The 144,179-nt window shown below is 38.3% G+C and overlaps 2 long non-coding RNA genes and 1 pseudogene across 2 annotated transcripts in view; 2 read left to right on the forward strand and 1 right to left on the reverse strand.

Annotated features, from left to right (window-relative positions):
• LOC144379821 (uncharacterized) overlaps window positions 1-16,137 on the forward strand; it is a 148,108-nt gene extending 131,971 nt beyond the window's left edge. Inside the window, exons 2-5 of the long non-coding RNA XR_013443226.1 lie at window positions 10,422-10,701; window positions 13,635-13,703; window positions 14,219-14,252; window positions 15,602-16,137. This is a non-coding gene — a long non-coding RNA (uncharacterized LOC144379821). The remainder of the gene's footprint in view (window positions 1-10,421; window positions 10,702-13,634; window positions 13,704-14,218; window positions 14,253-15,601) is intronic.
• Window positions 16,138-32,780: 16,643 nt separating this feature from the next.
• On the forward strand, window positions 32,781-86,294 carry LOC144379826 (uncharacterized). The gene is made up of 3 exons (XR_013443244.1): window positions 32,781-33,196; window positions 82,451-82,538; window positions 86,141-86,294. It is a non-coding gene; the product is annotated as an uncharacterized LOC144379826 (long non-coding RNA).
• LOC118553510 (large ribosomal subunit protein uL4 pseudogene) lies at window positions 33,662-34,944 on the reverse strand (annotated as a pseudogene).
• Window positions 86,295-144,179: the final 57,885 nt, after the last annotated feature.

Consider the following 144,179-nt stretch of genomic DNA (forward strand, 5'->3'; position numbering starts at 1 on the left):
TGCGCCAAGCTTGTTAGTATTCCCAGCCCAATCTCTACATAAACAATGTTACCTCTTGTCTTGTGATTCTGGAATTATTTAATTGAAAATGTTTGGGCTATCTGTCTTGAATGGATTATAAAAAGTAAAGGAAACAATGACCTATAGAATGCATTATCGTTTTCCTGTTGATAGAATCAAGCATATAAAACAGCCCAAAGCAGAAAATATATAAAAATTCATCTTTTGGGGTCAGAAATAGGGAAACATATAATAAGCTCTACAGTGTGTTCAGGACATCACGGACAAGGCATCCAACATGCTTAGGTGTGGCACTATTACAGGACTTGTGCTAGCAGTTTATGTCAAGCAAAAAATTAACACTCGAAAATAAATTCCTCTTTCAAAGACACTATCTTTGTAACTGCACTCATTGTGTAACTTGTATTTCTTAAACTTTTATTCATTTGATAAGGTTAATTTAATCAGAGTGGAATCTGCCAGAAATAAATGTGTAATAACTGAAAAATGAGATTATTCATATTTGGGGGAAGGTAGGAAAATGGGTAAAATTACTGCTGAGAGGGTCAGTTAGCCTCAGTGAATGTCCTTTTTTACAGTGCTGTTTGCAGATGTGGGTAGTAATGAGTATGCTAACCATGTCAGTTTTCACTGGCCTGGCTTAAATATCACAATGTGAGAGCTTTACCTCGTTAAGATAGAGATGCTGCAGCACTTAGGAGAATCAGGGGTTTCATCTGACAGTAGAAAAGGCGCAGTCTGCTTGTCTTTCTCCCGTTTGTAAGAGGCTTTAGAAAAGGGTTTGGCAGGGCCAAAGAGAGGGAAAAAATCCTTTGACTGCAGACACCTTTTCTTTATCGGTTTTGTGATGAATGGTACACTGTTGCACATGGTTGCTTCTCAAATGTATTAGCATTAGGTGTTGATAATCAGTAGAAGTTCTGTATCCTAGCATCTTTTAAAAATTCATATTCAGGGCGCCTGGGTGGCTCAGTTGGTTAAGCAACTACCTTTGGCTCAGGTCATGATCCTGGAGTCCCGGGATCAAGTCCCGCATCGGGCTCCCTGCTCAGCAGGGAGTCTGCTTCTCCCTCTCCCGCTCCCCCCTCTTGTGCTGTCTCTCTCTCTCAAATAAATAAATAAAATCTTAAAAAAAAATCATATTCAATTTAATAGATAAAATTAGTCTTTTTCTTCAGTTTTTAGTTCGGCTTATTTTTTTTTTTAGTAGCAGTAGTTTAAGTCCCACAATATAAAACAAAAGTAAGAGTCTCTATTTTTCTGTTAATTGATTTTTATATTTCACTTTTTAGATAAACACATATAGTTCTTCCTCTCTAGGCCATACAGTCCTGCCTATGACTTTTTGTGAGGAGCTAGAAGCGGGAGTGGATGAAGATTACAACTGGGGTAGAGAAACCAATTGGGAGATGGTGTTGGGGGTTAAGGGTGGAGGAGGAGTTAAGTGCCCAGGGAAGGTGGCAAGGGGCAGGGAGAACCTGAAAATCAAAAAGGATGAACCCATGATTCAGTCTATCATGGGAATAGAGGTGATTCTAGAGTAGTAGTCATGAAATAAAAGTGAGTCAAATCCAGGTCGCCATCCAGAGCCACCACATTGCAAGGGTCTACAGGGAGATTGGTAAAGGATGTGTACTGTAAATGTACTTGGTAGTTCTTAGCTGTTCCATGAGCAGACCTGGAGAGCCTTAAAGATACCCCATGTCTTCCTGACATCAGCTAGTGAAGTAACTGGGACTCTAGCACCACCTTCCAAGTCCCCCATCCACGCTGCTCCCTGTGTGTGTGTGGGGGGGGTGGGTCAGGTCCCTTTTGTGTTTTTCTGGGTCATAGGTGTTATCCGTATGACCACTTGGAGGTTTTTTATTAGCAGAAGCTGCTTCACATTCATTCTCTCAATACCTGCTGCTTCTGTCCAGTTCCCTCAGCTACGTCTCCAGCTACCGTGCCTCCTCTCTGTCCTTCCTGAGGCAGAGGAAGTTTATACTCTGACTTGTCATAATAACTAGAAGTTCTTGCAAGGATTGCCTGGCTCTTGCGTTTCAGTGTCTTCTGACTCCTCTTGGACCTATATTCTAAAGTCTATATTTAAGAATCAGTTTGATACATTACTTAAAAATCCTATGTGGTTTCTGTAGAAATTTCTTGGCTAAAACTAGGATGAGTGAAGTGATGCTAATCAAGATAGATAACATTTCAGAAATAAAACATTGATACACAAAGCACCGAATAACAAAATATCAACATTGTTCATGAACACCCCATCAGGAATAGTGCCAATGCCAAGCCTTATTGGAAGCAGAAGCGAAATGGAAAATCAAGACTGATCCTATCTTTTATTCTTTATTGAAAATTTTTATACTTAGCTATAATAATGAGTGACTTTTTGCATTAATTTTGATTTTTAAAAAATGTTACATTAAAATATTATTTATTTTGATTACTGAGGGGTTTTTTGGTATCTTTTTAAAGTCTGTACCCTTATCAAGGTTCTCACATGCCTTATTGCCCTCACTCTGGTGTTGGCCCTGGGAGTTACAGTACATTTATAATTTTATTTAGGGAAAATTAATAACTTTTGTGCTTTTGAGTTCCTCAGTCATGAATGTGGTGTTTATTCAGGGCTTTTTGTATGCCCCATATTTATTGTGGGGCATATTTCTTCCATGAAGGTCCTGCATAATTTGAAAAATTATTCCTAGTACTTTATGACATTATTCTTTTAAATGGTTTTTATGTTTTTGTTATATTTAAAAATGGTTATGTTTACTGCTCATGCCTGTATCTATGCATCTTTTCCTTCTTTTTCCCAGTAATGCATATTGATGACTTCTATGTGTCAGACATTGTTCTAAGTTCTTTATATTAGCAGTAAACAAAACTAGTGAGGGAAGACAAGAAATAATCAGATAAGTCAATACAAAGAAAAGGTCAAGCAATAGAAAGGGTTATGAAAAAACTAAAATAGGCTGGATTGACAGAAAATGACTAAGGGCGGGGCTAAGACTGGGCTGTTGGAGTAAGTTACATACACTTTGAGACTGAATGTCAAGGACACACATATTTGAAGACCTAAGAAACATGAGATAAGCTCCAGAGAACAACTGAATAATATCACGATGGAAATTAGACATCCTGGCCCTTTACTTCTTTAGATCTACTGCGTTCTCTAGAACCTGAAAGTACTTTCTAATTCTGTTTTTTCCTCATTTTACTTATTCATTATTCAGTAAGCCAAAAATATTTATTGACACTTTACTATGCACCTTTCTCATTTTTAGCACTAAAGCATCTCTGAAAATTAAATTATTGATATACTAACAATGAAGAATTTAAAAAAATATTATTGTTATTGCACCTTAAGATGAACTATTTAGGTATAAGTCTTATGGCATATGTTCAAGATCTGTATGCTGAGAGCAAGAAAATACTGATGAAAGAAATCAAAGACAGATATGCCATATTCATGGACTGGAAGACCCAATTTGGTTCAGATCTTAATTCTTCCTAACTTGATATACAGAGTCGATACAATGACATTCAAAATCTCTGCAGTACTTTTTATATAAAATTAGCAAGCTGATTCTAGGATTGATATGGAAAGACAAAAACACTAGAATAGACAAACAATTTTGAAAAAAAAAAAAAAGACCAAAATTAGAAGACACAAAAAGATGCTCAACATTGTTATTAATTAGAGAAATACAGATTATAGCTACAATAAGATCTCATTATGCATTTATTAGAATAGCGAAGATTAAAAACAAAACAAATGACAATATTAAGTCTTGATGAGGATGTGGAATGGAACAACTTTCAAACATTGCTGGTGAGAATATAAAATGATATAACCATTTTTGAAAACAGTTGGGGAGTTTCTTATATAGTTTAACATACCCTTACTATACGATTCAGGAATTCCATTCCTGAGCACACGGACAAAAACATATTTGTGAATGTTTGTAACAGTTATTCTCATAATTGCTCCAAACTGGAAACAACCCAAATGTTCTTTAACTGGAGACTAGTTAAACAAACTGTGGTATATCCATACGATGGAATATTTCTTCAGCAATAAAAAGGAACAAACTACACAAAACAAAATAGATGAATCTCAACATCATTATACTAAGGGAAAGAAGCCAGACTCAGATGGCTACATACTGTATGATTCCACTTATATAACAACGTTCTGGAAAAAATAAAACTGTAGTAACAGAAAATGTTTTCAGTGGCTGCTTGGGGCTGAGGATGAGGGTGGGATTTCTTACAATGAAGAGGGGGAGCATATATTTTTGGAGTGAAGAAACTGTTCTTTATCTTGATTGTAGTGCTGGTTACAAGACTGTAGATGTTTGTCAATCTTTAAGGATCAATTTTCCAATATGTAAATTATGCCTTAATTTAACACAAGAAAGAAAAACAAATTATAGAGATACTAAAACATAGGGTTTTGTGTGTGTGTGTTTGTAATTTTTCTACCAACTCAGCATACTAAATTTGGTGATCTATCTGTCAAACTTCATTAAAGTTTTGTCATTCATTCATTCATTTATTGCTGTCTGAAATCTAAAGGAATGGAAGTCAGTGGTTTAGCACAGTGCATCCCAAAATGTAGTTTCTAGACTAGCATCAGCATCACCTGGGAACTGGATAGAAATGCAAATTCTCCAGTTGTACCCACAGAATCACAAACTTTGGTGGTGGGGCTCAGCAATCTGAGCAAGTCTTCCAGGTGACTCTGATGCACACTAATGTTTGAGATCCAACATCACTGTTTGCTTTATTTGGAATCACTGTAGTATGGCTTTAGGAGTAAAACAACCATATTTTTGAATTCTGGATCTGGATCTTTCAATGTGTGAGGTATTTCATCTTTCAATGTTTGATTTTTCTCATCTCTAAAATGGGGATTTTACTATCCCCCTCCTAACATTGTAATGCTTAAATAGAATAATGTCAGTAAAGTCCTTATCACAGAGTCTGACACGTAGCAAAAGCTCAATGAAGGGTAATTAGCTTTAAATATCACCTGACTCGGGGTGCCTGGGTGGCTCAGTTGTTAAGCATCTGCCTTTGGCTCAGGTCATGATCCCAGGGTCCTGGGATCGAGCCCCACATCGGGCTCCCTGCTCAGCGGGAAGCCTGCTTCTCCCCCTCCCATTCCCCCTGCTTGTGTTCCCTCTCTCACTGTGTATCTCTCTGTCAAATAAATAAATAAAATCGTTAAAAATAAATAAATAAATAAATAAATAAATAAATAAATATCACCTGACTCACAGTCTTGAATTTTTCCTTTTTTTCTTTGATGTATGCACAATGAAATTCATCTTAAGCACACATTTCAAACTGCTGTCTAGCTATTGCCATTGCATTTATTTAGGCAAGTGACTCCATGGTCCTAATTGGGTATTTTCCTTTTCCTTAGTGTTTTCCCATGTACTTTACATGTTTATTCTTGCTTTTTCTTAGACAAAACATTACTTGAAGAGAGAGACTGTCTGGTACTTTGGAGGCAGAATACATTTCCATTTTGCAGAGAGAGTGCCTTTGTTTGCATATTTATATTTTAGTCAGTCATTGCTTGGGTATTTGCAAAAATTGAATTAAAAATTAATTAAAATGAAAAATTAATTGGTTAACCTAAGGCAGAATATTCAGTAGCAGATATGAATATCAAGCCTTCTTCTCCTGATTCACAATCTATTTCCATAATCATGTTACAAGCTTAACATGTAGTATGTACATATGAACATATGTGTGTGTTGAGGGGAGGAAAGTTGATTGAAAAAGAAAAGCGAGAACACAGGGAAGAATGTATACCCATCAAAGATGAACAGGTAACCTTTTAAAAAGTGCTATGTCTCGATTTCTAAAATATAGGAAATTAATAATTTTGTACCAGTTTATCAGGTTGGAACCAATGATTTCCAGGAAAACTTATTGTCTTTTTTCAAGAGTTAGAGTTGAAAGGTACTTGGTATTATCCTTTATTTTCTGTTTCCCACAGGTGGCAAGTGCTTGCTTAATTATTCATGTGGCTCAGGAATGCAACTGCTTTTCGAATAGGAGGGACCTGCTAGGATATGTCACCATGTCCCTTTCACTCAGTATTCTGGAGATTTATTCCCTTTCCCTTAATTGGGAAAGTATTGAGAATGGCAAATTTATTTCCTTTTTGAGCATGTTCACTTGTATATCTGATTCAATTGAATTTGAAAATGAATGCATCTTTTGCATTGATGACTTTAGATTCCACTTTGACTTGCTCCACCTTGCATGGAAACTGCTATAATGCTGTTGTCGTCGTCGTAGTAGTAATAATAATAATAATAATAATATGGGGTCGTACTTGACAATAGTATTATCAAACAAAGTGTAAGTCTTGAAAAGAGAATTTAGTTAGGGGGTGGTTGAATCGTCCTCCGCAGTGGACAGATACAAAGAAGCAATTTCTCTTGCAGATGGCTTAATACCACTTGGGCATTTGTGTTTTTCCTTCTCTACTATGGGGAAGGAACATATTAAAAAAGAGGTTTCTCTAAACCTCTTGATGAATATTTAGGGTAATTTGTCTGATAAATAAATTTCTCATTTCTATTTCACTAAGATTTGCAATGCTTTATCATCATTGAAGATCTTCCAACTGTCTCCGGACCAGTTTTGGGAAACTTCTTGTACACTTGAGAGCTTTATAAGAAAATGTATTCTTCCATTTGATAGTGTGGCAACCAAGGAGGAGAGCTGCTCAGATCTCTTAAGAGAGACATTGTTCCAGTACAGAGCGCTGGGAGTTGACAACTTTCCTCCGCAGTGCCTTTGCGATCATCCTGGGCTTCTGTTCTGGTTGAGGGCATACCCCTTCAAAGTGGTCTATGCCACTGACTGAGCATGGCAGGACTACCAGAGCCTGGCTATTTCTATTCAACATGAGATGAGACTCTTCTAAAGCACAGTTTTGGCTTCAGAAGTTTTCCATTGGGTTGGCTAAGGCTCAGGCCGATCTGTTTGATAGTCTGAGGTTCTCTCTGCCTAATCCTGCTTTGTTTAATCTTTCCAAGGTGTTGCCTCCCCATAAACCACTTGTGCTTCTAATTTCTCATCTTAGCTTCTGCTTCTAGAAGCAGATCAACTGACACAGGAATGATTGCTGTAAAAATTCAAACAAGATGACAGTATTTACATTAAAGAATAAAATTCTCTTTCACCAACACCTTTTCCATATTTCACTGTTCTTCCCTAATCTGCCCTTACATGCATGGTTATTTTACACAAGTAGGATCTTGGGGTCAAGTGTAGAGGTTAAGAGCACCGACTGAGAACTGACTGCTGGATTATCAGCCCTCATTCACAGGTTATAAACTGTGTGATTGGGATATGCCTCAGCTTCCTCATTTGCAGATGTGTAAAGTAATAGTGCTGCTTCACGTGAATATTAGCAAGAAGAAGTGAATTATTATACGTAAAGCATTTAGATTGCCACAAATCAGTGCTTTATGAGTTTGCTCTTTGTAGTTATAGCAGTAGCACGGCATTGAACCTTGCTTTCCACACTTAGAAATGTACTGGGGCTATCTTCCTGTTTTCCCGTCTTCCTCATCTACTTCTTTCTTTTGTCAGAAACAGGTACTTTTCTTAAGGAGAGTAATGATTTTTGTTTGCTTTTGAAAAGCAACTTTATTGAGATACAACTGACATTTAATAAACTATACTTACTTAAAGTATACAATTTGGTGAGTTCTGATACATGTACATACTTGTGAAGCATCACCACCATCAAGATGGTGAATATCTCCTTTCTCCTCAATGCCTCCTCATGCCCCCTTGTAATCCTTTGCTCCCACTCTTCCATCATGCCCTTCCCAGGCAATGACTGATCTGCTTTCAGTCGTTATATTTTGCATTTTCTAGACTTTATAGACTCATAAAATGTGTACTATATTTTGCTTATATATGATACAGGGTATGGACCAAAGTTCATATTTTTGCCTGTGGATGTCTATTATCCCACCACTACTTGTTGAATAGACAACGTTTTCTCTACTAAGTTGCCTTTGTCCTTGTGTTAAAGTTTATGCCAATATCAGTTGTCTTGGTTACTTGATTACTGTAGCTGTGTACTAAGTCTTGAAATCAAAATGTGTTCACTCTCTAATTTTGTTCTCCTTTTACAAAGTTGTTTTATCTGGGATGACTTTAAGGATAGGTGGCAAGGGAAGAATTTTTTTACTGCATTGTTTCTTAAAGAGAGTTATTTTAATTAAATGTCACCTTTGTTTTAAGATTTTATTTATTTGATGGAGAGAGAGCACAAGCAGGGGGAGTGGCAGGCAGAGGGAGAGGGAGAAGCAGGCTCCCCGAGGAGCAGGGAGCCCGATGCGGGGCTCTATCCCAGGACCCTGGGATCATGACCTGAGCTGAAGGCAGTCACTTAACCAACTGAGCCACCCAGGTGCCTAAAATGTCACTTTTATAACAGACACCTAACCAGAGAGGCTATGTGGATGGCAAATAAGCATACTAAAAGATGCTCTATATCATATGTCATCAGGGAAACACAAATTAAAATGAGATACTACTACATACCAGTTAGAATGGCCAAATTCCTGAACACTGCAATGTGGAGCAACAGGGATGCACACTTGCTGCTGGTGGGAATGAAAAATAGTACAGCCACTTGGGAAGACAGTTTGGTGGTTTTTTGTTTTTATAAAACTAAACATATTCTTTTTTAAATTTATAAATATATATATAACACATATATATAATTAATTTATTTGGTATGATTTAGTATATATAACATCAACTATAATAAAATATTATGCAAACTAAACATATTCTTATTATAAGATCCGGCAATGGTGTTCCTTGTTTATTTATACAAAGGAGTTAGAAACTTACGTCCACACAGAAACCTGCACATGTTAATAGTGTTAATGTTAATAGTGGCTTTTATTGGCGGGGGGACGCCTGGGTGGCTCAGTCAGTTAAGTGACTGCCTTTGGCTCAGGTCATGATCCCAGAGTTGTGGTACTGAGTCCTGCATCGGGCTCCCTGCTCCCCGTGGTGGGGGGGGGGGAGGGGAGCCTGCTTCTCCCTCTCCCTCTCCCTCTCCCTCTGCCTGCCGCTCCCCCAGCTTGTGCTCCTGTGCTCTCTCTGACAAATAAATAAATAAAATCTTAAAAAAAAAATAGTGGCTTTTTTAAAAAAGAGAGGCGGGGGAGGGGCAGTGGGAAAAGGAGAAAGAGAATCTTAAGCCACCCAGGAGCCCCAGTAATGTCTTTATTTATAATCGTCAAGACTTGCAAGCAATCACGATGTCCTTCAGTAGGTGAATGGATAAATAAACTGTGGTACATCCATACAGTGGAATATTATTCAGTGCTAAAAAGAAAACAGCTAGCTGGGGTGCCTGGGTGTTTCAGTCGGTTAAGCCTCTGACTCTTGGGTTCGGCTCAGGTCATGAAGTCATGGGTCATGAGATTGAGCCCCAGGTCAGGCTCTGTGCTCAGTGGGGATTCTGCTTGTTCCTCTGCCTCTCCCCCCACTTGTGTGCTCTTTCTCTCTCTATCTATCTCTCAAATAAATCTTGTGGCTCAGTCAGTTAAGCATCTGACTTTAGCTCAGGTCATGATCTCAGGGTCCTGGGGTCAAGCCCCGCGGTGGGCTTCCTGCTCAGCAGGGAGTCTGCTTGTCCCTCTGCTCCGCCCCCTGATTGTATGCTCACTCGCTGTCTCTCTCTCTCTCTCCCTCTCTCAAATAAATAAAATCTTTAAAAAAACAAATTTTTAAAAAATAAAAAAAAAAAACCCCTCAGCTCTCAAGCCATGCAAAGACATGAAGGAAACTTAAGTGCATATTACTAAATGAAAGAAGCCAATCTGAAAAGGCTACATATTATATGATTTCAACTATATGACATTCTGGAAAAGGCAAAAAGTATGGAGACAGTAAAACAATTAGTGGTTCGCAGGGGTTAGGGAATGGGGAAGAGGGATGAACAGGCAGAGCACGGAGCATTTTTTTAGGGAAGTGAAAATACTCTGTGTAATACTATGATAATGGATGTATGCCATTATACATTTGTCCAGAACCACAGACTGTATAACACCTGGAGTGAACCAGGAGGTAAACTGTGGACTTTGGGTAATTAGGATATGTCAGTGTAGGTTTATCATTTACAACAAATGTACCATTCTGGTTGGGGATGTTGGGGATGGGAAAGGCTACGTATGTGTGGGAATAGAGGGTATGTGGGAAATCTCTGTACCTGCCCCTCACTTTTGCTCTGAACCTAAAACTTCTCGAAAAGATAAAGTAAAAAAAAAAAAGTCACTTTCGCAGGGAACTTCATCTGGGTGTTGGCCACGGCATCACTGAGCAGAATTGCTTCGTTGCAGTGGCATTTGTGATGTGGCACGTGCCTCTCTGGTCACCAGCCTGCAGAAAGCTCGTTGAGAGAATTTGTTGCCACATACAATGCATCCGGCTGTCATTGACTCAGATCCTCTTAGCCTTCACGGGCACTACTCGCTGCCATCTTCAGCACTTCTAACACAGCCTGTTCACCAAGTCTTCGACAGCTCGATTTGGCCATGCTGCTGCTCACACCTTCCCCTGTTGGGACGTTGTTCGCTCAGTTACTGACTGCGGCCGTTGCCCCAAAGCCAACTGCTTCAGGTAAAGATAACCCCAAGTGGGTTCCCAGGCAGAGTGTGGAGGACGTGAAGTTTTTCCAGAGCTTTCATAATAGATGGGTGGAAGTGGGCGGGTGAGTCTGAAAGAAGGCGCTCCCAAGAATGTTAGAGTTCCTCCTGATGATGCAGTCCCTAAAAAAGCTGGCTGGAGGTGGCAGGGGCTGGCGACAGGGGGGCGGACACAGCTCTCTGCTTACTGGGAGAATGTTCTTAGGTTCATTTTCCCATACCGTTTAGGAAGAGAGGATCAAGGGTATTCTTAGAGGCTGGCCACTGGAATGTTTCAGGATAAGCTTGGCACTAGTCAGAGTCTCTGGATCAGCAGGGAAGGCTCAGAGTGGACGATTGGTTACTTAAATGTGGGGATAAGGAGGTGAGAAATGAGCATAGATTATAGCAAAGGCACACGTATCCAGTGAAGGAGATTCATGGATTGACAAGGATTAAGACAGTCATTGGAACTCATATAGTTTGGTCAGGGAAAAGTATGCTTTATAAATAAGGCAACCAACGGATCTTTTTATTTAACACTCTCAAAAACACATAATCATACTCAAATTGATTCTACGAACACCTACTCCCAGATGGGATCTGGGGGTACGGCGATTGAGAATACGTCTTGGACCTAGCCTCAAGGAGCTGTGTAACAGCTGGGGTGACTTCGTGCCTCTCTTCCTTATGCAGCTGTGTGGAGCAACACACGTGGGTTCAGAATCTCGAGTTCACCAGGGGCCCATTACCAGAGCTGGCCTTTATTGGAGAGTTAGACAGGAAGCTCATTATGGAAAACCGCCAGGTGCTTTGAGGCCTCTTTTTGCCTTCTTTCTCCTCCCTCCTTCCTCTAATGGCTTGCCTGGAAGTTGACAGAGCATAAAAGCTATCAAAAAGATGCTGCTTCATGTAGCTCTCAGAGAAAGCTCCTTTTTGTTTACTGTGGGTAATTGTTCCTTTTTTGTTTTTATACCATTAAGTACCTCTGACTTCCCAGCTTCAACCAGCCACCAGTTTTCATTCTTCAGTAGGAAGAAAAGAATACAATAAATATGTAAATGAAGAGATAAATAGTAAACAGAAGTAAAACAGTAAAATGCTCAACACCTCAATTAGAGATGTGAGTCGATTGGATCGATGGATCAGACTTGGACCCGCATTCCGTGTCTCAAATTTTGAAATAAGAGTTGTTTTATTTATCTCGGAATGAAACCTTTCAAGGGACTGTTCAAAAGCATCGGGTATATTAACAGTTGGCCGCCACATCCTACTGACAGCATGTGATTCTGTAGCTGCAGTATGAACTGAAAGGCACTTCATCTGGTTGGGACAATTCACTCCTTCTGGTCCCCGAATTTCTCCAAATCCCATGAAACTCTCTTTGGCCTAACTGAACACTTGAGGGAAAAACTGTAATTTTCTTTGAAAATTGTGAGTAATAATAAAGATAAATATTGTCATATGCAGTAGAAATCTTCTGGTATTGTTTGATTATCCTAAAAAGGTTCTCACTTCAGGCTTACGAAGGAGGTAGCGCGTCAGAGGGAGAAACTGAGTAATGGCTTGACCGAAGACATACACTAAGCCTTTGTTATGTGAAGAAAGGAGCCGTGCTCCACAGATTCCCGTCCCGAAGGCTTAGTTGTGCAATGCATGCGATCAGCAGGTGTGTCAAGGTGACTTTTTCCCACCATAATTCTTCAAGTTTGGTGTTATTGTCTCATTTTGCCAGTAAGGAAATCGGGGCTTAGAGCAATGAAATAACCTGTTCAAGATTCCTGTTCATGAAGGTGTGGAGAGAACTTCAGACCCATGACTGACAACCCTGAACGCCCTGTCTTTCCCCCTGTATGCCTGGCTGTCTCTAAATTGCAGACACTGAATGGGACAGATGTGAGGTAAAGCCATTGTTGCTTTCCATGAAGGACTCTGCTGTGTGTTCCCTGGAACATTTTAAAATATCCATTGTTCAGATCAACACAGCCATGATAGTCACTGAATCTTTCAAGCAAGCAAGGCCATGGATTTCTAAGAGAGTGTCTATATCCTCTTCATTCTTGTTTCTGAGGGCTAATGTATTCATAATATTTAATTTATTAAGGTCAATCCAAACTCCACAAATAATGTAGAGGGAATATAAATAGATTCCATTGACACATATTCTTTCTACCTCAATTACTGGTAAATAAAATTTAAATATGGATAACCTAATATGATATTATGCTTAATATTTGATTTGTTTCTGTTTAGATTTCATATGAATATTTTAAAATCAAACTGCTGTAGAAATAAAATGTACATGATTTACTTTATATTTGAATTATCTATTCTTATGTATCATAATACATAATTGTCAGTTCACAGTTATGATAGTGTATTAAAAATAAAATAATTAGTAACTTTTCTTCTTTTTAGTTTTTTGGATATGCACCGTGGGTATTGAAGCAAGTTTTTCTGTTTTCTTATGATTATAGTATGTTTTCCTCATTTGGTTTAGGATCTTGGTCAATCACAAATTTTCCCTGTTGTAATTTCTCTCTCTCCAATATGAAAATAATAATAATAATTTGTCACCAATTAGAATGATTTCTGAGAATTGACTTTTTGGTTCTATATGTATAACAACAGCAACAAAAAGAAGGGAGAAAGTATGTCAAGTTTGTTTCCCCAAAAAATTAGGTGTAATTGTTCATTGTTGGCAATTTATATTCTAAAGTATTAAAGGTAGAAAAGACTACGGAGGCCAAATGTCAAGTGTTCCAGTCCACTTTTTCCCTTTCTCTTAATGTAGAGTCTCCTTTTATCAAGTGTTCCTTCTTTCTCTTTCTTTCTCATTATCTGTATATGTATGTATGTAACTTCTGTAGTTAAAAAATAATTCAAACATAAATCTAAGAATACATTGTTTACTATTGTGTTTTCTAGGATAATAATTATGAAGTTAAGTAATATATTTGATGTCTTACTCCGTCTCATTCAAAGGACCTCAAAATTGTATGTATGCAAATCCACAACAATGGAAGGTCAAGTAATGGCATTTTTAACCACTCGGTTATGCATGCAGAATGATGTATTTGTATTTTCTATATGCTTGCAATTTAGAAGAGTCAATGCTCAGTGTAAGGACATTCAAATTACAAAACACAAAATCAATTTTTCATAAATTATATTCAGTGCAGAATCATCAGATTCCTTTTGCCAGGTGAGGGGCAGTTCAGTATAGAGAAAAGTGCTTAGATACTATTTGTTGGCTATTTGACCTGATTTTCTCACGTGGAAAATGGAACTAATAAAATCTGCATTCAGTCTTTTTTGTGAAGATTAAAAATAAGATGTTAAATTAACTAATACCTGTTAAGAGCTTGCAGTATGCTAAACACAGTGCAAGGCAGTTGACACAGTGTCTGACATAGAGTAGGCATGTGCTGAATGGGAGTCTTTATCAACAATTTAATAACTGTTTCCCTTATGATTAAATTGTTTATGACTTTTGGTTTGTTTGTTTTCAGCAGTGCACTGGTCCTAAAAAGTGAAGTCAGCCGGGTAATCTTTGTTTCTTCGGGGGTTTGACCTTGTAGCCTTGTGAAATTTACAGGTTAGTTTCAATTCTTGGCTAACTCTACTCTCTTCTAGAGAGAGTCATGAAATCCTATCCTCAGTCAAATCCCCATAGCCTAAAATAAATCACAGTGACCCTAAATGAAAGCCAAGCAGCCAAAACCAGCCCATGCCCTTCGGGGCATCTTAAATTTTGATATTTCAATTTTGTTTGTAAGAGAAGCTGTAAGAGTGTTTCCAGTGTATGAATATCCCTTTTCTTTCTTTCTTTCTTTTTTTTTAAAGATTTATTTATTTATTTATTTGAGAGAGCTAGAATGAGAGAGAGAGTACATGAGGGGGTGAGGGTCAGAGGGAGAAGCAGGCTTCTCGCTGAGCAGGGAGCCCGATGCAGGACTCGATCCCGGGACTCTGGGATCATGACCTGAGCCGAAGGCAGTTGCTTAACCAACTGAGCCACCCAGGCGCCCCGAATATCCCTTTTCTTAAGAAATCAGACATTGCATTTATGATTTAAAGAGTGCAAAAAGGAAGCAAGTTGGTCACAGCAATTGTAATGTATAGAGCTGATAAAGATGAATTCAGAGGGTACATCAGTGTCCTGATGATTTTAAACTAAGTACAAGATTGATTTAAGCTTTGTTTACAATGGTCTTTCTTTATCTATGGAACTTTATTAATTTTTTAAAGATTTTATTTATTTGAGAGAGAGAGCACGAGCGGGGGGAGGGGGTGGAGGGGCAGAGGGAGAGGGACAAGCAAACTCCGTGCCGAGTAGGGAGCCCAGCGCGGGGCTCGATCCCATGACCCTGAGATCATAACCTCAGCTGAAGTCAGACACTTAACCGCTTAACCTACTGAGCCACCCAGGAGCCCCTATCTATGGCACTTTAAAGAAAACTGTGAAAGGAAGGAAAATTATATCCTAGGTTATGATACCACAGTTATTTATTCCTGGGAAGCAAAGATACGTACTCAGCTTACTGTGTTCCACAAACTTTGCTTGATGATGCTGGGCAGGGCTGTGTGCACTGACAGTGATATTAGGCTCTAGGGACTCAAATGAGTCAAATGCATTCAGGAAACTTGCTGCGTTGTTAGGTCTTTACACTGTGCAGTTTGGGACATTGTGTCAAATAATGTCTCTCTAGCTAGAATCTCTTTGAGGACAGTGTATGTTTTATATTGTTGTATTCTCCCCAGCTTTCAGTGATCCTCACCAAGAACAAGCTGTCCGTGAATACTTGTTAACCAACAGTCTTCCTGTCTGACTGAAGACATGAAAGAAAACCTAATTTTCAGACATCTTACGGCTTTCATTTTCTGTTTTCTAGCTTTCCTTTATTCATGGTTCAGGAAGAAAGCCATCTTGATGGAAAAGCTGCTTGTGAAGCTGCATTGGTATAAGTCCCGCCAGCATTACAGCTCTGCCCTCCGCACGCTGCCCGGGTCTCAGCCCGTCCTCACAGCCGGGTGTTCTGTAACTTGGAGCAGTTGAATTTGATGTCTTTCCGATACCCTGACTATCCTTCTGTCCTGTGTGCTTGCTCCTAATTAACCAAAGGTGAAGGACCGTGGCAGGGCTGCCTCTTGTGTCAAATCCATTTATCTGTTCTTTCCCACGCAACTTGCAAACTAGAGGATCCGGGACAACTCCCAGTGGGTGTCTGTAGTGTAAGGGAAAAATGCTTCTCGGAGGTTGTGGTTGCGGTGTGGGCCCCTTACATTAGCATGTGTTTGTATGTTGCTTAGAAGCATGGATCCGGAGTCAGCAGAGCTGGGTTTGAGTTCTTTGCCATTTGCTACTTGTGTGACCACAGGTTAATGACTTATCTGCCCCTCCTCCCTTTAATCTATTTTCTTGATTAAAAATCTTACACAAAATGCTTAAGCTCTTTGACTCTTCAGTTTTCTTACCAACAACAAATTGAAAAGAGCAGCATCTATCATACAGATTTGTTTTAAATGAAATAATCCAAATAGAGTATTTACACCCTATTTGGTGCACAATTTGCCTTTGATAAATAAGTGTTTCCTAGTATTGCTTTGTTCCTCTTTCCGTATCAACATTGAATTATAATCCATTGTACAGCTCTTGATATGTCATCAGTATATAGACCATTTTACAGCTCAGTATCAGCTTCTCTGCCTCATTCACTGCAATAAGATCTGAAATTTATCTCCCTTCCTTTCTCCCTCTCCCTCCCCACCCCCTTTCTTATTAGTCTAGCTTTTGTAGGTCCTACAAATTTTAGGTTTAAGATAACCAGGGTCTCCGTTTCCTTATTGTTTTGCCTTTATTTTTGTTCACTATTCATGGCGTCCTTAACTTTTGACTTTCTGAACTGGAAACTATACCCTTGAACTTGATGAAAAGTAAATCTGCTATAATTCAGAAGCTGCCGTCTGTGGAAAGCTCCAGCAATGAATATAGAAACTCTACAGCCTTATAAATCAATAGAATTCACTTTTCTGTTCTAATTTAAAGTTATTTTGGGTAGGTCTTGAATGGAACAAAGTTTCTGATGTTTTGAATTGTTGAAAGAGACAAGGCCTATTTCTGCATTAAAAAAATCTGCTGATGCGAACACTCTTCCATTCCTACAGCATCTTGCTCAGAGGCAAGTTGAGTCAGGGACAGTGGTATGCACCAAGACCGCTCTTTTTTTAGGGCCATCGTGAGAGTAGCCCTGTAAGGAAACCAGTCTGAGTTTGGCTGCCAAATCACTGGAGCTTGAGAGAGATTCATTGGAAAGATCGTGAGAATGCCTGCTGCCCAACTCCTAGGAACCTTGTGGCGGGAGGAGATAGAGGTTATGAGCCACCTTCTTCGTTGAGGGTAGGAGCCATTGGTCCCTCCTTGCTTATCATCAGGCGACTACTGAGAATCACCCACAGCCATTGACTGGACAATCCTGTGTGCCACCCACAATTACTTAATTATGTGAAAAATGAATGATTGGATCTAATAATTAGTAATTCATTAATTATCAGATCTAACAATGACTAATTAATAGATCTAATGACAATTGATGAGATCTTAATAAATCAAATTAAATTTGTTAGGAGATAGAGAGCATGTGAGTAAAGTGGGGAAGTAATACAAGATGCACTGAAAGCCAGATACAAAGTTTTAGCTTCCTGTGACAGGAGATCAGGATCCATGGAAGGTTCTTAAGTCAGAAAATTGCACCACAAAGGTAGCATTCGGGGATTATTGGTCCAACAGCAATAATTATTTAGCAAGAGATGGTGGGAGTGAGGGGAGCCTATTGTTCTAGAGCCTGGACTGAAAATAGCAATGGCAGAGATAGAATAAATACTAAAAGGAAATGATGGGCAGACACTGTGGTCCACTAGAATCCTGGAATAAAGGAGGGACTACAGCATGGTTCCTTTCTAGGCTCTAACAGGTTGGATTTAGCCAGCCCTGAGAATCCAACCAAAAAACCAGGTCAAATGAGCAGTGGGTCACTGCATTGAAAGGAAATCACTAAGGGAGTATTTAGAAAGAGAGAGAAGGAAACCCAAAGATAGACTTCAGCGTTGCTACGAGGTTGTTTTGTTTTGTTTTTAGGTTTCTGGAGTCAGGCAGACCTGGGCTTTAATCCCACTCCTATGTGTTATATTTTGTACTAGTTCCTACATTTCTTTGAGCTTTATTTTTCTTATCCATAAACTGGGGAGGGGATAATAACCGCAACGTAGGAGACGATTTGTAAGTAAATGTGTTATAGTAGATAAAGGTCTGGAGCACAGGGTTGGGCACGGTAAGCACCCAGTAAATGGAACCTGATAAAAATATTACATGTTCAGTCCCTTGTGGTTAGAAGTGAGTATTGGGGAATGTTGAAATTGGGAGTTGAAAGTCAGGAAATTTCCTCTCTTCCTCTATAAGGCCTGGACTTTAAAAATAATACTATCTGCTTTTTGAGTACAGCATTTGAATTATTGTTTAGGTGAAAAGATTCTAGTTTTTACCCTGGACACAGATACTTTTAAAATCCCTTGGAGGTTGCCAGTGGACCCTGCAAGGGAAAGTAGTCCCTAATGATGAGCTAGTCATAAAATGCATCATTAATTTGTCCACTTTGATAGAGGTTATTTATTGAGATCAGTGTGGATTTCACTGTCTCTGAGTCACCACAGCCCTGATAGTGCTCTTTCCTTTTAAAGGGAAGCTACAGCTTAATCATGCAATGAAGGATTTAAAATTACAACTCCTAAGACCTGACAAAATACTTTTCTGCCCCACCGACTGACATAAAATGCAAATAATAATTCTGCATTACTTCTCCAGGACATCGTATGGAATAATTAGTTAATGAATGTCAAGAATGTCAAGAGTGTAAAAAATAATGATTAAACAGAATAAATGCTAAAAATTATTGTTATTTATTTTTTGCCATCATGGCTTTATCTCATTTCAGTAGCCTGGACCTTTTTCTACAGCTGCAAAAATGCATTTGGTAATTATAAGAATTAATCAAGCCCCAAACTGGATTACGGTAAGAATTAATCAAGCCCCAAACTGGATTATGGTGGTGGCAGACATCCTTAATTACAGGCAATGGAAAGCGAAGGTCATTGCTGGTTTAAATCCAGCGTAGGTCAGTGCAGAGAAAAAACCATTAACAGCTGAATGTGATTTTATGCTCTGAACAGAATAAATTGCTGCTTCAGCCCAATTTCTTAGTAAACAGGTGTCCCACATCTGAGCTAACAATCACAAAAAGGACCAACTGGCCCCTTCACTGGCAACCTCGATAAACGGAGGTTCTCAGTACTGGCTTCACATTAAGCTTACCTGAGGAGCTCTGGAAAGGTAGATGCCCAGAATTAAGTCAGCATCTCCAGGAATAGAACCCCGGCACCCGGCTTTTTTCTTTTCTTTCTAGCTCTCTCTCTTTTTAAATAATGCTCCAGGTAATTCCATTGTGCAGCCACATTTATACATCACTGCTCCATAGGAAGGAAAAGACAAAAAGCAATGTTTCTTCCCAATAGCTTTGCAGTGACCCACAACCTATGGTGAAGCGTTTATTTCAGTGATGCGCATATAATGTAAGGCCTGTAGATAAAAAATAGGCTAATAGACCTTAGTTTATTTGTTTACCTAGTTGATGGCTTTGGGGACTATTATGTTGCTTTAAAAAATGATCTGTAATCCCAACATCAGCCACCACTTGGATATCTGATGCTATAACCTGCCTGCAGACATGGATATTTGAGGCCTATAAAAGGTTTCTGAGGTTTCAACGCTCATATCTATTTATCACCCTGTTGATACACAATTTAGATCTTTGCCTGGGGATGGAAAAGTTTTTACACTTATTAACTTCATATAAGAAACACAAATGCTTGATTTTTTACCTACCATCTTAAATCCAGGCCATGGAGCAAGATGTCTCTTAGTCCCTGCCCCCCTTCTGATTGGTGAGTGACAAAGAAGTGTGAGCTACAAGCAATCATACATGTGGAGTGTACTTGAAAAGGAAGCTAGCTAGCTAAACCCATGGAGATCACTTAGTATCTCAAGTGCTCTAGAGCTCCCAGAAAGTTTCATCAGGTCAATAGTATCTTCTCTCTCCATTTTCTCCACAATGCTGTTATCTTCTATTCAGGAGACAGGCCACTGGCAAGGATGAGCCAAACATAATGGCACTCTCTCATCACCTACCTCCTAGAAGAGCTCTGTGTATGATCACCATGATTGCACCCAGTGACCAAAGTTCAAGGGCCACTGAATTGCCACATCTAGAGAAGGAAATTCTGTACAACTAGCTTTATTCACTGGCCAGGAATCAGTTTTGGTATTATTATTTTTAAAGCAAACATCTTTTTTTCCCAAAGATGTTATTTATTTATTTGAGCGATTAAAAGATTGAGAGAGAGAGAGAGAACATGAGCAGTGGGGAGGGGCAGAGGGAGAGGGAGAAGCAGACTCCCCACTGAGCAGGGAGCCCGATGCAGGGCTCCATCCCAGGACCCTGAGATCATGACCTGAGCCGAAGGCAGACGCTCAACCAACTGAGCCACCTAGGAGCCCCGTAAAGCAAACATCTTATCTTCTCTCTAGACTGAAAACTTGTAGAGTTTTAGACTAAGAAGAAATTCAACTTCCCTATTTTTTGGATGAGAAAACTGAAGCCTATAATCACACAGCTAGTTGGTGGAAGAGGCAGAATTCAAACTGAGGTCTCCTAACCCCCACCAGATGCTCTTTCTACCTCTTAAGTAACAGTGGCTTAGGGATGATGACCCATGAGGCACCATGAGGACCTATGAGGACCCATGAGGAGCATTGCTCAGGGTTTGGGATGAGGCTGTGTCACTGTTCCTGTGCTTTTGGGGGTGTCCCTTGTTTACAGTAAAGTTTTGCAGTGAAAAAATTCTCTGTAAAATATCTGAACTCTTCAGAAAAATATGGGGGACGGTACAGTTGTGCAAGAAGCAAATCTAATGATCAGCATGTGGAATTGCAACACACTATCCTTACTTGGGAGATACATTGGACAGAAATTTCTCTTCACTGAAACTATTGGGTTATTTCTAATATCCTTTAATATGTAAAATAACCTAAAAACCTTTAACACAATATGCCAACAGTGGTGTTTTTTCCTTAGTATTTCAGCTTCATAGTACTTTGAATTATGTACATATATTAAAAATGACACCAGAATAATGGAGGGGAAAGGCAAGCGTCTATGTTGTCCCATTTTAAAAACATGAATTAAGTCTGTATACGTTCAGTATTTCAGCAGTGCATCATCATTAAATTTTCTGATTTTATGCTTATGTCAAATTGCTTCCATAATGCTTAATTTCCCATATTACATCTGATGTTGGTTTTTAAAGAAATTGCAAATTACAACAGCTAGTTCAGTGGCTGATACAAGTAGATGGTCATACAGTACATTAAACTGTAATTGCCTTTCCCACAAGCCCTAATTATAAAGTATTAAAGGCAGCAAAGAAGGGACTGATAGAAAACCGTTTCTCATAACAAGTCCATGCCCTTTTGGGTCTTATGTACCAGTGTGGGAATACGAAAATAAACCAAATCATTTGAAGTCAGAGATGAATGATAACAAGCAAAATCCAGTAGGGCTTAAAGGGGTAGAATGGATAGGGGTTGCTTTTCAGATAGGTTGGTCAGAAAATGACTCTCTGATAAAGTAACATTTGGCGGAGATATTAATAAAGGGACCAAGAGAGCTATGCTGCTGTCTGGTAAAAGAGTATGTTCAGTTTAATAGATAATAATACTATTTCACATTTTAAAACATTTTTTTAAAGATTTATTTTATTTTAGAGAGAGAGAGCGCGCACGTGTGAGTGTGGGAAGGGGCAGAGGGAGAGGGAAAGAACCCTCAAGCAGACTCCCCGCTGAGTGCGGAGCCCACCATGGGCTCCGTCCCAGGACCCTGAGATTATGACCTGACCCAAAAATCAAGAATCAGACCCTTAACCGACTGAGCTATCCAGGTGCCCCTCACATTTTTAAACTGTTTAAGAAGAAGCTTTCTAACTCGCACATTTATTGAGTTCTTTGTTGCGAGCGACAGAAAAGGGAGTTCGTAAAAGCATATTGGATAGTTCATTGGTGCCCAAAGAGGATTGGAAAACTTGGTGCAGACTCACACAGCCACGAAAAAGCAGTCAGATGAAAACCACACAGCTGCTTTACCAGGAGCGAGAACCCCAGCAGCTGGCTCCTGGTTTTGAGCAGGGGACTTTAGCTGTGCAGCAATTGTTTTAGCCCCCAGAAATCATTCTCTGGTTTCCACTTCTTTGTATCATTTCCTCTGGAGCCTAGGTCGTATCGTCAGGCCCTCACTTCAAGTCATGCAGGGTGGTGAGTGGTTGGCATTTTCAGCTTTCGTGGTTGGGGAATTCCACAAACACAGAAGGGGCTTTATTGCTGGTGGTCCTAAGGAATTACAAATTCTACTGTCGCAGGCGTCTCATACAATTCAAGCACTCTTTAACAGTAATCATATTTTCTTATATTGTCCCTAGTTTCAAAATGGTTACTATCACTTTGGTATTTATAAAGATGACCTGCTTATTTAAAATACTTAAGCATCTACCGTACACCATTATATTTGCGTAAAGTGCACCACTTGTATGATCTAAGCAGAGTCTTAATGAGACAGAAATAGAATTTCACTTTAGCTAAAAGGATTTAGATTACATATAACAATGGATATGTATAATTTACCCTGGAAATCTGGAAATGGATTACTGTGTTGTTGCTGGACAAATCTGAGAAGATGTATCGGAAGAGATGCAGTTTGCATATGTAAATAGGTTGGGTGTACACAACGGGTTTCACTACCCTGTGAGAACATGTACAATACCATTACCATTACCATTACCATCTAAACCTCAATTGCTGCCGTCCCCAAACCATTTTGTGGGGCCTCAGTCTACTCCCAAAAGCCTCAGGAATGTCACATGTCTCCAGCGTGGTGGCATCACATGTGTGCATGCACATTGCTGACATGTCTGGTTGTCCCACCACGGCCTCGGACATTGGAGTCTTCTACGTACAAATACTTTCTTCTGTTTCCCTCAAAGCAGCACTGAATAAGCTCAGATAATATCTTTTATGAACATAATTGTAAGTTTCTCCCCTTATATCTTTTATGAACATAACTGTAAGTTTCTCCCCTTAACCCTTCTTTTACAAAAGTATAAAGCTAGTTAATCAGTTCAAGTAAGAGAAAAATACAATGTCTGTGACTTTTTTTTTTTTTTTTTATCCGTTTTTACCAACACTTCCCCCATGGGTCTTTGTCTTATTAGCATCATCACCATAAACAACAATAAAATGTCCCCTTTCTCCTTCACTAAAAAAAAAATAAAACAAAACAAAACAACCCTTCCTCATATCCACAGAAACATAAATTCATCTGCAGGTGACACTGGACAAAAAGCAATCCAACTTAGATTCAGTTTAGAAACTCTGATAGTCCCATGCTGATAAATAATGGAAAATGAAATTTACAATGATTAGCTGTACAAATTGAGTGTGTTTGGTTCAAACAATTACTTAGTTGTCTTTTGTTCTAGCTAATGCGGAAGCTCAGGTGTCCAAACCACCGAAGCTCCCTGTTCCAGCAATTATTTTCAAATCCAAATTGGGAAGTAATGGGCTCTTGATTTAGTTAGTTATATAAAATCTATTAAAATGTGCCATTAACAACAGGAATGTAACAGCCTGGCTCAGTTCAAATCCAGAAACAGATCAATAAAGCAGAAAAGTCTGCTGTTTCCTAACTGAGCAGTTTTGCTTCACTATTTTTGAGCAGTTATATAGTAGGCTGGGGGAAAATGGGGTAGCATTTTCACAACCATGTATATAGTTGAACACCTTGTATTTGTATGTGCAGATTCTATAAGGAGACCAAATTACATTTAAAAACATGTTTTTAAAAAGATTTTATTTATTTGTGAGATAGAGAGCGAGAACATGAGCATTGGGGAGGGGCAGAGAGAGAGGGAGAGGCAGACTCCCCACTGAGCAGGGATCCGGACATGGGGCCAATCTCAGGACCCTAGGATCATGCCCTGAGCTGAAGGCAGATGCTTAACCGACTGAGCCACCCAGGTGCATCTAAAAACACTTTTTAATTTTTCTTCATAACAACCTGTTACGGGAAAGAAATACACCAGCATTTTATAATAGAGGAGGTTGAGTTGCTGAGAGAGGGTGACAAAGTAAAAGGTGTCTAGACTACTTCTAGACTGTAAGTCTCTGGTCTAGAACTCTGCGTATGGTCTCTAGGATACCGATGTAAATCGGGATCTCTGGTTACATACATTCCTATCCTTTGTGTGTTTGCATTTTGATGATACATGTATGCACTTTCCATCTTTTGTTTCTTATTTAATCCTTTGAAAACTGCTTTTCCTTGTCTAAACTCCTTATTCATATGAGTCTTGAATTTAGTATTTTGTTCAGCATGAAGGCATTTTGAGCTTTACAAGAACATGTATTCTTATAGTATGGAATTTAGTGTAACAGTTCTATCTTACATTTTGAGTAATCTCATTTTCAGCATATCTGTAAGAATGTTGTAAATCTATCTTTTAATATTGCTCCAAGAGAGTGTCCCATGCCAGCTTACTTGAAAATTTACTGTTTGCTTTGAACTAGAAGCACATTTTGTCCTTTATGCTCGGTGGAGGGTCATCAGTATATATTTCAAGCTCCATTTATAAAACTGAGCTGGTCTTGGTAGCTCTTAGTTTTTTCAGCTAATGAATATGATTTTGTCTTTCCCAAATAACTATACAAATGATACAGATTTAACAGGTTGTAAAGACACAAAAATTTGCCTTTGAGACATGGCAGGTTTGTATTACTATCCTTTTCCCAGAAATTAATACTGCAAAAAGAGTAAAAACAAAACAGAACTTTTTTTTCTCTCTAGTATAAATTGCATGTCTCAGAGGAGATTATAGTGCTTTAAAGATCTGATATTATCACATTCCTGTGATATAAGTGGGAAAGTAATTTAATATTCTTTTGATTATCATCAACAAATACTGACGGTGATTTTATTAGACTGGGGATGTAGGAAGCAGAGATGTTTAAGATTGTATAAGCCTCAAAGCCACTTATATGCTGGAAGGAGTAGAGAAGACTTACTCACGCAAAGATAAGGAATAATGCAAAATAGATGCCAAGTATACTGAGTGGAGCTCATGTTACAGAAGCACCTTCACTTATAAACATTCAAAGTAGGTAGATCATTGATATGAACTAAGCTATTGGCCAGGGCAAACCATGCCACCCCAGCATGCCAACAACAAATGGTGCTGATGGCCTCTGGCATAAGTCCGTTTGGCCTTACAAATAGCCTCTTAAATCCTAATGATTGTAAGTATCTGTAAATGCCAAAATAATTCAGCAAAGGACACCAAAGACTGAAGTAGTTGGAAAATATGGGACTTCACGTACACTTTAATGGAAGAGGTAGACATTTTAGTAGACAGCAGGAAAAGGAAATGAAGCAAGAAAGGAAACAGAAAGAAATGTGAATGGCCATTTGAGGAATACCAAGTAGACTTGGTAGGATTAAGTGCAGTGTTTCTTTAGATGTTTAATGTTAAATGCGGAAACAGATTGAAGGCAGACTGAGAGTTTGAAAGTACAGGGTGAGATATATATATGAAGTGTTAAATGTATAAAGTCTGTTCCTGAGAGCAGGTTAATATCAGGGAAACCAGTTGGGGTGAGAAAGGAAGACAGCTACATTTACTAAGTATCTGTGTTGTGGTTATTGTGGTATGTGCTTAGCATTTGGTTCTTTATTTAACTTCAGAAACTACTGTCAGAATATAAGGACGTTATAAGCTCACTGAAAACAGTAGTCTGAATGGGAAAAGAAAGAACTGAACAGTTTTTTTAAGGATTTATTTATTTATTTGAGTGAGAGAGAGTGTGAGCATGAATGGGGGAGAGGTAGAGGGAAAGAGAAAATCTCAAGTACACTCCACGTTGAGCGCGGAGCGAACGTGGGGCTCAATTTCACGATCCTGAGATCATGATCAGAGCCAATATCAAGAGTCAAACGCTTATCCCACTGAGCCACCCAGGTGCCCCAAGAAAGGAACAGTTTTAAATTGAAAGGACTTGAAACCTGATTCTAGGGGGCAAAAAGGGGAGGCGTCAAGAATACCGCAATCTTCCAACTGAGTTTGGAGGCACAAACATTTAGGGGTTGGGAGAAGGAAGGAAAATAGCAGAGATGACAGAGATAAAGAGCTTGAACTGAAGAAGGAGAATCAGGATATGCAGAGTTAGAGAAACCTATGGATAACACAGTTTTAATATTAAAGGGGAAACTTTCACCAAGGAGCCCTGTGTATAATTCAGGTACCCCAGCTTCCAGGACTGTCATTTAGGCTGTTACTAATCTGGCTGCTGAGGTTTGAAATAAAGCCATGTTTCCTTTACCTACAAACTTCGTTCCTTGGGTAGAAAAAAGAATGGTAGGTCATGATATTCTGTTTTGACAGATTCTCAGATTCTGATTTTTTCCTTTTAACTGTCAGAAAAAAAAATCATTAAATCATTACTATAGAAAAACAAAACATTAATAGTCTTTTTTTTTTTTAAAGATTTTATTTATTTATTTGAGAGAGAGAATGAGAGAGAGAGAGAGAGCACATGAGAGGGGGGAGGGTCAGAGGGAGAAGCAGACTCCCTGCTGAGCAGGAAGCCTGATGCGGGACTCGATCCTGGGACCCCAGGATCATGACCTGAGCTGAAGGCAGTCGCTTAACCAACTGAGCCACCCAGGCACCCAAAACATTAATAGTCTTAACAAAATCTTCATTCGCATCACCTGCTGACACTCTTGCCAACAATCATTTTAAATTCTACACCTGGGGGCACCTGGGTGGCTCAGTGGGTTAAGCAGCTGCCTTCAGCTCAGGTCATGATCTCAGGGTCCTAGGATCGAGCCCTCTATCAGGCTCCTTGCTCAGTGGAGAGCCTGCTTCTCCCTCTGCCTGCCATTCCCCCTGCTTGTGCTTGCTCTCTGTCTCGCTCTCGCTCTCTGTCTCTGTCTCTCGCTCTCTGTGTCAAATAAATGAATAAAAAATCTTTAAAAAAATAAATACATTCTACACCTGAAACTAATATTACACTGTACTTTCTTTCACTAACTAGAATTTAAATAAAAACTTGAAAGTAAAAAAGAAAAAAGAATCATTTTCTAATTCTTTTCTTCCATTTGCCTTATCTCTTGCTTCCTGGGAACCAAAGCCAGTAAAAAACCAAAGCGGCAGACTTGGGAGAAAAAAAAAACAAAAACAAAAACCACCAAAACCTTGTTATTTGGATAACATGAGATAATGGTATCCTAGTTACTTACTGCCTGTTACATCCCCAACTCTGTCATTTAGTTCTCTAAAATCACAAACTCCAGTTAATGCACACAGATGAGAGAGAAAAGAGTAAAGTCAACAAAATTTGGGAAGTCTGAGGGTCATGTCACCAGTAGCCTTCACTAAAAATTTCACTGTTCTAGTGAAACTAGTTCCTTGTTTCCATAGTAAAGAAGGTGCTTTTCATGCTGAGGCCTCACTTAAAGATGGAAGATGATTGGTTATATAATCTTACTACTTAAGTTGATGGAAAAGCCATCTTTATTTTTGTTCCTAGATCCAATATAAATCAAAATGGGTGTAGTTTTTGTCATTAATCAAATCGGTATGAGCTAAAAATTGTGCAAAATTTAATTAAATGATGAGATAACTGCATTCCTAGGTGGTTTTTAGCATCAGACTTACTGTCATATGGTAGGAAATTAATTAAATGGCTCCTTCAAACATATATGATATGATTTATTATAAAAAGGAGACCCTTCAAAAAGTGAGACAATGGGGAAATTAAAGCAATATTTATATCATTAATAGAACATTACATAACATATTGAAAAATACATATTTTACTTATTTATTAGTCATTGTCTTTAATTGTGCACATGGCAAGTAGATGCCCAGATTCAGGGTGTGCAGTTCGAAAATGCAGAGTTACTCCTGTAATTGCATGCATATTGGGGGTGGACTTTTCTGCACTGTCGTCTGTGATAGCAAAGCAAAGCAACAGACTTGCTATAAACACTGACTAGCAGACTAACTTCCACAAGAGCTGGAAGGAGGAATTTGCGGTAGATAAACCAACTGCGTAGATTGGATAATATATGATAATACATATTAAAATGATCATTTTGTGATTTTTTTCCTAAATCAAAGTATTTATGTTTAATTTCCAAATAATACTAAAGAAGCATTTTTCCCATATTTGTCTGAAGAACACATGGATAAATTGGATGAGAGACACTTCTGAGAACTGGTTTTGAAAACAATACCTGGCATATAAAGAGCACTCAATAAACATTTTTTATTTTTTATTTTTTTTAAGATTTTATTTATTTATTTGACAGAGAGAGAGACGGCGAGAGAGGGAACACAAGCAGGGGGAGTGGGAGAGGGAGAAGCAGGCTCCCCGCTGAGCAGGGAGCCCGATGTGGGGCTCAATCCCAGGACCCTGGGAACATGACCTGAGCCGAAGGCAGACGCCTAACGACTGAGCCACCCAGGTTCCCCTCTATAAATATTTTTTGAATAATTGGCTATAAAATGACTTAATCTTGCTGCATCCTGCTTTCCAGTGATTAGCTTTAGTATCCTACTACTGTATTTATTTTACTTATTGCAGAGCAGTCCATGAAACCTAGAATAAGATGATAGAGGAAAAGCAGTGGGACTTTTGGGGGAAGTAAAGCTGCAGTACATAATCCTATTTAAGCCTGTGCATGGAGGTTTGGGTAAGACCATTTATGAAAGAGTGGATGACAGAAAAACTTCAAGCTATGGAGCTCATGAAAGCAATAACATTTGTGGTTGAATTTATGTATCAGAACATTGGTTTCTAGGCTTATTTAGCTATTGTTCATCTGTAATGCAGATAAAAGCTTTGCTGCTCTGGTTGACTTAGGTCTAAGGTGGCTTGGAGATAGGCTTTCTCGGCCCCCCAACTTCCTCTGTGATGGTCACGGAGGGGCTCTGAAGAGCAATGCTTGAAAATGACTGCATTAGAAATAAGCTAAGTGAGCTACAAGGAACACAAATATTTGCTAACTGACAGACAGAATGAAAGTATGAGTCCATGAGTAGACTCATCTATCTGATGAGATGTTGAAGAAGGTAAAGTTGATGATGATGGTGATGATGATGATGATGATGGTTGTGATAAAACACTTATCGAATCCTTTCTATGTGCTAGGTATTGTACCAAGTGTTTTTATTTATTTAATCCTCACAGTGAACCAGTAAGGGAGAGACTATTATCATTTCAATTTTACAGATGAAGAAACTGAGTCACAGAGTGGTTAAGCGACTTGTGCAAGATCACAGAGCTAATAAGCAATCATAAGTGTGAGTAAATCTTATTGATTGATATTAATATAATGAATAGATAATTGACTAATGTGATGAATTAAGTAAGTACTTATCTCCTTTGTATCTAGATATCTGTGTCTACATCTGTATCTCTACTATGTGCCTAATAATGTGAAACGTAGGATAAATCAAATGAAAAATAAAACATGGTTCTCCCATTGCCGCACATACAGTTTTGTAAGAAAGATGCACTTACACATAATACAATCTGATTCTACATTTGTTTAAGTGCTTTTTTAATGTAGCAATTAAAGGCAATAAGAGATCAGAGATTACTTCGGGAGATCACTGTAGCCTGGAATGATTATAATTATTATTTTTTAAAAGATTTTATTTATTTATTTGACAGAGAGAGAGATAGTGAGAGAGGGAACACAAGCAGGGGGAGTGGGAGAGAGAGAAGCAGGCTTCCCGTGGAGCAGGGAGCCCGATGCGGGGCTCGATCCCAGGACCCTGGCTGGGATCACGACCTGAGCTGAAGGCAGACGCTTAACAACTGAGCCACTCAGGCGCCCCTGGAATGATTATTAATTCCTGATTTTATCCTATCTTCTTATTTTATCCCATCTTCTTTTTTAGAAGATGGGATAAAATCAAAAAGTGTAGGATAGGTAATAAGGATAAGAGAATTTTCTAGGTTGATAGAAAAGTGAGGAAAGATGTGGATTATAAATACTGTCTATGCAGGTATCAACATAGAGATAGCTGTGAAATTAGGGTTTGGTGTGGGCAACTGAAAAGTTGGATTGGAATGATACAGGTTTTGGAGGGTGTCTTAGCTCAGGCTGCTGTTAACAAAATGTCATAGCCAGGGTGGCATAAACAACATTTATTTCTCATAGTTGCCAACAATGGAAAGTCCAATGGTAGCTGGCGTGTTTGGTATCTGGTGAGAGACTGCTTCCTGGCTTGCGGATGGCTGCCTTCTCATTGTGTCCTCACATGGCAGACAGCAGAGAGAGAAGCAAGCTCTCTTGTATCTTATAAGGGCACTAATCCCATGATGAGGGCTCCACCCTCATGATCCAATTACTTCCCAAGAACCCATCTCCAAACGCTATTGCTCTGGAGACTTAGGTTTCAACCTAAATTCTGGGGGGATACAAACATGCAGTCCATAACAGAGTTCAAGAATTCAAGAATACAGAGAATAGAGTCTGTGTTCTACTTTGAAATTCAGCGTGCATGTTTTTGGGAAAACAAAGTAGTAGATGGAAGTAGTGTGATAACAGCAGTGCTATAGCAGGATTAATGTGCTGTTGGATGCAAGACAAATCAGCACAGGGATTGAGTAGACCTTGAACTAAGGAACTCTGTGAGGAAGGTACTGGAATAATTCAGGAATGGGCTAATGAACACCCAAATCAGAGTGATGGCAATGGGAATAAAAATTAGGGGAGAGAGGGAGAATCAGGATTACCTTTTATGGCTCGATTCAGTCACTTGCGTTTGGCCACAGGTGAGAACCCTCATGGTGAATTTCTCCTGAATATTTTCTGAAGCGCGAACACCACTTTGTAATGTGGGAGTAAAATACGGTGGCTGCTGGCCCCAGATTGTTCGGTTTGTTGCAGCTGTAAATCACTGTACAAATATCTTGCAACAGGAAACTTGGGTGTCAGAGACAAAATATGTAAAAGTGAGACAGAGAAGACTTGGTACTCTCAAAAAATAAATGTGAACAATTTAATAGTAATAGAATTTGGCACGAATATATTAATTGGAAGTCAAGCAATTCACCTGCGTGGACCATCTACTATGCACATGTCTAATTATGCTGCCACAGATTAACTCACTTTGAAAAACCGACCACAACATTTTGCACATCTCAGAGACATATTTCTCTTCAATTTTATGGATTTTATATGTGAAATTATTTTAAATGTTAGTGGCAAATTACTTTAATTAGAATACTATTCTCCCATAAGTTTCCACTGGCAAAAATATTGGGGGTGTTACAACCATTCCATTTTACCTGATATGAATATCATAGGACAGCAGAAGGTGGCAAACTTTTCCAGGGGAAATATCTCGCTAGCCTGGAAATTCAGCAAATGCTAAAATGCATTGGTGTCAAAGTGGGTGCTACATATTTTTTACTATAATATATAATTAATGCCTTAACTACCATTGGAAGCAGGCAAATATTTCACCCCTTTGACTAGATTAGAACCTAAAGCAATTTAATTTCTGAATTGTTTATGCTGAAAATTAAGGGATGACATTTGTCCTATGGGATACAGTAATAGGAAAGAGGGTAGTGATGTGCACTAAGTCTGTGGACCCATGGATGTCCTCAGCATTATATAATTTCTATGTCCATGCATGGTTTCCCTTCATGAATAGCTCTAGGGGCCTACCATAGCTGGCTCAGGGGGCTGGTGAGGAATAAAAAGAGAGGAGGACCTTCTTCATGATGTATCCTACAGAAGAGCTGAAAGGCGAAGAGGTAAAGGGCTAGTCCTTGTGTCTCAGCGTGAGTTCCCTCTCAGCTCCAGCATTCTTGAGAGTTACAGTATAGCTGGCTCACATCCTCTTCTCCTGCTCACCTCCTTGCTTCATCATCCCCACACTCTTCGGGGTTGGAGGATGAGGCCTAGGATTTTTTTTTTCACTTTCAGGCTCTCTCTGAGCTCTTAAGAAGACAGCTGAGAGGAGGGAATCAAGCCAACTTAAAGCTGGGTTGGGAAGGACACCAAACCTGGCTTTGGTGTCTTCTCATCTCTCATTCATTGCCTTTCTATCATTACCTGGTTTGTCTTCTTTCCAGTTTTTACAGACTGAATTGTGTACCCATCAAATTCATATGTCGAAGTCCTAACTCTCAGTACCTCAAAATGTTTGACTATATTTAGAGATAGGACCTTTTAAGAGGTGATTAAGCTAAAATGTGGCCATTAGAGTGGGCCTTAACAGAACTTAACTGGTGTCCATATAAGAAGAGAAAATTTGGACACATGAGAAGAAACACCAGGGGCTTATGTGCACAGGAGGACAACCATGTGAAGAGGCAGCAAAAGGTGATCATCTGCAAGCCAAGAAGAGGGGCCTCAAAGGAAACCAATCTGGTTGGCACCTTGATTTTAGACTTCCAGCCTCCAGAGCTGTGAGAAAATAAATTTCTATTGTTTAAGAGACCTAGTGTGTGCTATTTTGTTATGGCAGCCCAGGCAAAGTAATCTACCTTTGTTCTCCTAAACCTCAAGGTCCTCCTATGACTGCCTCATCTCAGCCACCATTATCCTCCCACCTACTCACAGGACTGAATATGAATTATGACTCTAAATCTAGTTCTTACCACAGTACCAAATCTTTCTCAGTGCATAGATCTGTTAACATTCGGTGAAGGATGTCTCATCTTCTCAAGATCAACATAACATTAATTTATATCCATTTGAAACCTATGGACAGATTGGTGGGGGTAGCAGAGATGAAATATGCAGTAATTATATGTAAGATCAGCATATTAAAGTTCTCTAAGTATAACACCCTGAGCTTACGTAGCTCAGTGTCACTAGTTGCCCTCATGGCAGGTGTATATACTGTCCCTCCACTTCCTAATGCTTGAAGGTTACAGGCTATGGAATACTCTTTGGAAAACTTGTACCAGATCCAATCCACAGTCAAAGTCTAGCAACTACTTGGAAAAGCAAAATCGCCTATTCCCGCAATTGAAAGATGGATCGTTGCAGACACCATCTGTGAGTCCTTATACAACTACTCCAAGAAATATGTGTGGGTGTGTTGAGTATATTTTTTAAAAAAGATTTAAGTTTTTATTGAGAGAGAGGGAGAACGGGGAGGAGCAGAGGGAGAGGGACAACCAGATTTGGAGCTGAGTATGGAGCCCGATGTGGGGCTTAATCCCAGGACCCTGAGATCCTGACCTGAGCCACAACCAAGAGTCGGACGCTTAACGGACTGAGCCGCCCAGGCGTCCCATGGTGAGTATACTAATAGGAAAGTTTGGTTTAGATGGATTGGGTAATTTTAAATTGAATCTTTTTTGTTTTGTTATATAATTCTATAATAAATATAAGTAACTTGGAAAAAGCTACCTCTCATTAGTTTCCACGTTATTATTTCAAAGCAGTGGAGTGTAATGGTGTTCACTTTAGGTCTTAGGCTGCTGGAAATTTGACAATGTCATCTTCACTTCTATCTAAATTTTTTGAGATATGTACTTACTAATTCCATGTATGATGTTAGTGAAAAATTCATCTTATGCTACCAGTATTCACATCACATTAGGAAGTTGGTGCTCTTTTTATGTTTTATTGCTGTATATTTATAATCTCCATAAGTAACCACTTGCTATGTTGCTCCTTTAAAACATTTTAATCAGGTCTTTATTCAAAATAAGCTATCCCAAATGATTTGACTTTTATAGAATAAACACATGTAAGTTTTTAGGCAGCAGGCTTCTTGTCTTCTGTGGTGGGTTTCTTTTCTGCAGGCTTCTTGTCAGCTGCTGGGTTTTTGGTAACTGCAGCCTATTTTTCCACCAAAGGTTTCTTCTGCTTCTTCACACCAAGAGCCTTCTTTCCTTTCTTCCCTACCACAGGCTTCTTGCCTGGAACCCCCTTCTCATCTGATTTGGCTTCTAAGACTGCTCTGCCTTATCCATCTGGAGTTTGTGATGCTTGGCCTGGCAAAGAATGGTGTTCTGGTGCATGGTCTTTTCATATGGGTTTAGCTTTAACATGATTCTCAGGTTCTTCAGTGAATTCTTCTTCAGGACCCTGCAATGAGTCTTCTTTCATGATGTTTGGAGGGCTCTTTGGATCTCTGGACTTTTCAAGATTCTGCTACAGTCTGTATTAAACATTTTGTGCATGGGAAAGTTGTAGTCACTCTTGAGGGAGGCAGCCTTACGCCAAGTGCCATACAGATCATCTAACTTGCGGAAAGCACTTTCAGTCCAAATGCAGAAACGTCCCACATGCCCACCAGGAGCAAGTTTCAAAATGTTCAGTTTGCTTACATTAAGTCAGGTAATTCCAGGGATGTTTCTGAAGGCCTTGATAATACTGTTGTCTTCATTGTAGATGATGCAGGGTCCCCTGCGCTGGATACGATGACGGTTTCTTATTTAGCCCTTGCCAGCTCTCATTTGCTGAGAGGTATAGACCTTTTTGATATCATTCCAGGCTTTAAGTTTCTTAAGAAGCAAAACAGCCTCCTTGGTCTTCTTGTAGCCTTCAACTTTATCTTCAGCCACCAAAGGAAGTTCAGGAACTTCCTCAATACGATGACCTTTTGACATGACCAGTGCTGGTAAGGCTGAGGCAGCCAGGGCAGAGCAGATGGCATATTGCTTTTGTGTTGTGTTCACTCTGCGATGCCAACGGCGCCGGGTTTTGGTTGGTGCAAACTCGCGGCCCCCACGACATGTATTTCCAAAAGCACCCTGGCCAGAATGGTGAGTCCCACTGTCTCGAACTCCAGGAATTCGAGCCACGGATCTGCCAGTACCCCAAGACTCAGCACGGGTTTGATGACCTGCTAATTCACTGACAGCATATGGCTGTCTGTTGTTTTTGCGCAAGTTGGTGTGAACAAAGTTCACAATATCAGGTTGAATGGGAGCCTTGAACACAGCAGGCAAAGTAATATTTTTGTCAGATGATTCCCCCTTTTCGGAGTACACAGATATCAATGGACGAGCACATGCCATCGAGGGGAGAAGAGAGCATCATGCTCCTCAAAACATTTTTAACAAAGTTATACATATACTGATTTCAAAGAGACAAATAGTTCTTATAAAATTTGTTGTAGAAACCATCAGTCTACTTGCCCATACTCTCACTTTTGGAGGATTATTTTGGGACGTATTTCTGTGTCTCTAAATAACATGCTTTATTGCCACTTCTTGGTTTGTTGATTTTAGGCATGGCCTATTGACTTTCAACTGCAGAATTTTCAGATTGAGCTGAATTTCACCACTCCCACTCTCCACTGCACAAGTGCCACTTCCGAGCCCACATCCTCTTGATAGAGCTCAAAACAGTTGACAGTGAGCTATGTAGTGAATCTTGATAATTTTGCTTTCCTTGCATGGTTTTATATTTTCCCTAAAGGTCATACAATTATCCTTTCAAGATGTTGAAATACATCAAGTATTCTGTCAGTTTTGTCTTGTGAAGAAATCTCTTCCTGAAGAACTTTCTACCCTACTCCAGTCTGGATTGTTTTCCTTCTTTGCTGAGGCACAGCTGTTATTATAGAAACTTCCTTCACCATCACCTGGGAATTCTTTTGGTCTCCAGTGAGTGTGCAATTTTTCATTAATATATCTTCCTCTTTCTTGGCTTACATCTTCATTTTAGTGAAGTTCATCCTCCTGTAGATTCCTGAGAAAGAGGAGGAGGGGAAGGTAAACTTCAAACATCCTGCATGTCCAAAATGGTCTTTACCTTCACTTTTAATTTTTAGTCTGACTGGATATACTGTACAGATCTTCCTCAACTTAATGATGGTTATGACTTGATAAATCCATTGGAAGTTGAAAATACTGTAATTGAAAAGCATTTAAGGCGTGCCTGGGTGGCTCAGTCGGTTAAGCATCTGCCTTCAGCTCAGGTCATGATCTCAGGATCCTGGGATTGAGCCCTGAGTCCAGCTCCCTGCTCAGAGGGGAGTCTGCTTCTCCCTCTCGTGCTCTCTCTCTCTCTCTCACTGTCTTTCAAATAAATAAATAATCTAAAAAAAAAAAAAAAGAAAGAGCATTTAATACACCCAACCTACTGAACATCATAGCTTACCCTAGCCTGCCTTAAACATGCTCATAACATGTTAGCCCACAGTTGTACAAAATCATCTAACACAAATCCTATTTTATGATAAAGTGTTGAATACCTCATGTAATTTATTGAACAGTGTACTGGAAATGAAAAGCAGAATGGTTGTGTGGGTACAGAATGGTTGTAAGCATATGGTTGTTTAGCTTCCTGATGGGGTGGCTGACTAGGAACTTTGGCTCACCGCTGCTATTCAGCATCATGAGAGAGCATCGGAGCACTTCCTGCTAGCCTGGGAAAAGATCAACATTCAAAATTTGAAGTACAGTTTCTATTTAATGTGTATTGCTTCCATACCACCTTGAGGTTGAGAAGTCATTCAGTCAGGGACCATAAATATACCTCCATCCTTCAGTATTTTAAAGTTATTGCTATATATCTCTAAGGTTACTATGATAATATTGTTTGAATGTGACCTGCTTTTTACTGTGCTCTTGGTCACCAGGTTCCTGAAATTTCATAATATGTTTTAGTATAGTATATTTTAATTCATTGTTCTGAGTTTTTTCTTAAAGATTTTATTTATTTATTGTATTTGAGAGAGAGAGAGCAGGGGGAGGGGCAGAGGGAGAGGGAAAGAATCTCAAGCAGACTTCATGCTGAGCACAGAACCCAGTGTGGGGCTCGATATCATGATCCTGAATTCATGACATGAGCCAAAACCAAGAGTTGGACACTTAACCAACCGAGCCACCCAGGCTCCCCTGTTCTGAGGTTTTTCAATCTGAAAGAGCATGTCCTTCAATTCTGGGGACATTTTCTTGAAAAATCTTTAATGATTTTCTCTCTTCATTTTCTATGTTCCTTTTTCTGTAATTTCTATTATTCAGATATTAAACTTACTGAACTAGTGATTTTTATCACTTCTTTCCAAATCTTTCTTCTCTTAATCTGTTTGTTCTTCTTTTTGAGAGATTTACTCAATTTTATCTTTCAAGCATCTGCCTTCAGCTCAGGTCATGATCTCAGAGTCCTGGGATTGAGCTCCACTTCGGGCTCCCTGCTTAGCGGGGAGTCTGCTTCTCCCTCTGCCTCTGCCTCTGCCTCTGCCTCTCTCCTCTGCTAGTGCTCTCTCTCGCTCTTGCTATCTCTCTCTCAAATAAATAAATAAAATCTTTAAAAAAAAAAAAAGAGTCAGTCACTTAACCGACTGAACCACCCTGGTGCCCGGGTTTTTTTGTTTTTTTGTTTTTAATTGAAATGTAATTAACATACACTGTTATATTAGTTTCTTATGTACAATATAATGATTCAACATTTTTATACATTATTCAGTGCTCATCGATATAAGTGTACTCTTAATCCTCTTTACCTATTTCACCCATCCCCTCACCCACCTCCTCTCTGACAACCAGCTCTTTATTCTCCATACTTAAGAGTCTGGTTTGTTTTTTTTGGCTTTTTTCCCCCTGTTCGTTCATTTGTTTTGCTTCTTAAATTCCACATATGAATGAAATCATATTGTATTTGTCTTTCTCTGACTGACTTATTTTACTTAGCATTGTACCCTCTAGGTCCATCCATGTTGTTGCAACCGGCAAGATCTCATTTTTTTTTTTTTTGTGGCTGAGTAATATTCCATTGTGTATAAATACCACACCTTCATTGTCCATTCATTCATGGACGAATACTTGGGTTGTTCCCATATCTTGGCTATTGTAAATAATGCTGCATTAAATATAACAGTGCATATCTCTTTTCAAATTAGTGTTTTCATTTTTGGGGGGAGTAAATACACAGTGGTAGAATTACTGAATCATATGGTAATTCTATTTTCAATTATTTTGAGGAACCTCCATACTGTTTTCCACAGTGACTGCTCCAATTTGCATTCCCACCAACAGTGCATGAGGATTCTTTTTTCTCCACATCCTTGCCAACACTTATTGTTTGTCTTTTTGATTCTAGCCACGCTGACAGGTATAAGGTGATACCTTATTGTGGTTTTGACATGCATTTCCCTGGTGATTAGTGATGTTAACACCTTTCTATGTGTTGGCTGTCTGTATGTCTTCTTTGGAAAAATGTCTGTTTTTGTCCTCTGCCCATTTTTAATTGGATTATTTGTGCTTTTTGGTCTGAGGATGGAGTTAGGGCTTGTGTACCATAACTTTTACTGTAGGGCGATATGGCTGGGTTTTTTTGGATCAACCTCTGATTTTCATATCTTCCGGGTTTTTCCTCTTAACTAGTCAGATTCTATGAAGAAGACTCTTCAGACCTTCTATATAGAGGTAGAAGGTCTAGCAACTGCTGTTCTGTTGAACAAATAAGATTTATTGTTGGCACTCTCCCCTACTGCTTTTGGATTCCACTTACCAGGTAGTTTGGTGTCATTATCACTAGCCCATCTCTTCCAAAATTTTGCTGCTATTACTTCCATCTTCTGTTCTTATGCCTTGAAATCTCTATTTTATTATTTAAGTGGAGTGTGGGGAGAAAGCAAAGGTAGATTTGTGTGTTAGTTCTCTAACCTAATACCTAGGAGTGTCAACATTTATTTATCTATTGTCCTCTTGTTATAGTGTGCATATTTCTGTATGATATCTGAATTTTTTTAAAAGCAAGAAAAAAGGATAAAACAAATGACTACCTTGATTAGAGTTCTACATGTGTCTAAACTCTTCATTATATAATATATTCTTTTTGCTTACTGCTATGTTATGAAAATGCGAAGTGTTATTAATTTAATTCTTGGAAACTCATTTCCAAGTTCTTGAAGTACACCCCAATATCTCCTTTTATGCATCCCCAATGGCAACTTACCCTACTTCATTATTCATCTTAGAGCTGACTTTCCTAAAATACGTGTCTATGTGCTCAGTGGCTTCTCATTATTTTTAGTCAGGCAAATTGCTTTCCTCCTGGAAGAAATCCAGGGAGTAGAGCCTCAAAGTGTACTCTAGATATGGCTGTGCCAAAAATGTTTCACTTTGAGATATTAGCTGTTCTGAAACAGTAGGAACTTGGTTATATTAGAAAATGACAAGAGTTTAATTGATTTTTAAAAAGCGCTTTTAAAGTGTGTTTTCACTAACAACCTGAGAGGTCTGATCATTCTCTTTGCATTCCATGTATGGAAGTGATATGTGAAGGTTTTAGATGAATGACACATGTCATCTGTGCAGTGAGGTGTATATTGTGCTGAGCCGTCTCAGGGTTGATCAGGTGTTAGGAAACTTCTTAGAAATGTCTATATTCAAGGGAAAAAATATTTCTGGGGAGTTAGTCTTAAGTCATGCTGATCCTCTGGTGGTTTGGTTTGATCTGAGATAATGTATAAAAAAGATATTTTTAAGCAGAAAGCACCACATAATCATTATTTTCTTATATTTCTTATTTTCCGTGCTGAACTTTGAAACATGTTCTCTCTTTTATCCACATCACTTCAAAAAGCTTTATTTGGAAAAGGGAACGAGAAACTATTTTATTTAGTTTTAGAGTTCAATCAATTCTCTAAAAGTCCATTTTTAAGATACTGTGGTGGTCCAGACTCCTGTTGGCATTTACATAAATGTGGACATGGATGAGTTAGAAAAGGCAGGAAACAAGTGTCTGGGCTTTCAGACCTCCCCTCATCTGAAATGTGAATTTTTGGATGAAATAAGTTTAGCAGGCAAATTTTTATACACAAGCATAAAATAATGAATCAAGAGGAATTGTAAGCATTTAGGATTTTGTTAACTTCATCTGGGCGGCAGCCACTTGGATAAACAATCACCACCAGTGGGTGTCCTGAAGGGATGAAATGATTTCAACATCCTGTAAATCAAAAAAGCACCCCTACCCCATATTCTGATTAAATGTTGGCAGTGCAAAAACAGTATTTCACCTTCACAGAATCTAGTATCTGTGATTCAATGAAACGTGTTTCAAAGCAAAAGTCCTTCATCATAAAATACTTGTTTATAATTCATGAGATGGTAAAATGGTACTGGAAACAATAAATGGGCAAGCAAATACCCTGGCAAAAAATTACAGATGAATGAAGAAGATGCAAAAATAATCTTTCTTAGGCTTATGACTCTGTATGAATGATTTGCTCTTCAACAAATTTGCTGTGTTATGATAGACTAAAGAGGCTTTCTGGGGTGTCAGTTTATTGAGGTGTAATTTGCATAAGTTAAAATTCATTAAAGTGTACACTTCAGTGATTTTTAACATATATGTACAGTTGGGTAGCCACAATCATTATATAGAGTATTTCCATAGTCTCAAAGACTTCTTTCATGACCCCTTTCAATCAATCTTCTCCTTTAACCTCTGGCCATCACCTGTCTGGTTTCTATATCTACAGTCTAGCCTTTTTAAGAATTTCTTAAGAATAGGACTATAAGTATGAAGTCTTTTGTTTCTGGCTTCTTTCATGTTACATAATGCTTTTGAGATCCGTCTGTGCTCTTGCATGTATCAGTAGTTTCTTTTTATTGCTGAGTAGTATTGTATGGATACACCACTTCATTTATCCACTCACAAGTTTTGATAGACAGTTGAGTTCTTGCCAGTTTTTGGTGCTTACAAATCAACCTGCTATGAAGTAGTCTTTGTGTGGACATGTTTTCATTTCTCCCGGGTAAATTTCTAGAAGTGGAATTGCTGGGTCATATGGTAAGTGTATACTTATTGCAACAATACTTACTGTAACAACAACGACAACAAAAAAAACTAAAACAAACTGTTTTCCAAAATGGTTAAAAGTGTCTATTTTGCTTTCCCACTGGCAGTATATGAAAATTCCAGTTGCTTCTTAGCCTCACCAAAACTTGATATTTGTTAGTCTTTTGATATAACCATTCTAATGAAGGTCTGGTGGTATTTAAGTTTTAATTTTAATCTTCCAGTTATTAATAACATAGGGTATCCTTCTTGTGCTTACACGTCATCTAAATCTTCTCTTTAAGTGAAGTGTCGGTTCAAATATTTTACCCGTTATTTCTTGACAATTTTTAAATCTTCTTATTGTTGGCTTTAAGAACTCTTTATATGTTCTAGTTATAAATATTTTATAAGATACATATTTATATTTTCTCCTGGTTTATAGCTTGTCTTTTCATTTTTTTACCAGTGTCTTCTGAATAACAAAATATTTTAATTTTGATAAAGTTTACTTTGTCAAGTGTTTTCTTATGGAGTTTTTGCTATTTTGCCCTAATTAAGAAATCTTTGTCTAACCCAATGTCACTACCATGCTTTTTTTCCTAGAATTTTTTTTTAAAGTTTCCTTATTTAAGTAATCGTTACACCCAATGTGGGGCTCAGACTCACAACCCCAAGATCAAGGGTCATGTGCTTTTCCGACTGAGCCAGCCAGGCACCCCTTTCCTAGAATTTTTATAGTTTTAGATTTTACATTTAGGTCATGACCATTTTGAGATAATTTTTTGCATATAGTATGAGGTTCATATTTTTTTGGTCATGTGAATATCCCAATTTAGTGGGGGAAAGGATAATCTTTTAAATGAATAAATAGTTCATAAGTGTTTGGAGGATCAGAATGATGAATTCCAGTGGCAGGCACATTCACCCATGAAAGAACAAATGAAGCGTGAAGCAATGTGTCAGAGCACCGAGCTAGAGTCATACCCATATATGTAAGTCTGGATGTATATCTCTTCTGATGATTTAAGTTATATTTTCTTTAATGTGTCCATCTGCTTGCTCCTTGATTAGAATATGGTTTGAAGATATAACTTAACTGCCTATACTTCAATTTCCCCATGAGTAATGGGGATCAAAATATTATCTGCCTCATAGAGTTCTTAAAGGGACTAAACGTGTAATGCACAGAATATTAGATATTATTAGACAAATGTTAGACATTATTATGAGCCCCTGTTCCTTCACAGCGACTGTCCTAAGCAGCTAACTATTTTAGACAGGAACAAGTCTGCATAGGATCATTCACTGTTGTGTTCTTGCCTCATCTGTTGTCCCTGAGCAAAAAGAATGATAGAACAAATATCTAGTTACTTTCCTGTGATTAACAATTCTGGAAACGGTTCCTTCAACTCAACAGTTTACAAAGACATCAGAAATGATTAATTGATTAACTCACATCATAAAATTAATTATATACAGATTACTAGCAGATCACTTAAGCATAAACACAATTAAAAATAATAACCAGGTAAATTTATGCACCCCCCCCAATATTTATTAACTATTTTTTTCAGGGGTTTTGAAAAAACATTCTGTCACCACTGCTCCAGATATCGTCCTTCTAATTTTCATCCATGTGTTTTCTCGCTGTCCTTGTTCACTGTTGTCCATTGTTCCACTTGCTGGGCCCAAACCTGCTGATCTAATCTGCTTCACATCAGCCTTGTCACTCCCTTCATTTAAGACTGATAAACTGATTACAAGGACTTCTAAGACCCTGTCTGTATTTCTAGGAGTCTAACAATTCTCTTTCACTCGTTCTTACAGATAGTTAGGCAATTTCCCCCCATTTTTGCAAACATGTTGCTGTAGCCAACTACGATGAGATGTCTCCTTTAATATTGCTGTAATGTGAGGGGCTTTACGGAACCTCCTAGGCAGGACCAGCTGCATAATTTGTGGGGCTCAGCATAAAGCAAAAATGTTCAAAAGCTATTAAAACTTTCAAGATCGTGACAGCGAGAATTGAACCAAGAGGAGCCTTCCAAACATGGGCCCTGTGTGGCTGTACTAGTTGCATAGCATGAAGTCAACCCTGCTACTGGGTTTTGGTGGGAGGGAAAGAATACCCACATGGGTGCTCCTTGAAGGCGTCTCACGTCTTGCTTAGAAAACACTTTACTCAACTCGGTCATTACTTTTTCTGCTTTATTATTTCATGTCCACCTTCTGCCACCTTCCCAACTTCAGTGGTAGCACAGTGGTTAAGATATCCACTAGCTGAAATGATTCTTGTAGTTTTGCCATTTTATACACATTTATGTTTCCTGATTACAAAAGCAGATAAGATAAGCCTTGTCCTGCTGCTGACAAATATTTACTGAACATCAATCTGGGCATAGTTTTGTGCTTAGCAGTATAGAAAGAAAGCTGCAGGGGCGACAGTCCTGATAGGGCCATGGTTACTTGTGTGCACCAAGTTCAATCTGCTGCCTGACCTGAACTGCTTATTCTCTCTGTACCATTCCTCAATTTTTTTGTCATAAAAATGGAGATAGTAAGATAGGGTTTTTATTGTTACAGTGAGAATGAAATATATTTAGGACCTTGGGAATAGTGCTTGATACATAATAAATGCTGAAAAATATGTTATTTCCCCTGGTTCTATATCTAGATCAGGAGAAACACATAGTATTCCTACTCTTTGATTTCATGCCCAGCATTTGGATCAGTATAGGATTGTTGTGCTAGTATAAGCTGAATTTTTGCTTATCAAACATAAAGCAATATGTATATCAACCCTGACTATATTTCAGGATTAGAATCTATAAAATTGTGTATCTATGATTTATAATCTCTTGGCAGGAGGCCAGGGTGTAAGTGTGTGTGCATGCATGTATTGGAGATGGTAGAAAGAAACTGAACATGTGATCGTCCTTCCTCCCTTCCATTATGTATGTATGTATGTATCTATCTATCTTGGTGGCACTGTGGTAGGCCTTAGGAATTAGTTAGCTTCACAATATACTGAAGGAGAGAAACAAGAAAATAGGAAATATTAAAACTGGTGGTATATGGTAACACAAAAGAAGATATGGGATCGAACCTGGGCTGGAGGGGTGTCTGGGAAGTCCTTTTAGAGGAGGTGATTTCTCAGCTAAGACTTAAAGGATGAATAGGAATTAACCAGGAGAAAAGGTGTTCCAGATAGGAGAAATGGCAAGCACAATGTGGATTAATGCTTTTTTTAAAGTTCCACAGGCAGTTTTAGTATAGAACCACAGTTGAAAAATTCTGATTAGAATTGCTTATTAATTCAGGAAATTTGGATAAGGAAGCAGAGAGACCAGAAGTATGTTTATCTCTTTAGCTCTATTGTCTGACTTATGCCTGCATCCCAGTTCCTCAGTCTATCCTGGTAACTTGCTTTTGTCTTTGGCCTTACATGGGGAATGACCCACCCATGTGGCTTTTATGTTTTGTGGTTATATCAACTGTCAGATGAACCCACCAGTATCCTAGGACTATATTGAGACCTTGAGTTAGTCTTCCTAAGCCTGATTAGTGATTTTTTTCTTTGAAACCTACATGTTGGCATTTATCCTTCTCAAGGTTGGTTCCTTGCCTGATTTTTCGCAGTCTGATCTTATAAGAGAATAATCTGAGATTTGTTCTAGGTCACATTAGTTTATAAATTATACCCCAGTGTTCTGATTCCAAGATCATATTTCTTTCTACTGTTTCAATAAAATTTAAAGGCACCATTCATAACTTATTTTGTCTTTCAAAATACTCTCTTAATTCTTATCCCACTTATTGTCCATTAACAGAAGAAATCTGTGAGGAAGAAGAGGGTTTTGGTTACTGTGGTTCCCAGTCTACTAAGATGTCCCTTGAAATTTCTCTACTCCCTGCACTGCATGACACTGCTCATGGGAAGAGATAGAATTATATCCTCTCTCTTTGAATCTGGTCTGCTCTTGTGACTGTTTTGACCAATAGAATGTTCTGGAACTTCTGAGTCCAGACCGTAAAAGGACTAAGAGCTTTTATTCCTTTCCTCTTGGAAACTCACTCTTGTGATATGCCTTCTGTAAACCTAATTGTCATGCTCTAAGCAGCATGAGACCTGAGGTGCTTTGGTCTACAGCCCAAGATAAACTCTCGAGTGGACAGCAGTACTAAGTGGCAGTCTGAGAGTGAGCCATCTTGGATGTTCCAGTGCATTTGAGTCCCTCAACAGCTGCAACTCAGCCAATATCCTATAGAATAGAAGAACCACGCATCTGATTCCAGTAAACCTACAGAAACAGAGAGATACTAGCATGGCTACTGTTAAAGCCACTAAATTTTGAGGTAGTTCATTACACAGCAATGGATAGCTGAAAATGTCCCCTCTATATAGCAAAGCTTATATCTTCTTTCAATATTTTGAATAATGAAAGCAACACGTGAAAAGTAATGAATCCCATGTGACTTATTGGGAAGACTAGCTTATTATATTAGAGTAACAATGATCTCTGTTACAATAGAGTATTTCTGAAAATTACTTTTAATGACCAGAAGTCTAGTTATCCTGAGCAGAGTCAAAATGAAAATGACAGCGGAGTTTTAAAAAGCCTCATTAATTTGGACGCATGCATGATCTAGAAGTAAAGGGACTTGGATTAACTTGCTGAATATCCTTTAGTGACTTTTTAGAAAACATACTTATTGTTTGACATTTGAGACTTGATTTTGAGCTAAATTGTATAAAGAAGTTAGCTCTTCATGGGCCAAGACAGAGAAAAGGAGCAAAGCACTGGGGATGAGGAGGGGTCAGGAGGTTTTTTTCTGCTGGGAGTCTCTGCAGTTAGCATTTAAGATCAGGGAATTTCAATAGAAGTACTCTTTCAAAAATAGCATTTTTAAAAAAAATTATGAATATATTTTCCAAACCAGAAATTAGCACATTGGTTTGACGAACATGAAACTATGGAGACAGCAGTGCAGAGCTGACAGGGAAAAAAATCATTATAAAGGCGCAGCCACAGAGATGATAGTGTAGGTGATAATAAAAAATAGTTAAATAAAATTCATATAGTGCTTATCATAGGCCAGCTACTATCCTAAGTATCAGGCATTAACTCATTTAATAGTTACAAAAACTCTATGACATAGATCCTATGTTAATTCTTGTAAGTGTGGAAATTGGGGCATAAGCCTTTTAGGTGGCAGAGCAAGCTCTGAAGTCAGTCTTATTCTAGAATCCATACTCTTTTTTTTTTTTTTTTAAGATTTTATTTGAGAGAGAGAGAGCGTGAGCACATGAGGGGGGGCGGGTGGGGTAGGGGCAGAAGGAGAGGGAGAAACAGACTTCCCAGTGAGCTGGGAGCCCAACACAAGGCTCGATCCCAGGACCCCTGGATCATGATGTGAGCCAAAGGCGGACGCTTAACCTACTGAGCCAACCAGGCGCCCCTAGAATCCATACTCTTTACTGGTGTTTTATACTGCCTGTAAGTATAGTGTACGAGATTAGGTATAAAATGGGGAAGGCTATAGTTTTTAAGGGATGAGACAGAGTGATCACTGCTGATATAAGCCAATCATACGTAAAGATGTTTGGAGCTTTATTATAGAGCAACGAAGATACCACCTGCTTATCTGACTCTCATCTCCTCTGGAGACACCTGTGACAAACTTGGAGCTGCTGTTCAGCAAATGGCCCTGATAACAGGCTCCCTGGTTACCTAGGGATGCTAAACAAGGAGAATGTTGAGATATCGCTGCCATTGCTCCTCAAGAACTGGCTGATAATAAGGCCACACTCATAACTCCATTGATTCAAGATCCCATGAGGAACATGGTTTGTTCTTTGTGAAAATCCAATGCTTTGTTCCCTCTTGTTGTATGCCCTTCATGTGTGTCAAAGATGAGGAAGAAGTGAGGCAGTAATTCAGGTGCTTGATAACAAGTCTTCGTGTACCCTGATTGTTAAGTACAAAGTTCTTGACTGTTTCTGTGCAAATGATAGCAGATTGCTAGCATGCATCAGGACCTAGAAGGGAGGACACACGGTACTGTAAATGCCACCTAGTTCAGCAAATGCTTTGATATTTTAGACAGAAATTAACTTTTTTTTTTTTTAAAGATTTTATTTATTCACCTGACAGAGAGAGAGAGAGGGAGCACAAGTAGGGGGAGTGGGAGAGGGAGAAGCAGACTCTCTGCTAAGCAGGGAGCCCGATGCGGGACTCGATCCCAGGACCCTGAGATCATGACCTGAGCCGAAGGCAGACGCTTACCCAACTGAGCCACCCAGGCGCCCCAGGCAGAAATTAACTTTTAACCAATTAATTTTCACGTATTTGGAAATGCACGTCACTTCATGACCTTGAGTACACTGTGTCACTAGCCAGTCTTAATATAGGCAGAATTAGAGGTCGCATTGAGGTAGTCTCCCAAGAATTTGAACACAAGGAAGATAACATTACAGGTTCAAAGTGAAAGAATAATATCAACACAGGAAGGATCTGAACAAGCAAATCCAAATTCACCTAAAGGAAACAGAACTGTTTCTAGACCAACCAACCCACATTAACAAGGAAAAAATGTTTTAAAATATCTAAAAGAAGGGGCACCTGGGTGGCTCAGACCGTTAAGTGACCGTCTCTTGGTATCGGCTCAGGTCATGCTCTCTGGGTTGTGAGATGTAGCGCTGCGTCAGGCTCCTGGCTCAGAGATTCTTTCTCCTGCTCTCCCACTGCCCCTCCCCCTGCTCACCTGTGCTCGCTCGCTCTCCCTCTCATAAATAAATAAATAAATAAATAAATAAATAAATAAATAAATAAATAAAATATTTTAAAAATAAAATAAAATATCTGTAGAAGAGGTTCTTTTTTTTAAATTAAAAGGGAATTAGTCATTTTGGAGGCACACACACACACACACACAAAAACAAAAAACGGAGAGTTGTTGAGGTAAAGTCGGACATAGTCATATGGACAGCACAAGAGAAAAGGATTTTCAGCTTTTGGAACAGAAATTCCAATCTGGGCCGATGACAGGCCCATCCTTGGTTTGGACATAGATGCAAATAATGGAGTGAGTAAACTTACAGTGTTTCTGATCTTCGTTGGCAACATTATCCTTAATGGAAACTCTACATGGGACTTTATTAGTCTGGGGACATTAAGTAATCGTAACTTCTCTTGTTTTGACTCTATTATAGGTAAGTGAGGACCTGGTTATGATTTGACTTTTAGTCTGCATAAGAAAGGTTGTGAATAAGGACCCAGAGGCCAAATTCAGACCAAACATTTTTTTTCTTATGTAATTAAAATAAATGTTCTTAAATATTTGCAAACATATAACAATTGGGAAAGTAGTTTGTAATTGATCTTGCTTCCTCTCCAAAAATAGAAAGTTTTTGTAAGACTGTATTCAAATTTGTAGGTGATAGCAACTAACAGAGATGAATAGCAGCTGCTCCCTTTAAAGAGGGCATTTATATTCTATTTTACCAGAATCTTCACCATTCCTGTGGTATTACACCCTGCTGTTTCACCAACTTAACTGCTGCCCTTCGGACTTTTGAGTTTTTATCTTCTGAGCTTAGAGGGAAATTCTCTGATTATATAAAATAAATTCTTGATATCTGTGATAATGCCTCATGGCTAATGAATAAAGTGATGTATATCTAGCTTTCTATGTAGCTTGGCTATGACGATAATACTGACCCGAATTTTTATGGTGCACAGAATTTTCTGTTTGCCATTGTTATATGATAAATTATCATCCTTGTGACTACTTCAATGTTAGATACCTTTGATTTAGTGAGATTCTGCCTTTAAGGATTTATTTATGCCTGGGCATAGAAAGAACAAACATCAAATCCCAGAACATGGAAAATAAGGCACTCTTGGATAAAGGCCACCCTGTCTTCTCCTGGATGATACAACTCCCACTTCTGATTTTTGGACAGGAAAAGAACACTGAACGAAGAATCACTAGAAATCTCATCTATGTAGTTCCGTTATTAAATTGGCTATGTGGCCGTGAACCAGTACCCTAATGTACCTTGGCTTCCACCTCTTCATAAGTAAAGGAAAAGAGTTGAACTAAAATATCTCTGAATTTCCATCCTGCTGTGGCATTATATAACTCAATCATACATACTCTAACCTTGAATTCATCTACACATTGTCTATATGATTTAGGTATGTTTCAAGACCTTCATGTGAAGGATTTCATGAAACACACATTGCTGTGTTACTGCCATATTAACATCTATATTTATATCCAAACACAGAAGGTTAGATTTTGGATGTATTTCAGCAACATTTGGATATCTAGTGATTTTTATAAACTGTTTTTAATCATTCAGTATCACAGAATTCAAACAAAAACAACAAAATAAGCACATCAAAACATGTTTGACTTGAACAAAAATACCAGGCAGCTGGGGACACAGGCACACTATGCAAATAAGCCTGCATATATCATGCTTTACATATTTATAACTGTGTAGCTCCAGCAATATTGGCAAGTTAATGGAGTGTCAATGGGTGAAAAGCTTGTTTCAAAGGCTTGTTTTTATTGGACAAAAGGAAAAAGAGCCAGGAAACCTACTTTTCTTTTTGCCAAATCAAGTTATCTGGGAGAGTAAGTCATCCATTTACTTTGGACATGCCACATATGTTCCTATTTATCCAAGAGCCAACCCAGTAACACTGGGATAGAGTTATCTTCATTTATGTCCAAGCTGAATCTAGCAAACAGCCGCAATGTTTTCTATATAATTACTTTAGGGCTTATGGATGAAGATGATACATTTGATCAGCAAATTGCTATAAACTAAAACAAATAAGAAAAAAAAAAACACCCTAAAATTTTACCATCTCTACAGAATATATGATAATTGGCAGGATGAGGATGACAGAAAAGCCCAGGGAAAAAGAAACATCTTCTAACACAAATGAGGTATATGGCCGTGGTGGAATAGTGGCAGCAGCAGAAGGGAGAATGAAGCAAGAACAAAAAGAGCATTTATTAAACATTAAATAAATGGCATGAAGTATTCACACTTAAAGGCACCCGCTTTCTACTATATATTCAACAGAATTGAAAAGAAGAGAATACAGACTATAGAAGCATGAGAGCATGGTTTCTCCCTTTGCAATACACTCAAAGAAGACTGAGCATACACTGTTGTGTTAGGTCTTACGTGATGTAATCATGTAAACGTCATAGAAAGATGAAGAGAAGGATGTGGAAGGGCTATCTGTATGTGATACGGGATTGATGGTAAAAATCTGTCATGATAGGGCTGGAGAAGTAGTGAGTGGGGCTTTGGTTAAGTTCATGGCTGGAGAGGCAAAATTGTGGGGCTCAGCTCGTGTTGCCAGCAGGAAATTCCCTAAGGTATACCAAGAGCAAGTTGTGGAGGAATTCAGAGGCATTGTTGTTGGGATGATGCAAAGATTAGTGACTAGGGGAAAAAAGTGAGATAATTGAAGACAGTTCCAGGGTGATCCAATACTGAATTTGCCTCACACGTCTGTAGCCTAACACTCTTTAAATGGGGTATGTCTCTGTGTGTGTCTTGGTAGAAGAGTTATCTCTTTGTATTTGTTATCTGTTGCTGCATAACAAATTACCTCTTAAAACTTAGCAGCTTAAAAGAACAAATATTTATCATCTCACAGTTTCTGTGGATCAGAAATCTGAAAGCAGCTTAGACGGGTAGTTTTGGTACAGGGTCTCTCATCAGGTTGAGTCAAGATGTCCACCACAGCTGCAGTGTTCTGAAGGCTTGACTGTAGCTGGAAGATCTGCTTCGGTCGCTTGCATGGCTGTTGGCAAGAGATCTCTGTTCCTTCTCACATGGGCCTCTACCAAGGGATGCTTGAGTGTCAACTGGGAACTGGCTTCCTTAGAGAAAGTAAGGAAGAGGGCAAGAGGAAGTCACATGCCTTACCTGACAACACTTCTGGCACTTTCTATAGCCCACAGGAAAGGGGAATTAGGTTCCTTCTGAAGAGAAGAATATCGAAGAATTTTAAAGCCACCACAATGTGATAAATATATATGCCACCATCTGAAAATGAATGGGAGTTATTGGCTAAGGCTTCTGAGAAGATATGTGTATCAGTCAAGATCGTAGCAGGAAGTAGATAATTTCAGAAAGGTTTAATAAAGGGACTATATGCAAAATGCATTCAGGGTGTGTTGCAACCCCAAGGGATAGTACATTACCGTGGGGTTATAACCGGGCTATCACTGTCCGAAGGGGCTAAGGAGTTGAGTAATTTCTGGAACCTGGAAGAAGGGAGTCCTGTGGAGAGAGCTGTCTTTGGTTGAGGGATGCAGCCAGATCGAGATTACCTTATACAAAGGTATTGGTGGAATAAATACCACAGTTATCACTCTCCTCTCCCTTCCCCTCCCATCTCTGCCTGTGCTCCCCTCTGGCCAAACTTAACTGACTAGAGGTCAAGGGAGCCTGTTAATGTAGTCCATCAGCCATCTGGGCAGAGGTCAGGGTGGAGAGTGGGAGAGTGGGTTTGGAGGGGCAGATAGAGGATGTCGTGCGTAGATGAGAATTTAATTTGAAGGATGAGTAATAAGCAGAGTTATGGCGATCTGGATGGTATATTAAGTGTTCAAACCATACATATTAAGCAAATGTATGTGGGAGTAGAGAAATGACTAAAAATCTGCCAAAACAGAAGTTATGTAGTGTGGTGAGGCTGAAATAGGCTGCTAGGAGTGTGGAGGGACCATGTTGTGGAGGGTCCTGAGAGAGGCAGGGCTTTAGACTTCCTCTAACAGGCAACACTTGGCAGTTCTTAAACAGGTGTGTCCAGACGGTAGGAGTGGGAGAGGAGGGGCAAATCTGAGAGACTATGTTTGCTTAGATATCAGAAATAAATGCAAAAATGTCAATAAAAATTTAGTTTTGAATATCCTTTCAGGTAAAATAAATACTAAGTACTAATGGTCAGATGAATAAAAATGTGAATTTGTTGGAATGAGGTATCCACATTGACAGACTCATACTTTCTACAATTTCCCAGAACTGCAGGCAAGCAAACCTACAATTATAAGCATTTTTATCTAGAACAGTTATAGTGACATATGAGCTTAGGAATGAAAACAATGTTATAGCAGAAACAATCATACCAAAAATCAACCTTCTTCTGGAGATCTGTTCTTTGAAGGATATCAGCTGAAGGTTTGCCTTGGGTACACTATTTATTCAAACATCCATTGATGGTTTGAATACTTAGTAAGAAAGCCTTATGAAATTGATGCAGTCCTTCATCCTGATTTGATTTGCAACACACAGAAATTGTAGTCTTTAGTATCTACATGGGAGATTTCAATGAAGATAAAAGTAGGTAATAAGAAACATTGGCATTTATGCCATAGTTTAGAAAAAAATAAAAATATGATAGAGCTTAAAGTGAATCCTGCTTGAATCACACCCATCCATTTAGCATGTCTGACCTGCTATGAATACAGTATTTCAGAGGGGGAAAAGTAGCAATAAATACGTAGTGATTGCTATTACAGAGTGGGGCGTGGAGAGATATATGATTGATTATGCTCACTGACACTTTAATATTACATTTTATAGTAAAGCCTGGTTTACATGGCAAGATGTAACCGTAAATTTCCTAACTGCACTTCCACACATTCAGAAGGTAGAGATAATTGATGTTCACAGAGATGACCCTGAAGTGTCTGCTGAGTTAAAAAAAAAAAAAAAAAGGATACTACATTCTGAATGTATGTATTCTGTGTTGTAGGTTCTTTCCTGATACTTTGAAAATTACCAGCACAGTTGAGAGTCCTGTAAGAGAGTAAGGAGTAAAGTATGATTCTTGCTCAAACCTTACCTAATAGATACAATTGGTTATTGCTGTTTTCAGGGCTTAACACTTAAGCAGGGCCTTTCAGAAACCAAATGCCTCAGAGGCATGAACACTTTAAAAAAAACTCTGAAAAATAGTATTCAATATAATGGTTACTAATATTCATTCAAATTTTCAAGTATATAGAAACGGCAAGTCACAGGAGAGTGTTGAAAAATACAAACGTGTTCTCAGTACCGATGGAAATACAAGCTAGCAGTTCTTACTTTAAAAAAGGAAGCATAAATGATTAAATTACCATTTGCAGTAAGTGCTACAATGATCTGTACAGATGCTAAGAAAAAACAGCAACGACCCCTGTGGCCTAATCTGGTGGGGTGGAGACTGCTAAACCCCGTTAGCATTAGCTTCACAACTAACATCTCCCTCTTCAATAGAAAATCAGCACTTAAAACAAGGATGATAGCACTCCCTATAGAACAAGTACACTAATCAGCATTTCTTTCTCCATTAACCTTCTTCTTCTTCTTCTTTTTTTTTTCAAATTAAAGTTCACCTCAAAGACCTTTGTGTGGTGATAGGAACTAATGAAAAAATAGAGAAGGTTTCTAGGGTCAGGGGAACCCCTAAGAAATAGTGACCCCTTAACCCCTGACATGGTATCTTTATCAAGAATCAGAGGTGGAAAGGAAAATGGATCAGAAGTGGTCCTATTTGATGGTTATTAAAGACAAACTCAATCCAATAGAATCTATGTCTTTACATTAATGATTGATTTCACCTCTGTCCTGTGCTGCCATTTTCTTGTTGGAAAAGGAAGAAAAATAGACAGATGGTGGGCTGGGTGTGTGAAAAGAACCCTATATCCAAGTTAGCTGGGTCAAGTCCAAGAAGGGAAGTGTAAGAGACTCCAGGGTTTAGAAAGATGCACAGTATTATTGCCAAAGGTAGAAGAAGCCAGAATAAAAGGCGTGGGACTCATTAGCAGAGTACTAGAACATCACTTTGCTCATGGCACTCAATTATCAAAATTGTAAGTGGATTATTTGAAGCCCGGAAAATCAGTAATGCTATGTTGTGTATATGTATATGTATGTGTGTGTGTAATGCACACACACATATTATGTGAAATAATCTATTCAGAAGTGGAAATTATAGTAATTGGAAGAAAAACCAAATCAGAGGAAACAGTCAAATAGCTGAAGGAAAGGAAAATGGTATTGTATAAGCAGCCACTCCACCCGCAGCTGGGTAATAAAACAGCACAGGTCAGGAAGAGGTCACACAAGACACTGCCTGACTGGCCTGAGCCTTGATCCTCCCATAGGCCTCATCTCATTCTGGACTGAGATTTTCCTGCAAATCATGGTAATTGGGAATCAGCACACATAGCTGTGAACCACAGCTCACAGATACAGAGTTAACAAATTTGAAGTTGACCATCTCTGCTGGAGAGGGAAGGGAAGTGACTTGTTTATGTACTATTTCATCACTCTCCCCAAGAGGCACTAGCCCTGGGTTTATGTTCCATTAAAGGTGTAGTGACATGGTTTTAAAGCAAGTAGAAGATTGGCCCTTTATTAGAATTAGGGAATTTGGATTCAATTCTAAGTTAAAACCATGAAATGTTAGTGCTGTAAAGAAACTAGATATAATCTAATCCAATTTTCTCCTTTATAGGTGAGGGTCCTTTGACCTAGAGATGCTACACAATTTGCCAAGTTAGTTGATGCTAGCATCTGGACTAGAATCACCAGTAACCTGTATTATTACCTCTATAATGTTACTTCTCTACTCTCGGGAAAACTATCCCTGGGACCTTGAGGCTCATGCCAGTCAACTGTAGTAATCTCCTTCCCTCCAGGTCCCCGTTATTTATTATGTTTAAGGTTTTCCTATATCCACTGAGGACTCTGTCATATGGTTTGTTGTTTTTGTTTTGCCATCCTCATGGCTTCTCATCCAAGTGATTTCAATAACCACATAGGTGGTTACCCCAATTTGCTAAATTCAGATTTTCTCTCCATTTTTTTACTGTACTTTTCTTCACTTTTCTTTAGCAATCGACTCTTCTGCTCCCATCCTGAACCATTTGTTCCCCTGAACTACATCCTGTCTGAAGTCACAAAATCTAATAACTGAATCTCTGGTTATAACTTCTATTCTTCCACATTACACATCATGATTCCACCTACATTAGTTACAAGGTAAGCTATTGAAATAGACAGACCCTAAATCCAAGGGCTCTTCATCATGTAACAGTTCAGAATGGGTGTTCCAGGGTGGTAGATGGCTTTATTCTACAGGTCATCGAGGGACCCAAGTTCCTTCTATCTTGTAGGTCTTCCATGTAGAATTCTAGGGGGTGTCTTTGTTCCCATACTTGAAGCTGGCTTACTTATCATATATACTTTCCAGCACTCAGAAAGAAGGAAGAAAATGAAGGACTAGCAGCTTTTTTATTCAAGCATGTGACCCCAAAATTGCACGTATTCCATACGCCCATATTCTATTGGCCTACAGCTTGGTTACGTGGTCATACTTCATGTCTTGGCCCATTTTGGCTGCTAAAACAAAATACCATCGATTGGGTGCCTTATAAACAGCAGAAATTTATTTCTTAGAGTTCTGGAGACTTGGAGGTCAAGATCAAGGTGCTGGTAGATTTGGTGTCTGGTGAGAGCCCACTTCCTGCTTCACAGACAACTGTTTTCTTGCTGTGTTCTCAGATGGTGGAAGGGGCCAGCGAGCTCTCTAGGGTCTCTTTTATAAGGGTACTATCACCATTCACAAAGACTCCACTCTCATGACCTAAGGCTGTCCCAAAGGCTCTAACTCCAAATGCCATCACACTGGGATTAGGTTTGAAGGGATATAAACATAGTCTATAACACCTAGCTGAAAGGAAAATGTCGTCTCTAGCTGAGCAATCTTGTGTGCAGCCCCAAATTGGGATGTTCTATTTCTGAAAGGAAGAAAGTGGAATGGTTTGGGGGGACACAGTTAGCTGTCTCTGCTACAACTCTCACCGCCCTTCTATTCATTGACTTCACTGGAATCTCCATTTCCTTGATCCAGTATCTATACCCAAGTTAATCAGTCTGTTTTTGGACTTACTTCCTTTTTCCCAAATAAGGATCTCATGGTATACAACTTAAGACAGGGTGAGATATCTAATGGGATATAGGTCTCACCAGTTCTTTCAAGAACTTATCTCAGTTACCTCTGCATCATCTACTGTAATTTATCATTGTTTGTTCCTACTTTAGGGTAAATTCGTGAAGCTCTCCAGGAAGAATGAAGTACACTTAACAAATGATAATGATTGAGCATCTAGAAACAACTGAGGCGATTCAAAAGATTAAGCAGATTAAAAGAGGCACAATTTTTAATACCAAGAAAACAAGCAAAAATTGTACAAAGAAAAAGTGTAAACCTAAATATATGTAGTGTTGATTCTGTATTAGACAATATTTATGTGGTAATGATGACTACTTTGTAGTGACAGTGAGCATGGACTTTAGCTAGATTACTTGGATTGACAGTGGTCTCCAACTCCTGCTGGCTATGCAGCCTTAAGCAAGCTACTTGATTTCCCTGTGCCTCCGTTTCTCTGTGCTCCAGCTTTATACAAATTTATATTATTTTAATTATTGAATACATAAGATGGTACAAATAAGTTTTAACCTCTCTTAAAATAATGTGTTTCAAAAGATTAGCTCAAGAAGGTATTTTCAACATACTCCTTTTATTTTTATTTTCTGAAGTTTTATCTGAAGTTTTATCTGAATCTTTTATCTTTTTCTACATTCCAGTTCATTTTTGTTCACATATCTATGGAATTTATGTATCAGGAATCATAGCATAGATGTGATTTTCTCATTTTTAAAAACTTGAGATTTTAGCAAGAACATTTTCCTATGGTTGCATGAAGGAAGAGGGATTGAAAAAACACAGCCTTGCTGTTACTAAAAACAAAGACATTTCTAGTTCTCAGTTCTGTTTAACCAGTTCTATCTTAATGGTATCTGTTGCCCGTGGCCATTTAGGCCAACTGGTTACAGTCGTATTCTGGGTGCAGGCTGAGTTGGGGAGTTCTAGTTGTGTCCGGGCCTGGTAGCCTCCCAGGGATCCACGGCTGCTTTCCTCTCTGGCCAGCCAGCAGGCATAAGTTCCTGCTGGGCCATGATACGCTGTGCTCTGGTTCCCAAGAGACTGATTCACAGAGGTTAGGGGGATTGTTCCCGGTGTAGCTACAAAATTCTGTGAACTCCGTCTTTGAGCATTGAATATGAAATCACAACTCCAAATCTACCTTTAAGAATAGAAGTAGCATTAGTTATGGGAAAATTATGGAGTAATCAAATTAGACTTGCTGTTTATCCAGGGCAGTGCAGGGAATTGCCTCTGAATGTTTACCACAGCTGAAACAGGATTACTTGGGTTAACGGCAAAAGTCCTAAGTCAAAGTACAATGCTCTTCTCTTTCTCATGAAGCTCCTCTTTCTTGTGAAGCTTTCTCATGTGCCCTTTTGTTTGTTCACACCAAAGGTCTAAGGAGAGAGGAACTTTCTCAAAGATATTTCGAGTCTGTCTTTTTCTTTTTATGAAAGTATAAATCCCAACTTTTATGTTTGTATGGACTTCACATTTCATGAAACAGCTTTAGAAAATTACACTAAGTCACAAACCAGGAAAAATTGGGAAGATGGCTATCAGTTCGTAAGTTTTATCTGTTAAACTTTGTTGTAAATGACTAAATATTAAACTCAGTGATGTCTTCTGTTTCCCTTTACCTCTCCCACTCCATCTGGTGAGTCTTTTGTATCAAAGTCTAGGAAAAGTCAGTGTAAATTCTGATGTTTGAAACCACATGCTCTTTTTGTCTCTCCTAAGCAGTGGCTTTAAAAATGTTTCTGATAGTTTGTAAACCTAAACCCAAACTAGAGCTTTGTTTATCCTTGACATTGTCTGTAGGCAAACAAAACAAAACAAAACAAAAAACCAACACAATCTGTCCTTCGAAGGATGGAATACATAATCTAATAGAGAATCAAAATGGAGGACCATTCTAGTCTCCAGGTGATTGGGTATTGATGGCTTGAGGAAGTGTGATATTTTTGTCTTGGTTATTATAAATAATCTGGGTCAGAGCCTTAAAAAAAAAACAACCCTGGACTTCTTTCTTTCAAGCCCTGTCCCTAGGAACCTATTGTACTTTGTGTAGTTGCTTTAAAATTAAAAACAAAAAAAGGGCACCTGGGTGGCTCAGGTCATGATGTTAGGGTGCTGGGATTGGAGCCCAGTGATAGGCTCCGTACTCAGTGGGGAGTCTGCTTCTCCCTCTCCCTCTGCCCTCCCCCCACCCCCGCTCATGCTCTCTTTCTCCCTCTCTCAAAATAAATAAATAAAATCTTAAAAAAAAATCTAAGTTCTGCATCTCTATAAATATACAAATAATGGCATATCATTTAAATAAGAGAAAATACTGTCATTTCATTAGAAATGAAAATAGCTCTGTTATTTGGATTTGGAACTTTACTTTCTAAAATGTCTCCTGTGGCTAGGAACAAGACAATCGAATGTCTGTATTTCCAAAGAGTTTCAAAAGATGAGGCTCCAAGCCATTCACATTGAAACTCAGTAGTGCACAGTATAACACTGCCTCAGAAAAAGAATGCAAAAATTGAGAAATATCTCCAAGTCGTCCTTGGTCTTTCAGGGGAAATGTGATAAGATTCCTTTGAATGAAAAAAATGGGAGAAAGCATTTGATATAGTCTCTCACAACGTTGTAAATAAATATAAACCAAATTGACCTGGAAAATAACAGAGCTGCATGAACTAAAAAATACCAGTAAAAATAGAGACATAATATAAATGGATTTGAGAGGCTCCCAATCAGGAAAGATAAGAGAGAGTACAGAGAAAAAGCATCTAGGATGATTAAGAGGAAGAAGGCAGAAACATGATGTTATAAAGGGTGTTAGTCTGAATAGTCTCACAAAGAAATCTCTGGAACAAGTACAGATACAAAGAAATAAAATCTAAGCCACGCAGGCTCAGAAAGGCCTCCAAAAGATGCTAACAGAAAATTATTCAGCACAACACTAGGTGAAAAATAGAATTAGGGGAGGGAAAAGGAAGGAATGGAATAAAAAAAGAAAGAAAAGGCAGCTTATTTTCGGACACAGCTTCGAAGTGACCTGAACGTACAAATGTCTGCTTCCTTTCCCTTCTCCCGCTGTCCTCCTTATCCCTCACCACACACTACACACCACACACAGGCACCCTCCTCCTCTGATCCTGACATGAACAAGCCCACTGCCCTCGCTCTCAAGAGTCCTTGAGGATTTTTCATACTTTTTTGTTAGCATCTTTGGAGGCCTTTTTGAGCCTGCCTGGCTTAGATTTTATTTACTTATATATCAACTTGTTCCAGAACTTTCTTAGGGAGATTGTTTGTACTGACACCCTCTATAACATGATGGGAGGGTAGATATGGGAGAGAAGGGAGCTGCCTATAGATGATAGTAGGTCCCTGAGACAAGTCTGCTTTCTGCTCACTGGCCAGACTCTCAGGAACTCCAAAAGAGAGGCTGCTCGGGGTCTAGCATTTTTAGACAGCCATACAGTAATTACAGAGCCCAGCCCAGCATAAAAGGAGCAGAGATTCAGGTAAGGCACAGAAGTTGCAAAGCCTCTTGCTTTAAAGAGGCCTGTCAATAGGGTCATGATCTCAGGGTCGTGAGATTGAGCCTGGCTTCAGGCTCCGTCCTAGGCATGGAGTCTGCTTAAGATTCTCTCTTTCCCTCTCCCTCTGCAAAGCCCCCCCCCCCCATAAATAAATAAATACAAGGCCAGCCAACAGAGATAAAGAATGTCTCATGGGCAACCCCTAGGAGGTGGTGCCAAGAACCCAATAGGATGTTTCAGCAGACATTTATGTAAACAGATGGCATCAAGCACTAGAAGACTCAGCCTGATGTCTTGGGACCGTGTGAAGCCTGTACAAATTGGATGTCATTCCTGGGAAACTCAAAATACGGAGATCAAGTTGCATCATCTTGGTTGAAGGGGAACTTTGCAAAAAATCAAATCAGAAAACTCAATACAGTTACAGTTTTCACACCTGATTTGTGAACTACGATTCATCCTTTTACACTGATTTTTCAGTGTGCACTAAGAACACAAAGCTTCGAATCCCGAATCCATAAATAAGAAAAGTGTCTTTATTTTTTTTATTTTTTATTTTTTAAAGATTTTTTGTTTAAGTAATCTCTACACTTAATGTGGGGCTCGAACTCACAAACCCGAGGTCAAAAGTCGCAAGCTCCACTGCCTGAGCCAGCCAGGCACCCCAAGAAAACTGTCTTTTTAAAAAAAACAGAAAATGTACTTTTTGAAATTAACTTGCAATATTTTTCCCAATTGAATTTAGCAGAATATATGTGTTTTCTTTTTTGTTTAACCTTCTTTAGTTAGAAAGTATCAAAACCATAATTAGTAAGCTTAAACTATAGAAAAATATTATCAGAATGGCATTCTTGTATTTTACGTACATTGCTTCACTTAATCTTCAAATAAACCTTAGGTGAAAGGTGCCGTTACTGTTCTCACTCTACGGGTGAGGAAATTGAGGCACAGCGGGGTTAAACACAGTGCTCAGTTTGCATATCTGGTAAATGGTAGATCCAGGATTTTGAACTTGATCGCTCTGTCCCTAGAGTCTGTGGTCTTAATCATGGATGAGTGTGGATGCCCCTGTGATAGGCATCCCTCAAGAGCACAGCAGGAGCTCTGAGGCCCCGTTCTCTCGCTCCTCCAGGGTTGAAGCAGTCCCCATCCTTCAGATGCTGCTTGGGGCTATGATTAATATAGGCAAACCCATATTCACAGCTTAGTTAATACCCTGATTGTGGTGTGGAACCAACAAACAAACCCCTCTGGTTTCAAATGAGTAGCAAAACCTAGCATAAAGGGGAGGCAGGAAGGAAGAAATGACCACCTACATAATCTCAGATAATCCTTGAGACAACTCTGGGAAGTAAATATTATGATCTGTTTTACAGAGGAAGAAACCGAAATTCATTGACTTTGAGTGACCTGCTCAGTTGGGAAGTAACAGAGCCAGGATTCCAATCTGTTTCTGGCTCCAAAGCATTCATTTTCTTTGTTATGTTAACCATCCCTCAAAATACTCTGATTTGGGTACACTGTGGATTAAGTAGGTTATTGTGGTGTAGGCTGAGAATACATGAAGCATTTATAATACTGTTTCTGTGGGGAGAGAAGTATATTCCTACTTCTATATAGCTGATTTAAAAACTAAATTCTGGGACACAGACCATTTGAAACTTGAGAATTGCCTGCTGTGACACTAGAGGGAAAAAAAATGCTTGAATCGTGATAATAGTCTTGCCTCTGAATTTTTAAGGTTGTGAAATATATTCTATACCACATGCAAAATGTTTATTTATCAAGTAAACCGTATTAGCAGCATCAGCAGGTTGGGGAAAGCGGAAATATGAGGTGAATATGCATTCTTGTGATTTGCTTTTTTGGACTATTTTATGCTGGTGAATTCAGTTTTTAAAAAATGGGTTGTGTTTCAAAGACTGGGAAATGAGAAAAGATGTTTGAAATGGGAAAATGGTAAGGACATTTATTTGAAGAACTTGAAAATTAAAGGAATTCAAATTCTTTACATCTTTCATTGAAGCAAAGAAGATCATTACTTACTATTAAGTGGAATTGAGGGCAGCTGTCTTGAGAGGTCTGATTTTTGTATGATCGCTCCAGTATCCAAGGCCTGGTTACAAACTCCAGGAGCTGACATTTCACTGAGAAACACATGCTGATATAGTTAACGTCTATCTCCAATACAGCTTTTTCTTTTCTTTTTTAAGATTTTATTTATTTAGGGTGTGCCTGGGTGGCTCAGTCATTAAGCGTCTGCCTTCGGCTCAGGTCATGATCCCAGCATCCTGGGATCAAGCCCCGCATCAGGCTCCCTGCTCGGCGGGAAGCCTGTTTCTCCCTCTCCCACTCCCCCTGTTTGTGTTCCCTCTCTAGCTCTGTCTCTCTCTGAAATAAATAAATAAAATCCTTAAAAAAATTTTAAAAAATGATTTTATCTACTTATTTGAGAGCGAGAGAGAGCGAGAGAGAGTGCACAAGCAGGAGGCAGAGGGAGAGGGAGAGGCAGGCTTCCCACCGAGCAGGGAGCCCGATGCAGGGCTCATCCCATGACCTGAGCTGAAGGCAGACGCTTAACTGACTGAGCCACCCAGGCACCCCTCCAATACAGCTTCTTTATTCTTTGACATGCATTTTGATCCTTCTAGTTGCTCTGGCTCATGATTTACAAGGGAACTTGGTCACCCTGTAAGGGACATTAGTCACTCTGTAGCCCACCTCCCTGTTTATGGCTAACAAGGAGAATGAATTGAAGGAAAGTGAATTGCCCAAATACGCACCATCTAGAATTTTTTGTACTTTCAAACCTAGAGCTGACCATGTACCTGAAATGTAAAATTTTTTTCCATTCTGCACTATTCAATAATAATCTCATTTACTAAGATCTAGTTCAAGGGTGGAAACTAAACTATACCTAGTACAAAGTTTATATTTTCAATTTAAAAAGTAGATATTATTTTTAAAAGATTTTATTTATTTATTTGAGAGAGAGAGAGAGAACACGTGAGCAGGGGGGAGGGGAAGGGGGAGGGATAGAGGGAGAGGGAGGAGCAGACTCCCCACTGAGCAGGGAGTCTGATGCAGGACCCTGGGATCATGACCTGAGCCGAAGGCAGATGCTTAACTGACTGAGCCACCCAGGCACACCTAAAAAAGTAAATTTTAATTATAAAATTATCATATTCTTATGGTAAATAATTCATACCATCCAGAAGAGTATAAAGCAAAAATTAAAGTCCTTTCTACAGTTAAGTTTACCTTCCAGATTTTATATGCATGTACAAATATATATGGATATAAATATGTGTGTACATATATATGTATATATATATATGTACACACATATCTGTATTTTTTGACAAATGGGATCCTGTTATAATAATACTTAACAACTTGCTTTTTAAACTTTTAAAACTTGAACATCATTCCTTTCCTTTATACAATGGTCAAATCACATTCCATTTTTTTTTTTTTAAGTGGGCTCCACCCTGGGCCCAACATGGGCTTGAACTCGTGAGCCTGAGATCAAGACCTGAGCTGAGATCAAGAGTCAGATGCTTAACTGACTGAGCCACCCAGGCACTCCACATCACATTCTATTCTGTGGTGGTTTTAAACATGTCCACAAATTCTTAGACATTACTCCCATCAAAAGGTGAAGTCTCATTACCCTTATCTTGAATATGAGTTTGATTTAGTGACTTGTTTCTAAGTATATAATGTGGGAGAAGTTTAAGTTGTTGTTGTTGTTGTTTTCCCTCTTAACCCAACAGCCTTGGATATAGTTTTTCATATCTGTGCTTAGACTCAGGTTATTTTCTAGAAGTAGAGTGTTGGTCAAAAAATATCTATATTTATTTATTTATTTTTTAAAGATTTTTATTTATTTATTGAGAGAGATAATGATAGAGAGAGAGCATGAGAGCGGGGAGAGTCAGAGGGAGAAGCAGACTCCCTGCTGAGCAGGGAGCCTGATGCGGGACTCGATCCCGACACTCCAGGATCATGACCTGAGCTGAAGGCAGTCGCTTAAACAACTGAGCCACCCAGGCACCCAAAAAATATCTATATTTAAAATTTGAAAAATATATATATATTTTAAAAGATTTTATTTATTTAATTGACAGAGAAAGAGAGACAACGAGAGAGGGAACCCAAGCAGGGGGAATGGGAGAGGGAGAAGCAGGCTCCCCGCCAAGCAGGGAGCCCTATGCGGGGCTTAATCCCAGGACCCCAGAACCATGACCCGAGCTGAAGGCAGTCACCCAACCAACTGAGCCACCCAGGCGCCCCTAAAATTTGAAAGATATTGCCATAATGTCCTCCAAGATGGTTATAGTGATTTATCCTTTTATTCACAGAATATGAGAGTTTTAGTTTTCCTATATGTCTGTATGTCTTTTTCCCCATCTTTATTGAGAAGTAATTGACAAATAAAAGTTGTATTTATTTAAGGTGTACAACTTGATGTTTTGATATACACAAATATTGTGAAATAAGTACCACACTTAAGCTAATTAACATATCCATCACCTCACATAATTAACTTTTTTTTTCTTTTCATGGTAAGAACACTTGTAATCTACCTTGTTAGAAAATTGCAAATATACAAACAGTATTATTCGCTATGTTCACGTTACTGTACATTTGATCTCCAGAACTTACTCATGTTGCATAACTGAAACTTCCTACCCCTTGACCAACATTTTCCCATTTCTCCTTCCACCTAGCCTCTGGCAATCACCATTTTACTCTGCTTTTATGAGTTTGACTATTTTAGATTCCATATATAATAAGATCATGCAGTATTTGTGTTTCTGTGTCTGGTTTATTTCACTTAGCATAATTTCCTCCAGCTTCATTCATATTATTGTATATGGAAGGATTTCCTTCTTTTTTAAGGCTGAATAACATTTCATTGTATATATAGATGCCCATTTTATTTATCCATTCTTCTGTTGATGGACACTTAAGGTTGTTTCCGCTAGTGTGAATAATACTGCAGTGAACCTGAGATGCAGCTATTTCTTTGACATGTTGATTTCATTTTCTTCGGATACATACCCACACGTGGGATTGCTGGATCATAAGGTAGTCTTATTTTTAATTTTTTGAGGAATCTCCATATTGTTTTTTGGGTGCACCAATTTACATTTCTACCAACATTGTATAGGAAGGTTTCCCTCTTCTCTGCATCCTTTCCAACACTTGTTATCTTTTGCCTTTTTTGATAATAACCGTTAAAACAGGTGTGAAATGATATCACATTGTGGTTTTAATTTGTATTTCACCAATGATCAATAATGTTGTGCACCTTTTATACGTCTTTAGGGAATGTCTACTCATGTCCTTTGCCCAGTTTTTAATTGAATTGTGGTTTTTGCTTTTGAGTTGTCTGAGTTTCTTATATATTTTAGATATTGACCTCTTTGGATATAGGGTTTGCAAAATATTTTCTCCCATTCTGTAGGTTGTTTCTTCACTCTGTCAATTATATCTTTTGTTGCACAGAGTATTTTTAGTTTAATGCACTCTCACTTGTCTATTTTTGCTTTTGTTGCCTGTGCTTTTGGTGTCATATCCAAGAAATCATTTCCCAGACCATGTAAAGAGGCTTTTCCCCTGTTTTCTTCTAGGAGTTTTACATTTTTTGGTTATGGTTAAGTTTTAATCCATTTTGGGTTGGTTTTTGTGTCTGTGCTAAGATAAAGGTCCAATTTCATGTGGATATCCAGTTATCCCAGCACCTTTTATTGAAGAGACTGTTGTTTCCCCATTGTGTGTTCTTGGCATCCCTTTCAAAGATCAGTAGACTGCAAATGTGTGAATTTATTTTTGGGATCTCTATTCTGTTCCATTAGTGTTTATGCCAGCACTATGCTTTTTTGATTACTGTAGCTTTGTAATGTATTTTGAAATTAGGAAATGTGATGCCTCCTCTTTGACTCATGAGGGATTTATATGTTTGCTGATTAATTTCCAAACATTTGGTGGCTTTCCTTTATAGTCAGCCTTTCTGTAAACTTGTATTTAATATTCGTCTTTTTTAGTATAGATTTTAAAAATTCAGTTTGACAAGCACTGGGTGGCTTAGTCGGTTTGGTGTCCGACTCTTGATTTCGGCTCAGGTCATGATCTCAGGGTCATTAGATTGAGCCCAGTGTTGGGCTCCACACTGAGCGTGGAGCCTGCTTCATTTTCTCTCTCTCCCTCTCTCTCTGCCCCTCCCCACCCTCCTGAATCTCTGCTTGCACACAGTCTCGCTCTCTCTCTAAAAAAAAAAAAAAAGAAAGAAAATTCATTTTGACATTCTTTTTCTTTAAATTGGATTTACTCCATTGATATTTAATGCAATTATAAGACATTTGGTTTTAAAATCTCTCATCTTGTTATTTCTTTTTTGTCCTATATGTTTTTCATCCTTTCTTTGTCCTTTCTTGACTGTATTTTTTTATTAACAGTATATTTTTTATTTCACCAGTTTTCTCCTGTATTTGTCATTTAATTACAAATTATTTTATTATTCTTCTAGTTGTTAACCTCGAAATTAAAATATATGTCTTTGACTTACTATAGTATGCCTTACGTTAATGCTTTTAATATTTTCTGAAGAAAGCATGAATCTTACAACAGTTTAAATCTATTTCTCACCTCCTTTGTCTTCTGTGCTAAGGTTTTCATATAATTTATTCTACCTTATTTTGACTTGTACAAAATATAATAATTATTATGATTTTAAAGCATCAATATTTTATATCAATCCACATATTTACACTTTTCTGTGTTTTTCATTCTTTCTTTCTATTTTGTATTTTCATCTGGGATCATGATCCTTCTGCCTGAAGAACTTCTTTTAATATTTCTTTTACTGCCAGTCTTTTTCTAATGAATTTTCTTAGATTTCCTTTGTCTGGAAAATATCTTTATTTTGTCTTAATTCTTGAAAGATACTTAGTTGGGTATAAAATTCGTAGATGGTGTGTCCTTTCAGTACTTTAAGGATGTCACTCAGTTTTTATTGAAAATTCATCAGTCATCTTATTTTTCTCCTTTGAAAGCAGTGGTTTTCTTTCTCTGAAGCTTTTCTCTTTCCATTTGGCTTTCAGTAGGCTGGCCGTAATGTGTTTGGGGTTTGTAGAGATTCTTGAAAAATGTAGTTAGATGCCCTTTGTCAGTGGTAAAGAATTCTTTTTAATATTTCTTCTTTCTCATTACTTCTCTCCTTTAATTCTGGGACTATAAATTATGAGTAATTACAGGTTTTCACCATGCCTCTTTTGCTCTTTTCTGTTCTTTTTTTTAACTTTTCCCCCTTTTGCACTTCTTCACTAATTCTGCTTTCTAGTTAGTACTCCTCTGTTCTTTTAGGTCCAGCCTGCTGCTACTAATCCTGTATTTTCAGTTCTCAATTTTAGTTGTAGTGCTTTCAGATTCTAGGATTTTCATTTGAATTTGGTTCTTTAGAATCCAGATCTGTATTAAAATTCTTTATCTTTTCCTCTATTTTCTTGACTCCATTAGTCATAGATTTTTTTAAAGTTGTTGTCTGATAACATCAATATCTAAATGACATGCATTTGTGCTTCCTTTTTATTTTTCTTGGCTTTTGACCATTTCATACTTTTTTTTTAAGTAGACCTTTTAAATCTATTTTGAATACTAGACATTATGTGTAAAAAAATGTAGAGGTTCTGGATAATGTTGTCTCCTTTCTTTCTTTTTTTTTTTAAGATTTTTTTTTTTTTTAAATTTATTTGACAGAGAGAAAGACAGCGAGAGAGGGAACACAAGCAGGGGGAGTGGGAGAGGGAGAAGCAGGCTTCCTGCCAAGCAGGGAGCCCGATGCGGGGCTCGAACCCAGGACCCCAGGATCATGACCTGAGCTGAAGGCAGACACTTAACGACTGAGCCACCCAGGTGCCCCCTTTTTTAAGATTTTATTTATTTGACAGAAAGAGACACAGCGAGAGAGGGAACACAAGCAGGGGGAGAGGGAGAGGGAGAAGCAGGCTTCCCGCAGAGCAGGGAGCCCAATGCAGGGCTCTATCCCAGGACCCTGGGATCATGACCTGAGCCGAAGGCAGACGCTCAACGACTGAGCCACCCAGGTGCCCCATGTTGTCTCCTTTCAATGAGGGTTACACTGTATTCTGGAAGATCACATTGGTCCTGGTGAAGATTGATTTCAGGCTTATTAGGGCTGATTTATTCTGATTTTGCTCTTCCTTCTAGTGCAGGGATCAACAAATTCTTGTAAAGGACCAGATAGTAAATGTTTTAGATTTTGTGGGTCTTAAAATCTTTGCTACAACTATTCCACATTACTATTGTAGTAGAAAAATATTCATAGATAATATTTAGGTGAATGAACTTGGCTATGTTTCAATAAAACTTACTGACATTAAAATTTGAATATTCATATAACTTTCAGTGTTATGTAATAGTACTTTTGCTTTGCTTATTTTTAACCATATAAACATGTGAAAACCATTCTTAGCTCTAAGGACATACAAAATAGGCAGCAGGCCATGTTCGGGCTGCAGGCTGTAGTTTGCTCTTCCGCTGTAGTAGCATATGTCCTTTACTCCTAAGTGTGACTCTTTTTTGGTTCTTAACTGAAAGCCTGGGGTTTCACTAAAGTCTCCATCTCGAAGACTTGAATTCCAACCCCTGTCTCCATGGCTGTGGTAATCTCTGCTCAGTTTTCAGCTTGCTACCTGCTTTTTCCTGATGGATTTTTTTGGATCTTATCCTGCACATATGGCACTTGAGAGTCAGCCAATGTTTGGAGAGAAATGTGTAGTTGGGTTTTAGGCTTATATCTCTGAGATTCCCTCTTCTTCTGGTTTTTATTCTTCATGTCTCATATGTTTAAGCTGCATGCTCTAACATGTACCTCTAGGTCAGGTTGACTGCTGCTTTCTGCTTAGGTACTATTCCCCACTCCCTCATGTGCAGAAAATCAGAAAATATCCTGAGGAGAAAATGTCAGTTGGAATATGAAGTTTATCAAGTAAGTTTGAATATGAACATTATTTTTTGTTACCCTGCTTTCAAAGATTGTAATTCCTCAAATATTGCCTGCAATTTTAAAATCTCCATTGTCAGGGTGCCCGGATGGCTCAGTCAGTTAAGCATCTGCCTTTGGCTCAGGTCATGATCTCAGGGTCCTGGGCTCGAGCCTCCTATTGGGCTCTGTGCTCACTGGGGAGTCTGCTTGTCCCTATCCCTCTCCCTCTGTGTTCTCTCTTTTTCTCTCTCAAATAAATAAAATCTTAAAAAAAAATAAAACCTCCATTGTCTTCAAACAGTTGCTGCATATACTGTGGTGAGCTTTTATTCTTGTTTTCAACAAGAGGTTTCATCTGCTTACTGAAAGCAGAAATCTGTATAGGTTTTTAAATTTCTATATAGCAAAAATTTTCAATATAGCTTTTAGGTTTCATGATAAGCCTGGGAAAATCATTCTCATTATTATATTATAAATATATTCTCTCTTGCTTTTTTCATTAATCTTTTGGCTTTAAGTTTTACATCTAAATCAATTTTTATATTTAAGTCATTGATTAATCTAAAATTCTTTTGAAATTCATTTTAACAAAAGATATGAAATCAGATTTCAGTCTTTTCTCAAATGACCAGCCAGTTTTCTCAACACTGATTGTTGATTTGAAAAGCTGTACTTTTAATATATTAAATTCCTAATTGTTCAGGGATTTGTTTTGAGACTCTCTACTATGCTTCCCTGATGTGCCTGTCTATTTATGGACCAAGATAATGGTATCTTAGAATATATTTTATTATGAGGGAAGATGATTCCCTATTAATATTCTTTTTCAGAAATGTCCTAGGTATTCTTTCATGTGTACTTTTCCAAATGAACTTTAGAATTGGTTAGTCAATTAGAAACAAAAAAAAGCGGGGCATCAAAAGCACAGGCAACAAAAGAAAAAATAGGTAAGTTGGTCTTTCTGAAAATTAAAGATTTTTTGCATCAAAGGACACTATCAACAGAGTAAAAAGGCAACTCATGGAGTGGGAGAAAATATTTGCAAATCATATACTTGATAATATTGATAGCCAGAATATAGAAAGAACTTCTACAACTCAACAACAACAACAAAAACAAACAACTCGATTTAAAGATGGGCAAAAGACTTGAACAGCTATTTCTTTAAAGGAAATATGCAAATAGTCAATAAGCATGTGAAAATATGCTCAACATTGCTAATCAAAGGGAAAGGCAAATCAAAATCACAGTAGGACATCACTTAACATCCATTAGGATGGCTATTATTAAAAACCAGAAAGTGACAAATGTTGGCAAGGATGTGGAGAAATTGGAAACCTTGAGCACTTCTTTGGGGAATATAAAGTGGTGCAGCCATTGGGAAATGGTCTGATGTTTCCTCAAAAAATTAAATTGATTAATCTGAAATTAATAGAAATAGCATATGATCTAGCAATTCCACTTCTGGGTATACACGCAAAAGAATTGAAAGCCGAGGCTCAAATTTTGTACACTGTTGTTTATTAGCAACATTATTAATAATAGCCACAAAGTGGAAACAACCCAAATGTACATTGATGGATAGATAAACAAAATTTTCTATTTACGTACAATGGAATATTATTCGGCCTTAGGAAGGAAGGAAATTCTGACACACGCTACCACATAGATGAACCTTGAAGATATTATGCTAAGTGAAATAAACCAGTGACAAAACACAAATATTAAAGGATTCCACTTAAATGAGGTACCTGGAGTAGTCAAATTCATAAAGAAAGAAAGTAGAATGGTGGTTGTCAGGGTTGGAGGGTGGGAGGAATGGAGAATTAGTGTTTAATGGATACAGAGTTTCAGTTTGAGAAAATAAAAAGTTCTGGAGATGGATGGGCTGATGGTTGCACAGGAATGCTAATATACTTAATGCTGTTGAACTGTACACATAAAAATGCTTAAAATGGTGAATTTTATGTTATGTATATTTGACCACGATGAAAATGTTTCTTAGAAAGATAATAAAGAAGGGGGGACATATTTGTAGTTTCTTTGGGATTGAAAAAATTGACAACTTTTTAGTACTATGTCTTACTAAGAATAAGATGTATCCTATTATTTATCTTTTTATGCTTCTCAGTAGAATGTCGAATTTTTCTTCATTTAGGTTCTGAATATTTATTGTCTCTCTTAGTTTTTTTTGGTCTGCTTTTCTTTCTTTTCTTTTTTTTTTTAAAGATTTATTTATTTATTTATTTGACAGAGAGAGGCACAGCGAGAGAGGGAACACAAGCAGGGGGAGTGGGAGAGGGAGAAGCAGGCTTCCCGCTGAGCAGGGAGCCCGATGCAGGGCTTGATCCCAGGACCCTGGGATCATGACCGGAGCCGAAGGCAGACACGTAATGACTGAGCCACCCAGGCGCCCCTGGTCTGCTTTTCTTATTATACTTTTGAATGGAGCTCTTTTTCCAGTGTTTAACTGGTTCTTGTTCAGGTGGGTGGGGAGATGGGCAAAATAGGAGAAGGGGATTAAGAGGTACCAACTTCTAGTTACAAAATAAATAAGTCGTGGAGGTGAAAAGTACAGTATAGGGAATATAATCAATAAGATTATGATACTGCATAGTGACAGATGGTGACTATACTTCTGTGGTGAGCTGTGAGTAATGTAGAGAATTGTTGAATCATTCTGTTGTACAGCTGAAATTAATGTAACACTGGAAGTTAATTATGCTTCAATAAAAAAGGGTATCACATAAAAGTAGTGTTCAGTTATTTTATATTATTTTTTAACTAGATATCTTCTTCCATATTTTTCTCTAATATTCTGTTAATTCTTTCAAATAGGTTTTTAGTGAGCACTGTACTTGAGTGTAGAGAAACATTAGCATATTCTTGACCTCAAGAAACTTACAGTCTATCTGGGGAATGAAAAAACACAGATTTTTTTTTTTTAAACCTAGAAAATAGCCTATATCCCAGACTTTTATTTTCTTTTTCTTTTTTTCTGAGAGAGAGAGAGAGAGTGTGCGTGCCCAGGTGGGCGTTGGGGGCAGAGCGAGAGGGAGAGAGAGAATCTCAAGCAGACTCCCCACTGAGTGCAGAGCCTGGCAGCACAGGACTCCATCTCATGACCCTTGGACCATGACCTGAGCCAAAACCAAGAGTTGAAAGCTTATCCTACTGAGTTACCCAGGTGCTCCCAGACCTTTATTTTCTGAGGAAAATAAACCTTATGAAATCAAGTCATGTTCTCACCTCACTAAATTAATACAACCTCTGAAATGGTGTGCTAATTTTTATGTGAGACTTTCAATTTCACATTACATTTTACTGTAATGGTAGTAGAAACAAAAAATAAATGCAGGAACTCACTTGTTTAATGTATGGTCCCACCAGAATCCTGGGAGGATCTTGGTGGTAACAGTGAATAATCTGGGTGGTGCCCTGTATGTGGAGGTTGCAGATCCCTTTCCAGCTCTTTCCTTTACCAGCTTGAGTGTGGGTCCGTGACACATAGACAACCTTATAGTCTTCCTCATCTCGGGTGCAGTGTATCTTAGTCTTGAGTGTGCACCTCAGTCATGCTGGAAACTTGTAAAAGCTTTTTCCTGTACATGGTAAGGAGTTTCTGCCTCACATCTGTTGTGGGGTTCATATATCTCTATTTTAAATATGTATCCAGATAATTCTTCTGATGCAAGGGATCCATGAACCATATTGCTCTTCTATAGTAATAAATTCAGTTACCCACCGTAAACTGCTTTTTATTTGGGACTGATAGGCATTGTAAGATTTTTCCTTTTAAATGTCCAATCTCATGTTCCAATCCTTGGTATAATTATGACTTCCACTGTACTGGACCCTGTCTGATGGCCGTGCACATACTGACTCCTATGCTTTTTCAGTACGGCTTTGTTTTTCTGCCTCCACTCTCTTTCTTGGAATTACTTCAGTCTTTCACTGTTGTGCCCAGTGCACCTGGTTTTCCCTGATTTTAAAAGCCTTTCCAGCAATTCCCAGCTGCCCTGGCATATAGCATTACCAACTCTGCCATTTCAGCTGGGTTAAAGCTTCAGAAACCCTATTAACCTTCTGAATCTGTCATTTAGCTCTCCAGATACCACTGTATTCAATTGCTCCTCACTTCAAACCCACATATTCTAAATCTCAAGAAAGCTACTGGGACAGTACTGCTCCCCAGCCATAGCTATGGTAATTTTTACAAATATATTATAGTGCATTTTGAATCCTGTCATTTATCTGCAGATGCTACCATGTCCAATAATTCTTCACTTTCAAATAACATGCCTCCTCTTGTCACTCTAGTGGTTGTGTGTTGATAAAATTGAGATATAACATGGTAATTTGGATGCTCAGTGTATTTATAAAAATTGCATGCCATCTGTATATCCCCCCTAAACATATTCCCAACCCTGAGTTTCTGAACTCATTGTAATGAAAAGTTCATATAGAATTGCCTAATCTTGTGTAACATTCCACGTGGCCACGTGGTGAAATCCGCATACGCTATTCTACTCAGTTCCCTTGCGCTTTGCAGAGTGGTGCCCAATCTGTACCAGACTGTAGCTTTCTCTGACCGCTTTTCCTCTTTCCGCGTATTCCTGACTCCCCCCAGCCCATCTCCTTTTCCCGCTCTCTCTTTACACTGAGTGTATAGCTGACATTCTTAAAGCAATTGTAATGTTGGGGCTGGGAGACTTGAAAATGGTGGACATCAGCATATGGAAAGACAAGAATGTTTGGGCAGGAAGGAATTCATTGTCATCATCATGTATTATCTCACTTTTTAATCTTCAAACCAGTTCTTTATGAACGAGGAGGTTAAGCTCCCACTGTCATAGCTTCAAAATGTGAGGACTGCCACTTTTCACAACCATCTATGCATCACTTGGAAACTGTGGTTTTTCTAAGTTTTCTAAGAGCCCTGGGAAATCTTAGCCTCTTCCCTGGTTTATAACAACCAAATACATACACAGAAAAAGTGGTACATTGACCAAGTATAATTAGAGAATAGCCCATTAGTACTCCAACTCTTTCCCTGTGACTGTGACTACGACCGCTGGAGTTTTCAGTGGTCAGCCTAAATGTCTTCATCTTCTCCAGAGAAGTAGCAACCTGTACAGTTTCCCTCTTCACTGTATGTGCAAAGAAGCATTAAGTATGCCGCAGGTAAGAAATGGTCTGGGACTTGGCATATTCTTTCTAGTTTTCCAATCCATGTTCTGTATCAAATCAAAGGCAATATTAAGAAAGAGCACAGGTTCTTAAAGCAAAGTATCTCAACCTTAGTATTATTGGTATTTTGGGCTTGAGAGTTCTTTGTTGTGATGGACTGACTATCCTGCTCATTGTAGGATGTTTAGCAGCACCCCTGACCTTTGCCCACTAGATTCCAGTAGCACCCTCCTCCTCAGCATGACAACAAAAAATGTCACAGACATTGCCAGGTGTCCCCTGGGGTATAAAATTGCCCCTGGTTGAGACCACTGCCTTAGAGAAAGTGAAATTTAAGTGATATAATTTCCATTATTACTTCTTTTAAAAAATGATTTATGTATTTTAATCTTTGATATTTTTTAAAAGATAATTTACATGACTTTAGGGAATTAGCAAGAGTTCACTCTTGGTCTAAAAGTTAACAGAACAAAGCAGTGATGAACTTCTCAAAGGAATAGAAATGCTAATACTAAAGAAGGTGCTCCATGCAAATGAGCTGCCATTTAAATTTATTACAGCTGAGGGCCTAGCCTAGGCCACAGGCATTCAATGTTAATCTTCCATTCAGTAACATAGTATAAAACAGGATGTTCAGACCATAAATTAGCCCAGGTGAAAGACAACATAAGCATTTCTCTAAAACAAAGCTCTTATCTTTTCAGATATCTAATTCTTAAAGCTTCTGTTTGGTACTCATCTGATAACATGCCTCACACAGTGTCTGGTGAAAAAATGGTGGTTCAGAGAAAAAAATGGGAGTGTGTGGGTAGGTGGCTGTAAGGCATATTTCAAGCTTTCTGTGTTCCTAAAGTATGTTCTTTATAGTATTAGGGCTCAAAGTGTGGTGAGCAGCAGACATGCAAGAAATGCAGAATCTCAGGCCTCACCCTTGACTTATTAGATCAGATGATGAATTTTAATACTATCCCCATAATTCTTTTACAAATTAAAGACTGCCCCCAAACATTAGTTCCTTAGATTACTAAAAGATAAGCTCTGGGAAAGGATTCTGTAAACAATAAGTTTGGGGAAGATTGGGTTTAGTATAGAGATTTAGATTCTTATACAACAGCAACTTTCGAATATCCATGTTTAAATTATGACTTTCCAGGCACCTGGGTGGCTCAGTCGGTTAAGTGTCTGCCCTCAGCTCAGGTCATGATCCTGGCGTCCTGGGATCGAGCCCTGCATCAGGCTCCCTGCTCAGTGGGGAATCTGCTTTTCCCTCTGCCCCTCCGCCTGGCTCGTGCTCTCTTTCTCTCTCTCAAAAATAAATAGATTAAATCTTTAAAAAAAAAAAATTAAAATATGACTTTGCAATTGGGAAGTGGTGAGAGATGTTAAGCAGTGTTTTCTAAACTTGTTGGATAGTGGGACTTTTTTCTCATAGACATCACTTTGGAAAATGTTGCTGTAGTAACACGGTACAGGCATTTACCTCATAATTAAATGGCAACTGCATCCTAAGTAAATAAATTAATCAGCTAGCTAATCATGCTTAATGATTACTGATAATACGCTGAGGGGAAGGAAAAAACAAACTTTGCAGAGAAGAAAAAACTAATCACACTATCATCGTAAAACAAAAAACAATCAAACATAATCCCTTAGATTCTAACTACTTACATTTAAACACTATTAACAAAATAAAACGGGGCGCCTGGGTGGCTCAGTCGTTAAGCGTCTGCCTTCGGCTCAGGTCATGATCCCAGGGTCCTGGGATCGAGCCCCGCATCGGGCTCCCTGCTCGGCCAGGAGCGTGCTTCTCCCTCTCCCACTCCCTCTGCTTGTGTTCCCTCTCTAGCTGTCTCTCTCTCTCTCTGTGTGAAATAAATAAATAAAATCTTTAAAAAAACAAAAACAAAAAAAACCCCCCCAAAAAACAAAATAAAACAATTATAAGAAATAGTAGTTGGGGCATCTGGGTGGCTCAGTTGGTTATGATCCCAGCGTTCTGGAATCGAGTCCCACGTTGGGCTCCCTGCTCAGCAGGGAGCCTGCTTCTCCCAGTGCCCCTCCCCCTGCTCCTGCTCTCTTTCTCGCCTGCGCTCTCTCTTTCTCAAATAAATAAAATCTATTAAAAAAAAAAAGAAATAGTAGTTGGGGCATTTGGGTGGTACAGTTGCTTACGCGTCTGAGTCTTGGTTTTGGCTCAGGTCGTGATCTCAGGGTTGTGAGATCAAGCCCCACCTCCAGGTCTGCGCTCAGCATGAAGTTGGCTTGAGACTCTCTCTCTCTCTCTCTCTTCCCTCTGCGCCTCCTGTTTGTGCTCTCTCTCTCAAATAAATAAATCTTAAAAAAAAAAAAAGAAAAGAAATAGTAGTTGGTTCATAGCATTTAGCATATAATTTTTTTAGAATGAAATTTTCTGAATTCAGTTTCAAGATATTTTTGCATATAGTTCTTACTGTTTATGAAATTATGTGATTTAGAAAGACTTAGACAAAATAAACAACTTAAAATAACATATTTTTAAATAAAAATCACTTTATCGAGGTATGAGTGACATATGAAAACTGTACATATTTGATATACACAAATTGATGAGTTTGGAGATAAGTATATACACCCTTGAAACCATTACCACAATCTATGCTATAAACATATCCAAAATCTCCAAAGTTTCCTCCTTCCTGCTCTCTTAAAAAATACATATCTTGGGGTGCCTGCCTCAGAAGAGCATGTGACTCTTTTTTTTTTTTTTTTTTTTTATTATTTATTTGAGAGAGAGAGTGAGAGAGAGAGAGAGCACAAGAGCGGGGAGTGGGAGAGGGAGAAGCAGACTCCCTGCTGAGCAGGGAGCCCGATGCGGGACTCGATCCCGGGACTCCAGGATCATGACCTGAGCCGAAGGCAGTCGCTTAACCAACTGAGCCACCCAGGCACCCGAGCATGTGACTCTTGATCTTGGGGTCGTGAGCTTGAGCATCACATTGAGTGTAGAGATTACTTAAACAAATATTTAAAAAACATATGTTTATGTTTGAATAAAAGTATTACATGTTTAGGGCGCCTGGCTGGCTCAGATGGTGGAGTGTGCAACTCTTGATCTTGGGATCATAGGTTTGAGCCACATGTTAGGTGTAGAGATTACTTAAATAAATAAATCTTTGTTAAAAAAGTATTACATGTTTATCACAGGAAATGGGTAAAATACACAATAGCACAAAAAGGAAATTATATCATCTTACTATTCATAGACAAGCACAGATGCCATTTTAATTTATTCCTTTCTAGTCTTCTTTTCTGAATCTATGCATACAAAGTGTTGAAAAGTTTATATACTATCTTGTATTTTACTTTTTTATTTAACATTATACCATGAACATTTTTCTAAGATATTAAAAGGTATTTGAAGACATATTTCAAAAATGAATAATATCCCATCAGATGCATTTGCCATAATTTACAAATCATCTTTTAGTGAGAAATATTTAGGCTACTGATACAATTTAATTATTATAAATAATGCTCAGAAAAAGTCCTAATTTGAATAGAATTCTAATTATTTTCTTCGAATAAATTCCTAGAAATGTGTTTCAAAGAGAATAAATGTTTTAAAGGACAATTAAAAAAATGAGAGATTTTAAAGATTTACTATAGTCTTTATTTTTATTTATACTTTCTCGGAAATATATCTTCAATTTTATTACTTAAGACAAAAATAATATTTGACTTACAAATATTTATGTTCACGAGAAGTATACTTTTATAATGAGATTTTTTTGTATTAAATTCTTACTGTTCTCAAAGAACTCTACTGGTTTTATAGCAGGAGCGCCTGACCTAGTGGTTGACTCTATCACAATGCTTGACTGATCAAAGGAAATTCTGTAACTCACTTTCAGTTGATAGATCCGTAATTATTCAAACAGAAGAGAAAATTAATGGTTCAGAATCTACCAAAAGCTCTTCTTCAATGACATCTTGAAAAGTTCCCCAGGAATCTCCTAATTTGTTATTATGCATATGGATCATCTCACAATGTGACTGACACAGGTTTTCTTACCATCATTCAACCACATCAACCATTTTTGTTTAACAAGAGTTTTAGATGGAAAAAAATTCTATAATGTTCTGAATGAATAATGTTAATGGTGCGAGCATGTGTGTATACATGAGAGTAGATGCATTTATAAACATGAGTATCAGATATAAATAGTGAGATCTTTCATAATCGTTCATACTTTGTGAACTTGATTCTCTATATAAATGTTTCTAAGGAAGTTACATGCTTGGTTGTAGGGCTTTTGATTGCAAGGAAGAAATTGAATTTGCCCCTAACAGGCTATTTACTCACAATTGCAAGATATGAGAGTAGATGATTAGGGTCATGGTGTTTCTGGTTTATTCTCTTTCCTTGGGTATTACTTCTGAGAGCAGCTCAAGCTAGAACAGCAGGTGAACAAGTTTGTCAAAAATCATCTTTTGAGGCTATTTTGTTATAAGGCTTTAAGATGTGAAAAGTCCATGGAGTATCTCACACGGAATTTGGCACATAGTAGGTACATTTGATTTTGATTTGTCCTGCTCTGGCTTAAGTATATAAATAAAGGCCTAGGGTGTGGGTGAATTTTTTATGATTGGGACAGTAAACCAGTAGTAATTTAGAAGTGTAGCTAGGTGTAATTCTCTGAATTTTAGAAAGTATGGATTTGCAATTCCTGCCCTTGACTTTTTATGGTTTAATTAAATTCTTAACCTACCTAGTGGGAGTTTTTCTTTCTCTCTCTCTTTTTTTTTTTTTGGTAGTTAGTTCTTAAAGGATGTCAGCGGTTCTTCAGAAATGACTCAGAATATACTTTTAATCACAATAAAGCTCAGACATACTGAACTTTGATCCAACCAAACTGACAAAAAAAAAAAAAATCTGAGGATGTTATAAATTATCTATGGTTTAATTTTTAAAACTGATGAAATAATTTTCATAGAGGATCTGGAATCAGTTTTTTCCGCTCTCCTCATTTTTCCTGCCCCCACACAAAAGCTTGCCTGAGAGATAGCTTCAGCACGGTCAGTCCCTATGTGTATCACCCCTTTTGACATGCCCAAACCTACATTTGTACATACATGTGGCAAAGATATTCCCCTTGATAAGGTAATAGGTTATTTATTTTTTATTTTTATTTATTTATTTTAAGATTTTATTTATTTATTTGGGGGGGGGCATGAGCTGGGGGAGGGGCCGAGGGAGAGGAAGAAGTAGGCTCTTCGCCCAGCAGAGAGCCCAGTTAGGATTCTCCATCCCAGGACTCTGTGATCCTGACCTGAGCAGAAGGCAGATGCTTAACCAACTGAGCCAGCCAGGCACCCCTGGTAATAGATTGTGACAACCTTCAAAACCTTCCATTTTCTTAGAAGGTGATAGATTACTTAGTTAACCCAGCAATAGAAGAATTTCTAATAAAATGATTTAGAATGCCCAGAGTGGTTTATTTTTAGCATAAAGCTGTATGATTTGGGTTGTTAAAAACAAAACTTGGGAAGAGATTATTTTAAGTGTTTTTATTTGCTTTAACAGTCCTACTAACTGCACATTGAAGATATCTGTCATTGACTATATATATATATATTAACATATATAAACACTTGGTGTGATTTTTAGCCAGTGGATCACTAGTGTTTATATGATACCATTTTAACGAACTCTGCCTCTATTAATTAATGAATTAATTTCTAATTGGAGGTAATTGTACCTTTTTACTCATTATATCTTTTCTAAAAATGTATATGTTCTCCTCCTCCCATACCCATACCTCTTCTCCACTCCTCTCACAGATGACATTTATATCTGGGAATACTTTTGCCTTTGATGGTCATGGCATTCCCTTAGTACTGGCCGATTGTGCCAATTCCAATTTCTTGTGCCCCTTAATAATATTCATTCCATATATTAACTTTATCAGAGATTTTCCAAGACAATTATTGCAACTACCTGGAGTTGAGTAGGATGGGTGTTTGTATCTTTTTCTATTTTAATTTTCTAGGAATGATATTTCCCCTTGAGGGCTAGGACTTGATTTTGCTTATTTTGGGCCTTTGGTTCTTGGCATGGAATCAGAGCTCAATAAATTTTGTACTCAATAAGCTTGTCATTTATGATATCCCTTAAACATGCAAGCACATTTCCAACTCAGGGTGTTTCAGCTTAAAATGGTTCTTCCTTATCTATTCCCATGACTCATTTCCTCATTTTACTCAGACTTCTGCTGAAATACTGCTACCATGGAGGAGCCTATCCTAAACCACCAAATCTTAAAGTCTTAAACAGAGCATGCATTTATACATGAACTCAAAATACTCTCATCACTCCTTTGCTTTTTATTTTTCTCCTAGGATTTGCCAATACCTTAAATATTATTTGTTTATTGTTTCTCTTTAGAATGTGAGCCACCCCAAAGTAAGGAGATGTGTTCATTGCCAGATGTGTTCACTGGCATATTGTAGTCATTTGATAAATATTAGTTCAATGAGTGAGTAAATTATTTGATTAATCCCCACCTCTGTCCCCAACCAAGACACACACACACTACACTATGGATTACATGAAAATTAGAGAAGAGTATCTTCCTTGTTTATCATGGTATCCAGGCAGTCAGTGTTAAAAATATTTGTTGAATGACTAAATGAATGACAGTTATATTGATCGGTCAGTTGCTTTGCAGACATGTTTCGTGCACTGTTTGGGACCAGACTATCAGGTAATTTCTTTTAATCATTACTATGCTAAAAGGAAACAGTTATCTTGCTTTGCACCCATTCTTGTTTTTATATGTTGACATGAAATTTTTGAAGGTGGAAACTTCACAGAATATTCACACTTGACTCTGGGGGGGGGGGAATTTAGTGATTTAACTCAACATTTTCTTTCTGTCCTTTGTTAGTCTCTGAAAATGATAATGGGACTTAACTTTGCAATTACAGTTTGTATAGAAGCTGTAACCTCCAACCCCCAACTTCCAAACCTTCCACCCCACCCTTCCTCCCTCTCCCAGTCCTGATTCAAATTTGGATTATTACAAAACCTGTTTGCTAGGGGAAAATGGCCCAGTTCTCTGCTCCTCAGATCCTTCTTCAGGGCATCTATTTCCAGGGTCAGCTGCTGGAGGTGAACATTTCTCTGTCATAATTTAAAGAACAAGAAGCCCTGAGGCACTCCAGGTGGCTATAGAGGCACATGAAAAGAGACAATATAGCAGAATAAAGAAGAGAAAGGCCCATGAAATTTTTACTTAGTGAGCTACCTTTCTAACTCCCAATTCTCGTTCTACAACTGTATTTGAAATCATTTTAGGGCTTTAGGTGACTACAAACTGAAATTGGGAGCTGTTCCAAACTGGATTTTTTTTTAAAACCGTATTCTTGAGTATTGTTGCTTGAATTTAACAGTTTTGGTTGGAAATACCATGTACATTGACATTTTAAAGATTTTATTTATTCATTTGAGACAGAGAGATACAGAGAGAGAGAGAGAGAGCATGAGCAGGGGAGAGGCGGAGGGAGAGGGAGAAGCAGGCTCCCAGCCGAGCCGGGAGCCAGACGTGGGGCCCCATCCCAGGATCCTGGGATCATGACCTGGGCCGAAGGCAGACGCTCAACCATCTGAGCCACCCAGGCGCCCAGTACATTGACATTTTAGAAGCTGGTGTTTTTTATGATGGATAATCCAGAAATTTGATATTGGGACTAGCTAGCACAAAAGTGTGTGTGTGTGTGTGTGTGTGTTTTAATGGTGATTATTGTTATTTTTAAGTATAATTCTTCTAGATCGCACTCGGAGGTAGGGTAAGGCAGGAGAGAAGGAGGCCTTCGGGCTGTGAAGTCCCGGGTTCAGCCCGCCAGCGCGAGCCCACGTCTGTCACGTGACGGAGTTGGACTGGACACACGGGATTGGAGGGGAGCGGGTATGCTGGTCGCAGTCATTGCTCAGCACAGCGAAGATTCAGAGCGCATGTGCGGATGTCACTGGCACAGGCCAGCCCAGGAGCAGGCGCAGGCGCACGCGCACCACGTTGTAGTGCGCGTCACGCCCCGTCTTGTACTTGAGGCTCCACGTTTCTGAGATTCTAAGTTTTTGGAGCGTCTCAGCAGCTCTTTCAGGTTCTCTCCATGGGCAAAATGTGGCGGCGCTGCAGCTTGTCGCTGTCCTGCGCGAGTGCGTGTCCTCGGGCAGTTGGGTGCTCACGTGTCCTACGTACATGCGAACTAGGGGTCCGGCTTCTCTGGAGACTTCAAGTGAATTTTGACAGAGGACCCTTGGCGGAGTTTATACGTATATAAATTTCCCCTCAGCATATCTCTGCTGAAGGAGGCTCTGTGGAGACCATTTACTAGATGGGAATGAGTGTATAACCAGCACATCCAACTGGCTTGAAATTGTAATTTCAGTGAATTGATTATAATTCTGGAAAAATGAACAATATATGCCTGTAATTATCAGTCAAATTAGACACAGTTAGCGACCTAACGGTATTTGCGAATTTAAAATTGATGTTCTAATCTATGAAATTTATGCAAGTTTAAGGACTAAAATAATATGAGCCTCATAAAAAGTTATATTTAATCCAGAATGGAGCTAATTTATTTAAAATTAATGTGAAGATTCTTATTATGTTTGTCATAAAAAAACTAGTTTGCTAATGACAATTTTAAGGCTAGACGTTTGTAATGAAGATGTAGCTTTTATAGTAATAGATTAATACTTAAACACCTTTTCCCACTTAGAGTATGAATATAAATACCATCAGACATAGATCCAGAATGCATTCATATTGATGTCTTTGCTTATGAAGGAAAACTTATCTATGTGATACTGAAAATTATATTAAATTCTTTTGAGAATATATATATATATTTTAAAGATTTTATTTATTTATTCGATAGATAGAGCACAAGTAGGCAGAGTGGCAGGCAGAGGGAGAGGGAGAAGCAGGCTCTCCGCTGAGCAGGGATTTATATATATTTTTAAGTTAATAAATTCGTCTTTGATTTTTCTTAGGGAAAGCCATTTTTTGAATGCCTATAATAGAATGGCTTGGCTTCTGATAACCAGGTGTGCAAGATATGCTCTTCAGGACACAGTTCAGGTATGTAAGCTGTGTGTGTGTGTATGTACATTTATAATTCTTTTTTTGTTTTTCTTATTTTAATTCTTAATTCTGTCTATAATTTTTATAATTCTAACTATAATTCTGATTTATTTTATATCTTGATATCTGTCTTCAGTCAGCCTGCCATTTGGCAGGGTGGAAGAAATGTAATCCCAGTCATTTTAAGAGTCGCCTCTATTTCTTTTCATCAGGATGGACTCTTTGTGTCATTTGTCCTCACAAAGATGTATCTCAGTGTCCATCTTCCTATCTAATCTTTAATCTTCACAGGTCTTCTCTTAACACATCTCTCTTTCCTATCTTGGTGACCCCTTCAGTCCTCTGTCTGGTACTATGGAATCCCATGCTATGTTGGGGCACTGAAGTCGCCATAGTGCTGAGACCCATCTGACTAGATTCTTTGTGCATCCTTTTCTCTCTGGGATCTTGGGATCTCTGGGATACAGAGATTTGTCTAGGAAGAGGACACAGCCTAGAAATCAGGCCTCTGTGACACCCTTCCTCACCCCATCAGCCTTCCTCTCTGATTCTTATACCCTCATCACGTCCCCTTCAGCTTTCTTTTCTTTCTTTAATGGAGGAATCTTTTCTAACAGCTAGAATTAGAATTCTCTGTCTGTTATTATTTCTCTGATTTCACCAGTTCCCCTGAGGACCTAAGCCTTTTGGAAAGGAAAGCAGGAGATAGACTTTTTAAAATTTTTCTTAGCCCTGCCATATCCTCACACAACATAGTAGTTCTACTTAGTTATTGTGGAGGGAGATGGGACCAGGGCTGTGGGTGGGGGCAAAACAAAACAGAAAACACGACTTAATATTTCAAATATATTACTCTATTCAAAGGTACTAATGATATAAAGGTCCTGGATTTGAGACTGACTTGACTAAGTGTCCCACAGTCTATAGAATCTAGCCTTACGGAAGTCAACTACACCATTAGTGAGTATATCACAGACAAAGATCAGTAAGACTAGCAGTAATCAGGGAAGAAACTAGGGACATGACAGCATAAGTCAACAAAAATTTCAGAGAAATAACTGTGTTAAGTTCCTTGCCAAACTGTCCTACTAACCTTGGCTTTCGTTATTCTGGGCCTCTCACTTGGCCCTATATATATATATTTTTTAAGTAGGCGCCACGCCCAATATGGGGCTTGAACTCACAACCCTGAGATCAAGACCTGAGCTGAGATCAAGAGTCAGATGCTTAATTGACTGAGCCACCCAGGTGCCCCATCCCTATATTTTTGTAAAAATTGTAAAAGTAAGTTTTTGTTAACCACAGTCATGTATGACGTTTTCCTTTATCACAGGTAGCATTAGAGTGGCAGCAGGCATTGTTGGGGTCCATCTAAGGGGAAGGTGAGTTGGGGATACAGTTGACATTTGTGGAATAGAGAAGCAAGGCCAAATGATGTATAACAATTTGAGTGTGTCCCACAGTGCCTGGCACAGGAATTATGAAGGTAGTGGGGAAGAAACAGTGGTTGAAGTATGAAGCACCAGAAGCTGATCTCTGGAAAGCTATTTTAATCACCAGATGTATAAATTTATAATTGGAGAATTTGATTCTGATTGATTCCTAATTGAAACAGAAATGCTGTCCAGCAGGAATATACTTGATTATACATCATATAACAATTATATAATGAAAATTTTGTCTTTTTTTAAAAAAGCTTTTATTTATTTGAGAGAGGGAGAGAGAGAGAAAGAGAGAGAGCATGAGTGGGGGGAGGGGCAGGCTGAGAGGGGAGCCCAATGTAGGGCTTGATCCTAGGACCCTGAGATCATGACCTGAGGTAAAGTCCCTGGCCCAATTGACTGAGCCACCCAGACACCCTGAAAATTTTGTTTTTTTGTGTGATGAGAGTTATGTAAAATAGAATTATATTTCTTGTGTCTTTAAAAACTTAAAATGTACTACAAAAATTTATATGACATTATCAATATATGAAATTGTAAAATTGTAAAACTGAAAGAAATGTTTCTAAATTACCAATAATAATGAAAAAAAAACCCCCACAAATTTTGATCAACTATTCCAGAGGAAAACCTGAATTAGCACCTTTTTATATAGAAAATATTACCAAACTGGGACGCCTGGGTGGCTCAGTCGGTTAAGCGTCTGCCTTCGGCTCAGGTCATGATCTCAGGGTCCTGGGATCGAGTCCCACATCGGGCTCCCTGCTCAGTGGGGGAGTCTGCTTCTCCCTCTCCCTCTGCTTGTGCTCTCTCTGTCAAATAAATAAAATCTTTAAAAAAAAAAAAAATTACCAAATAATACAAAATAATTTTTATAGTCATTAAAGTTGCAGTAAAAAAATGTAGTAAAAAATGAATTATAGAATGTGTCAGGAAGGTAATTACTAAAAAGATTATGGCATTTTCCTGAATTTTGTGGTGTTTTTCATTGTCAGTTTTGTAAGATTTATTTTCCTGTTCTAAAGTATTAGCATGTATATCTAATTTTGTATTTATTGCCTTTGTGTGTTTTACTTTTTTCTTTTAATGAAGGCCATGAAAAATTTCAGGCTCAAAGTTATTGAATCTGCCCAGATTTATATTTTTCTATACTAAACTGTTCACATGTTTATTTTCTGTCACCTCCCACATAACACATGCTCTATGTGTGCATAAATTTTGTTTTGTCCTTGACTGCATCTCCAGCCCATGGAACCATGATAGCACACAGAAGGTACTTGATAAATATTTATTGAATGATTGGATGAATTATCTTGTTAACCTCAAAGGATGGGTTATTGCTTTTTCTTCAGTTATTTTGATAATTCTTATTGATGGTTTATACTGTGAATTTGAAATAGCCTGCTTCCATTAAACATAATAAATTAAACATAAGAGCATTTTTGGGATGTTTTCAGAAATAACCATTTAATGTGTTTTTCTTAACAAAAAAAAGTGAGAAGAAAACAGTGCTGCCATTAACTCAGCTCTTGCTTCCCATCAGATCATTTTATTCAGACAAAACAGTGTACTTATCAAATCTGTTTAGTGTTCAGATCAATAATAACTAAATTGGGTGGAAATTAACCAAGGTCACCAATTATTTCTTCAGGTATTTATTGTGTGCCTGTTTTGTGTCTAGCACAGAGTGCTGCATTTGGGGAGATAGGAAATAATTTTGTTTACATAAGGCTTAATCTTTACTTTTAAGAGTAGCAATAGAGTCATCTATGTCCTCTGTACCACATGCTGTGTGTGATGGCTTTTTGATGTAAACTTGGCTTGACATCTGTAGTCCCCAGAATTCTCTATTGAGTATGTGTCTCCTTAGGGCAGGTTACAAAGGATATTCTCTCCTGAGAGTAGGAAAGCAGTAGTCATTGTGGAACATACACATAACTTCTTCCAGTCAATAAAACACTGATCTAGGTGCTGCTGTGAAGGGATTTTGCAGATGTGATTAAGGTCTCTAATCAGTAGATTATAAGAAGAAGGAAGAATACCCTGGGTGGGCCTAATTTAATCAGTGGCAGAGCCTTTAAAAGAGGATTTAGGATTTCCCTGGAATTAGGACTTCATACAGCTTCTGGCTCTGTAATTGCTCTTCTTTCTTTCCAGATCTTCCTTCCTGACCACGACCTGTGAACAGAAAGCTTCTCTTTGTACCTGTGAATTCTAGCCTGCTTGTCATCTTCCCTTCCTTACTGCCTTTCCTATGGACTTTGTGCTTGCTTAGCCAGCCCCCACAGTTGTACTAGCCAATCCCTCATAATAAATATATGTACCACTGGTTCTACTTCTCTGGCTGAATCCTGACAAATACACTCAGTAAATATTTCTTGACAAAACACAGTCTCATTCTCAGAGGCTCACAATCTTGTAGGAGAACTGGTCTGTGAAGATGAAAGTGTAGACATTAGGTCAGGATCATCTTTAGTTTTAAGGTAAAATGTGTGATGTAGAAAATAAGCACTATAAGATGGCAAGATAATGAGAGGTCAGTGTGGCCATGGATTAGAAAACTTTCACCAATAAAATGGAATTTAAATGTGTTCATAAAGGATGGATAAGATTTAAAAGGTCAGAAAAAAAGAGAAAGCCATTCTGTTTAGTGAAAAGCATTAGCAGAATTATTGAGATTAAATCAGTAGATTGAGTCCAGAGTATAGTAAACTGATTTCACTTTGGACCAACATCCCACTTAAACTTTCATGTTAGTTGTCATTCTACAAGCAGCTAAAAAGACTAATAATGTCTTTAAATTATTGTAAACTATTACCAAGAAAATGTCAAGTATTCAACCTTAACAAACTTTAAATAGCAATGTTAATTTTTATTGCAATTTTTTAGAGTAAGGTCAAAAATCCTGGGTAATGTGGCATCTTTTGATAAAGGAAAAAAAAAAAAGACTCAGGAGGAAAGCAACAAAAACAAAGATTTCCCTTCCTACTCCTGCAAAATGTCTTTAGCTTGTGGGCAGCCCTTCAAAACTCACTGGGGCATGAATTTTTTGAAGAATGAGCCAGCACACATTTATTGCAAGGGTAGAAGAGTCAAAGATGGCAGGTGTGTGTGTATGTGGGAGGGGTGGTGGTAGTGAAGGAGCAGCTCATAATATTTAGGGGAAGGTAACTGCAGAAGACAAAAGTCTTCTGGAAAAGACTGGAGCTTTTGGGTTTGCTTTGTTTACTGAGAATACATTTGGAGAATCACTTAGGGCATATGTTCTTGTTCTAAATATATTTTTCATTCTTGTTTGTGAGCAGTAAACAATTCTGATACATGTATTCTTTGGGGGGAAATGGAAAAAAGGGCCCCCAAATTTCCAATAATTTCATAATTCTAGATGCAAGCACCATGCTGGCAGTTAGAGTAGAAATAATAACTAGTATGTGTATAGCATTTTGTAGCTTACAAAGCGCTGGCATATGTGCCACAAAATTTTCTTCTAGGGTCAGTAGAACCTCTTGGCAGGTCACAGTAACCCTGTGATACCAGGTTTAGACTGTATTTTACACATACAGAGTTTAAAGCTTTTATCATCTAATTAGAACACCTTATTCCTGGAATGGTTTACCAGCTGTTAAAGCCATGAAATACTTCTGTGCCAATTCATAGTTTCATCCCCCAACCTACTAAATATCCCCAACCTCCCATAGCCCCAAATTATCTACCTGGAGCCCTCGACTCTACATCATCCATCAATGGAACTGTTAATATCTAGCCTAGCAGGGAGTTTCCAGAATCTAGCTCTAAACTCTCCTGGTTTCTCCTCTGATTGGCTGGTACCCAGGTCATGCTGATTGTTAAATATCTTAAATCACATTTCCTAGTTACTAATTTTACGTTTATTATCCATCTTTCAAAACTGTTGAAATCTGTCATCTCTGATGTCTTTCTAGTTCTGTTGTTTTGGGGTTTATGCCTTAAAAATCCCAATACTGTGATTTCAGGAGCATTCCAGGAAGAAGAAATAAATGCATTAGTCAGTATGCTTTATTTAACCATCAGTTTGATTAATAATATTAAAGGATGCTGAGAACATCTGCTGGAATAGGGTTTACATAAAAGCACACTGTGGAACCGTGTTAATAAGTGCTACATGAAAAGAAAAAGGATTCTTTGATCCAATAAGTGTAGAAATGTTGGATTAAAAAAAGTCAAACATGCTCCCCCCTCAACTTTTTAGTACTTTTTCTATGCTATTGTTCATTGTTAATTCCCAAGTTAAGTTTAAAATATGCTGTGTTTCTCATGCTTTTTTTCCCTTCAGAATCCTCCTCTCTTTTAAATGGAACACAGATGTCTTTTTAAGGTAATAACACCTTATCATGAGCATTATTTTAGAAAGTGATGAATAATTTGAGGGAACTTGCACAGTATCATCTGCAGCTCATTGGGTATCCGGTGACACTTTAGACACTTAGGTCTTAAGCTTCATCTGTGGAGCACCTGGGTGGTTCAGTTGCTTAAGCTTCTGCCTTCAGCTCAGTTCATGATCCCAGGGTCCTGGGATCGAGTCCCACATCAGATTCCCTGTTCAGCGGGGAGGCTGCTTCTCCCTCTCCCTTTGCCTGTTGCTCCCCCTTCTTATGCTCTCTCTCTCTCTCTCTGTCAAATAAATAAATAAAATCTTTAAAAAGAAAAATAAAGCCTCATCTGGATTTCAGCAGGGAGGCTGGGAACTATATTTCCTAGAATCCCCTTCCCTGTGTAGTCCCAAATTTGAGCTTGCCCATGAAAAGAACATGGAAGAGAAGAGGAAATCAGTATTCCCTGGGCATAGTGCAACCAAATGTGCAGTCAGAGGTGAGCCCTTGAGAACTACCAGCTAAGTGGATTCAGTCTGAGTCAGTTCATAGAACCTGCTCAGAGATACTGGGGAATTACAGCATCTTCCAGGGAAGACCTTTAATCAACAACTTTAGTACTTTAGAGGACTTCTCTAACCTTCAAAGGCAGCTCCCTTAACTTGTGGTAAAAGCTTCCCTGACCTCTCTTCTAAGAAAAGTATAAGCCCCTAATTCTTTTTTTTTTTTAAGTATAGTTGACACAGTGTTACATTACTTTCAGGTGTACAACATAGTGATTTGACAACTTTATACGTAGCTACCATCTGTCACCATACAACGCTATTACAATACCATTGCCTATATTCCCTGTGTTGTGCCTTTCATCCCTGTGGTTTATTCATTCCATAGCTGGAAGCCTATACCTCCCACTGCCCTTCACCCATTTCACCCATCTCCCTGACTGCCCTCCCCTCTGGCAGCCACCAGTTTGTTCTTTGTATTTATGGGTCTGTTTCTGTGTTTTGTTTGTTTGTTTGTTCATTTGTTGTTTTATATTCCATATTGTAACTGAAATTATATAGTATTTGTCTTTCTCTGACTTATTTCACTTAGCATAATACCCTCAAGGTCCATCTATGTTGTTACAAACAGCAAGATTTCATCTTTTTTTATGGCTCAGTAATATTCCATTGTATGTATACACACCACATTTTCTTTAGCCATTCATCTATTCATCTATTTGGTTGCTTCTATATCTTGGTTATTGTAAACAATGCTGCAGTGAACATAAAGGTGCATATATCTTTTTGAATTAGGGTTTTCATTTTCTTTGGGTAAATACCCAGTAGTGGAATTACTGGATTGTATGGTATTTTTGTTTTTAATTTTTTTGAAGAACCTCCATACTGTTTCTCATGGTGGTTGTACCATTTTACATTACCACCAACATTGCACGAGAGTTCCCCTTTGCCCACAATCTCGCCAAAACTTGTTATTTCTTGTCTTTTTGATTCTAGCCATTCTGACCTGTGTAAGGTGATATCTCATTGTGCTTTTGATTTGCATTTCCCTGATGATGAGTGATGTTGAGCATCTTTTCATGGGTCTGTATGTTTTCTTTGGAAAAATGTCTATTCAGGTCCTCTAAGCCCCTAATTCTTTTGAAACCCTTCAGATGCATGATTCATAGGTTGGCTTCTGTTTCCCTGATGCATCACAACTGATTCAATACTGATAAAGAGTAAGTGTCAATGAGTCAATCAGAAATATCTATGTAGCTGCTTATTCAAATGTTAGAATAATCACATAGGATTTCATGAAATTTACTCAATTTCAGTAAGCCAGTGTTTAGAGGATTTTTCTATACCTTTTCCAATTTGGGGCTGAGCAGTGTAACCAGAAATAACGATATTGTTCTTATAGGCAAGTCTTTACCCAAAGGCTATCAGTACTACTTATGTCACTAAGATCTTGGCCCCAGTATATGTTAATTGAACTATGAAAGAATTAACTATGAAAGAATAGTCAATTGGACTATTCTATGAAAAGAATAATTATCTAATAGAAGGTGCTACAGATGACATATCAAGTTCAGATAAATTAATAATATGGAATTGATGAGCTTTCTTTTTTTTTTTTTTTTTAATTTTATTTATTTATTTGACAGAGAGAGACATAGTGAGAGCAGGAACACAAGCAGGGGGAGTGGGAGAGGGAGAAGCAGGCTTCCCGCAGAGCAGGGAGCCCGATATGGGACTCGATCCCAGGACGCTGGGATCATGACCTGAGCCGAAGGCAGACGCTTAACGACTGAGCCACCCAGGCGCCCTTGATGAGCTTTCTTATTGGAAAAAGATCCCTTCTTAAAAATTAGTAGCGTCTGAGGACAAAACTGAGATTAAAGAGCATAAACAAAATAAATATAACTAAAAACATACAAAACAACATTAAAAACTCCAACAACTTCTTCACTACATCAGGGTATATAAACAAGCCTCCTGATGTTGCTGTCCTTATCCACTTTATTTATCTATTCAATCACCTTCAACCCAGTGCACATTTGCCTTTGAACATTGTGTATTACAATCACCTTATTTTTCAATAGTTTTGATTCCAGAAACCAGTGTATTGTGATTCAGTATATTGTGATTTCCTACAGGGCTGGGACCAGGTCCCTTTTGTTTTCTTTGTATAGAAACTTGAACAACACTCATTTTAGTGCTAGAAAGCTTTCTTTGTGTTGATTTTGAGGGTTAGATGTTGACTTGTCTTTTCTGTTGTAAACATATCTTGTTTCTACTCTATTTGTGTTATGGAAGGTCAAGTATGCACAATTGAGGATCATTAAATCTAAGTTACGTATCCTCTCACTCAGTCCAAAGAAGAATGGAAAGAATAATAGAGCTGGACATTTAAGCACTGATGACCCTATTCATCCATTTGAGAGAGAGTGAGACAGAGCACAAACAGCAGGAGGGGCAGAGGAACAGGGAGAGGGAGAAGCAGTCTCCCCACTAAGCAGAGAGCCAGATAACGTGGGGCTTGATCCCAGCACCCTGGGATCACAGCCCGAACCGAAGGCAAATGCTTAACCAACTGAGCCACCCAGGAGCCCCTAGGCACTGATCTTTTTAAAATTTTATTTATTTTTTAAAGATTTTATTTGTCAGAAAGAGAGAGAGAGAGCGCGAGCATGAGCACAAAAGCAAGGGGAGCAGCAGGCAGAGGGAGAAGCAGGCTCCCTGCTGAGCAAGGAGCTCAATGTGGGACTTGATCGCAGGACCCTGGGATCATGACCTTAGCTGAAAGAAGACACTTAACCATCTGAGCCACCCAGGCATCCCTAGACACTGATCTATTAGTTCTTTCTTGAATCTGTAAACTATCATAAGGAATCACACAGATCATTTACATGGTAGTCAATGAGAATGTATTGAGCATTTCTGATGTTCTAACATTGTCATGATTGCATATTATTTTCATTGTCAATAATAATGTTTTGGCCCTTACGCAAAATAAAATATATGAAAGATTCAATTCTTTCCCTAAAAGAGAGTCAAAATTTTATTGTTCTGAGTGAAATTTTAATGCACATCAGGTCATCATGAAATCTTGGACTGGTGTGTTTTAATCTAGCATAGGGCAGAACAGGCTCAATATAGCACATCACATCATCTTCACAAAAATATATCTATTCTTGTTGTCAAGGATGGTCTGGAAGATTCTACAGTCTCAAGAGGTGGGTGACATATAGTAGCTGAAATGCCACCAGCCTGAATGCAGAAGAGATCTTTGCAAGGCCAGAATTTAGTTGTTTGTTTAATTTTTCAAGCACAAAAACCATTTAGTTCTGAAAAGCAACCAGGGAGAAATTTGTTTAAAATGCAGTCTAGAAAGAGAATGCAATTTTCCCAAGTTTTCGGTTGCATAGGGAGGTTGTTAACAGGACCTGCAGACTCCTAAAGCTCTAATAATCAGTATTTTTTAGTAAAGCCCGGGTTTGGCAAACCTCGTAAGTGGTGTCTGACTCAGAGTTGGGGGCCTGACAATGAATGATTTCTTGGTCTTTTTGTTCTTCTAGTCATTACCAAACACCCTAATGAACAAAACACAACAAAACTTGTGTGTTTCTTTTGTTGACCTATGGAATAGTTTTGAGCAGATTGAAGAAAACGGAGACACTTATAAAACAGTTTTATAAAAAGGGATATTTTTAGAAGCATAATATTTCAGTGGTTTCAAATAATTAATTTTGGGGTTGGTTTGGATGGCGAAATGAGCAAAAATAAATTTTAAAAGTGGAGTTTAAATAGACTTCCATTTATAAAAATTGAATTTTTTTCTCTTTTTAAAATAACTCATTTGTTGTATAAGGTGACACAAACCTATGCCGTTACTAGTGCATAAATGTTATATATCTTATTTCTGGTTTGTTTGCAATACATGTTGCTAATTACATAGCAAAAGAGACTTAGAACATAGACAGGTCTGGGAAAATTACTGAAACTGAATCAACAATTCAAAATTCATGTACTATTAAGAATATATCATCCAGGGCGCCTGGGTGGCTCAGTTGGTTAAGCGACTGCCTTCGGCTCAGGTCATGATCCTGGAGTCCCTGGATCGAGTCCCACATCGGGCTCCCTGCTCAGCAAGGAACCTGCTTCTCCCTCTGACCCTCCCCCCTCTCATGTGCTCTCTCTCTCTCATTCTCTCTGTCTCAAATAAATAAATAAAATCTTTAAAAAAAAAAAAAAAAAAAGAATATATCATCCCAAAAATATAAAGGTCAGTGCATATTCAGGATGAATGGACTTAGTAGAGTGTCAGCAGGGTGGCATATTCAGATATATGGCCCTGGCAGTTCCCTATGCTACTGCATGGCAAGTCAGGTCAGTCATTGTGCTCATGGTCAAATGATTCAGAGCAGATTTAAAACCAAACTTTATTATTGATTTTTAGTATACATATAATAAAGTGGATAAAGCACAGTTATCTTAAGTAGCAGCTCAAGGAACTTTTTACACACTTATCCAAGTAATTACCCCTAAGGTCATGATATACTGTATGTACATCAATCCAAGGCTTCCCTCATGCCATTTCTCAGTCAAAACTCAGCCTCCTTATCATAACCACTACTCTGCTTTCTATTATTGTCAATTAGTTTTGCTTGTTCATTCCTTTGTCCTTTTTTTTAACTGCTATGTCATTTTCCCTTGTATTAATCATCATAGTTTATGTATCCATTCTTCTACTGATGGATATTTTGGTTGTTTCCAGTTAGAGGATGTTATGAAAAAAGCTGCTGTGGACATTCTTGAACACATCATTTGGTGGAATCAGAGCAGATTTTACATCTCAGTAATGCTTACTTAGGTAAGATGTTTATAATTATTCCTCTTTAATAAGTAAACCCAGGGTGCCCAGTCAATCGTGAGCCATGTGGCTTCCTCCAGAGCAAGGTGCTTCTGGCCCTGCAGCTGTGCTTTAGTTTATCAAGGATGTCAGTGCTACCGTTCCAGAAAGAACAATTCACACTGTAGTCTGGGCTCTAGGGGCATCCGGAGTAGTGCGATGAACCAGCCTGATAGATTACTGTCGGCCGCATGGATAGAAGAACTGACAGCTCTCTAGGTCTAGGTTCATTGTTACCCTGAGCTACTTGGTTAATCTATGCTATACACAGTGGTTACTTATGAATATAGGATAATAATAATCTACGAAGATTTAAAATGTGCCTTGTATATTTTGCTACACAGTGGTTAAATTTTGGCATTATGCTATTTTTTATCACCCTGTTTTTGAAAATTGGCATTTCAAATAGAAACTGTAAGTAACATTCATGACTATTTTCAAGAGTCTTTTCACCAGGTGTTTTCTTTATTCATATGGTTGCTTTATGTATTTAGATAATCAAGTGTCAAAAAAACATCCCTTAAAAAAAAAAAAAAAAAATCCCTTAAGGCTACAAAGCATGTTGAAAATTTGCATGAATTGCAAAGACATGTTAAGTCTTCTATATAATTTGTTGCTCTTGCTCACCTACAGGGCTTTATATACAGATGAGAAGCCATCTATTCATTATGTCCATAATGTTTTTTAAAACAATATTTTAACAGCTGGGACATGTTCCCTGGGAAATGGTTAAAAACCAAGTGCCTTATAGGGAGATAAGGTAAATTCTGTGTCAGCATGGTAAATGGTGATAATGACTCATATTTTCTCATAACTAGATCAGGAATAGAAGAGACCAGTAAGCCCAACATCAGAATGTCTTTGGGACAGGCCATGGTGGAATGAAATTCTATTTCTTCTATAGACATTCATACATAGTTAATCATTTTTTAAATAAATTCGGTGGTCTTTGCATTTAGTTCATCAAGACTATCTCGTTATAACTGATAAAAATATATTTAAAATAGCTTACACATAATAGTAGTATCAGTAATAATAAGTTATATTAAAAAAATTTTTTTAGACCTTGCCTCCATAGGTCTTCTATCCCACCATCTTTGGGGCTTGAAAGGGGCCCTGAAGCACTCACCCTTTTTTACCTTCCAACATTATAGCTTCAACACTTGAGTCCAGTAGGAGTAATCTCATTTGCTGTCTGTCCTTGTTTATTTTGCTTCTCCTGAGAAGCCCCAGCCTCCCAGGTCAGCCCCCATCTTCCACCCTATAATGCCTGTAGGTTCTGCATACCTACTATTTATTTATTTATTTATTTCAACTAAAACAACAAAACAAAAACAGCTCACTCCATTTCTCCCACCCCTTACCTCTGGTAACCACTAACCTGTTCTCTGTGCCTATGAGCTTAAATTATTGACCTATAATGCCATCCAGGAGTGCATTCAGGCATGACATGGAGCTCAAATGATGTCAGCAGTATCATTTTCACTCCATCACTTGGAAGTGCTGGAGAGATGATGTCCACAAGTCCAGTAATCTCACCCATTTGCTTAGCAGCTGTGCCAGGTTGCATTCTCCATAAGCAGATACTGAGATGGAGTTTGTGGTATAAGCTGTTTGTTAGGGATCAGCATCTGTGAAAGGAAAAGGCGGGGGAAGACTGGGTAGAGGGAGAAGTCAAACTGAAATTCAGTTCTGATGAATCTCAACCAACCTGATGAGGAAATTTGGAATGAGTATTGCCTTTCAGAGTTGTCTCACATCAGGCCCAAATGGCCAGGCCTTTGTACCCGCATCTTACCGGTCACTGGATACATGCTGCCCTAGGAAGTGTGTGACCTCTGGCAAGGTGGAGCTCTGCAGCTAGAGTGCTGCATGAGACCCTGAGGGAGTTCACCGCTGGAGGCTGTCTACTGAGTGCACTTTGTGCAGTTAGTTGGGCAGAATGTTTTGCCCTCGTAGGGGATCCTCTTGTCTCCCACAGTTTGCCTATTGTGCTGCTCAGCTCTACTTAAGACTGCATTTGGGAGAGCATTTAGTGGGAAGAACTACATGCCCTGCCACTGAAGTTGGTCTTGGGGTCATAATGATACTTCTCTCTCCCTCCTCTAGTATCCACCCTAGATTCTTCTTAATCTTAGCTACCATCTGTGCTTGCCTTAGTGGCCTTCTTACAGTCATGACTTGGACCTCAATCCAAGGGGTCTGGATCCTGGGTTGCCGTGCTGTTCTTAGTCAAACTGTGATTATGCCTGACAAAGTCTCAACCAAACCTGTTGAGAACTAGCAAACATAGCTTGTCAGTTTTCTGCTTCTAGCCAAAATGAATGAGTCTTTATATCCCACTTTGCTCAATCACTTGGGATGCAGGCTGCCTGGGAAGTGCATAACCTCACGTGGAGGTAGTTTAAAAACTTAGGTAAAACCTGAAAAAACTGATAACTGAAGGCCATTTGCTGACCATAATCTTAGCCCAGATGCATCCTTATAGCAGGGTCTGAGTAGTACATCTTCAGGGCTGCCATAGCAAATCCAATAGCAAGAGGCAGTCTTTTCCTAAAGGTGTGGCAATCAGGACAGTCTAGCATGGGGGAGGGAGTATTGGCTCTGCCTCGCCCACTTGTTAAACTTGCCAATCTCTTACCAATCACTGTGGTCAGGAGTAGTCTTCCGTCATTGACCAGGCCCAGGTACTATGACCACCACTGTCGTCAGAAGAGGAGTGGTTATCCCATCCAGCTGGATGGGATGGGAAACTTATCTTTAGTTATCAGACTAAAGGGGAGGGAATGGTGGGCAGCCAATGCAATGGATGTCCACTACTTATAGGAATCAGAATTTTAGGGGCAGCTGTGAAATGTCTATAAATGGAACTGGTATTAAAGTCAAAGGCCCTAAGAGGTCCTGAGATCAACATTTTTAGTTCTTACGGTATAGACCTGCAGATGAGAACAAAAGGAAGAAAAGCACATTAAAAGAACAAACAGGTGTAGAGGCAGTAGCCGCAGTAGTGAAAACTGCACACAAACCCCATCAACCTCATCTGGAGATGTACTCTGTGTGCTGATGAAAAATAGAACAGAAGGGCACAGCAATAAAATCTTTTGCTTAGTGGGAAATCTCCCAGAATTTCATTTTTATGTGCATTTTTCTTATGTAGAATCATTATCAGAGTTCCATGTAGGAAAATAGAAGCCTTTCCACTGCTCAAGGTTGAGTGGGAAGGAGAGGGAGAAATATTCTGGCTTGTTCTTCTGCTAGCTTCCCAGCTATTCCAGTGCTTTTGAATAGTGTTGCTGAGCCACAGGCCAGCTGATTGTAATCAGTCCTCTATCCATATGTAGCAGAGGCTGGAAAAAACAATGCATGGATGGGAAGGCAAGGTCCAGGAATAGCACTTGCAGCCAGAATGAAGATGCTATCAGCCTTAGACTAACTGCCTTAAATTACAGGTGAAGCAAATGGAAGGTAGTTCAGAGACTGACATAGATATTTCTCCTTTCTTAAGTAATCCTCATCCCTCAAAGTCCCCAAGACCAGTAAATTGGTCCTAATAGTTATTTCTCCAGGTCTCTTATCTGTGACACAGGAAGGCTGTTTTCACTTTTCACATGAGTTACAATCTGGGAAACCAGTTATGCATTAGTGATCTTGACTTCTGTATCTCATAGGGGTTGGGGAAAGCAAGCATTGAAGCAGTTTGGAAGTACAGTAAAGTACAAGAAAAATTTACAGCTTGAAGTATTGTTACCTTCTCTAATACTGTGGTTTATTGAAGAACAGCTGCTGTTTGTCTGGAAATGAATGCTGCAGCTTAAAATTAATTGTTTCTTAGAAACTGTATGTATTTTAGTCTGCAAAATTGTAGCACATCCAAGACCAGATAAAGATAAAGCTCATTATAGCTGAATTCTGTAAGAGGAACAGTGGGCCGTTCTTTCCCAATCTGAACACCGGACCCTATGGGCCATTTAGGATCAAATGGGTCTCTGTATATAACAATAGCCAGAGAGGTTCTTTGGCTCAGGACATTATGAAGAAATTAAAGGGATTTGCTGAGATAGCTTAAAGTCATGCTCTATAATGGAAATTACATGTTCTCTCTCTATATTTACGTATAATTGGTGTTGATCCCAGTTTCCAGTTTCTGCTTTCTAACTAGCTATTACTGCCTCCAAATCATGTGAGCTAGGTCTATTTGGACCTTCTTTAGAGTATTTAGCATTATTCTGCTTGATTATGGAGTTTCTATTTCTTACAACAAGGAACCTATTACTTAGATTGTTTTAATTACTATTATTTCACTGGGAATTCTTTACCTATAACATTGATTTTTGAATGTTGAACCAACCTTGCATTCCTAGGATAAGCCCCATTTGTTCATAAAATATCATTTTAAAAATATATTTCTGGATTTGATTTGTCAATATTTTGTTGAGGATTTTTGCATTTATGTTAAGGAAGGATATTGGTGTATAATTTTTTGTCCTATGAAGTCTTTGTCATGTTTCTATAAAAGGACTGCCATACTCAGCCTAGCTCCTCCTTTCTCTGCCATTTTTGGAAGGTGTTCCTGGGCAGAGAGCTCCGCACAAGTGCGATTCAGCTTGTGATTTTACCTTCTTTTGGGAATTGCAGTATTTTACTATCTTTTGTCCAGTGTTGATAACATTTACTTCATTTATTTGTTCTACTTTTATAGTTGTTTATGGTGGGAGGGCTAGTCTGGAATATGTTACTCAGTCCTGGAAGGCAGTGGATGTTGGAGTATTCTGATACATGATAGGTTGTCCTTCCTTTTTAAAAATATGTAGGGTCTTGTACATATTTACTATGTCAGATTTATTACTTGGGTTGTATCCATTTATTTATTCAATTAATATATAATCAGTCAAGGGTTGATTATGTGCTACCAACAATACCAAATATTGAATATAGGCTGAAGAGTGAAAGAGGCGTGATATGTGACTTCATGTGGTCTAGTTATATTTTAAGACTGGCTTATGGTCCAGCAAGTCCCTTTAATTTCTTTAAAGTTTATGAAAAATAAACCTTTTATCTTACCAGATTTAATTGTATTTATAGATTAATTTGGGGAGTGTATCTTTGCAGTATTTTTTCTTCTGTTCCACAAAAGTAATTGCAGTTTGCTTTTCTCTTCTTGAAGAAAAGCTTTATAAATTCTGTTTCTTCTTAAATGTAGTGCATGCATACCTCTTACTTATGGGTTATGTTGCTGTTGTCAACGTGCTATTTTTTCTCCCATTACACTTTGGTGGTTATTGCCAGTATAAAGGAAAGCTATTTTTTTTTTTTTAATGAATCATTTACTATTTCTCTATGAACTCCTAAGAGTTGTTTCTTTGGGATTTGCCAGGTAGAGATTATTGGATCTTTATTTTTATGAAATCTGCTCTGCAAAATACTAGTTATCATTGTGAATTGATATAATGTCTGTGTTTATATAATGGGAGCAGATTGTATATGTATATTCTCTACAGGGATTGGTGTAGTTTGGCTGTGGGGGATTTAAAACTCTCTTGGAAAGATCAGCCATTTCCTGCTTAAAGTCAGGATTGAAAATAGATTTCCTGCACGCCTGGGTGGCTCAGTTGGTTAAGCGACTGCCTTCGGCTCAGGTCATGATCCTGGAGTCCTGGGATCGAGTCCCACATCGGGCTCCCTGCTCAGCTGGGAGTCTGCTTCTCCCTCTGACCCTCTGCCGTCTCGTGCTTTCTCACTCTCTCTCTCTAAAATAAATAAATAAAATCTTTAAAAAAAAATAGATTTCCCATTTTGTAGCATCGTATCTTATTCTGTGAAATATCATTAAATATCTTCCTAGCAGTAGTCCCTTAGGACAGGCCTGTTGAACTGTGTAAAGATTCATGGTGGTCAGGTTAGATAATTTTCATTTGGTGTGAGACTATAAGTCACACATCAGCCATAAAAGGTATGTATTTTGCATGTCCACCTACAAACTGAAGCTAGCCTTTAATAACATGTATTTAAATTCTAAAATATTTGATGTAAATACTGTGTCCAGATATCATATTTTTTTCAAATAAACAATAAAGTATAGTTGAAATCATCAGTAATTGGTTGAAAATCATTACTGTATAGTATTCCATGATCTCAAGACAGTGTTTCCTTTTGTTTTTATTTTTTATTATTTTTAAAATTCTTATTTTCTTTAGAGAGCAAGAAAAAGAGAGAGAGAGAGAGAGCATGTGTGTAGGGGAGGGTGGGGGAGGACAAAGGAGAGAGAGAGAGAGGGAACCCTAAGCAGGCTCTGTGCTCAGCATGGGGGCTGACTTGGGACTTGACCCCACTACCCTGAGATTATGACCCAATCTGAAATCAAGAGTTGGATCCTTGGGATGCCTGGGTGGCTCAGTTGGTTAAGCATCCAACTCTTGGTTTTGGCTCAGGTCACGATCTCAGGGTTGTAAGATTGGGCCCTGTGTAGGGCTCTGTGCTCAGTGCGGAGTCTGCTTGAGATTCTTTCTCTCTCTCCCTCTGCTCCTCCCACTGCTCTCACTCTCCCTCTCTCTCTCTCTCTAAAATAAATAAAATCTTTCCACAGTTTGGCTATTGCGGACATTGCTGCTATGAACATTGGGGTGCATATGGCCCTTCTTTTCACTACATCTATGTCTTCGGGGTAAATACCCAGGAGTGCAATTTCTGGGTAAAAGGGTAGCTCTATTTGTAATTTTTTGAGGAACCTCCACACTGTTTTCCAAAGTGGCTGTACCAACTTGCATTCCCACCAACAGTGTAAGAGGGTTCCCCTTTCGCCACAACCTCTCCGACATTTGTTGTTTCTTTCCCTGTCCATTTTTGCCATTCTAACTGGTATAAGGTGGTATCTCAATGTGGTTTTGATTTGAATTTCCCTGATGGCTAATGATGATGAACATTTTTCATGTGTCTGTGAGCCATTTGTATGTCTTTTTCAGAGAAGTGTCTCTTCCTGTCTTCTGCCCATTTTTTGACTTGGTTATTTGTTTTTTGGGTGTTGAGTTTGAGAAGTTCTTTATAGATCTTGGATATCAGCCCTTTATCTGTAGTGTCATTTGCAAATATCTTCTCCCATTCTGTGCGTTGCCTCCTTGTTTTGTTGACTGTTTCCTTTGCTGTGCAGAAGCTTTTTATCTTGATGAAGTCCCAAAAGTTCATTTTTGCTTTTGTTTCACTAGTCTTTGGAGATGTATCTTGAAAGAAGTTGCTGTGGCTGATGTTAAAGATGTTACTGCCTATGTTCTCCTCTAGGATTTTGATGGATTCCTGTCTCACATTGAGGTCTTTCATCCATTTTGAGTTTATCTTTGTGTGTGGTGTTAGAGAATGGTTGAGTTTCATTCTTCTGCATGTGGCTGTCCAATTTTCCCAGCACCATTTATTGAAGAGACTGTCTTTTTTCCATTGCATATTTTTTCCTGCTTTGTTGAAGATTATTTGACCATAGAGTTGAGGGTCCATATCTGGGCTCTCTGTTGTGTTCCATTGGTCTATATGTCTGTTTTTGTGCCAGTACCATGCTGTCTTGGTGATCACTGCTTTGTAATATAGCTTGAAATCAGGCAACATGATGCCCCCAGCTTTGTTTTTCTTCTTCAACATTTCTTTGGTGATTCGGGGTCTTTTCTGATTCCATACAAATTTTAGGATTGTTTGTTTTTGAAAAATGTCATTGGAATTTTGGTCGGGATGGCGTTGAAGGTATAAATTGCTCTGGGTAGCATAGACATTTGTTCATAGCAGCAATGTCTGCAATAGCCAAACCGTGGAAAGAGCTGAGATGCCCTTCAACAGATGAATGGATAAAGAAGATGTGGTCCATATATACAATGGAATATTACTCAGCCATCAGAAAGGATGAATACCCAACTTTTACATCAACATGGATGGGACTGGAGGAGATTATGCTAAGTGAAATAAGTCAAGCAGAGAAAGTCAGTTATCATGAGAAAGTCAGTTATCATACGGTTTCCCTTATTTGTGGAACATAAGGAATAGCATGGAGGACATTAGGAGAAGGAAGGGAAAAATGAAGGGGGGGAAATCAGAGGGAGAGATGAACATGAGAGACTGTGGACTCTGAGAAACAACCTGAGGGTTTTGCCTGGGGGGGGATGGGTTAGCCCAGTGATGGGTATTAAGGAGGGCATGTACTGCATGGAGCACTGGGTGTTATAAGAAAAAAATGAATCGTGGATCACCACATCAAAAACTAATGATGTATTATATGGTGATTAACATAACATAATAAAATAAAATTTATAAAAAAAGAAAAAAAAGAAAATCTTAGAAAAAATGTCAGATTCTCAACTGACTGAACCACCTAGGCACCCCTCCTTTTATTTTTTATTTTCATATATTGCATTCTTTTTTTTTTCCTTTTTATAGTTTACATATAACATATTAGTTTCAGGTGTATGACATAATTTAATATTTATATATATTGTGAAATGATCACCATAGTAAGTCTAGTTATCATCTGTCAACATGTAGAGTTACAAAATTTTTTTTCTTATGAAAACTCTCAAGGTCTACTTTCTTAGCAACTTTCAAACACAAATACAATGATACTGACTATAGTGACCATACTATACATCACACCTCCATGACTTACTTATTTTAACTGGAAATTTATACTTCTTGATTCCTTTCACCCATTTCATGTATCCCCTTGACTCTCTCCCATCTGGCAACCACAATTCTGTTCTCTGAATCTATGAGTTTTGTTTCATTTTGTTTTGTTTGTTCACTTGTTTTGTTGTTTTATGATTCCACATATAAGTGAAATCATACATTATTTGTCTTTCTCTGACTTATTTTACTTAGCATAATATGCTCCAGGTCTATCATGTTGTCACAAATGGCAGGATTTCATTCTTTCTTATATATATTCCATTGTTGGACACTTAGGTTGTTTCCATACTTTGACCATTCATTCATCCATTCATCCATTGCTGGACACTTAGGTTGTTTCCATACTTTAACTGTTGTAAATAAATAATGCTCCAGTAACATAGGGTTGTATATATATTTTTGAATTAGTGTTTTTCCTTTCTTCAGTAAAATATCCAGAAGTGGAATTGCTGGATCATATGGTAGTTGTAGTTTTAATTTTCTGAAGAACTTCCATATTGTTTTCCACAGCAGCTGCACCAGTTTGCATTCCCACAGCAGCTGCACCAGTTTGCATTCCCAACAGTAGTTTTTTTTTTTTTTTGTCCACATCCTCACCAAAAAGTATTTCTTGTGTTTTTGATAATAGCCATTCTGACGGCTGTGAGGTTATATCTCATTGTGGTTTTGATGTGCATTTCCCTGATGATTAGTGAGGTTGAGCATTTTTTCATGTGCCTGTTGGCCGTCTGTATGTTTTCCTTGGAAAAATGTCTATTCAGATTCTCTCTCCATTTTTTAGTCAGAGTGGTTTTTGTTGTAATTGAGTTTTATGAGTTCTTCATATATTTTATATATTAACTCCTAATCAGACTTATGATTTGCAAGTATTTTCTCCCATTCAGTAGGTAGCCTTTAAATTTTGTTGATGGTTTTCTTCACCTTGCAGAGGCTTTTTAGTTTAATGTATTTTCATTTGTTTATTTTTGCTTTTTTTGCCTTTACCGTTGGGAGTCAGGTGCAAAAGAAACAATTGCAAAGATCAATGTCAGGAGCTTATTGCCTACATTTTCTTCTAGGAGTTTTATGGTTTTAGGTCTTACATTCAAATCTTTAATCCATTTTGAGTTAATTTTTCTATATGGTATAAGATAGTACTGCAGTTTCATTCTTTTGCATGTAGCTGTCTAGTTCTCCCAACACCATTTATTGAAGGAACTATTCTTTTGACATTGTATATTTTTGCCTGCTTTTTTGTAAATTAATTCACCATATGCATGGATTTATTTCTGGACTCTCTATTCTGTTCCATTTGTCTATGTATCTGTTATTATACTCTTTTGATCACTATAGCTTTGTAATTTAGCTTGAAATCTGTAATTGTGATACCTCCAGCTTTGTTCTTTCTTAAGATTGCTTTGGCTATTCTGGGGTGCCTGGGTGGCTCAGTTGGTTAAGTGTCTGCCTCTGGTTCAGGTCATGATTTCGGGGCCCTGGGATTGAGCCTTGAGTCTGGTTCCCTGCTCAATGGGGAGTCTGCTTCTCCCTTTTCTTCTGTCCTGCCCCAATTTGTGTTCTCTCTCATTTGCTTTACTCTCTCTCAAATAAAAAAAAAAAAAATTGCTTTGGCTAGTCAGAATCATTTGTGGTTCCACACAAATTTTGGTATTGTTTTATTTCTTTGAAAAATATTGGAATTTTGATAGGGATTGAACTAAATCTGTAGATTGCTTTGAATAGTATGGACATTTTAACAATATTAATTCTTCCAATACCACAGCAAAGAATATCTTTCCATTTATTTGTGTCTTTTTCAATTCTTTTCATCAGTGTATTATAGTTTCCAGCGTACAGGTATTTTTCTTCCTCAGTTAAATTTATTTCTAGGTATTTTATTCTTTTTGGTGCAGCTGTAAATGGGATTGTTTTATTAATTTATTTTTCTGGTAGTTTGTTGATAGTATATAAAAATAGAACAGATTTTTGTATATTGATTTTATACCCTGCAATGTTACTGAATTTGTTTATTATTACTACTAATTCTGACAGATTTTTGGTGGCGTGTTTAGGGTTTTCTATATAAATCATGTCATCTTCAAATAGTGACAGTTTTACTTCCAACTTTTATATCTTTTATTTATTTTTCCTGCCTAATTGCTCTGGCTAGGAATTCTAGTACTGTGTTGAATAAAAGAGAGTGGGCATCCTTGCCTTGTTCCTGATCTTAGAGGAACATCTTTCAGCTTTCACCATGGAGTATGATGTTAGCTGTGGGCTTGTCATATATGGCCTTTATTGCATTGAGCTATGTTCTGTCTATAACCACTTTGTTGAGTTTTATCATAAGTGGATGTTGAATTTTGTTTTTTTTTTGTTTTTTTTTTTAAGATTTTTTTATTTATTTGACAGAGAGAGCACAAGCAGAGGGAGAGAGAGGGAGAGGCAGGCTCCCTGCTGAGCAAGGAGCCCGATGTGGGACTCGATCCCAGAACCCTGGGATCATGACCTGGGCCGAAGGCAGCTGCTTAACCGACTGAGCCACCCAGGCGTCCCGGATGTTGAATTTTGTTAAATGCATTTTCTGTGTCTATTGATATCATATGATTTTTATCTTTCATTTTGTTCATGTGGTGTGTCACATTGATGGATTTGTAGATGTTGAATCATCCTTGCATCTCCAGAATAAATCCCACATGATCATGGTGAATGATACTTTTAATGTATTGTTGAATTTTGTTTGCTAATATTTTATTGAGGAATTTTGCCTCTATGTTCATCAGGGATATTGGCCTGTAATTTTTTTTTTTTTTTTAAATTTTGGTGATATCCTTGACTGCTTTTGGTTTTGGGCTAATTCTTGCCTCATAAAATGAGTGTGGAAGTATTTCCTTCTTCTCAACTTTTTGGAAAAGTTTGGAAAGGGTAGGTATTAAATCTTTGAATGTTTGGTAGAATTCACTAATGAAGCTATGTGGTACCAGGCCTTTGTTTTTGGAAAGATTTTGATTACTAATTCATTCTCATTACTACTAATTGCTCTATTCAGGTTTTCAATTTCTTCATGATTCAGTCTTGCAAGATTGTATAGTTTTAGGAATTTATCCATTTCTTCTAGGTTGTCTAATTTTTTGGCATTTATTTGTTCATGTAGTCTGTTATGATCCTTTGTATTTCTGTGGTAGAAATTGTAACTTTTCTTTTATTTCTGATTTTATATATTTGAGCCCTCTCGTTTCTTAGTGAATGTAGCTAAATGTTGTCAATTTTGTTTACCTTTCCAAAAAACTACTTTTTTTCATTGATGTTTTCTGTTGTCTTTTTAATTTTGATTTCATTTATTTCAGCTCTGGTCTTTATTATTTCCTTGCTCCTACTAACTTTGTGCTTCATTTGTTCATTTTCTAGTTCATTTAGTGGAAGGTTAGGTTGTTTATTTGAGATTTGTCTCATTTCTTGAGATAGGCTTGTATCACTATAAGCTTCCTTATTAGAACTGTTTTTGCTGCATCCTATAGATTTTGAAATGTTGTATTTCCATTTTCATTTGTCTTAGGCTATTTTTAATTTCCCTTTAGATTCTTTTTGTTGGCACATGGTTGTTTAGTATCATGTTGTTTAATCTTTACATGTTTGTGATTTTTCCAGTTTTAATCCCGTAATTGATTTCTAGTTTTATACCATTGTGTTCAGAAAAGATGCTTGATATAATTTCAGTGTTCTTAAATTTATTGAAACTTGCTTTGTGGCCACACATATGATTTATCTTAGAGAATATTCAATATACACTTGAGAAGAATATGTATCCTGCTGCTTTTGAGTGGAATGTTTTGTATATATCTATTAAATCCCTATGGTTTAATGTGTCATTTAAGGCCTATGTTTCCTTATTATCTTCTTTTTGGATCATTCTGTCCATTTAGTAAGTGGGGTATTAATGTTCCCTACTATTACTGTATTGCTGTCAGTTTCACCCTTTAGGTCTATTAATATTTGCTTTGTGTATTTAGGTGAGTATGTTGGGTACATAAAGTTTTACAAATATTATATATTCTTGTTGGATTGACTATTTATCATTATATAATGCCTACCTTTCTCTCCTCTTACAGTCTTTGTTTTAAATTTTGTTTTCTCTGACATAAGTAGTTCCAGCTTTTGGTTTTCATTTGAATGAAGAAAAATTTCTGTCCATTTACTTTCAGTCTGCGTGTTTCCTTGCATCTGAAGTGAGTATCTCTCTCTCTTTTTTTTAATTAACATATAATTTATTATTTGTTTCAGGGTTGAGGTCTGTGATTCATCAATCTTACATAATTCGCAGTACTCACCATAGCACATACCTTCCCCACTGTCCATCACCCAGCCACCCCATCCCTCCCACCCCCCACCACTCCAGCAACCCTCAGTTTGTTTCCTGAGATTAAGAGTCTCTTATGGTTTGTCTCCCTCTCTGGTTTCATCTTGTTTCATTTTCCCTCCCTTCCCCTATGGTCCTCTGTCTTGTTTGTCAAATTCCACATATGAGTGAGATCATATGATAATTGTCTTTCTCTGATTTACTTATTTCACTTAGCATAATACCCTCTAGTTCCATCCATGTCGTTGCAAATGGCAATATTTCATTTTTTGATGGCTGCATAATATTCCATTGTGTGTGTGTAGATATATATATATATACACATATCTACACACACATATATATACCACATCTTCTTTATCCATTCATCTGTTGATGGAAATCTGGGCTCTTCCCATAGTTTGGCTATTGTGGACATTGCTACTATAAACATTGGGGTGCACATGCCCCTTCAGATCACTACATTTGTATCTTTGGGATAAATACCTAGTAGTGCAATTGCTGGGTCGTAGCATAGCTGTATTTTCAACTTTTTGAGGAATCTCCATACTGTTTTCCAAAGTGGCTGCACCAGCTTGCATTCCCACCAACAGTGTGGGAGGGTTCCCCTTTCTCTGCATCCTCGACAACGTCTGTCATTTCCTGACTTGTTAATTTTAGCCATTCTGACTGGTGTGAGGTGGTATCTCATTGAGGTTTGGATTTGGATTTCCCTGATGCCGAGCAATGTTGAGCACTTTTTCATGTGTCTGTTGGCCATTTGGACGTCTTCTTTGGAAAAATGTCTCTTCATGTCTTCTACCCATTTCCTGATTGGATTATTTCTTCTTTGGGTGTTGAGTTTGATAAGTTCTTTATAGATTTTGGATACTAGCCCTTTATCTGATATGTCATTTGCAAATACCTTCTCCCATTCTGTCAGTTTTCTTTTGGTTTTGTTGACTGTTTCCTTTGCTGTGCAAAAGCTTTTTGTCTTGATGAAATCCCAATAGTTCATTTTTGTCCTAGCTTCCCTTGCCTTTGGTGATGTTTCTAGGAAGAAGTTGCCGTGGCTGAGATCGAAGAGGTTGCTGCCTGTGTTCTCCTCTAGGATTTTGATGGATTCCTGTCTCACATTTAGGTCTTTCATCCATTTTGAGTCTATTTTTGTGTGTGGTATAAGGAAATGGTCCAGTTTCATTCTGCATGTGGCTGTCCAATTTTCCCAACACCGTTTGTTGAAGAGACTGTCTTTTTTCCATTGCATATTCTTTCTTGCTTTGTTGAAAATGAGTTGACCATAGAGTTGAGGGTCCATTTCTGGGCTCTCTATTCTGTTCCATTGATCTGTATGTCTGTTTTTGTGCCAGTAACATACTGTCTTGATGATTACAGCTTTGTAATAGAGCTTGACGTCTGGAATTGTGATGCCATCAGCTTTGCTCTTCTTTTTCAACTTTCCTCTGGCAATTCGGGGTCTTCTCTGGTTCCATACAAATTTTAGGATTATTTGTTTCCTTTCTTTGAAAAAAAGGTGATGGTACTTTGATAGGGATTGCATTGAATGTGTAGATTGCTCTAGCTAGCATTGACATCTTCACAATATTTGTTCTTCCAATCCATGAGCATGGAACGTTTCTCCATTTCTTTGTGTCTTCCTCAATTTCTTTCATGAGTATTCTATAGTTTTCTGAATACAGATTCTTTGCCTCTTTGGTTAGATTTATTCCTAGGTGTCTTATGGTTTTGGGTGCAATTGTAAGTGGCATCGACTCCTTAATTTCTCTTTCTTCTGTCTTGTTGGTGTGTAGAAATGCCACTGATTTCTGTGCATTGATTTTATATCCTGCAACTTTACTGAATTCTGTATGAGCTCTAGCAGTTTTGGGGTGGAGTCTTTTGGGTTTTCCACATAAAGTATCATATCATCTGCAAAGAGTGAGAGTTTGACTTCCTCTTTGCTGATGCAAATGCCTTTTATTTCTTTTTGTTGTCTGATTGCTGAGGCTAGGACGTCTAGTACTATGTTGAGTAGCAGTGGTGATAGTGGGCATCCCTGCCCTGATCCTGACCTTAGGGGAAAAGATCTCAGTTTTTCCCCATTGAGAATGATATGCGCTGTGGGTTTTTCATAGATGGCTTTTATGATATTGAGGTATGTACCCTCTGTCACTACACTTTGAAGAGTTTTTTTTTTTCCCACTTTGAAGAGGTTTAATCAAGAGTTTTAATCAAGAATACTTTGTCTAATGCAGAGAAGATATTTGCAAATGACATATCAGATAAAGGGCTAGTATCCAAAATCTATAAAGAACTCATCAAACTCAACACCAAAAGAACAAAGAATCCAATCAAGAAATGGGCAGAAGACATGAACAGACATTTTTCCAAAGAAGACATCCAAATGGCCAACAGACACATGAAAAAGTGTTCAATATCGCTCGGCATCAGGGAAATCCAAATCAAAACCTCAATGAGATACCACCTCACACCAGTCAGAATGGCTAAAATTAACAAGTCAGGAAATGACAGATGTTGGCGGGGATGTGGAGAAAGGGGAACCCTCCTACACTGTTGGTGGGAATGCAAGCTGGTGCAGCCACTCTGGAAAACAGTATGGAGGTTCCTCAAAAAGTTGAAAATAGAGCTACCATATGATCCAGCAATTGCACTACTGGGTATTTACCCCAAAGATACAAAAGTAGGGACCCGAAAGGCTACGTGCACCCCAATGTTTATAGCAGCAATGTCCACAATAGCCAAACTGTGGAAAGAGCCAAGATGTCCATCAACAGATGAATGGATAAAGAAGATGTGGTATATATATACAATGGAATATTATGCAGCCATCAAAAGGAATAAGATCTTGCCATTTGCAACGACGTGGATGGAACTGGAGGGTATTATGCTGAGCAAAATAAGTCAAACAGAGAAAGACATGTATCATATGACCTCACTGATATGAGGAATTCTTAATCTCAGGAAACAAACTGAGGGTTGCTGGAGTGGGGGGTGGGGTGGGAGGGATGGGGTGACTGGGTGATGGACACTGGGGAGGGTATGTGTTCTGGTAAGCGCTGTGAATTGTGCAAGACTGTTGAATCTCAGATCTGTACCTCTGAAACAAATAATGCAATATATGTTAAGAAAGAAAAAAAGAAGAAGAAGAATGTAGCAGGAGGGGAAGAATGAAGGGGGGGAAATCGGAGGGGGAGAAGAACCATGAGAGACGATGGACTCTGAAAAACAAACTGAGGGTTCTAGAGGGGAGGGGGTTGGGAGGATGGGTTAGCCTGGTGATGGGTATTGAGGAGGGCACGTTCTGCATGGAGCACTGGGTGTTATGCACAAACAATGAATCATGGAACACTATATCTAAAACTAATGATGTAATGTATGGGGATTAACATAACAATAAAAAAATTAAAAAAAAAAAGAATACTTTGTCTAATGCTTTTTCTGCATCTATTGAGAGTATCATATGGTTCTTGTTCATTTTTTTATTAATGTATTATATCACTTTGATTGATTTGCTAATGTTGAACCAACCTTGCAGCCCAGGAATAAATCCCACTTGGTTGTTGTGAATAACCCTTTTAACGTACTGTTGGATCCTATTGGCTAGTATCTTGGGGAGAATTTTTGCATCCGTGTTCATCAGGGATATTAGTCTGTAATTCTCCTTTTTGATGGGGTCTTTGTCTGGTTTTGGGATCAATGTAATGCTGGCCTCATAAAATGACTTTAGAAGTTTTCCTCCCATTTGTATTTTTTGGAACAGTTTCAGAAGAATATTAGTTCTTCTTTAAATGTTTGGTAGAATTCCCCTGGGAAACCATCTGGCCCTGGGCTCTTGTTTGTTGGGAGATTTTTGATGACTGCTTCAATTTCCTTACTGGTTATGGGTCTGTTCAGGTTTTCTGTTTCTTCCTGGTTTAGTTTTGGTACTTTATACGTCTCTAGGAATGCATCCATTTCTTCTAGGTTGTCTAATTTGCTGGCATATAGTTGCTCATAATATGCTTTTATAATTGTATTTCTTTGGTATTGGTTATCATCGCTCCTCTTTCATTCGTGATTTTATTTATTTGCATCCTTTCTCTTTTCTTTTTTGTAAGGCTGGCCAGGGGTTTATCAGTCTTATTAATTTTTTCAAAGAATCAGCTTCTAGTTTCGTTGATCTGTTCTACTGTTGTTTTTGTTTACTATTTCATTGATTTCTGCTCTGATCTTTGTTATTTCTCTTCTCCTGCTGGGTTTAGGCTTTATGTGCTGTTCTTTCTCCAGTTCCTTTAGGTGTAGGGTTAGGTTGTGTATTTGAGACCTTTCTTGTTTCTTGAGAATGGCTTGTCTTGCTGTATACTTTCCTCTTAGGACTGCCTTTGGTGCATCTGAAATATTTTGAATAGTTGTGTTTTCATTTTCATTTGTTTCCATGAATTTTTTAAATTCTTCTTTAATTTCCTGGTTGACCCATTCATTCTTTAGTAGGATGCTCTTTAGCCTCCATGTATTTGAGTTCTTTACAACTTTCCTCTTGTGATTGAGTACCAGTGTCAAACTATTGCGATCTGAAAATATGCAGGGAATGATCCCAGTCTTTTAGTACCAGTTGAGACCTGATTTGTGACCTAGGATGTGATCTATTCTGGAGGATGTTCCATGTGCACTAAAGAAGAATGTGTATTCTGTTGCTTGGGATGGAATGTTCTGAATATATCTGTGATGTCTATCTCGTCCAGTGTATCATTTAAAGCCTTTATTTCCTTGTTGATCTTTTGCTTTGATGATTTGTCCATTTCAGTGAGTGGGTGTGGAAGTCCCCTACTATTGTTGTATTATTGTTGACGTGTTTCTTTGATTTTGTTATTAATTGGCTTATATAATTGACTGCTCCCAATTTAGGGGCATAGATATTTACAGTTGTTAGATATTCTTGTTGGATAGACCCTTTAAGTATGATCATCTCTTATTATAGTCTTTGGTTTAAAATCTAATTTGTCTGATATAAGGATTGCCACCCCAGCTTTCTTTTGATGTCCATTAGCATGGTAAATGGTTTTCTACCCCCTCACTTTCAATCTGGAGGTGTCTTTGGGTGTAAAATGACTCTCTTGCAGACAGCATATCTATGGGTCTTGTTTTTTTATCCAATCTGATACCCTGTGTCTTTTGATTGGGGCATTTAGCCCATTTACATTCAGGGTAACTATTGAAAGATAGGAATTTACTGCCATTGTATTGCCTGTAAGGTGACTGTTACTGTACATTGTCTGTGTTCCTTTCTGGTCTGTGTTACTTTTAGGCTCTCTCTGCTTGGAGGACCTCTTTCAATATTTCTTGTAGGGCTGGGTTGGTGTTCACAAATTCTTTTGGTTTTTGTTTGTCCTGGAATCTTTTTATCTCTCCTTCTATTTTCAATGACAGCCTTGCTGGATATAGTATTCTTCACTGCAGATTTTTCTCGTTTAGTGCCCTGTATATATCATGCCAGTCCTTTCTGGCCTGCCAGGTCTCTGTGGATAAGTCTGCTGCCAATCTAATGTTTCCACCATTGTAGGTTACAGAAACCTTGTTCTGAGCTGCTTTCAGGATTTTCTCTTTGTTTCTGAGACTTGTAAGTTTTAGTATTAGATGTCGGGGTGTTGACTTATTTTTATTGATTTTGAAGGGGGTTGCCTGTGGCTCCTGGATTTTGGTGCCTGTGTCCTTCCCCAAATTAGGGAAGTTCTCTGCTATAATTTGCTCCAGTATACCTTCTGCCCCTCTCTCTTCTTCTTCTGGGATCCCAATTATTCTAATATTGTGTCATCTTATGGTATCACTTTCTCTCGAATTCTCCCCTCATGATCCAGTAGTTGTTTATCTCTCCTTTTCTCAGCTTCTTTATTTTCCATCATTTGGTCTTCTATATCACTAATTCTGTCTTCTGTCTCATTTATCCTAGCAGTTAGAGCCTCCATGTTTTATTACACCTCACTAATAGCCTTTTTGATTTCAATTTGGTTAGATTTTAGTTCTTTTATTTCTCCAGACAGGATTCTCTAGTATCTTCTATGCTTTTTTCAAGCCCAGATAGTATCTTTATAATCGTCATTCTGAACTCTAGTTCCGACATCTTGCTAATGTCCATATTGATTAGGTCCCTGCCAGTCAGTACTGCCTCTTGTTCTTTTTTTTTTTTTTTGAGGTGAGTTTTTCCGTTTCATCATTTTGTCCAGAGAAGAATAGATTAACGAGAGAGCAGTATGCTAAAAGGGTATGACCCCACAAAAATATACACTAAACAAATCAGAAGAGACCCGAAACTGAGGAGGAAAGATAAAGGAAAAAAAAAAAAAAAAGTATATGATCAGGCTGGTGAATAGAACAGAGCCACACGGCCTCAGGTTTGGGTGTATTTTGGTCTGTTAGAAGAAACTGCCTTCCTAAATTTTAAAGAAAGAAAAACATATATATAGAAAAATAAGGGTAAATACGAGGAAGGGATGGAATATAAATGTAAAGATCAAAATTAAAAAAGATTTTAAAAAAGGAATTGATAAGATAAGTTAGTTGAAAAAGAAAGAAAAAAAAATTTAAACAAAGGAGAGAATGTGATCAGGTGGGAGACTGGAACAAAGCCGTACACTAAATTTAAGGTGTTTTTTTGTCTCTTAGAAGAAACTGTATCCCAAAATTTTAAAGAAAGAAGAACTTTTAGGTTAAATACAATGAAGGGGTAGAATATGAGTGTAAAAATGAAAATTAAAAAAAAGATTTTTAAAAAGGAATTGATAAGATATTGATTGAAAAAAGGAAGAAGAAAAATTTAAAAAAAATTGAAAAAGAAAAGAATTTAAAAAATTAACTTTGAAAGACTAAAGAATCATTGGAAAAAAGTCATGAATTCTTTGTGTTGTATTCTCCTGCCTCTGGAGTTTTGCAGGTCTCATTGATCAGTGAACTTGATCTTGGCTGGATGTTCTTGCTGATCTTCTGGGGGAGGGCCCTGTTGCAGTGATTCTCAAATGTCTTTGCCCGAGGCAGAATTGTACCACCCTTGCCAGGGGTCAGGCTAAGTAATCTGCTCAGGTTTGCTTTCGGTAGCTTCCCCACCCCCCGAACGCTTTCCATACAGCTTTGGAGGATGAGAATGAAAATGGCGGCCTCCCAATCTCTGCCCCGGAGGAGCCGAAAACTCAGGGCCCCATTCCTCAGTAAGCCCCCAGAGAAAAGCAGTCAATCACTCTCATCTCCCCAGTCTCCGGCTGCACTCCATGCTCACCCGGCCTGTTATAGAGCGTTTTTATCTCTGGCACACGACCCCATCTGGAGTCTCCAAACCCAGTAGATTGGTGCAGTGTGCTCCCACCCTGCTCCTCCCCGGGGAGAAATGGTAGTCTCCCCAGAACTGCCGCTTTTTGGGTCCCTGCTTGAAGAGCACTGGCCCGACTGTGCCACGGGTTACGGTTTATGGCAACCCCGAGCTGAGAGCCCAGTCCTCGCCTCCTTTGCAGCTGGCTTCCCTGCTCTGATACTTGGGAGCTCTGCTGCACTCAGGCACCCCTTGTCTTTTTGTGACCCCAAGGGTCCTGAGACCACGCTGTCCTTGTGAGGATTCAACCCCTCACTTAGCTACTGGAGCGACATCCCTCAGTAGAGCAGACTTCTAAAAGTTCTGATTTTGTGCTCCTCTGCTCTATCACTTGCCAGGATCCAACTTACAAAGGTTCCCTTCCCTGCGCTCTATCTTCCCAAATATCGCCTCGGATTCACTTCTCCACATGTCCTACCTTCCAATAATGTGGTCGCTTTTCTGTTCATAGAATTGCTGCTATTCTTTTCTTCAATCTCCTGTTGAGTTTGTAGGTGTTCAGAATGGTTTGATAACTATGTAGCTAAATTCCTGGGACCAGATAAAATTTAGTCTCGTACTCCTCCACCATCGTGCTTCTCCCCCTGAAGTGAGTCTCTTGTAGGGAGCATATAGATGTACCTTTTATTCTAAAAATTCATTCAGCCACTCATTGTCTTTTGATTGTAACATTCTGTCCATTTACATTTAAGGTAATTATTGATAGTTATGTTTTAATCACCAATTTGTTAATTGTTTCCTGGCTGTTTTGTAGATTTCCCTGTTCCTTTCTTCTCTTGGTTTTTTGTCTCCCATGTGTTTTGATAACTTTCTGTAGTGTTATGCTTAGATTTTTTTCTCATTATCTTTTTTGTATTTATTGTAAGTTTTGCTTTGGGGGGCCATGAAGCTCACATACAACAGCCTATATCTATATATCTTTCTGTTTTAAGTTGATACCAATTTAAGTTTCAAGACATTTTAAAACACTGCATTTTTAATACCTCCCATGTTTTATGTTTGTGGTGTCACATCTTACACATTTTAATTTTATGTATCCCTTAATTATTGTAGTTATGTTTATTTTTGCTACTTTTGTTTTTTGACCTTCATACTAGCTTTATAAGTGATTTGTCCTCTGCCCTTACTATATTTTTACCTTTAATAGTGAGATTTTTATTTTCATGTTTTTTTGTTATTAATTAGCTCCCTTTTTAGCTTAAAGAAATTATTATTTTTCTTTTTTTATTAAGTTTTTATTTTTAATTCTAGTATAGTTAACATATAGTGTTATATTAGTTTCAGGTATACAGTATAGTTATTCAACAGTTCTATACACTGCTTAGTGCTCATCATGATAAGTGTGCTTTTTAAATTTTTATTTATTTATTTATTTATTACTTTTTATTTTATTTTATTATGTTATGTTAGTCACCATACAATACATCATTAGTTTTTGATGTGGTGAATTACTTTAATATTTCTTATAAGGCAGGTTTAGTGGTAATAAACATTTTTCGCTTTTGCTTGTCTGGAAACCTTTTTATCTGTCCTTCAATTCTGAATAATAACCTTGCTGTGTAGAGTATTCTTGTTTTGAAGTTTTTACCTTTCAGCACTTTGAATATGTCATTCTTCTCCCCACTGCCTGTAAAGTTTCTGCTGAGAAATCTACTGGTAGTCTTATGAGTTTTCCTTGTATGTGACTTTTTCTTTTCTTGCTGCTTTTAATATTCCCTCTTTTTCTTTAACTTGACATTTTAATTATAATGTGTCTTCCTGTGGTTCTCTTTGGGCTCATCTAATTTCAGAACTCTCTGGGCTTCCTGTATCTGAATGTTTTTTTTCCCCCCCCCCTCAGGTTATGGAACTTTTCAGCCATAATTTCTTTAAGTATGTTTTTTGCTCCTTTTTCTTTCTCTTTTCCGTCTGGGGCTCCTATAATGCAAATGTTAGTTTGCTTGCTCTTGGTCTGTAGGCCCATACGCTATGTTAACTTTTCAAAATTCTTTTTTCTCCTTGCTGCTCTGTTTGGGTGAGTTCCACTTCCCTGTCTTTCAGATCACTGATTATTTCTTCTGCTTCATCTAGTCTGTTGTTTATTCCCTCTACTGTATTTTTCAATTCAGTTATTTTATTCTTCAGCTTTGTGACTTCTGTTTGGTACTTTCTTATATTTTCTATCTTTTTGTCAAAGTTCTCAGTGTGTTTATTCTTTTCATGAGTTCAGTAGACATCTTTATGGCCATTATTTTGAACTCTGTATCATGTCCATTCCTTACCTTTCTTTCATTAAGGTTTTTTTCCTGGGCTTTTATTTTGTTCTTTCTTTTGGAATATATTCTTCTGTTTCCTCATTTTTTTTTTACTCTGTGTTTGTTTCTATGTATTAGGTGAAGAATTTATCTCTCCCAGTCCTGACGGGGTGTCTTGGGTAGGAGATGAACCATAGCGTTGAACCTTGCCGTAGTTCTTGGTTGTCTTTTGAACGTTTGTGATTGTCTAAGCAGCCTGATTTATTATTGATAGATCCCAGTTGGTTAAGGGTGTGGCAAGACTTGTGAGTGTTCCAGAGGGAGGTTTCTCAGTCAGCACCTAGATTCAGACTGATTGGAAGCTAGTTCCTCAGGCAGCAGCTTTTGAAGTATGCAAATATATACAGTCCTGTGGGACTACAATTGTAAACCCTGCTAGTCTCCTGACCAGGTGATCTGCAGGTGTTTCCTTGGCAAAAGTTGTAAAAAGCAGGGTTTTAGACAAGTATATGAACTGCTTTCTTGGAGGTAGTGGTGAGCTATATAGTGAGGCGTTGTGAGAGAACAAAATTACATCCTTTGGTCTTTGTTCCCTGTGAGCGCCTCTGCAATCTCTGGATGCCTGGTAAACTTGATGCTTTCCCTTAGACAAGCTCACAGATAAAGTGAATAATTCTTTTTCACAGGAAGCCTGTCGGTGTGTTTCAGTCTTCCCTCTGTGCAGTGCCCTGAGGGTGGTAACCTGCCAGGAACTGTCTCTTTGATTGTTTCAGTCCTGTTGGGCTCAGAAATACAGTTGCTCCAGGCACTAGAGCAAGGTGCTCTTGGGGCATCTCCTGTGTGGGTGGTACAGTTGGAATGGCTTTGGTGTGGCAGTGGTAGTAGAGCAGGAGTGTAGCATGCCCACTGGTCCTAGGAGATTAGAGGGTGAGTGCAGCATGGCACCAGCTAGGTCGAGGGAGACCTCAAGAATGTGCTTGCCAGTTCTGCTCTCCCTGGAGCCAGTTCCAACAGGCTCTTGCCCCCCCAGCAAATACTTTAAGGTTTACAAATGATTCCCATTCACCTATGGTTTAGGTGCTTTTCAAACTGTTGCTTTTGTGCTGGTTCCCAGGGCAGGCAAGTCTGTGCATAGTCCCTTTAAGAGTGGAATCTTCATTACTTATAGCTCCGTGGTTCTCCTGGATGTAACCTCATGGATTTTGAAAACCAAACGTTTTGGGGGCTTCTCTCTGGTACTGGTCCCAAGGGTTTGGGTGCCTGATGTGGGGCACAAGTCCCTCAATCTTCAGGGGGAAGGTCTGTGTTTGTGAGATCCCTCCTGATTGTGGCACTTGTGGGTGGGGTTTTGGTGAGACCAGGTCTTTGTCTTCCATACACATCTCTGTGTGACTGTTTTATCCTTTGCTGTGGAAGAGCTATTCTGCTAGTTTTCAGGTCTTTTTCAGAGGGAATTGCTCCATATGTAGCTGTTGATTTGTTGTGCCCAGTGGAGGAGGTATGTTCAAGGATATTCCTAACACCACCATCATGAACTGCTTCCCTCCTATTACATTCATTGTTCAAGGTCATTAGTGGCACTCTTAACATCACCCAGCTTTTATTTATTTAGACATAGTTTCCAAAGGTTTCATAGTTGATACCCATTGAATTTTTTACTTGATAGCATTAAAGTAATTTAAAACCAGACTTAAAAAACATACACATAAACACACATACATATTGTAGGGAATTTTCATTCTCCAGAAATACATGAGCACTTTTTGAGGCTGTATTGGGGAAAATGATTCTTTTTATTGCCTGGTTGTTTTAGGAGATAAGAGAGCAGAATGTTGATTGGCTAGTCTAAGTAGCAAACCAGCTATGGTTTAAAAAACTGATATATGATGACTCTTCTCCCTAAGAATAATGCATGTAAACACGGAATTTTACATTCAACTTTGATTTAGTCCAGCTTCCTTATTTTACAGGTAGTAAACATGTACAGGGAGAAAAATAAGCTATTTGTTTAAGTAGAGTTAAGTTCCAGTTTATAATGTCTTCTGATCTCCTGGTCACATCCTTCCATGGTGCTATAGGATAGCTAAACAAGAAAGGGGCAAAAGGAAATAAATAGAAGTGAAGTGAACAGACATAAACACGATGCAAACAGAAGCAAAGAAATATTTAACAAAGTTATTTGACTGCCTAAGTGAATGACTAAAGAAGAAGCAATATACAAGTGACAACATGACCAATAAAATAATTGTTTTTTGTACTAGAGGTTAAGACCTCCTTAGTAATAATGTTTCAAACAAGAGGCAAGTTCTAATATTATTATAGTTAAAACAAGTAGACTTTTAACATATTTATACAGGTAATTTTTAGAAATGAAACATATAAGGGTACTTTGTAGAACTTGAAGGTTAATATATGTAGGTTTGATTATGCCCTGAGTGATACATGTATGTAGTGTTTCTTATAAAAGCACAGATCTATTTTATTTCCTTTAAAATTCAAAATAATAGTCATGCTAAAAGCTATAATAAAAAAATCATATAAAAATACTATCTCTGTTACACGCAGTGTTGGGTCTTCTTATGAACTATTGCAAAAATATAAAATCTCAGTTTATTTTCTTGACTTCAGAAAGTTCTGCTTTGTGGATACCTAAGGTAAATGGATTCCTCTGTCTTGAACCATGTGGTAAGATAATAAAGTGATTGATTTCCATGCCAGGGTCCCAGTTGTCTCTATAACTTACATTTGTTAGGAGCTTCTCAATTATATTTGGTGCATTAAAATTTCCTGGTATCATAATGAATAGTCAATATGCACCTCCCAACAGCTGGTTTGCTTCTCTCAACTGAAATATTGTGGACAGTGTCTTGATTTTTCCTAGAAAATGTTATTTTTCCTAGACCATCCCATTCTTGGACAATTATCAGTGCTGGTCTCTTCTTGTGTCCTATCCTTAAAATTCTGGATTTGTCTTGAGTGAAGCTTGAACTTATTTTTCCTGACTTTGATTAAATTTTCTTAAGCAGTAACAACTGGGTATTAATAAAGGGTCTCCATCATAGACCATATTCTGTTTTGCAACCAATTGGACAGACAAAATGTCTTTGAAAGGTAAGAGTGAAACATCTAAAAACAGGTTTATATAGCAGTGGTTTGAAGAAAGGAACGAGATCTGATAAGAGAGATTTATCTTGTCTTATCAAAGGAAGGCAATTCTGTTTTCCCCAGATCATCCAACAGTATTTGATGTTTGCATGCCAAAGTTATTACAGAAATCTGATGTTCAGCTACTGGCCTAGGATCAAGTTCATGGACAACTGTTTCTTTTTCTTTCTTTCCTTTTTTTTTTTTTTTAAGATCTTATGTATTTATTTGACAGAGAGAGACACAGCGAGAGAGGGAACACAGGCAGGGGGAATGGGAGAGGGAGAAGCAGGCTTCCCACAGAGCAGGGAGCCTGATGCAGGGCTCGATCCCAGGACCCATGGATCATGACCCGAGCTGAAGGCAGGCGCTTAACGACTGAGCCACCCAGGCCCCCCTCCTTTTTTCCTTTAATGGCATTATTGGTTTAATGTTCAACTTCTAGGAACACATCAGTTGGTCTTAAGGAAGTCTCATGAGTAATGTCTTTGACAAGAACAGTGTTTAAAAAATGTGCTATCTAATTTGACTGTAGATTATAAGAACACTTTAGCTCTGGAGACAGTTCTTTTTATTCTAGGCTCTGGTCATTTGCCCTCGACTTAATCCTCGTTGTTTCTGTGGGAACAAATTCATGGACTAGAACTTGGGGAGGTCCAGGACTGCCAAGTTTAGGTCAGGGCACAATGTTAGTAGGGTTGTCTGGGAGTGGGAGTGAAAGCAACACATATAATTTATAAGGGCTTCCCCTGTATATCTAGAAAATGCAATCTAAGAAATAATAGCTCTTGCCTGGAGTTGTCAGCTATCTGTCAGAGAGAGGAATGCAGAGCGTTCAGTTTCTCTTGATTAATTGCACGTTTTTCATTTGCTGTTCTAAAGGACAAAATGGTGTCACTGGCTTCTCAGAAGGAGTTGAAATGTGTTTACAAAGGCTATGAGGTCTAGACTATGTAGATTTTTATAAATTAATAAAATCTTTTAGAAATAATACAACCAGTGCATTTTTTATTCAAATCTGCTCTGTTTTCAGAACTGTAGGAAAGATAAGGAAGTATGTTTACTAATTTATATAGAAATAAAAGGAAAGATTAATCCCTGGAAACTAACATTAAAGAGCTTTTTAGGGAGAAATAATTCATTCACATTCATTCATTCATTTATTCATCCATTTTCTCGTTCAAGTAACAAAACTCTCTCAAGTACTTCTGATGTATTAGGAATCATATGTGTTGAAGATGCCCTGTAAATAATAAATAAGTGGCACAAATTGTTAAGTGCTCCAGGAGTTCACTTCAAGTTGAGCTGTCTGTGAAAGAAAGAGTACACAGAGAGTGGGAGAGTGAATTTATGAAACGTAGTGTTGTTGTAGTGAATAGTTATGGTGGCATTATATTTTCACTTGATTTTTTTTTTCCGTCTCATTTCCTTGCTCTAGATGAGCATACATAAAGGAGAAGCACAGAGAACTAAATTAAAAAATGTGTAAGAAGCTTTAAGCTAGTCTGTTTCTGCCATGGAAGAGATGTATCATGTATAATGGATTTATTATGCTGTACAGAATCTAGTTGACTTTGCAAGTGGATAGAAATAGCAGTTGTCACATCTCCACTCCCCTCTCAACTCTTTCCCTTTCTTGAATAAATGGAAGTGTTTGTTTATGCTCATCTGCTAAAATTTAACAACTAAGAATATGCTGGAACATCAGCAATTTTTGCCCTGGCAAAGTGCATTCTGTGAGTGACCCTGCTGACAAACCTGTATTGTCCTAACTGTAGCACAGCTTGCATTTGTCACAGGTGAATGGGCTCAATTAGCAAGAGAAAGACAGTGTTTCAATCATTAAAAAAAAAAGAAAAAGGAGACAAGGAAGAAAACATTTTCTTTATGAGATCTGAAAGAGAGGTGACATTGTAAGCATATAGGTTTTTTGGGGGGCTTTTTAAAGGAAGCAACTAAGCAAAAAAACACATTATTTGGCATTGGCAAAGTGATTTGAAACAAAACTTCAGGGAAGAATTCTCAAAGGACATTAATAGGGAGTCAGGTTTTTCATGGATATTAAATGTGTTCGTATACCTCCTAAACTTACCTGCTTCCTGTTCTGCTTATTAAAATCCTAGGAGAAATATTGGGCATTTGCTGTGATTTATATAATGAAGAAGATAACCCCAGTTTTGCCTGAACTTATGCAATTTGGGAAGAGAGATTACTTCTTTGAGTTTGTGGGATAATTCTCAGTGCAGTGCAAAAAGAAACTTTTTAGGTAGTATCATGATGGGTTGAAAGTCTCAGCCTACCACTAACTGGTTAGGTGAACTATGTGGGCTTTGACTGTAGTGAGGAATATACATTCCCAAATTGTTGTGAATGAAATTAAATAGAACTGTGGAAGCAGCATGATAGACACCTCAATATTAGAAAAGGGATAAATTGGCATTTAAAATGAAAATCTGATGATATAGTTTCTCAAGAGGAGTTGAGTATTAAACTTACTATTAAATTATGAAGAACAAGAAAAGGTCAGTGTTCTAGATAGTAGTATAGAGTTAGATGAAAAGAGAAAAAAAAACTGTGAGGAAACCAAAGTGGAGACTGTGGAACCACCTTTCAAGAAGTACCCAGCTCTTCTTGTTTCTCTGCCGCCTCTAATTCATTTGTCCATTTTTAACTCAGTTAAATAATGAGGCTTCACTTAATTCCCCCTTAATGTCAGGAAACAGAGTAGGTGTTGGTGATACAATAATAAATAAGATATAAACCTATCCAAAGAAATGTTGATCTACTATCAGATATAGGTATTTAAACAAAGAATTGCAGATAATGTTAAGATAGGTTGGATTCTACAGGTAAGTAAAAGTAGATTAGGAGCAGAAAGAACAGGGTGGATAACTTTGCATGCATCCAAACGGTAAATTGTGTTGATCAGGCAACACCTATTACCACCTTCAGAGGAGGAGTTCTGCATGGAGGGCAGCAAAGAGCTTTAACAGTGCTGCCACCAGGAGCAGCAGTCCCCAGTGTCAGCCCACTGCATGGTTTGCAGATGTTGGGTAAGGAAGACACGACTCACACAAACACTAGAATGAACAACACTTTACTCATAAAGAGAAGAGGCAGAGCAAGATCAGCTTCAACTATGAGTGTCCGTCTGCCATTACCAGTGGGTCTCACCCACAGCAGATGCAAGGAGATGGTCTGCATGCATCTCTCTGTACTGCAGGTGAATTCTATTCTCTCCCCACCTACTGGGAACAGATATGGAGTGGGTACCATATGGTATCATATGACACCCGTGCTTAAGCAGAACAAAGAAATACACAGCAAGTCTGGAATAGGGGAAGATATTTCCAAGCAAACAGACATGTCCAGCACAGGCTGTGAAGGCTCTTTATTTCTTTGCAAGGAAATGTTCCAGGCTCAGGACCACTTATATGCAACTGTGCAAGGGGCAACAAGCTGTATGCAACTGCCTTTCCCACCAAGTAGAAACGTGTGTGGTGGACAAAATGGAGAAGTGGTGTTAGGGAAAAGGAAGAGCATATGCAAAGTAGAAGAGTAAAATAGCAGAGCTTGTTTATTTGGGGGCCTGTGCATGGTATTGTTTGTTTGTTTATTTCCCACATATAAAGTGTACAGTTGCTCTAAAAATTACAAGAAAAAATGTCAGGGTAGGAGGGCAAGATAAGGACCAATGTGTATGGAATTGGTCTTAAGTAGTTACTAACAGTCAGCTGAATTTTTGGTTATCTGGTAATCAAAACATACAGGGCAATGTGGTAAGTTTTGTGCCATCCACTGTCCTCCCAAGAGACAATTGTAGTTTCCTCAGAAGAGAAAGCCCTTTGCTTAAGGAGGAGAAGGGGATGTCTCTGTTATGTTTATTTATTGATCTGATTATCGATTAATTATTGATTGATTATTGATTTACTGGTTCTCTCCATCTGATTGGTGGGAATGTGAATTATGTGGTCCCACCTCCTCTCACCAAGCTAATCATATAATTTCTTCTAGGAATTTGATTTTTAAAACAGGTGATATGAAATGGCTCATTAATACTGATTAATTCTGTGTCAGAATCAGAAAATGACACTTCAATGTGTCCATGCTATTCAGATCCCCAGACTCCTCTTTCATGAGATTTGACTGCTCAACTCTTTCTTCCATTCTGTGAACTCTTCACTGCGTGTGCTTCTGATAAGTACTCCACCATCCAACTTCCTTACCTGGAATTAGTTTCACTTACTTTTAATGAAGCAACATGAACCTTCTGATTCAGTGAAAAATGACTTTACTACTCATGACACAGAAACATCATGAATATCCTATTTGTGTCAATTTACCTTGCTCCTCAAGTCCCACAGAGGCAACGTGATGTACCTAGTTAGATGCTACAGACAGAATGGATGTACGTCACAGCTGAGTTACCCTGAGTACAGGGAACCTGAAGATTTTATGATAGGCAGCAAACAAACTTGCCTCTGCTCTGGAGAGAGACATTATCTTCCAAGGCTGTTCACTATAGGCATACCTCAGAAATATTGTAGATTAAGATCAGACTGCCACAATAAAGCAAATATGACAATAAAGCCAGTCAGATGAATTTCTTTGTTTCCTGGTGCATATAAAAGTTATGTTTATACTACAGTGTAGTCTATTAAGTGTGTAAAGGTGTTATATAAAAAAATGTACATACCTTAATTAAAAAATACTTTATTCCTAAAAAATGCTAACATCATTTGAGCTTTTAGCGAGTTGTCATCTTTTTGCTGGTGGAGGGTCTTGCCTTGACGTTGATGGCTGCTGACTGATCAGGGTGGTGGCTGCTGACTGATCAGGGTGGTAGTTCCTGAAGGTTGGGGTGGTTGTGGCAGTTTCTTAAGACAACAGTGAAGTTTGCCATGCTGACTGAGTCTTCCTTTCACAAATGATTTCTCTGTAGCATGTGGAGCTGTTTGATAGCATTTCATTCTCAGTAGAACTTGTTTCAGAATTGGAGTCAGTCCTCTCAAACCCTGTCACTGCTTTATCAGCTCACTTATACAATACTCTAAATCCTTTGTTGTTCTTCACAACATCTTCACCAGGAGTAGAGTCCGTCTCAGGAAACAACTTTTTTTGCTCATCCATAAGAAGCAACTCCTCGTCCATTAAAGTTGTAGCATGAGATTGCAGTAATTCAGTGACATCTTCAGGCTCCACTTCTAATTCTAGTTCTCTTGTTTCTACCACACCTGCCATGACTTCCTCCACTCAAGTATTGAACCCCTCCAGGTCATCTATGAGGGTTGAAATCAACTTATTAAGAACTGCTGTTAATGTTGATATTTTCACCTCTTCCGGTGAATTACGAATGTTCTTAATTGCATTTGGAATGGTGAATCCTTTCCAGCAGGTTTTCAATGTACTTTGCCCAGGTCCATCAGAGGAATCACTGTCCATGGTAGCTGTAGTCTTAAAAAATGTATTTCTTAAATAATAAGGCTTGAAAGCCAAAATTAGTCCTTGATCCATGGGCTACAGAATGGATGTTGTGTTAACAGGTATGAAAACAACATAATTCTTATTGTCCATTTCCATCAGAGCTCTTGGGTGACCAGGTGCATTGTCAGTAAACAGTCATATTTTGGAAAGGAATCATTTTTCTGAGCAGTAGGTCTTAATAGTTGGATTAAGATACTCAGTAAACCATGATGTAAACAAATGTGCTGTCATCCAGGCTTTGTTCCATTACCAAAGCACAGGCAGAGTAGATTTAACGTAATTCTTAAGAGCCCTAGGATTTTTGGAGGGATAAGGGAGCATGGGCTTCAACTTTAAGTCACCAGCTGCATTAGCCCCTAACCAGAGTCAGCCTGTTCTTTGAAGCTTTGAAGCAGGCATTGACTTCTCTTATCTAGCTATTGGAAGTCCTAGATGACATCTTCCAATACAAGGCTGTTTCATCTACATTGAAAATCTGTTACTTAGTATAGCCACCTTCATGAATTATCTTCTCTATATCTTCTGGATAACTTGCTGCAGCTTCTACATCAGCATTTGCTGCTTCACCTGGCACTTTTATGTTATGGAGACAGCTTCTTAAACCTCATGAACCAACTTTTTCTAGCTTCAGGCTTTTCTTCTGCAGCTTCCTCATCTCTCTCAGGCTACACAGACTTGAAGAGAGTTAGGGCTTTGCTCTGGATTGCTGTAGCTGGTTTGATCTCCTATCCAGGCCACTAAAACTTTCTCCATATCATTAATAAGGCTGTTTTATTTTCTTAACATTTGTGTTTTCCTGGAGTGGCACTTTTAATTTCCTTCAAGAAATTTTCCTTTGCATTCAAACTTGGGTAACTATTTGGCACAAGTGGCCTAGCTTTCAGCCTGTCTTGGCTTCCAACATGCCTTCCTCATTAAGTTTAATCATTCTAGCTTTTGACTTAAAGTGAGAGACATGTGACTATTCCTTTCACATGAACACTTAGAAGACATTGTAGGGTTATTAAATGACCTAATTTCAGTATTGTTGTGTCTCAGGGAATAGGGAGTCATGAGGAGAGGGAGAGAGATGGGGAATAGCTGGTCAGTGGAGCAGGCAGGACACACACAACATTTATAAAGTTTGCTGTCTTATATTGGGTGTGGTTCGTGACGCTCCAAAACTATTACAATAGTAACGTTAAACATCACTGATTATAGATCACCATAATAAATAATAATGAAAAAGTTTGAAATATTGTGAGAGTTACTAAAATAGGACACACAAACATGAAGTGAGCAAATGCTGTTGGAAAAATGGCACCAATAGACTTAATAGACTCAGGGTTGCCAAAAACTTTCAGCTTGTGGCAAGTGGACTATCTGCTAAGCACAATAAGGGGAAGTGCAGTGGTGTGCCTGTGTGCAAACATCTTCGAGAAAAATGCCCATATGAAAAGTCAGTTGGGTCCTCTGCTCGTATGATGTGCAGAACATGAAAGACCCATGAAGAATTACCTCTCAACATGGTTTTTGTTAGGACTTTGAGATGTTTAATGGCCACTTTTATATAAACTCACACCATTTTAAACACTACTTGCATTTTCCCAACATTATGCTATTCCTGATTCACTGATATTGTCCCTCAGATTCAGTGATGCACTCAGTGAAAATTGGGCTCCAAGTGTCAACCTTCCCTTCTCTGTTCTGTTCTACAGTTGTTATTATTATTGTTGCTATTATTTGCTCAGCCACACCAGGAACTACTACAAAATTATTGGATAAACAAACTGCGGGTTCTAGAGGGGAGGGGGGTGGGAGGATGGGTTAGCCTGGTGATGGGTATTAAGGAGGGCACGTTCTGCATGGAGCACTGGGTGTTATACACAAACAATGAATCATGGAACACTACATCAAAAACTTATGATGTAATGTATGGTGATTAACATAACAATAAAAAGACAGTAAATGAAAGGTGGGTCAGCAGACTATATTAAATAAGAATAGTTTAAATAGTCATAGCTTTGAAATAACTGAAAATATTTTTTTTCAATACTAATGTATTTAAGTTACAGTATCCAACAATTCATTATTAGGAAGTTACTTTGTTTAAGACTGTATTGCTGATATATATTGATCTTTAAGAAACAGAACCTACCCTCAAGAAATTCACATCTAGAGTGGAAGGCGATACACATATACAAAAATTAAAATACAATATGGTGCTGAGTTCATTTAAAAAGAATACAGATAGTGTGTATCCTTGAAGAGTTTATAGGAGACTTTTCTTTCTGATGAGGGGGATATTGGAAAAGAACATTTGAAAAATGTGTAGAATTTTTATGTCTAGAAATTGAGTGTGGGTGAAAGGAGAGGTAAGGAGGGTCCAGTTTATCGGGAAGATGTGAACACTGGCAAGGAGACAGGGAAACAGTATATGTGGTGAAGAGCAAGTGGTTATGGTTTGGCTCTAGAAGAACAGAGTGAAGGCTGTAAAGGTACTGGAGGACTTCGAATGTTATTTGTAGAACTTTGGGTAGAAATGGTGGGATCAGTGGGAGAGCCATGGCTGTTGAACATGAAGTGGAAAAAATATGAAAATGTAAAAACTCAGTGAGAACTTTGCAAAATTTAGGATAAAAAATGAAGCAGAATGGGTCTCTATAGCCAGTCTTAATCCATACTCTTCTCTCCCAGTGGGATCCCCAAACCTGAGAAAACAGAGTGGTATCTCTGCCTCAGACCTCTTCATTTATTTTATACTCTATGCACCCATCCTTCCTCCTTAGGTTGGTCCATGTGAAAGGGACTTCTGGCCATCACACGGCTTGCCTCTTTTGCAACAGTTCAGGCACAAGCCTCTTTTACCCTCTTTACTATTCCTGGGAGCAAAGGTAGTACCTGTTTGGATGGGGGGAGGTCAGCCCCAGCCTCAGCAAAAGCCTGGGGCCCTAGTAAATGTGTTATTTTTGTTTCAATCCTCCATAGTATTCTTTCCCCATCTGTATAATTTACTTACAATAGGAATAAATTAAGTTGCTCAGTGATCTCCTGGGATGTGGGAGAAGATGGGACAGGGATCAAGACCTGGGTAGGGAGGGCAGATTGTCAAGGCAGGGTCAACTGTCTGGATCCTCTTGAATGTAGATCCATGAACATCTGCTGCCTGGAGGAGGCCCTGTGTTTGCCCTTGGCCTGAACTTCACGTTTTTCAGCCTTGTTGAAGGCAGAGGCAAGAGAAGATGAGTTTGTTCATAGCATTTTTTTTTTTTTTTTTTTAATGAGGAGAATGAACTTGTTTTCTGGCTTTGCTGAGAAGGTCCCAGCTTATACCCAATACACTATTTTTATCTTGTGCTAGAGTAATACATTAGAAGAAAAATATCTAAAATACTTGAATAAGCTTGTAGTATAACAGTAATACTATTGTCAGTATCTGCTCTTCAGCCTGATGTGATTCATTCATATAATATTCTAATGTCATTTTAGTCCTTTGTAATTTTTGAAAATAAATTTTTTCCTTTTTATTTCAAAAAAGTATAGAAAAGAAAAATTTGAAAGGGTAAAGTAATTAAGTAGGATAAAATTGCATGCAAAAGAGACTTATTACAGAATAATGCAAGTGACTGTGTTTAAGATAAATGCATTTAACTATATTTAAGATAATGAAATTGATTAAATTGCATTATTCTACAATAATACATGTCAATAAATTTTCAATATATAATCATTTGCAATAATCCATATTTAATATGTAGATATATTCTGTTATAATTACTGTTCAACAAAATATACATTAAAATTAAACTTAAGAGTTTCATCATCAGAAGTTTCAATGAATGATCTTAAATATGATGCCTAGTAAAATCAGCAGGCTGGGAAAAACATATTTGAAGTGTGTGTGTATGTGTGTTTGTGTATAGGCGTGTGTGTGTGTGTGTGTATGTGTGTGTGTGTGTGTGGTTTCTAAATGGAATAATTATAAAATAGGAAGCACATACATGCAGAGTATTCAAGTCCTTGGTTGATAAACATATCAGCCCATGGATTATGATCTTTCAAAATGAATATTGAGGAATAAACTTAACATATATTGAATAGGAGATTCAATACAGTTTTATTAAAACTGAATCTGTGCTCATTTTTCCCTATATTCATCAATCAGTTAGTTCTTTTTCTTTCATTTATCTGCCAATGAGATCTATTCTGTATCTGAGATGCAGATATAAAGAGATACAAGATAAGTCTCTTTAAGTTGAAACTAATATTCTTGTGGGAGGTGCGATTAGTAAATAAGTTTACAAGTATTTAATGCCATTCAGAAAGTATAAGTTTGGTGAAGAAAAAAACACAGAGTAAAAAAGTAGAACATAAAAAAGAAGTTTAATTTTTTAGGTAGTATGTCAGGCAAAGTCTTTCTGAGGAAGTAATACTTGAACAGAGGCCTGAATGAAGTGAAGGAGCAAGCCAAGTGAAGTACTAAAAGAAAAGAGTTCAAGCCAGACCCTGGAGTGAAGCAAACAAGGAGAGAGTGATAAGTGAATTCATAGAGCTAAGCAGTAATCAAATCACAGAGGTCCTTGTAAATGAGGGATGGATTTTGGAATTCTGATTATGATGGAAAGCCATTACAGAATTTTGAACAGGAGAATGATAGATAGTTGATGCTTGAATAATGTGGTGGTTAGGGGCATCTACCCCCTGTACAGTCAAAAATCCATGTATAACATTTGACTCCCCCAGAACTTAACTACTAATAGCCTATTGTTGATCAGTAGTTTTACTGATAGCATAAGCAGTCAATTAACATATATTTTGTATGTTGTATGTATTATATGCATATGTATATAATTTTTACAATAAAGTAAGCTAGAGAAAGAAAATGTTATCAAGAAAATCATAAAGAAGAGAAAATACATTCACAGTACTGTATTGTAAAAAATTGTGTATAAGTGGACCCACACAGTTCAAACACATGTTGTTCAAGGACAAACTGTAATTCTGTTTACATTTTAAATTTGTCAATCTGATAGCACAATGGAGAATAGAATGCAGGAGGGTAAGCAAATATAAGGAAACAAGTGATGAAGCTAACAAAGTAATTTAGACAAGAGGTATGTAAGGTTTGGGCCAAGTTGGAACGGGAAATAGTGAAAAATGGTAATACCGATAGAATTTGTTAATGATCTGGATGTGTATGTGATGGAAAGAGAAGAAATAAAAGATGAGCCTTGGGTTTTTGCCTTGAGCAACTGTGTAAATGGCAAAACCATTTATCTAGATGAGAAAAATTGGGGAAATAGCAGTTAAAGGAGGGAATAAAAAAATCTGATGTGGATAGGTTAAATATCCTATGAGTATTAGATTTCAAGTGGTGATGTTAAGGAGACAACTAGATATATGAGTTGAGAATTGAGAGATTCAGGCCAAAGGTGCTAATTTGGGAGTCATAAACATATAGATGATTTTTAAAGCCAATGTGCTGGATGAGATCACCAGGAGAGGAAGTGTGATTAGGGAAAAGGGCCATGAACTGAGTCTGGAGTCACTGCGACATTAAATGGTGTAATATAGCAATGAAGACCAAAAAGGAGCAACAAAAATAACAAGGGAATGGAGGAAATGTATTGTCCTAGGCCTGGGGTTGGCAAACTAAAGCTCTCATAGCAAATCCTGTCTGCTCTCTGTTTATATGACTATCAAGCAAAGAATGGGTTTTACACTTTTAAATGGTTGAAAAACATTAAAAGAACAATAATGTTTTCTGAGACATGACATTTATACACAATTCAAATGTCAGTATCTGTGAATAAAGTTTTATTGGAACATAGCCATGCCTCTCCTTCTTCTTCTTCTTTTTTTTTTTTTGAAGATTTTATTTATTTATTTGACAGAGAGACACAGTCAGAGAGGGAACACAAGCAGGGGGAGTGGTAGAGGGAGAAGCAGGCCCCCCGCTAAGCAGGGAGCCCGATGCGGGGCTCGGTGTCAGGACCCTGGGATCATGACCTGAGCCAAAGGCAGACGTTTAACAACTGAGCCACCCAGGCATGCCAGCCATGCCTCTTCATTTACATTTTTGTCTATGATTGCTATTGTGCTACAGTAACATAGTTGAATAGTTGTAGCAAAAACCATGTGGTCCATGAAACCAAAAATATTTACTGTGTGACTTCATAGTAAAAGTTTGCTAATCCTTCTAATCACTCAGAGAAGAGATTAAGAATGATTCTCTTAATCACCATGCTTCAGGAAGGAGGAGGTAATCAAATGCATTAAATTTTGCTATAAGGTCAAGCTAGGGGAGGGGAGAGTTGATCCTTGGGTTTGGCAAGATAGAAATAATTGATGGTCATGTCAAGAATGGGTTCAGGAGGAGGAAGGAAGATGGCGGTGGAGTAGTAGGACCATAGGCTTGATGGTCATGTCAAGAATGGATTCAGGAGGAGGAAGGAAGATGGCGGTGGAGTAGTAGGACCATAGGCTTGCCTCGTCCTACAAATGCTACTAGAGAACTATCAAATCATCCTAAATACTCCAGAAATCAACCTGAAGACTGGCAGAGCTAAAGGTAGAGAAGAGGCCACACTGCAGAAGGTAGGAAGAGTAGAGATGTGGTTTGGGAGAGAAACAGATTGTGGCCACTGCAGTGGAGAGGAAGCCTTAGTAGTGGAGAAGGGTGAGAGACAGACTAGTACATAGGGGAGCATGTAGGGAAAATGAATCCCCATAGCAGTTGGCTTGGAAAGGAGAGGGCTTGCATTTCATAAGTTCTTACAATCAGCTGAGCTTAAAGTTTGGAGTTTTAAAGGTCAGTGTGCTTGGCTGTGGGAGAGCTTGGAGGGCATTGGGGCTTCTCTTGGAGAGAAGGCAGGGCAAAGAGCCCTCAGACATACAGTGTGGAGATAGCAATCTGAAGATTGCCTAGGGTACACAATGGGGAGATTAGTTTCTTATCTTGGAGCATGTATGAGAGAGGCAGCATTCATGAAGTGACTCCTCTGGGAACAAAGGAACTGGCAGGTGCCATTTCCTTCCCCTGCCTCCCAGCATAAACACAGCCACCTGCGGGAACCAGCACAGTGCAGACACTTGCTACTTAATTTGCATGCACCAAGCCCAGGTGGAATCGCCCTTCCCAGTCATGCTTGCCTCAGACCCAATGTGGCCAGTTCCCTCCCCCAGAGACAGGCCCAAATCCCTGCTATCACTTCATCTCCCAAACCAGGAGTTTCGCAAGGCCTCAGTTCTGGTGGCAGCAGTGACAGGTCTCATTTCACAAGTAGACCAGAGCACACCCAGTTAAAATGTGCCACATTCAGGACAGGGACCAAATACTGCCCACAACAGGCAAAGAGAGCCTCTGCAGGTGACTGGCCTGAAGGATATATTAGCCAGTACACAACAGCAAAGGACGCACACACGTTGGAGGCACTCCCGGAAGCACCAGGCCCGGGTGAACAGGGGATACTACATGGCAGGGCATGCAGGACTTCTTCATAAAGCCATTACCCTCAAGAACAGGAGATGTAGCTCACTTTCCTAACACAGAGAAGCAGGCACAAGAGACTTAGGCAAAATGAGAAGACAGAGGAATTTGTCCCAAATGAAAGAACAGGACAAGGCCATGGCTGGAGATCTAAGAGAAACAGATATAAATAACATGCCTGATGGAGAATTTAAAGCAGTGATCATAAGGATACTCACAGGACTTGAGAAAAGAGTGGAAGACATGACCAAGACCCTTAACACAGAGATAAAGGAATAACATAGCAGATAAAGGGCTCAATAAATGAAATGAGAAACAACTTGATGGAATGAACAGCAGGGTAGAAGAAGCAGAGAATGAATTAATGGCCTAGAAGAGTAATGGAAAGTAAGCTGAACAAAAGAAAAAAGAATTATGCAAAATGAGAATAGGTTTAGGGAACTCAGTGACACCATTAAACGTAATAACATTCATATTATAGGAGTCCCAGAAGAGAGTAAAGGGGGCAGAGACTTTATGTGAAGAAATAATAGCTGAAAACTTCCCTGAGCTGGGGAAGGAAACAGATATCCAAATCCAGGACCACAGAGAACTCCCAACAGAATCAACAAAAGCAGATCCATACCAAAGCAATCTTGAAAAAGAAAAATAAAGCTGGAGGCATCACAGTTTCGGATTTCAAGTTATATTATAAAGCTGTAGTTATCAACTCAGTATGTTACTGGCACAAAAATAGACACATAGATCAATGGTACAAATTAGAAAATCCAGAAATAAGCCCATAATTATATGGTTAATTAATGTTCAACAAAGCAGGAAAGAATATCCAGTGGTAAAAAGTCTCTTCAACAAGTGGTCTTAGGAAAACTGGCCAGCAAAAGAATGAAACTGAACCATACACACATATAAATTCTAAGGGGATGAAAGACCTAAATGTGAGACCTGAAACCATAAAACGCTACAAGAGAGCATAGGCAGTAATTTCTTTAACATTGACTGTACCAGCTTTTTTTCTAGATCAGTCCCCTGAGGCAAGGGAAATGAAAGCAAAAATAAACTATTGGGACATCAAAATTAAAAAGCTTCTGCCCAGCAAGGGAAACAATCAACAAAACTAAAAGGCAACCTACTGAATGGGAGAAGATATTTGCAAATCACATATCTGATAAAGGGTTAGTATCCAAAATATATAAAGAACTTATGCAACTTAACACCTAAAAAACAAGTGATCCAATTAAGAGTGGGCAGAAGACATGAATAGACATTTCTCCAGAGAAGACATACAGATGGTCCACAGACACATGAAAAGATGTTCATCATCACTAATCATCAGGGAAATGCAAATCAAAACTACGATGAGATGTCTCCTCACACCTGTCAGAATGGCTAAAATAAAAACACAAGAAACAACAGGTGTTGGCAAGGATGTGGAGAAAAAGGAATCCTCGTGTACTGTTGGTGAGAATGCAAACTAGGTGCAGCCACTGTGGAAAACGGTATGGAGGTTTCCAAAAAGTTAAAAATAGAACTACCCTCTGATCCAGCAATTGTACTACTGGGTATTTACCCAATGAATACAGAAACACTAATTCAAAGGGATACATGCACCCCTACGTATATAGCAGCATTATTTACAATAGCCAAACTATGGACACAGTTCAAGTGTCCATCGATAGACAATGGATAAAGAAGATGTGGTATATGTATACAAGAGAATATGACTCAGCCATAAAAGAGGGTGAAATCTTTATATTTGCAAAAACATGAATGGAGGAGCTAGAGAGTATAATGCTAAATGAAATAAGTCAGAGGAAGACAAATACCACATGATTTCATTCATATGTGAAATTTAAGAAACAAAACCAAATGAGCAAAAGAAAAATAAAAGAGGGAGAAACCAAGAAACAGACTCTTAACTGTAGAGAACAAACTGATGGTTACCAGAGGGGAAGGGGGTCAGGGATGAGTGCAATAGGTGATGGGGATTAAGGAGTGATGTTGTGATGATCACTGGGTGATTAAAATAAAACTTAAAAAAAACAAAAAGAATGTGTTCAGTAGACTAGAGAGGAAAAGCCTAATTGGAGTGGATTGATGAGAGGATAGAAATACAGAAATTAAAGGTAGAAAATTCAAAGGAATAAAAGGAACACCCAACACTCTTTCAAGGACATCCCTATAAACATTAACAGAAATGTAGCAACTAGAAGGGACTTGGATTCAGGGAAGATGTACTGCAGCATAATGTATAACTGTGAAGCATGTTCTCTTTTATTATAGCCTTTTACTTTAAATACTTTTTACAACAGTCTTGCCAGTCATGCCCATTATATAGTGGAAAAGGCATGTCTTGAAAAATATATAATTGTAATTTGTGGGAAGCTGAGTAATTGTCAAAACTTACTGGGATAAGTATTACAGACATCTAAAAAATTAGCTAAAGCATAAAACAAACAAAAAAAATTTAGAAAAACATTTGTAGGGGCGCCTGGGTGGCTTAGTTGGTTAAGTGTCCAACTCTTGATTTTGGCTCAGGTCATGATCTCAGGGTTGTGAGATGGAGCCCCACATAGGGCTCCACAATGGGTGTGGAGCCTGCTTAAGATTCTCTCTGCCCCTCCCCCCCCAAAAAAGAGAAACATTTGTAGATGCAGTTAGATTGCAAATCTTCCCTATACTGTAATGTACTAAATTTTGTGTAAAAATTATCTTGGGGGAGATTTTCATTGACCTAGTAAATACCTTTCAATTATTGTTCTATGGATATATTCAAATGTGATAAAGGTAGAGAACAAAATATCCGTGATAAATAGAAAGATGCATTTTCTCTGTTATCATCGTAAACTAAACCTGATTCAACTAAATGAATGGTAGTTGTCAAGCAAAGAAACAATAACCATCATTTTTGTTTAATATAGAGCTTACTCCCCATCAGTAAAATGGTTTCACTTAATTTATTTGTAAATCACAAGCTAAGTGGAGGTATATGGATTTATGCATATGATCTCTCACTCCTGAGGATCAATGGAAAGAAAAGGAATATAATGATTCAGTTACCAAGCACATTCTGTGACCTTACAGGTTTAAAAATTCTGTCCAGGTACTGCAAAGTCTTTAATAATAATGTCTATTGATGACCGCCACGTAATAAATGTATAGGATCCTTGGAATTTCAGTAAGAGTCTAATAAGAAGTGAAGTCATGAACTTGAACCTCTATGATGTATAGAGATATCTAGACTTTAAGTACAGCCTTTGGGGAAGAGCATTATAGGATTGAAGCTGTCAGAAGAGATCAAGCACTGCCTAATGAACAAAAAAAGCTCTGCTAAAGCTGACACAGATTAAGTGTCTAGGAACAGTACACTCTTCCACAATAACTTGAGCCAAAAAAGCAGAAGTAGATAATATAAAGAAGTTAAATGTAAAATGCTTATAGCAACTAGAACTTTTGCATTATCACCAAATATTTATTGAGTGACTACTTGAATAAGGTACATTGGTTGCAAATAATGAAATTGCACTGTCTCTTCTCTAGGTGATGTGACAATCCAGTTAGGCTGCTAACATCCTTAAATATATCAAGAAAAAGAACCAAGGCCCATATTAAAGGTCAAAAGAAAATTCTATGTCTCATTGTGAGGGTAAACCTTGAATACAGACTTTGGTATTTTATGTTTTTCTCAATGTCATATCCTCCTCTTGGTTCCTGAAAAAATATCACCACCTTCTTCTGAGGACCTCACCCTTCTCTTAAATGTGATATCAGGTGGGGCTGCGACTCCGTGAACTGTGCCCTTTCTTATCACCCTCCGAGTCACAGGAGATGAATTTGACCTATTATTTATTTGATCACAGTGACTGAGCTAGTTAGAATCCTTTTTGAGCCAGTTAAGATTCTTTCTGGGATTTTATATGCAAAAGTTGGTGACAAAAATTTCTTTCTCTGGCTTATAATCTAGGATGATACAAAGTTGGAGTTACTTCTGGTCATACACTACCCATCTGCTCTCTTGCCGGAAGCCATCTGAAGTAGGAGAAAATAGTCAAAACCCAGAGAGCAGCCAGGATGAGAGAGTGAAAGATCAGAGAGCATCATTTTGGCCCTTGGATTCATGCTGTCCTTCCCAGTTACATGAGCCAATATCTCTCCCACTCCTCTCTCTCTCTCTCTCTTTTTTTTTTTTCATAAGCTAGTTGCAGTTGAGTCCTGACTAACATAGGCAGTAATCCACTAGTAGCTTAGTTAAAATTATGATGAATAATGCAGAAGTAAAAAGAGGTAGCATACAATGATTTGATACTCTCAATGATCCTATTAAGCTAGATGCAAGTTTCTCAAAAAAGAGAATGTTTCAATCATCTTAAAACCTAAGGGGAATTTTTAAAATGCCATTTAAAAAAAACACTTCATTATATGAATGAGTAAAGTCAAGGAAGACCAGTGTATCGCCTAAGGTTAAACAGCAAGTGACTGGAAGACCTGAAACCCAGATCCTCTGCTTATAGTTCAATGACCTTTCCCCTATGTTGCTATGCCAGTGATGAATTTCATCGTCTGGGAAACTCTGTTGGTATTGCAATCTGCAGTTATGTCTGGACAAAATAAATCATTATAACAATAAATTCAATATCTAGATTACTGAAGGGCAAAAAACAGAGAAAGTCCTCTTTAGTGGACTTGTCTCATAAATATAGGACAACAGGAGAGTGGGGAAAAGTGGTTTGATGGAAAGAATATCTTGGATGTGGATATTTATCAGTTGCAAAAAAAAAAAGTGACATTCACTTTTTACTGACATTCAGCTCTTCATTTGGTCCTTTTGTTTCTGTTGAAAGCTATGGATGACAAATAGTCTTATCCATAAAATGTTCTGCCAGTTTCTGGGTCACTGAACCTCAGTATTGTTCAGTCAGTCACATTAAGGGAAAAGGAGTCCCTTTATAAGGCTGATCTGGCTTAATGTACTTATTAAGGTAATTTGAAAACTCACAGTTTGTTTCTCTTGAGATAGCTGGTTGAAACATGAGAGATGTAATACAAAACTTGATCACAGACAGTGGGAAAGTGACCACAATGATTAAAATACTTGCACAGTAAACTCTACAAATGTTATGTGACAGATTTTAAACCACCATGGAATTGTGCTTAGTTAGAAATGGGTTTTTATCAAATAGTCAGCTACCTCCTCATGCAACTGGGGATAATGAATGAGACTTCTATATTCCTTGCCAGATTCACAGTTGAAATAGTAGACTTGGGGATCCGTTGGGAAGGAGAACGACTTTCTCTTAACACCCTCGTGTACTTTTCTTCTAAATGCTTGGTTTCCAACCACTCCCACCCTGACACTAAGATGGGCAGAGGCTGAACTACTCAAGTGTGCCATGAGCAAGATGGCAGGGGCAGGCAGCTGGAGTAAGAACATTAGTACTGAATCCAGAATTTCCATCCCTTTCTCACCAGTGCCTCTTGGGCTATGTCTGCCTAGAGGAGAACAGAACATGGCCCAGGGGAGAAGCTTCTTTATTTTCTCTGCATTAGAGAAGAGACAAATAGGGACAGAAGACACTTTTACAGCTATATGGAGAATGAATTGTAGTCTGTGGGGTGCTAGTACATGTTTAACAATTAGCTCTCTGGAAAATATAGATTAAAAAGTCCTAATTTATATATTATTTATAATATACATTATAATATATTAATTAATAATATATATTATAATATTAAAATGTAAATATTAAATATAATAATAATATGAATATGAATATATACCAATATCTGTGCTGTGAATATTCCCACCATGGCCAAGCTAGATGCAAGTTTCTCAAAAAAGAGAATGTTTCAATCATCTTAAAACCTAAGGGGTTGGATGATGTTAAGAAAAAACTTAAAAAGAGTCTGGGTAGGATATAGGAAAGATGGAAGCAAGTTGGGAGAGAGTAATTAGCTTAAAGGAATTTTACCCTTTAGAAATAGGAGGTTCATTCTTGATGCCTGTCAGATTACCTCCTATATTGAATTCATCAAGTCCTGTCTGTTTTCTCTCCTAAACCCCTCTGTCCATTTCTTTTAACCACATTTGCAGTTGCCCAGTCCATGGTACCAGGCCACCCTCTCTCTTGCGTGGATGGCTGCTGAAGCCTCATGGCTGGCTTTCCTGTTTCTGTGCCTGCTGCCATACAGTTAGTGGAATGTGCTGGAGCTGCCTTGTTTGGGCTCTCAAGAGCCAGTTGTGCACATCACCTTCCAACTCCACCTCCACCTTGGTAGCTTGAAATTGGCCATGGTGGGAATATTCACAGCACAGATATTGGTATATATTCATATTCATATTATTATTATATTTAATATTTACATTTTAATATTATAATATATATTATTAATTAATATATTATAATGTATATTATAAATAATATATAAATTAGGACGTTTTAATCTATATTTTCCAGAGAGCTAATTGTTAAACATGTACTAGCACCCCACAGACTACAATTCATTCTCCATATAGCTGCAAAAGTGATATTTTAAAAATATAAATATCATGTCATCTTCTTGCTTTAAAGTGTATAGTTATGTCCAGAAAATCCAAATTGCATTCTAGATGTGGCTCCTGTAGACCCTAAGAGTTTGTGACCTCAGCCTACCCCATACTCTTCTTTCTTCCACTACCCATCTCTCTCACTACAGTCTCACCACCCATGTCTGCTTTCTATCTCCCAACATGCCAGGTCTGCTCTTCTCCTGGATCTCTGAATAACTAAGTCATTCTTCTCATTTAGGTCTCAGGATAAAAATTACTTCCTCAGATAGGAAGTCTTGGTCATGGTCTTCCAGGACCACTCTATCTTGTTTCTACAATATTATGTTTTTTCTTCGAAATACTTACTATATGAAATGTTATGTATTTCTTTTCTTTCTTTTCCCTTTGTTATGAAGTGTGCTTTGTGAAAACAAGGATCATGCTTTTTAGTTCTGTTTGCTGTGTTACCAGCACCTGGAAAAATGCATGGTTCAAAGTAGCAATTGAACACATTTGTTGAATTAATTAATAATTGGATGAACATATGTAATTCACAACTACACAGCATAGTGTGTGGTGTAACAATTTGAATAAATGAATGAAAGGGTGAATCGTTATATAAGTTAACTTAAGAACTGGTGATTGAGGTCTTATTTAAATTTCGTCCTGTTCTCTACTTATGTATCTATCATAACCCTGGAGAGGAGAAACCATACCTAGCCATAGTAGTGAGAGGCTTGTAGTCTGAAGTTAAGGATATACCTGTCAGTTTCCTGGAGGAAAATCTAAAGATAGCCCCAGAATTTTAATCTGATGTTTTTGATTCTGCAGACTTGTAGGTTGTAAAGGCTGAAATGACCCATGCCCTTAAGTTTAGACTGTTTTGTTCCCTAAAACATTATTTTTAAGACCTCTCTTTTAGTATTGATTTAAGAGATGAGATCTCAAAAAAACAAAACAAAACAAAACAAAACCCACAAAAACCAAAAAACTTGTCTTACAAGAGTATTTATTTATTATAAGCATTTAGAGTCTCTACAAGATTTCCTGACATTTATGCCATTTGGCTGCTTCTGATGAGTTTGACAAAAGTTAAAAATGAGAGCCATAGTAGGTTTTGGAATAAACACACATGATCCTGTAAGACTTGCACATATATAGTGGGTACACCAACTCTTGCCCCGCACCCTAGGGGGACTCCCTTATGTTGGCCACCTCGGAGCCTGGACTGCTCACATCTCCTGCACCTCTCGCTCACTGTTAGGGGGCACCCCTCTGATTTGCAGCTTTCACTGGACTCATTCTGCTGCCACCTGCCACCTTTACACTGAAGAAAACAAACCCCACACTGTCAGGGTACTCACTCTTTTTGCCTAGGGTTGATAAATGGTGCCACTTCACTTCTACCAGTTTTCATATGGGGAGCCTTTGGCATCGAGGTCCCGGGAGCCCACCACAGTTTGCCATTGTTTCCTTGTGTAGAAATCACAAGACAGGAGAGGAAGTATCTGCTTTGGGACAGATGGGCATTTTAATCCTTAAAGGCCTATAGAAAGTGCTAAAACTTGGCAGGCTTTTCAGAAGTTTTTCTGCTGATATAGACCCATTTTTCTAAGTGGGATACAGATCAGAGTTGGCAAGACATTGGTGTAAGGCATGTGTTTGTGTGTGTGTGTTTGTCTGTCTGGTCACTCATTTCTCCTTAGCTCCATGCCTTTGAAATGAAAGTCATGACAAGAGACTTATACTTCTTAATCTCTAAAGATTTATGCTTAGTACTCAGTACTCAGTGCTGAGTACTCAGTACTCATTCATACAAACATTGCCCGTTAGGGAAGCTGAAGTATGAGTTTCAAGATTATTGAAGTTTAGTTATACCTGATACTCTTTTCATGTATCTCTATGACTAAAGATAACAGTTAGTATATGCTTACTCTTTACTTCCAGTCCATTGTTCTGAATGCTTTGCATACATAGATTTATAATTATATCCTCTCAGTAACTCTGTGTGATTGTTCCCATTTGCAGGTTGGAAACCCAAGAACCAGAGTTTAGGTAACTTGCCCCAATCACACCACCGGGGTAGCTAGAATTTGAACCCAGACAGCTGGGATTCAGAGCCACTGCTCCCTTTGCTAATGTCTATGCAATTCTGCCTCTCAAAAGTTGGCCATTGTGCCTAGTGAAAAATGGAGGGAGAAATTGCAGACACCTACACTGCTGCCCTCGTGTAAACCCTGAATGTAATGGAGTTCACTTGTGCTCTCAGGAATCAAGAACATGTGGAAAAAGCATTCGACTAAGAATAAAAGTACCATGATTTACTCCTGATGTTTCTACTGAGTTATCTTCTGACATGTAAAATCAGAGAATAAGTTGTTAATGTGTGAAGTGAGAGGTTTGAACTGGAGCTGCGGTGTTCAAACTCCGCTCCTCTCCACCTTGGGACTCTGTAGTGGTGTAGCAGGGTTGGTTTGTGGGGTAAGGGATTGCCAGGGATGCACAGTTCCTTCTTGGTGCTGGCAAGTGTTCGTACCTTAGCCTTCTGCAATGTTTTACCTTACTGAGTTGGTTCAAAATAGGTCTTATAGAAGGCGGCCTTCGTTTTTTGGGTTTTTTTTTTAAAGATTTTATTTATTTATTTGACAGAGAGATAGAGAGAGCACAAGTAGGCAGAGCGGCAGGCAGAGGGAGAAGCAGGCTTCCTGCGGAGAGCAGGGAGCCCGACGCGGGGCTCGATCCCAGGACCCTGGGATCATGACCTGAGCCGAAGGCAGACACCTAACGACTGAGCCACTCAGGCGCTCCGCAGCCTTCAGTTTTGAAGCCACTTCCTCCCTTGCAATCCCTCCCAGCAGTCTGACCTTACTTTCCTTTGTCTGTTATTAATCTAATAATCTATCACCTTCCAGAGAGAGCTATGGATAGCTTCAAAATAACATGAATTTCCATGGACTTTTGGAAAGAGACAGCATTCGTGCTTTCTTATTCAAACTCTTTGATGCTAACGATGAAATTTTAAGCCAAATGGGCCGGGAAATTTTTTCATAGCAGCTAAGACATGCCTTCCAAATTACAACGCATAAATGGTCACTTACTCGAACTGTGCACGTTCCAAATGTGTATGCACACACACACGCGCGATGCCAGTAATAATCTTTAGCAGACTATTTTGCTACTTATTATTCATATTAAAGGGGATGTGCATATGCATGTACATACACACACTTTTTTTTTTCCTGCCAGTCTTGGTAATCCTGCTTCCCTCTTTCCTTGATATTTGGCAGGTGGACCCACCCTAACTAGGTGTAGGTATACATTACTTTGGTAACTATTAGGCTCTAACACAGAAGTCGAATCAATTATACAACATATATTTATTAGCACTCAATACTCTAGAGGCCATGGGGGTTTGCAAAGAAGCACGAGACACATATGTCCTGTAGGATCTTAGCACACATGAAACATTAGCAGACATATAATTGTGTTAAATTGTCTGACAGAGGCTATTAAGTGTAATGGGAATTTCAGAGAAAAGGAAGAGAAATGAGAGCTAGTGAAGTCAAATAAGGCTTTGGGGGAGGTGAAACTTGCACTAGACTGAAAGAAGATGAGGGGGACGTTCCTGTTCTGGATCTGTCTATCTTAGTAACTTTAATGACGTGATGTGCATCACAAGGGGTATAATTTGAGGGGCAATCAGAAAGCTCTTCTTTTGCACCACATATGAAAAATACCCTACTATTAGATGTAATATCACATTTACCTCAACATATAAATATTTTGGGGGATTCTAATACATTAAGACAGGTTACTTTTTATTTATACCTTAGCTAAATACAGTTAACATAATATCCTTCCACTGAAAATTGTGTGGAGTAGGAAGGACTTGATGTCACATATTTCAGTATGTCCTGATACATTATTCTTATGTCCCAAGCCTCAGCAGCAGGAAACACTTGGTTCCCTTAGATAAACTGTTTTCATCTCCTTATGAGAACGGGGAACCATAGATATGATGAGTTTATTTTATTTTTTTTAAGATTTTATTTTTATTTATTTGACAGAGAGAGACACAGTGAGAGAGGGAACACAAGCAGGGGGAGCAGGAGAAGGAGAAGCAGGCCTCCCGCAGAGCAGGGAGCCCGATGCGGGGCTCGATCCCAGGACCCTGGGATCATGACCTGAGCCGAAGGCAGACGCTTAACGACTGAGCCACCCAGGCACCCCGATATGATGAGTTTAGTAGCAGTGGAAACTTTGGCCTGCTTTTATCCCTTGTAACTTTCTCGTAAGCCTCAACCTTCTATGTCTATGTAACCCAAGCATCAGACTCCTCTTACGTCCAGGTTCGTCATCTTACTGTATATACCAGTACAGGGAGAATTCATCTCATCATTCTCTGAGTCATTCAGGTGTTAGTTGCTTCTCAGCCTCATTTCCTTATCAGGATCAATTTTGAGACAACGCTCTCGTAGCAAAGACTGTTGGTTACCTCCTGTTTGTTTCCTCTTCCTCAGTAGTAGAATCTTTGGTTTTTAGCAACGTAGATTATCTGCCTATAATAAAGATCACTTTCCCAGGTTACCTTGCTGTGGGTATACCTATGTGATGTGAGCAGAGGTTGTGCAAACACCTTACAGTAAGTATTCCTAAAGGAAGTGGGCATGCCCTTGTTCATTGCTTCTCCTTCCTGTTAGGATATAAATGTATTATCAGGGTTTCTAGTAGCCAATTGTGGACAATGAGAGCAGTAAGAAAATAGTACCTATCTGAAAAGTTGAATGTAGAGAATAATGGAAAAAATGAAGTGTGTTTAGGCAGTGCTTGCCACATAAAAATTAATAAAAATTTTTGATTTCAGTTTAGATTGAATTCTGACTTTTTTGGGAAGACCATGTGTTTGTGTATGTGGGTGTTCCAACAAGAATATAACATCAGGGCTGTAGCTTGTACTCAGAAGGAATCAGACTTGGAAAGACCGCATCCACCGAATCATGGGAGTGTCCAGCCAAGGCTGTCATGATAGAGGTTCCACGATGTTGTAGTAGTTGGCTGTCTCAGATTTGGAGAAGTGTGTTGCAGAGGAATAGGAGGTGGATCTTGAGAGAGACCAGCCTCTGATACTGGGAGAGATAAGTTAAGCTTCAAGTAATAAAGATCTGAGATAGCACAGAGCCTAAAAGAGACAATCATTAAAAAAAAAAAAAAAAAGAGACAATCATTTATATTCTTCTTCATTTGAAGGTTTGTGTAGCCACTTTTAAAGATCT

Source organism: Halichoerus grypus, chromosome 1, assembly GCF_964656455.1.
Source record: "Halichoerus grypus chromosome 1, mHalGry1.hap1.1, whole genome shotgun sequence".
NCBI classification, from domain to species: Eukaryota; Metazoa; Chordata; class Mammalia; order Carnivora; family Phocidae; genus Halichoerus; species Halichoerus grypus.